Source organism: Tachyglossus aculeatus, chromosome 5, assembly GCF_015852505.1.
Source record: "Tachyglossus aculeatus isolate mTacAcu1 chromosome 5, mTacAcu1.pri, whole genome shotgun sequence".
Classification (NCBI taxonomy): Eukaryota; Metazoa; Chordata; class Mammalia; order Monotremata; family Tachyglossidae; genus Tachyglossus; species Tachyglossus aculeatus.
The window spans coordinates 44,582,956-44,713,395 of NC_052070.1; the positions used below are offsets into that span (position 1 = coordinate 44,582,956).

The 130,440-nt window shown below is 48.0% G+C and overlaps 1 protein-coding gene across 1 annotated transcript; it reads right to left on the reverse strand.

Moving 5' to 3' along the window:
• Positions 1 to 2,632: 2,632 nt before the first annotated feature.
• On the reverse strand, positions 2,633 to 78,486 carry DNAJC11 (DnaJ heat shock protein family (Hsp40) member C11). Its single transcript, XM_038747189.1, has 16 exons — positions 78,409 to 78,486; positions 50,642 to 50,771; positions 43,605 to 43,678; positions 35,683 to 35,784; positions 21,603 to 21,731; positions 20,175 to 20,297; positions 18,369 to 18,442; positions 16,533 to 16,722; positions 15,205 to 15,290; positions 14,965 to 15,081; positions 13,301 to 13,456; positions 8,500 to 8,569; positions 6,758 to 6,815; positions 6,501 to 6,643; positions 4,916 to 5,045; positions 2,633 to 4,149 (listed from the first exon to the last, which is right to left on the reverse strand). Exons 1-16 carry the CDS (start codon positions 78,481 to 78,483, stop codon positions 4,124 to 4,126), a joined length of 1,683 nt encoding a protein of 560 aa, XP_038603117.1. The 5' UTR covers positions 78,484 to 78,486; the 3' UTR covers positions 2,633 to 4,123.
• Between the last annotated feature and the right edge of the window lie 51,954 nt (positions 78,487 to 130,440).

Below are 130,440 nucleotides of genomic sequence, written 5' to 3' on the forward strand. Positions count from 1 at the left end.
ATCTTTATGTCCGTCTTCCCCAGTAAGAGCATAAACTCCTGGGGTGGGGGCAGCCATTGTGTCTTGTGATTCTGTTGTACTTTCCACAGACGTTGCATTTAACGGACCCTCAGTAGGTCTCCTTTTCAGGTACTACTCCTGGTGATGGGCTGTCCCATCAGGAAAGACAGATGGGCCTCTGTCCTGAAACCTCAGGACCCAATAATCATCGCAAAGGCATTGTGTCTAGGGCTAATGGCCTGCTCAACACCACTCCTGTTTTGGTCCTGCCGGTTATGTTTCTGCTGGGGCCGGGAGTGTGGTGAGCGAGTCCTCTGAAGATAGTAATTATTGTGGTCTATGATGATGACGATGGCATTTGTTAAGCGCTTACTATGTGCAAAGCACTGGTATATAAGTACTTACAATGTGCTAGGCAGTGCAGTATGCACTGGGGTAGATACAAGATAATCGGGTTGGATGCAGTCCCCTTCCCACAGTGGGTTTACAATCTTAATCCCCATTTTACTGATGAGGAAACTGAGGCACAGAGAGGGCAAACAACTTGCCCAAGATCACACAGCTGATACGCTCCCCACCTTCAAAGTCTTATTGAAGGCGCATCTCCTGCTCCGAGAGGCCTTGGAGCTTCTTCTCCCACTCTGCATCACCTCGACTTGCTCCCTTTATTCACTCCCCCCTGCCAGCTCCAGGGCACTTAATGCACCGATCTGTAATTTTATTTATATTATGGTCTTCCCCTCTAGACTGTAAACTTGTTGTGGGTAGGAAATGTGTCTGTTATATTGTACTCTCCCAAGCACTTAGGACAGTATTCCATGCATAGTAAGCGGTTGAATAGAATTGACTGACCGACTGGAGTTGGGATTAGAACCCAGGTCCTCTGATTTTCAGACCCATGCTCTTTCCACTAGGCCATGCTGCTTCCCAGCGCCTAAGCTCCTTGTGGGCAAGGTTTGTGACTACCAGCCCTCTTGTACTTTGCCTTTGCAAGCGCTTAGTATAGTGCTCGGCACACAGGAAGCGCTCAATAAATACCACTTATTGATTAAAATGGTTTTTTGCAGGCAAGGCCCATTTATAGCCAAAGCATCTGCAGCAAATCCTGATTCCACTGTGGTCCTTGCCCCGCCAGCTAGTTTGCCGGATTACAGTTAGGCCTGTCCACTTTGCAGGATACCTTAAAAAAAGAACAATAATAATGAAAACTGTGGCACTTAAGTACCCGGATTACAGTTAGGCCTGTCCACTTTGCAGGATACCTTAAAAAAAAAGAATAATAATGAAAACTGTGGCATTTGTTAAATACTTTCTATAGTCCAAGCACTATACTAAGCACTGGAGTAGATACAAGATAAGCAGGGTGAACACAGTCCCTGTCCCACATGGGGTTCACAGTCAAAAGGGGAGGGACAACGGGTTTTGAATCACCCTTTTACAGATGAGAAACCAGAGGCCCAGAGCATCACAGCCTAGTGGACAGAATACAGGCCCGGGAGTCAGAAGGCTCTGGGATCTAATCCCGGCTCCCCCGCTTGTCTGCTTTATTACCTTGGGCAAGTCACCTCACTTCCCTGTGCCTGTTAACACTTGTAAAATGGGGATTAAGACTGTGATCCTCGTGTGGGACAGGACTGTGTCCCACCTGATAAAGTTGTATAGTCCCCTGTGCTTAGTAAAGTGCTCGGTACATAGTAAGTTCTTAAAAAAAAAAGGAGCCACTTGCCCCACGTCACCCAGTGGACGAATGGTAGAGCTGAGATTAGAATCGGATCCTCTGTTCCCCAAACCTATGCCCCACTGCTTCCTTACTTGGTTCTTCTATCAGAAACCCTCACCTCGGATAGTTTAGGCGTAGTAGGTAGAACCAGGACTAGACCCCAGCCTTCTCCTTCCCAGAGCAGTGCTCTTTTCATTGGACCTCCAGCAAGGCTAGCTGGCCTCAAGGAGGTTGGCCTGCTGCTGCAGTATTTCAAGGTTTGACTCTTCAATTCGGATGCCTGGGATTTGGATTCTTCCGACTTGTCTGTGGAACTGTACCTTTTCTCTGAGATTAGGGCTAGGGGAGGGCCTGACTCCGGTTGCTCGTGTTGTAGCACTTCCCAGTTTTGGTCGGGAATGGCATAAATGCAATTGAGAACTTTCAGTCTTCCTTGTCTCTGGGTTGCGTGGATGATGTGGAAAAGACTCATTCGTTTGGGGAGTGGTTTCCTTTTTTTACTTTGCAGATGAGTGAATGGAGCAAGGGTACCTGTAAAACACCCACGAAGTCGATTAAAATTAAAATCACTCCAATGCGCTTGGTTTCTCTGTCTCCTGGGTCTCCTGCGGGTGTGAGATGGTTTGCCAGGTCGGCCCCAACAACCCTCCCCGCTTACAAGAGTTAAAGGGGAATGGGCAGGACCACCTTGCTGGGAGAGAGAGAGTCTAGATCTGGGCACAACCAGTGGTTCAGGGGGGACAACAGGAAAATGAGAAATTTGCTTTGAAAGGGCTTTGTGCAAGTCCCACTGGCCACACCTTGCTCTTGCTCACAAAAATAAGTCCCATCCCTGGCTTTCCAAAAGGGTCTATTAAGACAACACGGCACCTCCCGTAGAACCGGCTTCCGACATGATTGACGCCGGAGGATCCCCCGGCTATTGAAACTGGGCGTACGGTCAGCACAAGGTTTATTGCACAATTGACAGTCGTAGCTTCAGGTCTGAGGGGCGGTTTTGAAGTGGAGGCGAACGTAGTAGAACTTCCACAACCGGAACCATAACGGAGCCTGGGATGAAGGAAGGGGCTATTACCGATTAGTCTGATCCCAAGGGCCAAGGAGTTGGGAGGGGGACCGGGCATTCTGGTGCCCCTGCGATTCCCGCTGAGGTGACTCCGTGTCTATTAAGAGGGCAGGGCCCTGGGGGGAGTGACCAAGACAAGAGGCCCGTTTGCGTGTCAGATGATTGTTTACTGCGGTAATCTGCCAGGCTATTCAAGTGTACAGTGGTTGTTCCCATCTAGTACCTTTGCATCTCCAGGACAGAAGAGGGGAGGGGAGGCGAGAAGGCAGGTCCTTAACAGAGTGACCGAGGGGAGGAGTCACCGCCGCACCCTCCCGCCCCGTCCCGTCCCGGGGAGGAGCAGCAGTGCCCAGCACGGGCCCAGAGCAGCTTGGTTCACCTCCCTGCCCCTTTCAGAGAGGTTAGGTGCAGTGGCAGTAGGATTTCCTCCACACATCTAGTTTGGCACATCCCCAAAACATTACCATGGCTTTCTCCTTTCACCCCCTCCTCGGGACCCGCTCCCCGCCCACCCAACGCCTCCTCCCTCTGCAGGTCGGGGGCCATCTCTGGGCGGGGAACAGCCCCGCTTTCTCCCACGCTGCTGGCGAGAGGGGTGGGCTTTCACAGGGCTCTGGTTGCCTCGGTGATGGTGGCTCTGAGGACAGATGCCGGGGTGAGGGAGTGTGCTCTGAGCCCCCGGGGATGGGAAAAGCAGTCAGGGCCTACCAAGCCCACCTATCCCCCTCAGGGTAGGGCTGGCACATTCGGGATCCAGAATCCACTTCAAACCTACATCCCAGAAACCATGCCAATGGGAAGCGGAGGGGCTGTGGGAGAGGGGCTCGTGCTCTTGATCCTGGAAGCTGGGCAAGAGAACTCTAATCTCCTGGGTGTGGATTTCATTTTCCGTTGGTTCTCGGGAAAAGTAACTCTCAGAACCCAGTGAGCACGGGATGTCCCACGTTACCCAGGAAAGGAGACAATGCAGTTGGGTCAGTGGGGCTACGGTCGGGCCACCTGCGAAAGAACCTGATGCTCACGGACAAGGCTTGGGGCCCCCACGGCCCCCTCTCCGTTGGAGGTGGTCCTCAAGAGGCCGGACGACTGTCAGCTGTACGGCTCTGGTCCGGGGCAGTCGTTGCCCTAACGCTGCAGTCCCCAAGAAAGCCGGGGGTGGTGGGGTTTGTGCGTCCCTTCGCGGAACTGGTAAAGATACCACCTTCTACAGGAATAGTATAAAATAAAAACATCTGTGGGGCTTCTCTCGCTGTGTTTCCGAACTCATCGACTCCCAAGGGAAGAGACTTGGCGGCTTCTGGGGAGTGAAACCCCGACCCCTCGTTTCCTCCGGACCTCTATCCGTCTGCATCCACCCTGTGTGCTGTTGGAGGGGAGAGAGAGGCAGGATTGTGAAGGTGACAATTTCTAGGTGGTACCTCCTTCCTTCAAAACGCCTCCAAAGGGCCTCGCGGCTCAACGGCCAACCAGAGCAAGGATGATACCGCCCTTCCTTATCCGTCAATTACCCCCCCTACCCCCTTCAAAGCCTTCTTGAAGGCAGATCTCCTCCAAGACGCCTTCCCCGATTAAGCCCTCATTTCCCCTTCTCCCACTCCCTTCTGCACTGACCTGACTTGCTCCCTTTATTCATCACCCTTCCAGACCCACAGCACTTAGGTACATATCTGCAATTCATATTAATGTCTGTTTCCCCCTCTAGACTGTAAGCTCGTTATGGGCAGCTCTCCCAAGTGCTTATCTGCACACAGTAAGTGCTTAATAAATACGGCTGCCTGACAGCACCACATGAGTCGGGAAGAAAATGGAGCTGGAAACTAAAGGGGCAACTCAGGCTCTGAAGAAACGTCCAGGTAAAAGACAGATGTTCAATATGGACTTTTCCAACTCAAATGGAGGTGAGGTTGCAGCCCCGACCACAGTGATTTGGGCTGCAAAAGACGGGGACAAAGCCAGATATGCTTCTTAAAATCTGAGGTCCTGCACCCTGCTGTGGGCAGTTGAGGGAAGCCTGGGGAACAGAATGTGCTGTGGTCCCCTGGAGTGGCTGCAATCTGAAAGAGGCAATGGGGACTTAGGGTTGGGAGGAAGGGGGAGCGGGAGAAGAGCAGGTCAGAGGTGCTACTTACATTGCTTTGGTATCCTAAGGGCCTCATTGTCAGCTGACATCACCTGGTGCAGAACTCCTCGGAACTGGTAAAGGACCTTCAGGCTCTTTTCTTCACCCACACATGGATCATAGAACCCGGGCAGGCCGGCCTGCAACAAATCGGGCAGGAGTACCCTGAGGACAACTGGCTCTTGCCACCCGGTCAGTAACTGGGACACCGGACTGCGGCCAAGTGAACAGAGCACGGGCCTGAGCGTCAGAAGCACCTGGGTTCTAATTCCGGCTCTGCCATTTGTCTGCGGTGTGACCTTGGGCAAGTCACTTCACCACTCTGGGCCTCAGTTACCTCATCTGTAAAACGGGGAATAAGACTGGGAGCCCCACGTGGGACAGGGTCTGTGTCCCACCTGATTAGCTTGTATCTACCCCGGCACTTAGTACAGCGCCTGGCACATAGTAAGTGCTTAATCAATACCACTCCAGCTATCCTACCGCCCAGGGCAGGCCGAGCAACTACTGTGATCTGAGGGCCTCTCAATCAATCAATCAATCGTATTTATTGAGCGCTTACTATGTGCACAGCACTCTCACTAACAGTGAGGGTGAGGGGAGGGAAGGAAGGAGGGTTTCAACTCTGGACATGCAACCGCTTCAGTCCGTGGTGGCCCTTCTTGATTCTGAGCTGGCCACAGATAGTTCGTATCTATCTACACATTTCTCAGGGCAAAAAAAGCTGATCTTGGAGTCACCAGGGCTGGGAAGGACTGAGGATCAGGAATAGCTACCCTGGCTTTACCGGATGCTTAGTACAATGCTCTGCATGCAGTAGGCACTCAATAAATACCATCCATTGGGAAGAAATGTCAAGGGTAATGATAAATAATCTAATTACTGTGGTATTTGTTAAGTGCTTGCTAAGTGCCAGGCACTCTGCTAAGTACTGGGGGAGATACAAGGTAATCAGGTGGGACACAGTCCCTGTTCCACATAGGGCTCACAGTCTTAATCCCCAGTTTACAGATGAGGTAACTGAGGCCCAGAGTGGTGAAGTGACTTGCCCAAGGTCACACAGCACACAAGTGGCGGAGCCGGGGTTAGAACCCAGGTCCTCTGGACTCCCAAATCCCTGCTCTACCCAGAGCCAGCCCGAATCTAGTCCGTGGACCAGAGCCAATCGATCGGAGGCCGGGGTCAGGCCTGAGGGCCGTACTCTGCTCACCACCAGTGCAGCGTTCTTCCTTTCGCTTCACTGAGTCTACCTACCCGGTTTTGCCAGAACATGGTGATTCCTGAAGTTCTGACTGCCAGAGGCAGCCGTTTTAAGTCATTATCGACAGCATTTTATCGGCCTACTTTTTCTTGGCTCAGAAGCTGTATGCAAATTCAGGGTCGGTAGCCCCTGTGACTAAGCTAGAACTAGAGACCAGCTCTGAGCAAGGACACTGGGTTGGGCCCTGGGGACAGGGAGGGAAGGAGGAAAAGGAAAGGGTGGAAGCCACACAGTGCAGCGATTCGGGGGGCCCTGCCCGGCCCCCGTTTTCAGGCGGGAGCCCAGCGTGGGCTCCAGGCCGTCCCAGACCAGCCGCGCTGGTCGGAGCGGTTACCTTGGGGGCTTCCGTGAGGATGAGCTTCGAGTCCTTCACCAGGCACTGAAGGGGGACCGTCACGTCGATCACCTTCACTTTCTCGTTCTTCCGGCTCTTGTCATTGACGAACTTCCCGTACCAGGCGTTCACGATGATCAGCCCTGGGGCACACGCACGCTTACACAGTGACCCGCGGGGGTCCCCTCCCCTGGCTCCGGACACCCGTTCTGAAGCCCAGCCCGCTCCCCACTAAAAGACGAATCCCACCGGCGTACCCATTCTCGACTCTTCTGCCTCAATGATCCTTCGGACGGACTCCTGCATTAGCCGAACCTGCCAAGGAGGGAGGAGAGGCCATTAGCACGCTCTCCGGGTCCAAGTGGCCAAGAACAGAGCTAAGAAACTGGAGGAATCCACGACAGGTCAACAGATTTTAAAAACCAAGTCCCGACGGAGACCGCGATGGGGCTGAAAACTACGGGTGGAGACTGGGGATGCCATTACCCCTCAGACGTCACATTCCCCAGCCTTGGAGGATAGAGCCAGCCAAGCTCTGCATCCTTCAGACTGCAAAGGGAGGATCGGTTTCCACCACTACTTCCTTGGAGATTGTCCTCACTGGTAGCTAGAGCACCGCTCAGGCTCAAGGGGTTTGAAAGACTTGAATTCTAATCCCAATTCTGTCACTTGTCTGCTGTGTGACTTTGGGCAAGTCACTTCACTTCTTTGCGTCTCAATTCCCTCATCTGTAAAATGGGGATTAAGATCGTGAGCCCCATATAGGACCTGATTACCTTGCATCTACCCTAGCACTGAGAACAGTGCCTGGCACATAGTAAGCGCTTAAATACCATAAAAACCAACAGAGTAGGGGGCCTAAACATAGGGTCCACGTTGCCCCCTTTATGCTTTTGGTACCGCCTCATGCACAGGAGCAGCGTGGCTCAGTGGAAAGAGCCCGGGCTTGGGAGTCAGAGGAGGTGGGTTCTAATCCCGGCTCCACCATTTGTCAGCTGTGTGACGCTGAGCAAGTCACTTAACTTCTCTGTGCCTCAGTTAACTCATCTGTAAAATGGGGATTAGGTTTGTGAGCCCCTCGTGGGATAACCTGATTACCTTGTATCGGCCCCAGCACTTAGAACAGTGCTTGGCACATAGTAAGCGCTTAACAAGTACCATCATCATCATCATCATGTATGCCCAGTGGTTCCCGTAAGCCTATGAGGTCCAAGAGGTCTCTGGGAAGAAATGTCAAGGGTAAGGATAAATAATAATAAAAACAATATTATCCTGGTATTTGTTAAGCACTTGCTAAGTGCCAGACACTCTACTAAGCGCTGAGGGAGATACAAGGTAATCAGGTGGGACACAGTCCCTTTTCCACATAGGGCTCACAGTCAATCCCCAGTTTACAGATGAGGTAACTGAGGCCCAGAGAGGTGAAGTGACGTGCCCAAGGTCCAGATCTGACTGCTGAGGCTCCGGGGCTCAGTCTGGATGGGGTGGAAGGGCTTGGGCCATCCAGAGGCCTACGGGAGCCGAGGTGATGCAAGACAATGAGAGCAGGCTAGAGTCCTCTGTGGCACCACCGATCAGGGTGCAAGTAAGGTGCGGATTAGGTCACGGATCAACCTGGTCACTCTCCACCGTGGCACCTTCTAGCCCCGGGGAGAAATGAGTGGTGCAGCTGGGGGTCAGGGAGGGTTCTTGTCCAAAGCCGTCCAAGGCTCAGGGCTGTTAAGGGCAAGGTGCGGAGCAGGCAGCGGAGAGCGCAGGCTCGTTTCTACAGGCATTGGGGCAGGCAGGGGTGGGCATCCACCCCTTAGGACAATGCTTCATGTAGTAATTGCTTAAAAAATACATTATTATTAATATTATTATAATCCAGGCTGCTCCGCCACAAATGCCGTAACATTCAGAGAGTGCGCCAACGGGGAATGGGGATCGGGGAGAGAGGTCTGGCCTGACGCAGGGTGATGGGGGTGCCCCCTTCAGCGGAGTTTTCAACAGCACTCACAGCAGCCTCGGCCTCCTGCTTCTTCTGAAGAATGTCCGTGGCGGTGCTTTCCCTTTGCTTCTCCAGTTCCCTTATGCGAGAAAAACACAAGGCGCTCGTGAGCTCCACGTTTTGCAGCAACGGGTCAACCAGGCCCTCTGGTTGGATTCGGGACGAGGCACGTTCTGGAGCCAGTTTGATCTTGGCTCTGCTGTTCTGAGACCCCAGCGGGCAAAGCCCGTCAAACGGAGGCTTTTCCGTTTAACCTACCCCCATTCAAAACACCAGGACGCTTGCAGCTCTGTTCTGAAATCAGATCTCGCTCTCAGCTCCCCTGCCCCACATGTGAGCCCACTGTTGGGTAGGGACTGTCTCTATATGTTGCCAACTTGTACTTCCCAAGCGCTTAGTACAGTGCTCTGCACACAGTATGCGCTCAATAAATACGATTGATTGATTGATTGATCCAGTCGGTCAAAACCACAACAGAACCACGGGAAAGTGAAAGGTTCAAGTCGTCAGATGCAGGTCTCTGGGAACACCCAAGCCAGTACGATTCGCTTCCCCTGGACCAAACCTCGTCTTAGACAATACCCGTCTCACAAGCCCACAACCTTGGTGTCATCCTTGACTTCGCTCTCTCGTTCGCCCCACACATCCAATCCGTCACCAAAACCTGCCGGTCTCACCTCCACAACATCGCAAAAAATCCGCCCTAACCTCTCCATCCAAACTAGACTTCTAGACTGTGTTGGGTGGGGACCATCGCTATATGTTGCCAACTTGTACTTCCCAAGCGCTTAGTACAGTGCTCTGCACACAGTAAGCGCTCAATAAATATGACTGAATGAATGAAATCCAAACAGCTACCTTGCTGGTTCAATCTCTCATCCTATCCCGACTGGATTACTGCATCAGCCTCCTTTCTGATCTCCCTTCCTCCTGTCTCTCCTCACTTCAGTCTATACTTCACTCTGCTGTCCGGATTATCTATGTACAGAAACGCTCTGGGCATGTCATTCCCCTCCTCAAAAACCTCCTGTGGTTGCCTATCAACCTTCAAATCAAGCAAAAACTCCTTACTCTCAGCTTCAAGGCTGTCCATCCCCTCGCCCCCTCCTACCTCACCTCCCTTTTCTCCTTCTACAGCCCAACCTGCACCCTCCGCTCCTCTGCTGCTAACCTCCGCACTGTGCCTCGTTCTCACCTGTCCCGCCGTCGATCCCTGGCCCACGTTCTCCCTCTGGCCTGGAATGGCCTCCCTCCACACATCTGCCAAACTAGCTCTCTCCTCCCTTCAAAGCCCTACTCCTCCAGGAGGCCTCCCCAGACTAAGCCCCCCTTTTCCTCCCCTCCTCCTCCCCTCCCCATCGCCCCCCTCCCTCCCTCTGCCCTACCACCTTCTCCCCACAGCACTTGTAGATATTTGTACATATTTATTACTCTATTTTACTTGTACATACTTACTATATTTATTTTATTAATGATGTGTATATAGCTATAATTCTATTTATTCTGATGGTATTGACACCTGTCTCCTTGTTTTGTTTTGTTGTCTGTCTCCCCCTTCTAGACTGTGAGCCCGTTGTTGGGTAGGGACCATCTCTATATGTTGCCTATTTGTACTTCCCAAGTGTTTAGTACAGTGCTCTGCACACAACAAGCGCTCAATAAATATGATTCAGTGAATTTGAATGAATGTGCTTTTCCTATCACAAAGCCCCCTCTCACTCTCAGTTTCATCCCTTCCTGGAGACAGGCTTTGGGGTATTGGTGCTTTCGGTCAGTGAATTCTGGGGGCTCTGAGTCACAGTCAGTCACCAACCACTGGGTTAACCCAGGATAATGACATTGGTGTAGTCCCTCATCCCACCACGGGGTTCACAATTTGATGAAGCGATAGATTTTTGAGATTTCCTCAAAAATCTCCAGTGGCTACCAATCAATCTCCTCATCAGTCAGAAACTCCTCACCCTGGGCTTCAAGGCTGTCCATCACCTCGCCCCCTCCTACCTCACCTCCCTTCTCTCCTTCTCCAGCCCACCCCGCACCCTCCGCTCCTCCGCTGCTAATCTCCTCACCATACCTCGTTCTCGCCTGTCCCGCCATGACCCCCGGCCCACGTCATCCCCCGGGCCTGGAATGCCCTCCCTCCGCCCATCCGCCAAGCTAGCTCTCTTCCTCCCTTCAAGGCCCTGCTGAGAGCTCACCTCCTCCAGGAGGCCTTCCCAGACTGAGCCCCTTCCTTCCTCTCCCCCTCGTCCCCCTCTCCATCCCCCCCATCTTACCTCCTTCCCTTCCCCACAGCACCTGTATATATGTATATATGTTTGTACATATTTATTTATTTATTTGTTTATTTATTTTACTTGTACACAGCTATTCTATTTATTTTATTTTGTTAGTATGTTTGGTTTTGTTCTCTGTCTCCCCCTTTTAGACTGTGAGCCCACTGTTGGGTAGGGACTGTCTCTATATGTTGCCAATTTGTACTTCCCAAGCGCTTAGTACAATGCTCTGCACATAGTAAGCGCTCAATAAATACGATTGATGATGATAGGGAGAGCAGGGATCTTACCTCAGTTTACACTCGAGGAGATTGAGGCACAGGGAGGTTAGATGACTTGCCCAAGGTCACACAAAAGGCCAGTGTTCTAGCATGAATCATCATCAATGGTATCTATCCTAGGTGCAGAGCACTATACTGTTTGGAAGAGTACAATATGACACAGATGAGAGACATGTTCATTCATTCACTCATTCAATTGTATTTATTGAGTGCTTACTGTGTGCAGAGCACTGTACTAAGCGCTTGGGAAGTATAAGTTCACAACATATAGAGATGGTCCCTCCTTGGTGAGAGATACGTTCCCTGCCCCATAATGACCTTATGATCTAGAGGGGGGGAGACAGAAATTTATACAGATAAATAATTTATAATGTACAACTTCTAGATGTGTATGTGAGTGCTGTGGGTTTGAAGGTGGGGCGAATATCAAACGCCCAAAGGTCACAGATCCAAGTGCATAAACGCTGCAGAAGGGAAAGGGAACTAAGGAAAAAAAGGGTTTCATTGGGGAAAGCCTCTTGGACAAAATGTGACCGTAGTAAGGTTTTTGAAGGTGAGGAGAGTGGCGATCTGGTGTATATGGAGGAGGAAGGAGTTCTGGGCTAAGGGGAGGATTTGGGAAAGGGGCAGAGGTGAGACAGATGAGATCAGGGCACAGTGAGTAGGCTAGTGCTGGAGGAGCAGAGCTTGCGGGCTGGGCTGATCAGTGAGGTGAGACAGGAGGGGGTGAGCTGACGGTGCTTTAAAGCCTGTAGTAAGGAGTTTCTGTTTCATGTGATGGTGGATGGGTAAACCGATGGAGGTTCTCACAGAGTGGGAAGACATGGACCAAATGTGCAGCAGAGACCGGACTATTTGGTTCCTCTAATGCTAACCTTCCCACTGTATCTCCATCTCATCTCTCTTGCCACTGACCTCTCACCCACGTCCTGCAACACCCTCCCTCCTCACAGATGACAATTACTCTCCCCCTCTTCAAACCTTTACTGACGGTACATCTTCCCCAAACGGCTTTCTCCGACTAAGCTCACCTTTCCTCTTCTCCCACTCCCTTCTGTGTCTCCCTGATTTTCTCCATGTATTCACCGTCCCCCTGCCCGCCCCAGCCAGCTCCACAGCACTTATGTATATACCCTTAATTTATTTATTTAGATTAATGTCTGTCTCCCCGCCCCTAGACTGTAAGCTCGGTGTGGGCGGAGAATTCATTCATTCAATCATATTTATTGAGTGCTTACTGTGTCCATAGCACTGTACTAAGCGCCTGGGAAGTACACGTTGGCAACATATAGAGACGGTCTCTACTCAACAGTGGGCTCACAGTCTAGAAGGGGGAGACAGACAAGAAAACAAAACACATTAACAAAATAAAATAGAATAGTAAATATGTACAAGGAAATTAGAGTAATAAATCCGTACAAGTATATATACAGGTGCTGTGGGGAGGGGAAGGAGGCAGGGCGAGGGGGATGGGGAGGGGGAGGGGAAGGAGGGGGCTCAGTCTGGGAAGGCCTCCTGGAGGAGGTGAGCTCTCAGAAGGGCTCTGAAGGGAGGAAGAGAGCTAGCTTGGCAGATGTGTGGAGGGAGGGCATTCCAGGCCAGGGGAAGGACGTGGGCCGGGGGTCGACCGCGGGACAGGCGAGAATGAGGCACAGTGAGGTGCTGGCGGGACATCCAGATAAGAGATGTCCTGAAGGCAGGAGGAAATTCGAGACTGCAGAGAAAAAGAGAGGTCAGGGCTGGAGATGTAGACTTGGGGATCAACCACACACAGATGGTAACACCAGTCATCGGAGGGAATGAGTTCTCCAAGAAAGTGGATGTAGATGAAGATTAGAAGGGGAACCAGAACTGAGCTTCAAGAGACCTCAACTATCAAAGGATAAGAGGTAGAGGAGGACCCTACACACAAGACTGAGAAAGAGAGGTCGGAGAGACAGGGTGAGAACCAAAGATGGGGAGCCAGTCAACTCCGAGGTCCAGTTCTGCCACTGGCCTGTTTGTCCTTGTGCAAGTCACCCAACCGTTCTGGGCTTCAGTCCCCTCAAATGTAAGCTGGTCTCCCTGCCTCTTAATTAGATTGTGAGCTCTGTGGTGGGATAGGGACTGTGCCAATCTCACTTCCCAAGCACCTGAGTGATGTCTGGCAAGTGCTCAATGACTAACAAACCCAGCCACAAGCAGGCCGCCCTCAGCCCCACCTGCCCAGGGGGAGTCAGCCAGAAGGCAGATCCTGAACCAGGCCCGACTCACTTCTCTTTCTGAGCCCTGAGGTAGGGTCGGATGACCAGACGGTGCATGGCGAAGTAGACAACCAGGGGTCCCACGGTGGCATAAAACACGGCACTGGGCAGGAGCTGATCTGTCAGGTGGACGGGGAAGAAGTACGTCTGGCTGGCCCTGTTGAGCCTGGAAAACAGTAAGCAGAAGGGATGCTGGGGGTGTGCTGTATAATCAGCTGCACAGGACCGACCCCCCTCAGCCACTCTTTCCTGCCACGTCCACAGGAGCTCAGGTGCTCTCCATCCACGTGGCCACAGGAAGGAAGGGAGGAAGAAAGGAAGGAAGGGTTTTAAATCTCCTGCCAATTCTAGGGATAAAGGCTGGGTCTCCTGGGGAAGAAATCTCCAGTGGCTACCAATCAATCTGCGCATCAGGCAGAAACTCCTCACCCTGGGCTTCAAGGCTGTCCATCACCTCGCCCCCTCCTACCTCACCTCCCTTTTCTCCTTCTACAGCCCAGCCCACACCCTCCGCTCCTCCGCCGCTCATCTCCTCACCGTGCCTCGTTCTCGCCTGTCCCGCCATCGACCCCCGGCCCACGTCATCCCCCCGGGCCTGGAATGCCCTCCCTCTGCCCATCCGCCAAGCTAGCTCTCTTCCTCCCTTCAAGGCCCTACTGAGAGCTCACCTCCTCCAGGAGGCCTTTCCAGACTGAGCCCCTTCCTTCCTCTCCCCCTCGTCCCCCTCTCCATCCCCCCATCTTATCTCCTTTCCTTCCCCACAGCACCTGTATATATGTATATATGTTTGTACATTTTTATTACTCTATTTATTTATCTTACTTGTACATATCTATTCTATTTATTTTATTTTGTTAGTATGTTTCGTTTTGTTCTCTGTCTCCCCCTTCTAGACTGTGAACCCGCTGTTGGGTAGGGACTCTCTATGTGTTGCCGACTTGTACTTCCCAAGCGCTTAGTACAGTGCTCTGCACACAGTACGCGCTCAATAAATACGATTGATTGATTGAAGTATGGGGCCTGGCTTTAGGAGGCAGAGAAGTGGGGCTGTTGACACTCTTTTTCACACTCTCTTCCAACTGTTTACACCCTATCCTGGGCAGGAGGCAATCGAAGTTCACACCCGGTGCCAGAAAAACTTTGGGAAGACGAAATTTCTCCGAGGGAGCGGGCCCTAGCTGGTTTGTGGGACTCTGGTGCCATCTGCTGCCAAAACTTTAGATCACACTCCAGCCTGAGACGGCTGGACTCATTCCGGGGTTTGTCACCTGGACACCACACTGAAGTGAAAAATGTTGGTTTTTTTTTTGCTTTTGTGGTGGACATAGCTAAAATGAGACAGAAGAGTACAGTTCTGGGAGTGCACTTTAGCAACTCATCCCAGAGAGTCTGCTGTGTGAGTCGTTTCCTGTCTGGAAGGGGGATTCTACAGCCGGGGGAACGGGGATACCCGCGGTTTCAATCCAACGGCAGAGATGGAAACAGGACCCGGGAATTTCCTCCCCCTTCCCTGACCTCCCCTGGGGGGCCCTTTCGCTGGGGGAGAGGGAAGCGTGGAATCGGGAGGGGATGAATGCCAGGCAGACCCCCGTTCCATAACAATGCTTTGCCGGGCTTGGCCCCAGGCCGGGTGGCATCTGAACCATGAGGCCCTGCCTGCCTGGCCACACTTACTTGATTTTGAGAGACACTCCCTGAGGAACGCCCACACTGACGGTTGCTCCCAAAACACTATGCCTGGAAATCTTCCTCTCTGCTCCGTACTCCACCACGGTCCCGAAAAAGCCGGCCCTGTAGGGACAGAATGAGAAACCAGGGAAGACTTCTCAGCCTTTACTGGACTCGGGCATGGGGCAGAACTCCTCCCTCCCTCCATCCCCTCCTTTCTCTCCCTCCCCGTCTCCCTTGACTTACTTCAGGGAGCCTTTCACCCGGGTCTGATCGTCATCCTGGAATTTGTGCTGGTAGCTGATCATTGCGAAGGAGTGGGGGATCCCGAGCTGATGGGGAGGGAAGGAGAAGGGAGGGTTCAGGCACCCTCCACCTTAGTGGCGATACACCCCCGATCTAGATAAGCCTTCAGAGGAGCCATGCTTTAGTTACTCAGGGCTCCCACCCTCTCAGCTGCTGAGGCCAGACCTCAGGGTTTCCATTTCCCTGTCTTCTTTTGGGACGAGGGTGGGGTTACCTGGTCGACCCGAATGAATGCTCTTTTACGGCACACCCAGAGTTCACCAGGTGGACGTTACGTACCTGTTGGTACCTACATTCTGACGCCTCCCAGGAGAACAAGACTACAAACGCTCCCCCTCTAGACTGTAGGAGCTCCTTGGGGCAGGGACAACCCTACTGTATCACCCTCCTTGGGGCAGGGCCAACTCTACTGTATCACAGTCTCCCAAGTGCTTAGTACAGTGCTCCGCACACAGAAAGTGCTCAATAAATACCACTGATTAACAAATACAGTTTGCTCCTTGAAGGCAAGGACTGGGCCTTAAACTTCTGGATACTCCCCGAGTGCCCCATACACAGTGCTTTGCTCAGGGTAGGCATCAGTCTCTATCACCAGCAGCAGTAGTGGGAAGCAGCGTGGCCTGGTGGAAAGAGCAAGGGCCTGGGAGTTGGAGGACCTGGGTTCTAATCCCGACTCTGCCACGTACCTTTGGTGTGACCTTGGACAAGTCACTTCACTTCTCTGTGCCTCAGTTCCCTCATCTGCAAAATGAGGATTCAATACCTGTTCTCCCTCCTACTTAGACTGTGAGCTTGTGTGGGACTGGATCATCTTGTATCTAACCCAGCACCTAGTACAGTGCTTGACACATAGTAAGCACTGTACTTAACAAATACCACAATTATCATTAGTGACTGAGGTACGTTTGGTCTGGATAATCTGGACAAACAGAACCCCCTCCAGTGATCCACTGTAAAGAGGAGTAGAGCCAGACGGCCTTTTGGGTGCCCAGTATTTGCCTGGAGTTCTGCATCCTGTTCCCTACGGTGCAGGATCTTGCCTGGCAATTAGAAGTGGGGCAGGGAGTCTGCCAACAGGACACCAAGCACTGCCCCAGTGGTGGAACCCCCAGCTAGGGACATCAGAAACCGGGCAGAAACCCTGCAGGTGGCTCATCATCATCATCAATCGTATTTATTGAGCGCTTACTATGTGCAGAGCACTGTACTAAGCGCTTGGGAAGTACAAATTGGCTCCTGCCCGTCTCCCCACGGGCTCTCCACCTCACCTGTAAGGCCACGGTGAAGTGGCTGCTTTTCGTGTCCCGGACGATGCTGGTGTTCATGGCGGACTGGATGCCCCACCGCCACTGCAGGTAGCCCATGGTGTTCTTGTCCAGGTTCCGGGCCAGCACGGTGGTGAGGCCGGGCCGGATGCCCCGGGATGAAAACTGCAGGGCGCAGTTGGTCGTGACGAAACTGGTGGGGCGGAAGTCGCGGAGGCGGGAGGGGTCACGAGCGGTGGACAGAGATCAATCAATCAATCAATCGTATTTATTGAGCGCTTACTGTGTACAGAGCACTGTACTAAGCGCTTGGGAAGTACAAGTTGGCAACATATAGAGACAGTCCCTACCCAACATCATCATCATCAATCGTATTTATTGAGCGCTTACTGTGTGCAGAGCACTGTACTAAGCGCTTGGGAAGTACAAGTTGGCAACATATAGAGACAGTCCCTACCCAACAGTGGGCTCACAGTCTAAAAGGGGGAGACAGAGAACAAAACCAAACATACTAACAAAATAAAATAAATAGAATAGATATGTACAAGTAAAATAGAGTAACAAATATGTACAAACATATATACATATATACAGGTGCTGTGGGGAAGGGAAGGAGGTAAGATCGGGGGGGATGGAGAGGGGGATGAGGGGGAGAGGAAGGAAGGGGCTCAGTCTGGGAAGGCCTCCTGGAGTAGGTGAGCTCTCAGTAGGGCCTTGAAGGGAGGAAGAGAGCTAGCTTGGCGGATGGGCAGAGGGAGGGCATTCCAGGCCCGGGGGAGGACGTGGGCCGGGGGTCGATGGCGGGACAGGCGAGAGTGGGCTCACAGTCTAAAAGATGTCACTTGCCCTCTGCCCTTTCTGCTCAGCAGGGCCCCGGGAAAATTCCCTAGCAGGTGAGCAACCCTTCTTCGTGGCTCACTCCTCCAACCCAAGACTCGGCACCTCTGCTCCGCGGGGAAGGCCGGTCGAGGGGTTCTGTAGGCTCCCCGGAGCCGCGGCCACCGACGCCTCATTCGGGCTGCGACGAACCGGCTCGCGGTCCCGAACTGAACCGGGCTGAGCACGGCCACGGCTGGTCTGGCCAGAATCGGGCGAGGAGGTGAAGTCAAAGTGAGGGGTGCGCGACGAACCCCCAGTAGGCGTGGGGGCTGCCCTGGCCCTTAGTTTGCTAGGAGACTTAGCTTTGAAGGGGAACCTTTGCCATCTGAGGGCTTCAGATGGGTGCAGCAGGCCCAGAAAACAAGGGCCGCCTCAATCCCCATTTCACTGAAAGGGGAAAGTGAGGAGGCTGCCAAAGCTTTCCCAAACCAATGGACTTGAGCATGGCTCAGTCTTCTTCTGCATTACTCTGCGTGTGTGTGTGTGTGTACGCGTGTGCACTTGGGCTACGAAAGCACTAAACGGTAAGGCATGCAAGGAATTTTCCTCTGGAGCCCACAAAGTCAAAATATTCACAGAGCCATGCCCCCAACCAAGATTCATCTGGGTTGTTTTAGCTCACATCAAGGCTAACTTGTTCTGCCTGCACAACCTTCACCCTTTCTCCATTGGCACTCAAGCATACGCTTCCACAATGACCAAAACCATCGGAGCCCGTTACTTTGGAGGTGGCGGTGGTGACACGGTGCAAGAGCGAAGGGGAAGGGGAGCGTGAGAAAGGGCTCTTTGGGCTCGGTGTCAACTCATCGCTCTTTCGGAGTAGGCCGGGAAAGCAAAATGGGAACGTTTCACACAGTAGAGGAAGGGAGCCCTTCCTTGAGAGAAAGGTGGAGATCATCGCTAAAGATTTGCTGCTTCTCTCTCAGCGAGTTGATAACAGGGAAGAGCGCAAATACTTACCATCGTGGAGTAAGATTACGGAACAGCTTCAGGCCAAACAGAGGCCCCTGAAGGTCTCCAGCTCCAAATTCTAACTGAAGTTTAAACATAGAGGAAAAGAGTCAGAAATGCTTTTCTCCCACCATAGGTCTTATTTAGTCTCACACCCCCACCTTAGGTATAGTGACTTCTACTCAAAAGATACCATTACTCCTACCTGGTCAACAGACTTCACTTAATGTTCCTCCCTCCCCCTCTTCCCCTCACGGCCGCAGGCCTCTGGTCTGTCCTGGACAGAACCTCAGTTCACCTTGGTTGGGGGGGAGGGGGGGAGAGGCTACCGGGCCTACGGAGGGGAAGGGGTTTCAGTGTTGGTCATCAGGAAGGAGAACCAGAGAGGAAAATAGGTAGCCTCTAACACCTGTTCTCAAGGCCCAGAGACTTCCGCTTCACTCCAACCCCTCAGAAGAAGAAAGGGAATTCAGTTGCCCAAATTTGAGAAGACAAGAGAGGAGAACAGAAAGGAGGTGCGAGCCTCTGCAGAACCTTGGCTTGCTGTCAGACGGTCCTCCCTTTACTCCAATGCTTCCTTCCCTACATTTCCATTTTGTTTCCCTCCACTGTCTGTGGGTGACTGGAGACGGAGCTCAGGGGTCTGGGGTCAAACTCCACCAGCAATTCATCAGTGGCACAGCCTTGGGGTTTTGCGAACGGCTCCCGCTGTCACATTTACTAGTGTCAGTGACTCTCAAGGCAACTATTCAGTGCTAATTTGAGGCTGAACGGGCTGATCTGCAGAAGAGGCTGTTACACTAAGCTACCTTTCTGAAACTGTCAAGTGATGCCACATCACGGAAGGAAAAGATATAGCAGTAATAGACTGTAAGCCCACTCTTTTAGAATGTGAGCCCACTGTTGGGTAGGGACTGTCTCTGTATGTTGCCAATTTGTACTTCCCAAGCGCTTAGTACAGTGCTCTGCACATAGTAAGCACTCAATAAATGCGATTGATGATAATAATAATAATAATGGTGCTTGTTAAGTGCTTACTAGGTGCTAAGCACTGTTCTAAGCATGGGGGTAGACACAAATTAATCAGGTTGGACACAGTCCGTATCTCACATGGGGCTAACACTCTTAATCCCCATTTTACAGAGAGGTAACTGATGCGCAGAGAAGTTAAGTGACTTGCCCAACGTCACACAGCAGATGGGCGGCAGAGCAGGACTAGGACCTTGGTCCTTCTACCAGGCCCGTGCTCTATCCACTAAGCCATGCTGCTTCTCTAGCAGACTCTCAACTGTACAGTCTAACAGACTCTCAAATGCACAGTCCTTGTGGTTAGGGAACGGGTGTACCACCTCTGCCGTACCAGACTCTCCCAAGCGCTTAGTACAGTGCTCTGCACATAGAAAACACTCAATAAGTACCACTGATTGATGGACAGAAAGTGTTTTATATATTGAGAACGGAGGCCTACAAGGTAGGACTGGAGACTCCCAAGGAAAGTCTAGTCTTTTCCTTCTGCCCTCAAGTCAGGTGCTGATGGACGTGTCTCCAGACTTCTCCCCACCTGAGAAACCAAGCAGCTGGCTGGGGAGGGGTGTGAATGCAGACTGTGGGGTCAGAGATCGGTGACCACACCAAAACAGACAACCTGTGGCCCAAGATGCCCCATTTATTCTGACATCCCCTTCGGGCGGCTCCTATTCAGTGCCGTGTAAGGTATTCACAAAACCGTTTCTTTTCTTTTAATCAAGGGATCTCTGGGCAATGACTAGAAAGGAGGAGGTCTGGCCAGAAACTCTACCCGGCCTGTGGTCTTACCTCTCCCCATCCCTTAGCAGAGGTCACCCTCCTGAGAGCAAAGTTAATGGATCCGCCTCCGTTTCCATTCTGAGTCGAGAGGCTTCCAGAAAGGATGGCCGTGTCTGTCGCCGTCAGGGGGGCCTGGGAAATGACATTTACTGGCATTGAATGAACTCGGGCTATAAGCAGCTCCAATTACAGCAGCCTAATGAATACATCATAAGTACATAGTCAAAACTGCAGATGATTACACGGTTCAAAAGCATACGGGGGATGGATAATTATCCAAACTGCTTTACTTTCCTCTCAGCTGTGATGCTTGGCTATTTGAACTGCAAGTGGCCACCACGTTAATATGTGGTGCATGGGCCTTTCGAGCCAAACTTTGCAAAACCAGGGGGAAGCGAATGGCCCGGGGCTCTCTCACCCTACCCGACATTATGGCCCGGGATCCTCCTCGACCTTGCTGGTCAGACCGGGGTTCGTTCTAGGAAACTGGCCTCAGCAGCTCCCTCCTGGGTCACGATTCCTGAGGCCTGGGCCGCCACACTCAAGGACAGTCCATCTTTCAAACAGGGCAATGATCCCTACCTGGCTTTGGGAATAATAATAATAATAATGATAGTAATTGTGGCATTTATTAAACACTTACTGTGTGCCAGCCACTGTACTAAGAGCTGGGGTGGATACAAACAAATCAGGATGGACATAGTCCCTGTCCCTCATCGGACTCACAGTCTCAATCCCCATCTTACGGATGAGGTAACTGAAGCATAGAGAAGTAAAGTGACTTGCCCATGCTGCTTCTCTGGACACCTCTCATCCCGTCCCACCCGAATCAGTTCACAGATTACAGGGCCTGGTAACTGAGAGGAACTGGCAGCTGTTTTAAAAACCAGCTGTGTTCACCGTGGCTTTCCTGGCTCCCTTCCCAAGAACCACTCTGAACTTCTACATCACCTGACTTTATGACAGGGACTGGGGTCCGACCTGATTATCTTGAATCTACTCCAGCGCTTAGGACAGTGCTTGGCACATAATAAGCACTTTTAAATAACAATAATAATAAGGATGATGATAATAATAGTAACAGCATTTGTTAAGCACTTACTATGCATCAAGCATAGTGCTATTACAGTGCTGGGGCAGATACAAGCTAATCCCTGTCTCACAAAGGACTCACAGTCTTAATCCCCATTTTACAGATGAGGAATTGAGGCAGCAATTCCCTCCAAATCCAACACCGGTAGTTTCATTTGGTGAAATGTCAGGGTGGCGGTTAAAACCAGGCCCAGTCGTCCCCGGGACTCTTTCCTTTTCCTCCGGTTGATCATCGGTTCCCTTCCTAAATAAAGACGAGACTCCCCACCCCTCCGCCCCCAACCCTGCAAGGCCCCTTGTTTTCATTCCGTCACAGTCCGGGAATGGGGCCTGCCTCGCCGTTACCTCAATTGACTGGGAGATGTGCATTTTGTTAATTTCAATCTGGGGGAAGCTGCTTCCCGGGACATCTTCGTATTCCTCGTCGTAGCGATCAAAAAGGTCAGTGGCATCTACTCCAACACTGATGGTTCCCTGGGGGAAGACACGCAAAGCAGGCCGTCAGTGGGAACGCGGGCCCGGTGGGGGCACACTCAAAGGCAACAGGACCTTTTGGCAGCTGCCATGGGTTAATTAAACAACTCATCTGGCAACACGTTTCACTGGATCCAAGCAGGGCACGGCCGCTTTTCTCCCAGCGAGCTGGGAAGGAAGCATGAATGTCACAGTTCGGAGCTGAGCCATTTCAGTACGTGTCAAAGGCACCTGAGCTACAGGAGGAAATAAAGGGGATGCGGTGTGAAAATTAGGTCACGGGGAAATTGGCACAATGGGTCCCATGTCATGGGTTTACACCGGCTTTGCTGAATGAAACCTGGGAGACTCCCGCCACCTGAGCAATTTGGCTACTCTGAGCAAGAACTCTTCTTGCCTCCGGAATCTCTCCCTTGGAGAGTCGATTCTGAATCCGAGAAGTGCAAAGCTTCTTCTTTGAATGCAGAGAAATAAAATAGCAAACAGGAGAGTAAACAAATCACCTCCTCCTCCTGAAATCGGTTCATGAGCACAGAACAAACTCACTGAAGGATAAAAATATACGTGAAGGAAGCCAAGCGCCTCTGCTGAAATTTCTAGTTCAATTCTGACGCCTGGAACTTAGCGGGCCACCGGCTGGAATGCTTATTACCCAGAAAACGAAGGCAACCTCCTTCTGTTTTTTTTTTTTTTTTCTGGATCCTCTCAGCCCAACTTCCCGGCAAATTCAGGACTTCATCTGAGGCGTTAAACATGACTGATCTTCCCAAGCTGAGACAAACCCACAAAATGTCTTCAAATCCCGGTTGGCTTTTTGGTTTCTCGACAACGTGCCCTTCCCGCTGGCCTCATTTTTTCCGACTGCCAGAACATACATGCACTCGCAGCCTCCGAGAAGGCCGCCCAGACTCCCTTGGGAAAGAAAGGCACTCGGCCATTTATTCCTCCACACTTTCCTGCCTGGAGTAGCTTCGAAAGAGCACTTTTAGGTAGCGAATGTCTCCTGTCCTTCCAGATCTACCGGCTCAGTGGCGTTTTATGAGACAGAGGCAAGGCCGAAGATGAAAATATATGTCGAGCCCAGGGGGTTCATTCTGGCTTTTTTTCCCTTACCATAAGCACAAATCCATTTGCCTCCAAACTTGGTTTGGGACATAGATTTAGCGGGAGCTGGCATTTCTCAACAGGTCACCGGGGGCACGTTAGCTTTCAGGAATTTAAACCCAGCCATCCCTCAAGTTGTGCTCTTTTGGAGGCTCCTTAAAACAGGACCAAATTAATGGCGAAAACTCCAGAGTGCCAGGAGCCTTGGAGGCTATGCAGTTCTCTGGTGCTGCTCCAAGCCTATGGGAAGTGATTGAAACGGAACAGCCAGAGGAAGCTTAAGCGGAGATTTTAGGTTCAAGTGCCAACTACGCTTGATGAAATTCAAATAAATCTGTTCCACAGTGTGATTGATCAAGTGATTTTGAGTTTACAAGAGCATTTCTTTTCGTGGGGAGAGGGAGCCGTTTGGATGCTTGTCGGCTTCTCTTCAGCCGTTTCGAGGAAATAACCTCTCGAGAATGCAGAGGTCCCAGCAGCGGCAGAGCTAGATGGATTTCAACTCTGAGTGCCAAACGGGGGCTTGGCTGCAGCTTGTAATTCCCTCTCACCTTTGAGTTAATGTGCTTACACAAGTAACCAGAAGTTTGGAAAGGTACAAGAGTCAGATTTCAATTGTGAAGTGAGAAACAATAACCCAAAACAATTTAGCCCAAAGCAGAAAACAAGGATCACCTTCCCTTCCCTCATTTTTTCCTGATTTTCAGGCACAAACCACTGACACTGATGAGATCCTTGCTTTACTCCTAGAAACAACTTTGAAAAAGTCAAATAGGTTTGCAACACAAAACACTTCCCATAAATTAAATAATTCGAATAATACCATGTTCTTGGATGTTTTTCCAAAGCACCTCCAAATCTATTATTACTATTACTACTAATAATTGTGGTATTTATTAGGAAATTCTGCCTCAAGCACGGTGTTAAGCATTGCGGATAAATACAAGAAAATTAGTCCCAGTCCCTGTCCCACACAGGGCTCATAATCTAGGAGAAAGGCAGGGGTCTCACCATTTTCTATGAGAAAACTGAGGCCCAGTGGAGTTAACTGATTTGCCCAAGGTCACCCAGCAAGCCAGGGATGGGGCAGGGGAAGGGATGAGAACCCAAGTGTCCTGACTTCCAGTCCCCCATGCATTTCCCTAAGCCACACTGCTGCTCAATGATCTCGTTTCATTCTCACAACATCCTGTGAGTAGGAAGAGGCAGTTATTATTATCCCCACTTCACACATGAAGAAACCAAGATCCAGAGGGGTTAAGTGGCCAGCTCAAGGTCACGCATCAGTTCTGCACGTTTCCTTGTTCCTCAGAAACCTTCCTCCGATGGTTGCCCATCCAGCTCCTCATCGAACAGCAACACCTCACTTGGTGGGTTTCGAACACTGGATCAGCTCCTCCCTGCTTCCCACCTATCGATGCTCCTCTCCCACTTCGGCTCAGCCCGGTCTCTTCACTCCTCTAACACCGGATTACTTACTGAGCCTCCATCTCGTCTCTTCCGCCACGAGCCCCTGGGTTATACTTTCCTTCTTCATCCCTGACAAACCACAACTCTCTCCTTCAAAGTCCTACTAAAAAAAAAAAAAATCAGATCTCCTTCAGGAAGCCTTCCCTAACTAACCTCCAACTTCTCCACCTTATCCTTCCTGTTGTCACCTTTGCACTTGGGTCCACAACCCCTAAGCACTTTCTACCCACCCCACCCCCACAGGATACCCCTTTACCCTGGTGGTTCCTCCATCTGTAATTTGTTTTAATGTCAATCAACTGCATTTACTGAGCACTTACTGAGGAGAGTGCAATACGACAGAGTTAGTAGACTCGCTCCCTGCTCACAAGAAACTTACAGTCTAGAGGAGAGACATTCAAATAAATATGGATATGTACATGTATACATGTTGGGCTGGTGGGGTGAATAAAGAGTACAGATCCATGTGCAAGGGTGATGCAGAAGGCAGAGGGAGTAGGGGAAATGAGGCCTTGGTTGGGGAAGGCCTCTTGGAGGAGATGGATTTTAATCAATCAATCAATCATATTTATTGAGCGCTTACTGTGTGCAGAGCACTGTACTAAGAGCTTGGGAAGTACAAGTTGGCAAAATATAGAGACAGTCCCTACCCGACAGTGGGCTCACAGTCTAAAAGGGGAGACAGAGAACAAAACCAAACATACAACAAAATAAAATAAATAGAATAGATATGTACAGGTAAAATAAATAGAGTAATAAACATGTACAAACATATATACATATATACAGGTAATAAGACTTTTAATAAGGCTTTGAAGGTGGGGCGAGTGACTGTCACAAATGAAGGGAGCAGGAGTTCCAGGCTAGAAGCAGGACGTGAGCAAGAGGTTGGCAGCGAGATAGATGAGATCGAGGTATAGAGAGTAGGTTGGCATTAGAGAAGCACATTGTGCGGGATGGGCCGTAGTACAAAATCAAGGAGGTCATGAAGGAGGGGTGAAGATGACTGAGTGCTTAAGAGCTGTTTAGCGTGGAGGTGGATAGACAAACTAGACTAGCAGTTCCTTGCGAGCAAGGATCACTGTCTACCGACTCTGTTGTACTCTCCCCAAGTGCTTAGTACAGAGCTCTGCACGCAGTGAGTGCTTTATAAATACAACTGAATGATCAAGCTTGCTCTAGAATCAGACTCTCCCAACTCCCAGCTCCATACTCTTTCCATTCACACGGCCTCAATTTGCATATTTACATTCTGGTGCCTGGCTGGAATCACAAGAAGTCACTGAAATGTGTCGCTCATTTCTCTTGCCATTATCCCACCACACTCTGCCACCTCCCTTTAGCCCTCTGTTCCCTAATCAGGTACAATGGAAGTTCATCAATTCTTGTTCAATTTTTCAGTTATTCAAGTTGGACACTGTCTCACTGAAGCCAAGGAGTTTGTGAACTTCACCAGGGAGGAAGTGAAGATGGGGAGGTACAGGGATGAAAAGGCTGCAGTAAATGACCAATCTGCTAATGAAAATGCTCCCATTCCCTCTCTTCCCCTCTACCTCCCTTCCCCTCCCTGATCCTTTGGCTTCTGGAAGAAAACATCGGCAGCTGAACGGACTCACGGAGCACTTTCTGCTCTGCCCACTGGATCTCCAAGAGAACACCCAAGCCCCAAGAATAATAATAATAATGATGGCATTTGTTAAGTGCATCCTATGTGCAAAGCACTGTTCTAAGTGCTGGGGGGGAATACAATGTGATCAAGTTCTCCCACGTGGGGCTCACAGTCTTAATCCCCATTTTTACAGATGAGGTAACTGAGGCTCAGAGAAGTTAAGTGACTTGCCCAAGGTCACACAGCAGACTTGTGGTGGAGCCGAGATTCGAACCCATGACCTCCCTTCTTCACCTCCATGTCTCACATCCATCTTCTCTCAACTCAGGCCACATCTACACTGAAAAGCCATCTGGAGAACCGGGGCCCCAGATGATTTACCTGATTCAATTATCTAGATCTTCCAAGATGAAGTCGATTCTTGGCCTGGACTGGGTGGATAATTTGGTCTTGGCCTTAAAATTTGCCATCTCTCCCCAACAAAGGTTTGAGTGTCCAAAAGGTGTCTGGAGATCCCGTGCTAGAAGGCAGGTTACCACTTAAAACGGCAACCAAGTTTTCTGCTCTTCCCAATCTTTCTAGGCGTGGTTCTTGGTAGAACAGACGCTCTTCAAATTAGGTGTTTTCCTTTTTGAGATTCGTAACTGGGTCTGTGTCTAATTCCTCCTCTAGACTGTAAGCTCGGTATGGGCAGGGAACGTGGTTGCTACTTCTGTTGTATTGTACTCTCCCAAGTGCTTAGTACAGTGCTCTGCACATAGTAAACGTTCAATAAATATGATTAATTCCCATCCCCAGCACTTAGTATTCATTGAATAATTATATTTATTAAGTTCTTACTGTGTGCAGAGCATTGTACTAAGCGCTTAGGAGAGTACAATGTGAAGCAGCATGGCTTAATGGAAAGAGCACAGGCTTGAGAGTCAGAGGTCATGGGTTCTAATCCCGGCTCCGCCACTTGTTTGCTGTGTGACCTTGGGCAAGTCACTTAATTTCTCTGTGCCTCAGTTCCCCCAACTGTAAAATGGCAATGAAGACTGTGAACCCCACATGGGACAACCTGATTACCTTGTATCTACCCCAGCACTTAGAACAGTGCTTGGCACACAGTAAGTGCTTAACAAATACCATCATTATTATTATTACAATACAACAATAAACAGACATTCCTTGCCCACAGTGAGCTTACAGTGCTCTGCACACAGTCAGCAGTTAATAAAGAGGATTATTATTTTTAAAAACACTCTCCCCAAGCTGCTCACAGGCAGAGAGGATCCTACATTACTCCAGCAGCTTCTCTACCGAAGAAGTCTGACACGTCACTTTCACTAGACCCACCCCGCAAAGCCAACCCAGTTCATTTAAAAGGTTGAAAAAACAGTGCTTGGCACATAGAAAGCGCTTAACATATGCCATCATTATCATTACTATTAAAAGAAAGCTGGAGCGTTTCTCCTTCATTTGGTCACATCTGAGCGGATGCCTCATAAAGGATGGTCTGGCCCCAATTAGATCTTCCTTCCTCCTCTGCCCCAAACAGGACCTAGAGTGGAGGAAGGCTCGGTGTTTTCAGCAGCCCCGGCTAGTCACTGTGGGATCTCAGAGCAGCAGAATTTTCCACTATAGAGTCACCGCCCAACTCTGGGGCACCGGAGCACTCCGAGGCTCATGATTTCTATCTAATCAGAGCTCCAGGGATCTCTGTAATTGAACTTCTTGGGATATGTGGAAGATTTAAGCACACTAACCCTTCCACCTTGCTTGGTTAGTGGGGGGAAGAGAGGGGAGGGAGGCTGTTGTGTGGGAGAGGGGAACATCCACTTGCCTTCACTCTCCCTCCATCTTCACTTCACTCTCCTCCATTAGAATTCTCTAATTCTCTAATGAAGTGCCTATGTGCACAGCACTGTGCTAAGCCCTGGGAGAAACAAAGGAGACAAGCAGGCATAGTCCCTGTCCCTCAAAGCGCTCCCAATCTAAGAACAGAGGGAAGAGAGAGGGCTGGAGACAGATATGTAAAGCAAGATAAAAGGTCAAAAACAATATGAGACAAAGAGATAGAAAAAGATAAAACCCCCAAGAGCAATAGGGTGCTGAGGCTAAAAAAGCCAAGTTTCCGGCTCCTTGTAGGTCAGAGTCCAAGAGTCAGGGCTAGAGGCCACATATTGAAGGCCCCAAGCCCCAGGATGGCAGAGAAGGGGAAATGGGGGCTTCACAATGGCCTAACTGGGTCATATGGGGATGCAGGAGGCTACTGTGTAGCTCAGTGGGAAAGACCACGGGCTTTGGAGTCAGAGGTCATGGGTTCAAATTCCGACTCCGCCAACTGTCAGCTGTGTGACTTGGGGCAAGTCACTTAACTTCTCTGTGCCTCAGTTCCCTCATCTGTAAAATGGGGATTAAGACTGTGAGCCCCACGTGGGACAACCTGATCACTTTGTATCCCCCCCAGAGCTTAGAACAGTGCTTTGCACATAAGTAAGCGCTTAACAAATACCATTATTATTATTATTGTTACTGCTGCTCCTGGGGTCCTTCCGGCTGGTGCAAGGCAAGCAGAAGAGTAAAGGTCCCAGGCTGGCAGGAAGGGGACGGAGTGCTGGGGACCCCCGTTCCGTTTTTAGGGCAGGAAAATTGTAGCCTAACAACGGAAGGCTTCTTTTGTGCTTTGCAAATGAAGAATTCTCTCTACCAACTGTGATTCAGCTCTCTGCGGCTCCGTCGCAACAATTTCCCGGAGATTTCATTAACCCGACTTTCTTTCCTTTTCATGTAACAAGGAAACTTTCGAGTTTTTCCCATTTCAATAGAAACCCATTTCTGCATATGGTAAATTGCCCCTTGCTGCTTTTGAAAACTGCCAAACATATGGGTTGAAACAGCTTTTCTTCTTGTGCAAAATTATCCTGTCAGCAAAGTCACAAAGCCAGTTTAATGACATCAGAAGCATTTCCACAAAAAACAGACCCAAGTCATAATCATAGGTTCGCTCTTCGACAGGTACAACAATTAGAAGCAGCAGCGAAGGAAACTGATTTTTTTGCAAAAATGTCGCGCTCCCTTAAATCTGAGTAAAATCACCATAAATCTTTTCTAAAAACATTCCAGCTTATTTAATAACTTTACAGAACATGTGCCTTGGTAAATGTTCCTGGTAAAGCTTAATTGATTTAAGGGAATTGGCAAAGTCCAAGTCAGAAAAGTAGCCGGCCTCAGAATAGAAAGCAGCAACGGGAGGGGGAAAGAAAGCAGTTTATGCATCAGCCACAGCGGTGGTAGAAGAAAAATCAAAGAACAATCAAATCGTCCAGGAAGCGATGTAACAATTTAGGTGGAAGGCGTTGTGGTACAAGGTCAGAGAAATAAAGCAGAGAATGCCCTCAGAGACAGACAATCAAGCACCGAGCACCAATCTTAAACTTAATACTCTATCCCGCAAGGAACCAGGGCAAGTTCATTAAAAAGGGAGTAATAAAGTCGGAGAATTCTGCCGTGGACCTCGCCATGTTCTGGAGAATTTTGAAGTGGCTGCAATCCACAGAGAGGGAAGATTTATGGGCGTCAGTGAAAGAAAGGAATTAAAATAATCAATATGAAATGAAAATGAAAACGGCACAGATCATCCCTGCTGGATGATCTTTGTCTCGGAAAGGTAAGAATTGCACTTAGGTTATGCAAATGAAATATAGATCTTTTAGGTGGGCCTGCAGGCTGGTCTCATTAAGCTCCCAGGCTCACCTAGCCTCCCAAACTCACCCTGAGTCTTGGGGCTGTTGACCACCCCGGTCGGCTCCCTCGAGACCTCTGGTGAAAGAAACCCAGGTCTTCTGTTTTTTTACACTCCCGGAGAGCTTGGGCCGGACTCTCACGAGCAGAAACCCCGGCATGGGATTCCATTCCTTAATTCAGATGGGGAGAAAGAGAATGGAGGCGCCCGGGGATTGTAATGCCACCGTGTGCAACCCGATTTGCTTATATCTGTGCCTGGCACATAGTAAGAGCTTAACGAATACCACAATTATAGCAACAATGAATAATTATTATTGTCTAACAATTACAGTGACCATGCCCTATTTCATACACTCGGCCTGGAGGAACCCCAATCCAGCCTGGAAAACATCTCCCCTCTGCCCGCCATGCCCCTTCTTCCTTCAGACTGATGTGGAAACTGGGAGCCGAAAGGCCAGAGGAGATGCAGAGCCCAGCACCTCTTAGGTCTACCAAGCTGCTTGTTCAGCAGCTCCAAAGTTATTCCAATGTCCTTCCCCAAGGGGTTGGTTTCTGTTCTCAGGATCCACAGCTGGTTTCAAGGAGGACTGAGGAGAGGCTGAGCCCTGTCCTCTGGTGACAATCTGCAGTTTAGTTTTCTATTTTTTACGGTTTCTGTTAAGGGCTTACTAGGTGCCAGGCACTGCTCTGAGCACAGGGGTAGACAGAAGTTAATCTGGTTGGACATACTCCACATCCAACTTGGGGCTCACAGCATTAATGCTACATTGCTATAGCTCTGTAATGTAATGCTACATTAATGCTGTAGCTCCACAGCACATATGCATATCTGTTATTTATTTAATCAATCAATCAATCAATCAATCGTATTTATTGAGTGCTTACTGTGTGCAGAGCACTGTACTAAGCGCTTGGGAAGTACAAGTTGGCAACATATAGAGACAGTCCCTACCCAACAGTGGGCTCACATCTAAAAGGGGGAGACAGAGAACACCACCAAACATACTAACAAAATAAAATAGAATAGATATGTACAAGTAAAATAAATAGAGTAATAAATATGTACAAGCATATATACGTATATACAGGTGCTGTGGGGAAGGGAAGGAGGTAAGATGGGGGGATGGAGAGGGGGGCGAGGGGGAGAGGAAGGAAGGGGCTCAGTCTGGGAAGGCCTAAATTTCTAACTTCTTAAGAAATTTCTAATTTCTTAAGTATTTTAATATCTGTCTCCCCCTCTAGACTGTGAGCTCATTGTGTGCAAGGAATGTGTCTGTTGTTGTACTGTACTCTCCCAAGCGTTTAGAGTGCTTTGCACACAGTAAGTGCTCAATACATACGACTGAATGAAGGAATGAACATGTTACAAAGGAAGCATTCACTTAGAAAGAAGGCTGGCAAGATGGCTGGTTGGTTGCAGACGGGTTCTGCTTGAACCCACGGCAAGCAAAACTCTCGCTCTTCCCCTCTTCCCCTGTCCAGTCCTTCTTTCTTAGCCCCAAAGTGATACCTCCTGTGCTCAAGTCAGTGCCAACTTAGAAGCAGCGTGACTTAGTGGAAAGAGCAGGGGCTTGGAAGCCAGAGGTCATGGGTTCTAATCCCGACTCTGCCACTTGTCTGCTGTGGGACTTTGGGCAAGTCACTTCACCTCTCTGGGCCTCAGTCCCCTCATCTGTAAAATGGGGATTAAGACCGGGACCCCCACACGGGACAACCTGATTACCTTGTATCTACCCCAGTGCTTAGAACAGTGCTTGGCACATAGTAAGCGCTTAACAAATACCACCATTATTATTATTATTATTAACGACTAGTTGGTCAGTCAATCCTATTTATTGAGTGCTTACTGTGCGCAGAGCACTGTACTAAGCACTTGGGAGAGCACAATATAACAGACACATTCCCTGCCCACAATGAACTTACAGTCTAGAGGAGGAAGACTGATATTAACAGTGCTTGGCATATAGTGAGCGCTTAACAAATGCCATCATCATTATCATCATCATATTAAATATAAATAAATCAATTACAGATACATATATCAGTGCTGTGGGGGATGAATAAAGGGAGCAAGTCAGGACGACCCAGAAGGGAGTTGAAGAACTAAGCAGGAGCACCCAGAAGCACCTACTCGGTAAGAACACGCAGGGCGATGCGGGGCGATGTTCTCGATGATTCCTGTGTTACAAAAACTCGGATTTCGATACCCTACCCTTGAGCGGCACTGTGTGAAGGTGCGTGATACTTAATTCTAACATCACATCATATCGTACCCAGACAGACGCACGGTGCCGGAAGACATTCCCTAATGTCCTTTACAGTGCTCTCTCCAGAATGCATAATGGGAGAACCAAGTTTATTTGAGTATGACGATTAATCCATCCGGGGGAACCTGGTTACACAAACAGGACTGGAATCTAGCAGGAGCTCCCACAGAGAAAGATGCCACTGGGCACGGGAGAAAAAACGTGGTGGGAGAAATAACCCTCAACCAAACTGTGAGACTTCAGGCGCTGTGCTCTCTGGAGCCCCGCAACCAGCCCAAGTGTCTCCTTCAGCTTCTGGAGACCCCCGCCAGAAACAAGCTCTGCTCTGGGGTCAAGGAGGGAAGCAATTACAGCCTAATCAGCCAATAGCTCCATGCCAGATCGGCATGTTTGCCCCCACTGCCCATCTCCTCCCAAGCCCCCGAGCAGGGCTTGACTGGGTTGCAGCATTTCCCAGAAGTAGGGCTGGGGTAGTCAGTAAGCTCCTCGAGGGCAGGGACGGCATGTCTTGAATCTGCTGCACTCTCCCAAGTGCTTTGTACATTGATGGCCATTCAAAAAGTACTCAATAAATACTACTGGTTAATTGGGGTTGGCAGCAGTGTGGAACTGGTGGTATTCGTTAAACGCTTACTATTTGTCAAGCACTTCTTAAAACTCTGGGGACTATACCAGATAATCTGGTTGGACACGGTCCCTCTCCCACCCAGGGTTCACAATCGAATTAGGAAGGAGAACAAGTACTGAATTCCCATTCTACGGATGAGGTAACTGGGGCATAGAGACGTCAAGTGACTTGCTCAAGATCACACAGCAGGCACGGGGTGGAGCTGGGATTAGAACCCAGTTCCTCCGAGTCCCAGGCCCTTGCTCTTTCCACTAGGCCACCATGCTCCTCTAGGTAACATTTTTGACAGCTCCAGAACCCACCCAACACCAACGTGGCCTTACCAGAGTACCTGGGACCATACAATAGCAGTTCAAAGACATGCTCATAATCAGCAAAGGCTGAATGCTTTCTCAGTTGCCTGCTCCCAGGGTGGGATATTACCCCCCCACAAGGATCAGAACTTTCCAAACCCATTAGCCCGTCTCAAAAACAAAACTCTAAAACTGAATAAAAGAAGTTTAAAAAGAAAAAACAAAAAAAAAAAGGGCCGCACAGCCGACATCTGGTTATCACTCAACATTTCTGGTTAGAAAATGTTTTATTTATTTGAAGGCACTTTATGGAAGTAGTAAAATGTTGGAAATTTTAAAATAACTTGAGCTCTTGTATGAAATGATCACAGCTGGGCTCTCTCATTCCACAGGAACATGGCCCAAAGACACATTTCCATAGAATTCCAATAAGCCATTGCTGTAAACACCCAGATGGCTAATTTTATCACAGGACATAGAGGCACAGGATTACAATGCAGCTCTTTCCTTTTCGCTGCTCGCGATGCAGCAAGGCTCCCGGACAAAACCGCGAAGCCCAAAGGAGCGGAGAGATACTCCCACTGGCGTCCCAATCTTGCCTTCCACACCGTCGGCTGACAACAGGCAGATTCTGAACACCGAGCGGGGTGGCTATAATCTTAGCTCACTACCCCGACCCTGGCCTCGGCCCAAGCCCTTAGCCAAGAAGTTAGGTAGCATGAGCTCACCTGTCCGACGCCAGGTGCCCAAGGGCTCTTTAGGAGACACGATGAGGGGCCCCATTGTCTCTGGCCCCTGGGATGTGATTCACCTAAAGGCTTTAGGAGACCCCCTCCCGCCAACACAGATCCATTCTCTTCGATTCTCTCCCCGGCACCTGCCTAAGAGGACTGAATGCTGGACTCCTGAATGGACCGCTCGAGCAGCAGCTGAGAGAGGTGGGGATGGGGTCAAGGGAAGAAGAAATCACAGATACCTACAAAAACCAGAATCCTGAACAGAGAGAAGGACCTCTGCATGCTTTGTTGACCCTCGAGGCTTCACAAAGCAGCAGGTTTTGAGGACATATTTGGCTAAAGCCTCCAAATTTAATAGCAAACAACGTCTCCAGTTCTAATTACACTGGGGGTCTGATAGGGATCTGGAATGCTTGGTTTGTAGCTAACCAATCAAGCCCAGTGGCAGTGCCAGCACAATTCATTTTTCTCTGGAAGATTTCAAGATAAGTAGCCCGGAGCTCCGATTTTCCTACCAACGGCTCTTGCCGCACAGTCACTGGCCATATGAAAGGGAAATTTCAAGGAGTTCGAGGATAATGATCACAATAATACTAATAATAATCAGGGCATTTGTTCAGTGCTTACTATGTGCCAGGCACTGTTCTTAGCACTGGGGTGGCTACAAGCAAATTGGGTTGGGCACAGTCCATCCCACATGGGGCTCCCAGCCTTAATCCCCATTTTACAGATAAGGTAACTGAGGCCCAGAGAAGTGAAGTAGCTTGCCCAAGGTCACATAGCAGAGAGGTGGCGGAGCCAGGATTAGAACCCAGGTCCTTCTGACCCCCAGGCCTGTGCTCTCATACACTAGGCCACAGTGCTTGTGAATGTTTGCTTCTTCTCCGTTGGATGGCCTGGTCTTCATTTGGCAATTCCCCCTGAACCCTGTTGCCTTCCCTTGGGATACTTTTTCATCAGTCCCCCAGGGCCAGGGACATCTTGAACACATTGAAACACATGTATGGTCATGAGGCTAGAGAGGAGACAAAGGCGATACTCTCTGGTGGCGAGAGGTTGTTTAAATAACTCTGCCTCGGTGATCTGAAAGACGGGCCGGGCCTGGGATATGACTGGGAAAAAATCCTCATGATCAGCTTCCCCAGTCATTTTGGGGGAAGGTTTCCCTTTAGTGGATTCTAATGATGCAACTGGAGGATTTATGCAGCTCCACCACTTAATAATAATAATAACTGTGGTATTTGTTAAGTGCTCACTACTTGCCAGGCACTGTACTAAGCGCTGGAGTGGATACAAGCAACTCGGGTTGGACACAGTCCCTGTCTCACGTGGGGCTCACGGCGTGGCTCAGTGGAAAGAGCCCGGGCTTGGGAGTCAGAGGTCATGGGTTCTAATCCCGGCTCCGCCACTTGTCAGCTGTGTGACCTTGGGCAAGTCACTTCACTTCTCTGGGCCTCAGTTCCCTCATCTGGAAAATGGGGATGAAGACTGTGAGCCCCACATGGGACAACCTGATCACCTTGTTTCCTCCCCAGTGCTTAGAACAGTGTTTTGCACATAGCAAGCGCTTAACAAATGCCATTATTATTATTATTATTTTATAAATGAGGAAACTAAGGCTGAGAGAAGTGACTCACCCAAGGTCACAGGGCAGACAAGTGGTAGAACAGGGATTAAAACCCACGACCTACTGACTTCCAGGCGCCCCAGTCCCTCTGCTCAATCTTAAAGGCCCCCTGACTCGGCCCCGGGGCTGAACTTCTCAGGCCGAGGAAACAGGCCTCGGTTGGGAGAGAGACCTTCCGGTGAAGCACCGCCAAGCGTTCCTGTCTTGGTTGTTTCCTCGGCCCCCCCAAGGGACAGTATCTCTGCCGTCCTCAGGATCTGCGGGGAAGGCTGTGGCAGGCCTGCTTCCCAGTGATAAGGATGCTTCACCAACTCTGCACGCTAAAGCATGTCCCGCTCACTTTGGCAGCGTCAGATGAAGTCGTCGGTTTTCCAAAACAACCCCCACCACCCAGAGGACTGCAGATCCACCCACGGGTGCTAAGTCCTTCCAGGACGTTTCTGGTTGACGGCGCCGTTCAGCGCGGCGGGGCTGGGCTCCGGCTTACCTTGGGATTCGTTCGCTGCTGCAGCCTCCTCTCTTCTCTCTCTCTCTGCAGCCGCTCAAATTCCTCTCTAATTTCAGCTGGGGTTCGCCTCCTTTCCACAACCTGCCCACAGAGCGGAGGAAGAGAAGTTATCACGGGGGAGATGTGGAGGGAACATAAATTGGGAAGACAAATCACCAGTAGCCACCAGGGGTGGGGACATCCTGCCAGTCACCCCAAAACTCAAACTGCCCCGCCATTAGTATGGCACAGGCATTATCTCACTCTTTTTTTAAATCACCAGTGCTGTTTTCTACCACCCACACCCACATCTCAGAACTCTTCCTTCTGGTTTGAGTCTGGATGTGAACAGAGGAGGAGCGGGGAGAGAGTTGATATCCGTCAAGAACGCTGGCCCCAGATGGGAACCGGGCGGTTCCAAACTGCTGCTTTCAGAGCACCTGGGACAGGGTGGCATTTTCCCAAGCCACCTGCCTCCATGTGTCATTCCCTGCGTCCAGCTGCTGAGCACCCCACTGTCACGAGTGGTTCCTCGCGTCGCTCCAGAGACAAAGCTCGGCTCGACACGTCCCCTGAGAAGTGGGGAGGAGGCTGGCATTGCTGTTTTCCAATTTCCATCCCAGAATTGGGCCGAGAGCCCCCCTGACCTGCCCAGATGCCACACTGTAAGCCTGCAGGCATCAGGTCAAGAAACTGGATGTGCAGACAGACCCTCCTCCTCCTCCCCTGCTCTCCCAACACTCCCCTTCTAGACTGGGAGCCTACTGTGGGCAGAGAATGTGTCTGTTTATTGTTATACTGTACTCTCCCAAATGCTCAGAAGAGTGCTTTGCACACAGTCAGTGCTGAATATGATTGAATGGATGAATGCTCACCCTGGTCTTTGGTCACTAAACCAGGCTGCCACCCTACGGAACTTCAAAAGCATCGAAGCCCAGGATTTCCCCCATATTCTAGAGATAAAAATTCCCCTTTGTCTTTCCTTCACCTCCTCGGTAACTTATCTCTTGAGCAAAAGCCTCATCCAATTCAGACCACAGGAGCTGGACCCAAATCTAATCATGAAAAATTTCTTAATGAATCTTAGACAACTAAACATTAAACCCCAGAATCAAAACCCAGGAGGCTCTTTGTGTGTACCACAGCCTCTGCTAGAGTGCTAGTGGCAATAATTAGTGATCTGCCTGAGCTGCTTGCACGCGTTAATGAACTTAACAATTAAGATCCATTCTTTAATTCAAGGGACCCACTCCCGCGGCAGCGAGTGGATCTGGGTGCTAGCTTCATCTGTCGCTGCGTCTTTTAGAATTACAGGTTCTGTGCACACACCAAAGGGGACTTGGGTGCTACACAAAGGATGTTTACATTCAGTTTAATGGGTGGAACATTCCAATATTGATAAACTGGGGACGGGTGGGGGGAGAAAATGATTTCAGTCTTCACCTTATTTAGCACATCATCCTAAAGGTGACTTCGAATAGGTGAGAAGAGATTCATTCATTCAATCGTATTCATTGAGAGCTTACTGTGTGCAGGGATGAAGAATAAGAGAGGAGGAGAGATGAGGGAGGTGGGGAATTTTAAAAATAGTATCTAAGTTCGAATGAGCAAATGAATGAATGAACATTCATTTCATTCATCCAACAAATCCACCATGATTTTCTGAGTACCTACTGTGTGCAGAGCAATGAACTAGACTTACAGAACAAGAGGAAAGGATTTGGTTCCCGGGATCAAGGAGCTTACAATCTAACGGTGGAATGGTTAGTCGGCCAATTGTATTTATTGAGCACTAACTGTGTGCAGAACACTGTACTAAGCATTTGGCAGAGTACAATACAAGAATAAACAGATACATTCCGTGCCCACAACGAGCTTACGGTCTATACCTTAGCATAAACTAAAATGAAAAATAAATTACAGATAGGTACATTAAGTGCTTTGGGGCTGGGAGGGAGGATTAATAACGGGAGCAAGTCAGGGCGACGCAGAAGGGAGTGGGCAAAGAGGAAAGGAGGGCGTAGACAGGGAAGGCCTCTTGGAGGAGGTGGGCCTTCAAGAAGGCTTTGAAGGGTGGAGGAGAGTAACTGCCTCCTCTCCTTCATTTTCTCTCAGTAAAAGACCAAAATCAGGACCAACCCAACTGTTTGTCAAACCTCTACTTAAAGGCCAAATGTGGTAATCTCCCCCAAAATGACCTGGCCGTTTCAGATGAAGAAGGCTGCAGATCAGGTCCTGTATGGGCTATACTTGTGTCTTGAAAATAAACTTTGTTGCTCAATTACTTTGGAAACCACGATTTTAGGCCAGCTTTTCAGAAAGGGAGAAAAACCTTCCCTCTAGAATTCTTAAAAGGTCACAGTACTTTAAAATAGCGTGAAAAATAATTATCAAAATTTACTCTCTCACACAAATCAATGGACGCCGCATACTTTACCAGTGGTCTAATCCAAATCACTACTGGAGAGTAGTTACTGGCAAGACAGCTTCAAATTGACAGGATTGCTTAAATCATCACCCAGAGAATAAATTAAAAATCAAAAAGAGTCTCTGTGATTACTCCCTTAGCCCCACGACCTCACAAAAGACATGGCTAAGATTATATTTAACTGATACGGCAAGGCTTTCATATTCCACCGTCCGTTCAGCTCACGGATCATCAAGGACGAGCTTTCCTATTTATAGCCGTTTCACTTTCTCAAAGTAGCTGTGGCTTGAACTATATGCCAGCCAGGTGCAGTTTTTCAAAGTTACCATTACTGTCTCAACACCTCCCCATCTCCACACCAGGGGAGGGGAGGGTGCAGGAGGGGAGGAAGAGGGAAAAAGAAAAAGGAAGCTGAGAGCTATGTAAATAATCAACTGTTTATGGTTTAACCTTGAAGGGCACGAAGCAGAATTCTAATAATGTCAGAGGTGTGGCTTTTAAATTCTCCCTGACCCTTAAGCTACTGAACCAGTAGTTTTGTGCAGATACTAATCTCACCTGGATGGGTACTGATGACCCGGCACTAATTCGCTGCCGAGGGGGCGGGTGGGTGGTGCGCTCAGGGATGGAGAAGGACCAGCACTAGCCTTGAGGTCTATGGCTGGCAACCTGCTCCGCCTCACCTTAGGAAAAACAGTTTCACCCTTCCTGTGCTCTACGGGCCACTACCAAAATCACAGGTGGGGGTATAAAGTTTCATAATGAACCCCGATCCTGATTTAGGGCATGACCCAAACCTTGCATGTGCCTACAGGCAATACAGGCACACAGACACACACAGATTTGTTGGAAATAATTTAGGGGTTAAGACTCATCTAAGCTCTGCAGGGTTGCGCGAGCCGGGCGAGTGACAGGCTCCACAGAGGCCGGAGGAGGGTAAGATTTGTTGTCGAGAATCCTAGCTGCTTAACCTTTGCAAGCTTGAATTAATGGCTCTAAATTACTTTCTCTCTGACATGCTTGGTGACATGCTGAAGAGAAAAAGGTTCCAGAGGTGTCAGTTCATTCCATTTCTGGTCGTCAGATTATAAAGCAAGTTACCAATTCCAGACACATCCTGCAGGGCTAACTGCAAGGTTAAAATGGCTGCCCCCTCTAGAGCACAGGAGATGGGAAAAGGGGTGTTTTCAATCATTTACATGCAGACTGGGGTTTCAATCCCCGCTCCCACGGGCCAACTAGATCCCACACTCTCGCTATTTACGCCCTAAACAAGGAAGGTCCATAACTGGGAAGAGTGGGATGAAACCAAGTCACTTGTTCCTGGAGTTTCCTAAAGTAATAACCTCTAGACAACCAGACTCTAGCACACGCCATGCCAAACTGGTTTCCACCCGTCACTTTCAGGGCCGGGGTCGAGAACAGAGCCCCGCGAGTTTCCGGCCCCTACTCCGGGATCCCATCCTGACAGGGAAAACCCAGCCGGGAGGGTGGAGAAGCACGGGGGCCTTTCTGGAGATGACTTCCCGGTAGGATTCCAGTTACCCATTATGCTGCATTGCAGCAACTACTGACTTCGGCCCACGAGGCATCACGGGGCTGATTAAAGCGAAGGTTTTTGGGTAGAAAATTTACCCCCGATTAAGTTAAACTGGACTAAGGCCGGCTCCTCCTGCTTAAGTGGAGTCCCGGGAGCGGTGCTCCCAGAGGCAGGCTCTGACACCATGGGGGTAACGGGGACAACTACTCCACAGGTTTCTGGCCTTCCCTGACTAGGCCCACCTCTCCTCTTCTCCCACTCCCTTCTGAGCCACTCTTCCTAGCTCCTTCATTCATCCTCCCTCCCATCCCCATGGCACATATGTATATATCTGTAATTTATTTATCTATTGGTGTATTTATTTATATTAATGTCTGCCTCCCCTTCTACATGTGAACTCACTGTGGGCAGGAATGTGTCTGTTATCTTGTACTGTCCCGAGTGTTTAGTACAGTGCTTTGGACACAGTTAGCGCTCAATAAATATGGTTATTATTATTATTATTATGGCATTTATTAAGTGCTTACTATATGCAAAGCACTGTTCTAAGCGCTGGGGAGGTTACAGGGTCATCAGGTTGTCCCACGGGGGGCTCACAGTCTTAACCCCCATTTTACAGACGAGGGAACGGAGACACAGAGAAGTGACTTGCCCAAAGTCACACAGCTGACAATTGGCGGAGCTGGGATTTGAACCCATGACCTCTGACTCCAAAGCCCGTGCTCTTTCCACTGAGCCACGCTGCTTCTCAGTTGAATGAATGGCCTTGGGGGGCCAAGTCGGACAACTGTTTGGGCTGGACTGTCGGCCTCACCCATCTCCTCCAAAGGACTGAAGTGCTCCTGGGAGGAAGTAAAGAGAACCAATGGTTTTGGAAGGGGCTGAAAAAAAACGAATTATAAGCTTCTCTGACCCGACTGGTTTGTTGAAGCCACTCCGAAGACCCACTCCACTTGCCCTCTTAAGAGAGCCCGCCCCCGCTTTTCACCCCACCCCATACTCCAGGGCGGCTGCCTTCAGTTCTTCAGAGCAGATGACCTCAGTGACTCCAAGAGACCGACTTGAGGATTCAAGGCAGTGGGATTGAGGGAAATGGCTGTATGCATGAGGCCAACCGGCAGGGCAGGGCATTAGAAATTCTCAGGAAGAATAAAAAAATAAAGGGCACCTGTCACCCAAGGGTTGCAAAAGGGCATTAAGCCTCTTGGGTTCTTCTCTCGGTGACGTGGGTGATCTTGAAAAGGTCAGATCGGGCCTTCCGCCGTCTCCCGGGAAATGGGCACAATAATACCTGCTCGGGGGCGGACACGGCCCTACGGAAACATGACGAAGAGCTGGGCTTTGAGATTCCCAGAAGGCAGGGCCTTGAGGCATTTAGGGCTCGATCAGCACCTGGGCTACCCACCTGCTTACCCAGCGAAACATTTGGGAAATAGATACCCCACTACGGAGGTGGTGATGGTGGCAGCAGCGGGGGAAGTGGGAGCAGCTGAAAAAGCTAATAGCGCTTAAAATATCAGCCACAGCATGAAGGGAATGCAGCTGCCTCCATGGAGCGCAAGCTATTACTAGAGTGGGATAGTCCTCATATTAAACAATTCATCCAGCTGCAGGAATTCCTTGAAGGCTGTAGATGCCGGCTCCGTCAAGTGAGCTCGGGTAGTTAGGCTCTTCCTTTACAGTTTAAGTAATGGGTTCAATTTATCTAGAGTATGTTAAGCTCCACTGCATCTCGCCGCAAATACCTGGGGAGGGATCTTCATGTGCTCTACGCTGCAGGCATTTTTATCTGGAAATGCCGGCACGGTCCCAGGGCGGATCATCAATATGAAATACCAAGATCCGACTGGGAGAGGAGAGGATCTGACTGGTCCTCTCCGCTTTCTCCCTCAAGTGGGATGGAGGATAAATATTCCAAGGCTAATTCTACAGTGCGCTCGCCACCTGTGACGAGCTCCGTGGTTTTATAGTGTTTGCTGGGAATCTTCGTTAGGATGGGAACCTTCTACTCTTATAGGCATGGGCAGTAATGGGAGACTTTGCGAGCTTCTTTCACCACCTCTCCCCAACCCCCGACCGATCTTCCGTGAAGTGGGAAGTCTGGCAGATTGGCATCAAACCTCTGCCAAATCTGACCTGCATGGGCAGGCCGGGGAACCGTCAGCCCTCTGGGACCCAGAATGCTTCCAGGAGGAAACCTCGTCCTACAGAAGCAGTACAGCCTAGAGGAGAGAGCATGGGTCCCGGAGTCAGAAGGACCTGGGTTCTAATTCCGGTTCTGCCAATTGCTTGTTGTGTGACCTTGGGCAGGCCACTTAATAATAATAATAATTATGGTATTTGTTAAGTGCTTACTATGTGCCAAGCACTGTTCTGAGCACTGGGGTGGATACAGGGTACTCAGGTTGTTGCACGTGGGGCTCACAGTTTTAATCCTCATTTTACAGATAAGGTAACAGAGGCATACAGAAGTTAAGTGGCTTGCCCAAGGTCACACAGCAGACAGCTCTCAGGTTGTTGCACGTGGGGCTCACAGTTTTAATCCCCATTTTACAGATAAGGTAACTGAGGCATAGAGAAGTTAAGTGGCTTGCTCAAGGTCACACAGCAGACAACTCTCAGGTTGTTGCACGTGGGGCTCACAGTTTTAATCCTCATTTTACAGATAAGGTAACTGAAGAATAGAGAAGTGGCTTGCCCAAAGTCACACAGCAGACAACTCTGCTGTGCCTCAGTGTCCTCAACTGTAAAATGGGGATACCCGTTCTCCCTCCTACTTAAACTGTGAGCCACAAGCGGGACAGAGACTGTGCCCAACCTAATTAACTTGTACTTACCCCAGCGTTTAGAACAGTGTTTGGCATATATTAAGCGCTTAACAAGTATCATTAAAAAAAACCAACCACCCAAAAAACCTGCATTCTACAAAATGCATCCTGAAACACTTTCCCTTGCTGGGGTATATTAGGCATAAAAAGGCTTCTAGTGAATGCCTAATCCTTTATACTTTCGGCTGGGAGGGGCGTTGTGGGAATCGGGAAACTTTTGTGGCTCAGACGGTCTGAATGCCTAAGACTGAACTTGGTGCTGGCCCGGGAGTCTGCTGCTGCCCGAAGTTCGGCAGGTTGCTATTAAGCAGGGATGGAAATGAAGGCAGAAGCTAGAGGTGCCCCTTTCCTTCCCCCTTTCTGCAGCTTCACCTGTCAGAGGGAGGCAGCTTTCATGATATCAAAGGCAGGGGCAGACCCTCTGCCTTCTTTACAACCCCAAATGGAAAAATCAGAGGGAGAGAAGAGAGAGATCCTTCACTCTCTCAAGGCAGCCCCAGGCCAAAGGAATATTCATTCAATCATATTTATTGAGCGCTTACTGTGTGCAGAACATCTTATGAGGAATAATAATAATAATAATAATAATAATAATTGTGGTATTTGTTAAGTGCCTATTATGAGCTGGGCACCGTACTAAGCCCTGCGGTAAATACAGGCTAATCAGGTTGAACACTGTCCATGGGGCTCACAGTAGTTTCACAGATGAGGTAACTGAGGGACAGAGAAGTGAAATGACTTGCTCAAGGTCACACAGCAGACAAGTGGTGGAGTGGAATTAGAACTCGGGTCCAGGAACCAGGAAGCTCACAAGACACTGAATAATCGCTCAAATACAGCGATTGTTTTTCATGACAACACCCCATGCGGAGGCTTCTGAAAGCCCCGACCACAGCTCTGTTCTTCGAAATAAGCATTAGACAACCTCTTTAATAAGATTTGGCCCATTGCGGACCTGGCTCCCTCTACTGCAAAAGCTCTTAACAAGGATGAAGGGTGGGGGGTTTACTGGACTTGAGTTTCTTCAAACGAATGCCTTTTTTCTTCAAGAATCTGTCCAAATTCGATAATAGGTTTTCTGTTTTTAACAGCATTGCTAAAACATAAGGTATGAAAACTTTCTTACCTCCCATCCTTCCATTTCCAGGCCCCTCCTCCCATATATATCGTAGATGGCCCTGGTCTGGGGGTCACTGAGCACTGCAAATTAAAATCAAACATGTTCACAAAGTGCAAAACTCCATTTTCAACCCATGCTTTAAAACTGACATAACGGTAAATGTCCCGCCTCCCTCTCCCCAAACCAATCTTCCCTCCTAACACACGCTGACCGCCCCCAGCCCCCACCCCACTACCCAGAAATGCTCTCCGCCTCATTTTGTGATTTTTTTTCCTTCCTTTTTTTGGTGAGCTCAGGTCTGAAATCTAGGTTGTGGTCCCAGTTCAGCCTCTGGCCTGCTGTGTGACCAAGGTCACATCACTTAACCTGTCTGTAAAATGGAGATAATGAGAGCCACCTCTCCTTACCTCACATGGGTGAGGTGATAGTACACTGAAACATCTGAATACTAAATGAGGCCTGAACACATTATTTCAGGAGCTGCTAAGGACAGTCGTGTTTCCTCCTATCAATCAATCACTGGTATTTACCGAACAGTGACTATGTGGCAAGCACTGCACTGAGCACTTGGGAGAGCTCAGCACAATAGAATTAGAGGACAGGTTCCCCACCGATAACGAGTTTACAGTCTTGGGGGAAGGACTGAGGGGGGGTAGGGGATGGGGGGTGGTCTATTTGACCAGTCCCCTCATATCAACCTACAAGGTCCTGCTGATTCTGCTTTTTATTGGATTGGGTATTGGCTCTTGAAGGGTTGAGTACAGAGGTAAAAGTTTTCCAGCAATCAATCAATGAATGGTATTTACTGAATGCTTACTGTGTAAACAACACTGAACTAAGTGCCTGGGAGATCAATACAACAGAGTAGCTAGACAACTGACCACCCAGAGCTTACACTCTAGAGGGGGAGACAGACATTAAAATAAATTGTGGATTAAAATAAATTGTGGATCTGTACATAAGTGCTGTGGGGCTGGGATTGGGTTGACTATTAAGTGCTTAAAGCACACAAACCCAAGAGCATAGGTGTCACAGACGGGAGAGAGAGTAAGAGAGATGAGGGCTTAATCAGGGAAGGCTTCTTGAAGGAGGAGTGATTTTAATAAGGCTTTGAAAGTGGGGAGAGTGGTGCACCGTCACATACGATGGGGGTGGGAGTTCCAGGGCAAAAGGAGGATATGGGCCAGGGGAAACCGGTGAGACAGAAGAACTCGAGATACAGTGAGTAGGTTGGTGTTAGAGTAAATTGTGCAGGTTGGGTTGTAGCAAGGTAAGATAGGAGGCGAAGAGCTGACTGTTTTAAAGCTGGTGGTAATGAATTTCTATTTGATGTGCAAGTGGGTGGGAAACCACTGGAGGTTTTTGAGGAATGGACTAATTTTTTTTTTTTTTTAGAAAAAGGATCCAGGCAGCAGAGTGAAATATGGAAAGAGTGGGGAAAGTGCAGGGATATCAGCAAGGAGGCTGTTGCAGTAGTCGTGGTGGGATAGGATCAGTGTTTGGATAGGAATAGTAGCCGCTTGAAAGGAGTGGAAAGGACGGATTTTAGCGATGTTGGAAACGTAGAACTGACAGGATTTGGTGACAGATTGACTACGTGGGTTTCACGAGACAAACGAGTTGAGGATAACGCCTTGGTTATAGGCTTGTGAGACAGGGAGGTCTGTGGAGTTGTTTGCAGAGGTCAAACCTCTCCCCTAATGACTTTCCACTTGACCCAAACCCCAAACACCCACATTTCCACTGTCTAGCTTCACCAGCAATGGGCCCTTGGAAGAAATGAATGGATCTGCAGACCCTATTCATTCATTCATTCAATCGTATTTATTGAGCGCTTCCTGTGTGCAGAGCAATGTACTAAGCACTTGGGAAGTACAAGTTGGCAACGTATACAGACGGTCCCTACCCATCAGCGGGCTCACAGTCTAGAAGGGGGAGACAGATAACAAAACAAAACATATTAACAAAATAAAATAAATAGAATAGCAAATATGTACAAGTAAAATAGAGTAACAAATCTGTACAAACATATATACAGGTGCTGTGGGGAGGGGAAGGAGGTAGGGTGGGGGGGATGGGGAGGGGGAGAGGAAGGAGGGGGCTCAGTCTGGGAAGGCCTCCTGGAGGAGGTGAGCTCTCAGTAGGGCTTTGAAGGGAGAAAGAGAGCTAGCTTGGCGGATGTTGGGAGGGAGGGCATTCCAGGCCGGGGGAGGACGTAGGCCGGGAGTCGACGGCGGGACAGGCGAGAACGAGGCACAGTGAGGAGGTTAGCGGCAGAGGAGCAGAGGGTGCGGCTGGGCTGTAGAAGGAAAGAAGGGAGGTGAGGTAGGAGGGGGCGAGGTGACGGACAGCCTAGAAGCCGAGAGTGAGGACTTTTTGCCTGATGCGTAGGTTGATTGGTAGCCACTGGAGATTTTTGAGGAGGGGATGACAATGAACTCGGAAGACAGATGGGCCTGGGAGTATGAAGGTCATGGGTTTTAATCCGGGCACCACCACTTGTCTTTTGTGTGGACTTGGGCAAGTCACTTCACTTCTCTGTGCCTCAGATACCACATCTGTAAAATGGATATTAAGACTGTGAACCCCATGCGGGATAGGGACTGTGTTCAACCTGATTTACTTGTACTCACCCAAGTGCTTAGTACAGTGCCTGGCACATAGTAAGCTCTTAAATACCACAATTATTATTATTAAAACATATGAGTGCCTAGCTCAATAATCTGTACACAAGTCACTGAGTTTTGGTGCAAATATGCAGGGAGATCTTTGGGGATTAGAGGTCAATAAAGAGATAATCAGAGTGCCACACTGTTAAGATGAGGGGTTGAGTTCAACCTTGGGTCCAAGGGATTTGACATCTGCAGAAGCAGAAGAATTAAAAATACGATTTGAGAAAGCAAGCAGAGGGCCATATACATTCCTTACCCTTAAATATCCCTTTCGGCACGAAGGACAATAATGAATGGCCATGTGAACGCTGTCATCTAAACTGTCAGTTCTACCAGTATGATTTCACTTTGTATTTTGGGTGGGGAACATCCTTCTGACAATGGGCATTAATCTAGATAGGAGAAGATGAAATACTGGAAGAAACAGTTGTGTGCTAGGGTATGGCATTGCTGAAAGTGTAAGTCTCCACCCGGAATTCGTCAAGAAAAGAAACCATGCCTTGGAGCAGAATCGATTGTACTAGGAGAAGATTTTTTTTGTATGGGCATTCCAGTCTGTGGAGAAGGAAAAACCTATCACACAACTGGGCTCTTGAATCTCATTTTGCAGACAAAATAGCTAACAGCTCTTGCAGGTGCAACTGCTCTGCACACAAGAACGTAGGGAGGGGTTAGTTCTCTTGGAGTCTGAGACCAAAAGCTAAATTGTTGCTTTAGTATCTTGGAGGAACTGAGCTGTTCAGCTCTGAATAGTGGGCTCCACACATAGGCAGGAACTGCTTTTCCTAATACATTTGAACATACATTTTTAATAAGCAAAATCCATCCCAAATCCATATTTAACTGATGGACCAGAAAGGCACAAAAGGAGACGATAAAATCTCTTAAGTTTTATTTTCCCTTCCAATAGGTAGGCAAAACATGTGTGCGGGTGCGTGCACGCACACACACATACACACACACTCTCTAATATAGATTCACAGGAGATACTCTGGAGTACATTAATCTATTGGTTTAAATTATTAAGTCAATAAATTATGTATCAAAGTATCTCCTGTAAATATCAATTTGCCAAGAAAAAAAAAATAGGTGTATATTCATTCATGCAATCGTAATTATTGAGTGCTTACTGTATGCAGAGCAATATCCCCATCACCCAAAGGGTAGGGCATCGTTTGGAACCACAACAGCGATGGATGGGAAAACATAGGGAGACTGTGGCTTAGGTTTTCCCCTGATCAACCCAGAAATTCACCACAGTCCATTCAGTGTAGCTACTATTACTTTGTGTTTTCCAAGAGGAGATGTCGGTGGCTGGCCTTTCTTTCCTCTTCTATTTCATCCTTTTTCTTTTTCTACCGAAAAGGTCCGTTCAAAGGAAACCGGTTCAGCCGGCCTCAGATTCCCCGAGAAAACAACTTTTTTGGGCTGTACCCCTTTTTTAACTCTCTGGCAGCTGAATAACTACCCTGAACTCATAAAACGCTTCCCTACTATTATTAGATCTTCCTTGTAATACACCAACCCCATTTTACAGATGAGGAACTGGAGGCCCGGAGAAGGGAGGTGTGACTTGCCTGAGGGAAGGAGGTGGGTGGAGAAAGGGTGTGTGAGTCAGTGGTACAGCAGAAACAGAGCAGAAGTGTGCCTGGGTTTGGCTTAATATACCAAACCACAGCATTAAGGAGGCACAGAGCACATTTCAGGGGAGAGTTTGTGGGCGGCCTAGAATTATGAAAGGAAAAATGACTTACTGAACCAGATTTTCCCAAACCTGAAATCGGTTCCCGGTTGTAAGTGGGCTCCATTGACAACTTGGATATACCTTCGTGGCCAGAGAGCAGGAAGCTTCCCACGAGGATTTAAACCCGAGGATTAGATAAGGTACTAGGGAAATCCCACCCCTAATGACCGGTCTTTAACCAGAGCCCTAGTGGGATCTGTTCAATTTCCTCAGTCAGTCAACGGTATTTATTGAGCGCTTACGGGGTGAATCCCTAGCACTCACTTTGAAAATCATTTTGAAAGCCAGTAAGTCAGAGCCCCTACTTAGACTGTGAGCCCCATGTGGGAAAGGGACCGTGTCCGACCCGATCGATCTCGGCACTTAGAACGGTGTACGACACATAGTAAGCGCTTAACAGTACTAATAATAATAATGACGAGAATGAAGGCTCCCGTGGCAGCAGCAGAGCATAGAGGATAGGATTAAGACTGTAAGCCCCCCGTGGGAGAACCTGATCACCCTGTAACCTCCCCAGCGCTTAGAACAGTGCTTTGCACATAGTAAGCGCTTAATAAATGCCATTATTATTATTTCATCCTTTTACATCCTTTTATATTATTATTATTATAGAGCACAGGCCAGGGAGCCAAAAGGTCATGGGTTCTAATCCTGGCCCCGCCGCTTGTCTGCTGTGTCACCTTGGGCACGCCACTTCATCTCTCTGTGCCTCAGTTACTTCATCTGTAAAATGGGGCTTGAGACCGTGAATCCCATATGGGACAGGGACCATGTCCCACCTAATCTGCTTGTATCCACCCTAGCACTCAGTACAGTGGATGGCACGTAGTAAGCGCTTAACAAATACCACAGTTATTAGTCTTATGATTAATTACTACTAAGTTTACGGTTGTGACACGACCACAGAAAGAGTCTGTTTCCAACTTGGTTTTGATGAATTCAAAGAGTTTGACTATAGTGCACTTTGGGCCAAGGGAGTGGGCTCCAGAGATAATCCAGATTTCCATTTCGCTGGCAACGACCGGCCACGACCTTTCCTCCAGGCCTTCAGCTACTCCCAGAGGCTTCCCGTACATTTTGGGAGCCCAATTAAGAGAGATGCAAATGATTTTGGCCACGTTAAATCTAATTGGGGTGGGGGTGAGGAAAGAAACGCTGACCGGTCGGAACAGGGAGCCACACTTTCTCCCTCTAATCTCAGGGATTTAATAAGGAATCCTTTATACGTTATCTCTCTTTCTTTCTTCTCCCTTTAGGCTAAACTGCTGGCCGGCAAGTTGCTGCTGCAGCAGTTCTCCAGGAGCGAGGCGGGTTATTTTCCTAACTCTTTTATGTTTCACCTACTCCTCCTCAAATCTCCAAAAGGCTGCTCGCAAACTGTATCAATAATTCACACAACTGTAAAATGAATCCAGCCACCCAGATAACAAGAACATAATCAGAGGGAAGTGGCTGCCATCAAATCCCTGAAATCGCTGGACTTGGAACATCCGCCTCAGCCTGGAGAGCGCCAGCTGATAAGATTTCATTGTCTTGGATAGGCCAATCTATCTCCCACCCTGCTCTGAACTTGTGCTGGTCACTGAGACCTCATTTTAAGGCAAAACTGTGAACTAAGATACAAGATAAGCTTTTATTTGCGCACTGAAAAACGCTTCATTTCCGAGAATAACCCATTTTGGAATTTTCAGCCTGGCTAATTTTAGGAAAACGCCTCTCCCGATGCACTGAACGGCTCCTGGCATGAATTACGGCCAATTCATTCGAGAGGGCTACATCCTCGTTCTGACTAAATACATCAACATATGTCAACTCTACACAACAAACGCTTGCTGCCGGGACTGGTGTATGAGGGTCAGAGTTGGCTAGTTGGATTTCCTCTCCGGGTTCTTGAGCTGTAATTTTGACCCCAGTGGGCTGACTGAGTGTGCTCCGTGGAACAAAGTAGTTTGAGCTGCGTTCCGGGGTTTCTTCTTAACCAAGGTGATCCTCAATCACTTCGTTTGTAGGGGAGATGGTGGGACGCCCCCTGGTCCAAACCCTTTGGCTCTGGGGTTCCCCTTGGAAGGAAACAGTGGAACCCAACTCGAAAGCATAATAATAACAATAATAACTGCGGTATTTGTTAAACACTTACTCTGTGCCAGGCACCGTTCTAAGTCTGGGGTAGATACAAGATTATCGGGTTGGGCACAATCCCTGTCCCACATTGGACTCACAGTCTTAATCCCCATTTTGCAGATGAGGGAACTGAGGTTCGGAGAAGTGACTTGTCCAAAGGAACACAGAAGACACGTGGCAGAGCAGACAGGTGGCAGAGCCAGCATTAGAACCCAGGTCCACGCTCTATCCACTGGGCCAGGCTGCTTCTCAAATTCATAAACTCCCCTTCCCCGCTCCCCCAAGATTCCCAACACGATCTCCTGCTCGGTCCTCTCTTACTGGACCGGTAATGATTTCCAAAGCCAGAGACTGCTTTTTTTTCCCCCCAAGTCAGTCGGTAATAAGTGCGAAACTAGCCATCACCTTGAAACAGCACAGAGGACTCTCTTTCTCTAGACTCCCTAATTCAGGAATTATAAAAGACTGCTGGGGCAGGTTCGACAAAAACCGAGCCCTCAACTGACCTTCATAAGCCTGGTGAACAAGGTTAAACAGCTGCTCGGCTTGCGATTTGAGCTCGGGGTCTCGGTGCTTGTCTGGATGGTACAGCATGCACAGCCTGCGGTAGGCAGCTTTGAGCTCTTCGGGAGAGGCCTGCGAGAAGAAAAGAAATTCAATTAGAGGACGATCAATGCTATTTAAACATTATCATCATCAGGATCAGTCCTGAAATGGGAAACTGTCAGCCACACTCCAGCACATTTAGCTCTTCTAAATACAGACTATAATGAAGTTATGCTTTATTACTTTAATAAGGCTTTTTGCACAGGTTAATAAAGTGATCAATTATGTACATCAATAGCAATTGCATTTTGATGGGATACAAGGTTACCAGGTGGGGGAAAAGGAAGGGAAGCTTGGGTCTCGGCACGGGCTCGAGCTTGAATGGAAAACAGCCAGAGACATTGGCTCCTTCTGTAGGGAAGCAGCATGGTTTAGTGGATAGAGCAGGGGCTTGGGAGTCAGAAAGGCCTGGGTCCTAATCTGGGCTCCGACACTTGTCTACGGTGTGCCCTTGGGCAAGTCACTTCACTGTGTCTCAATTCCCTCACCTGTAAAATGGGGAGACTGTGAGCCCCATATGGGACATGGACTGAACCCACCCTGATTAGCCTGTATCTACCCCAGTGCTTAGAAAAGTGCTTGGCACCCAGTAAGTAAGTGCTTAACAAATACAATTATCATCGTCATCATCATTATTCTGTAGCTAAGTTATTGGAAGTAAATCAAACCTGGATGCCCAGACAGAGGCTGCGTGGCATGAAGAGAGGATATACCCATTCGGGCTGAAGTGCCGTGCACTGAAGTTCAAGTTTTAGCACAAGGACACGGTTCCATTTCCACATTCAAACGTCCAAGACAGATACTACAAAACCCGACATTTCCACTTCTGTATCCCCCAAGGAGTGGCTCCCCCTTCTTCGTCCCAGACTGCTCTTCACTCTGTGGAGGGGAAGCGTCATCGCAATCACCATTTTTCTTCTGGTCACTATGATGCACCCCATAAAACAGGCAAGAACGTTTTTCCCCGGTCTGTGGTGAAGGCGGCAGGCCACCCCTTGGCAGAGCACACATTCGCTCCCCTTCAATTCCAACAGGGCTTGAAGGTTAAATAAATTAAGGAACTATTTCCAACCAAGAAGAAGGATGGAACATTTTGTGAAGTGAGACCCAAAGACAAGAGGAAAAATGGTTTGGGGATGAGCCTTTCACGCTGTGGGAGAGCCGGTGGGGGGAGAGGGGCGGCGTGGCCAGGGAAGAGCAGGAAAGGAGGTAGATCAGAAACTCTCCTCTCGCTGCCCCACAGAAAACAGGAGATGCTCCCAAATTAGAATTACTGTAAACACAGGAAGCCTACAGCATCTATCTTGCCAGCCTCTCCTGCTTCTCTGCAACACTGCTTACACGTGAGCACACGTTTGGACTCTCTGTGGTCTGTCACAGGTGCTGTAGCCGCACCCCAAGAAAACCGGCCTGACTCGAGTCTGCGCTGCTGGCATTTGGGAACAGCTTCGCATTACCCAGGACCAAAATGGTAAGAACAGAAGTGTATTTTTGGGTCGCTGACAACCTGCCAGAGGAGGCAGGATGTCAGTATCTTGGGCTACAGGACAGGATCTGGCGCTGGATCTGGGCCCTGGCTGTACTCTGGAACCACCAGTGTCTGGACAAGAGTCCAGAAGAAGAAAAACCCTCAAGGCCAAAAATGTATTTCAAGGGGAAAAGGGGATAAAACTCGAAACTGTTGCATTTTCCCTTAATTTCTAATGAACCTTAACCTCTTCCAAGGAGTGTCTTCTGGAAACCATTTATTTCACAGGTGCCAGGACTGAAAGTTTTTCCCATTCAAAGACAATTGGAAATAAAAAAGCCATTTTATTGCATTTTGAAAATCAAGATGGAGTGATGGTAAACTTTCTAGGACTTGGTTGTCCTAAAACAAGGCCAGCGGGTTCAAGGATGTGATATCAGTGAGTTCAAGAAGGGTCTGGATAAATTCAAGGAAGATGGCCATAACGGGTTAGTAAGCCGAAAATAATGAAAATTAGAAGGTGTGTACAAATGGTACTTTAGTGCTTACTATGTGCCAGGGAGCACTGTGTGCTGAGCACAGGGGTAGATAAACGTTAATCAGGTTGGACACACTCCATGTTCCACATTGGGGCTCACAGTCTTAACCCCCATTTTACAGATGAGGTAACTGAGGCACAGAAATTAAGGAGTTTACCCAAGGTCATACAGCTGACAAGTGGCAGACCTGGGATTAGAACCCAAGTCCTTTGCCTCCCAGGGCCTGTGCTCCTTCCACTTGGCCAAGCAGCTTCTATGTCAGGGATCAATATCAAGGAAGGTAGTGATCACGGTATTTCCAAGTATCTTGTTGCTTTTGATGGAGACAGAATTCTGGACTAGATGATTTATTCATCACCTACGTTTATGGCTACTCTCCGGCTCTTTGAGCTATTACTCTTGTCAATTTATGTCTGCTTGCCTTCCTGATTTCAACTGAAGGTCCGAAGAGGACAGGGATCACATCTTAAACTTCTGCATGCTCCCCAAGTGCATAAAACAGAGCTCCGCACAGCAGACAAAGATGCCCAACAGCCACAATAACAGATAACCACGATAAACCCAGGGCCGGTTTCAGTGTGGCATTTCTCCTGTTTTCAAATCAGAGAGGCAGAGAGGGTCTTCTCTTCAAAACCTTATTCTTCCTCTTCTCAACCCTCACCACCTTGGTGTCACCCATTTTTTATTTTCCAACAACTTCCGATCCGTCACCCACTTGGCCATTTTTACCCCAGTGCTATTTCTCCGACCTACTCATTTCCCTCCATTTGCACAACCCTGTCCTAGTAAAACTCCCATCCCTTCAACCCTGGGTTAGTGCGACAGCCTCCGTGCTAGCCTCGGCCTGCTGCAGTCTCTCTTCAATGCTGCAGCATGAATCATCTCTCATGGGCACCAACTGGATCACATCACTCCACTCCTCAAAACCACCGAACTGAAAGACCCTCACCAATCACCGAGTAGTATTTAATTAGCCCCTACTGCGTGCAGGGTCCTCTACTAAGCACTTGAAGGGAAGTATTCATTCATTCATTCAATCGAAGAGAAGCAGCGTGGCTTAGTGGCAAGAGCACAGGCTTGGGGGGGTCACAGGAGGTGAGTTCTAATCCCGGCTCTGCCACTCATCTGCTGTGTAACCTTGGGCAATCCACTTCACTTACCTCATCTGTGAAATGGGGATTAAGACGGTGAGCCCCACGTGGGATTACCTAATTACCTTGCATCTACCCCAGTGCTTAGAACAGTGCTTGGCACATAGTAAGCGCTTAACAAATACCATAATTATTAATTATTATCATTGACGCCTGTGTGCAAAACGCTATACTAAGCGCTTGGGAGAGTACAATATAGCAACAGACACATTCCTGCCCACAAGCAGCTCTCAATCTAGAGGGGGAAACAGATATTAATATAAATAATCGATCGATAAATAAGTTACAGATATATACAGATATGTGCTGTGGGGATGGGAGGGAGGACGAATGAAGGAGCAAGTAAGATCACTGCAGAAGGGAGTGGGAGAAGAAGAGAGAAGAGGTTAGTCAGGGAAGGCTCCTTGAAGGAACTGTGCCTTCATTAAGGTTTTGAAGTCGGGGAGAGCAATTATCTGTCTGATATGAGGAGGGAGAACAGAAACAAGATTCTGCCCCAGCCTTGAAGAACCTTGCATTCAATGGGAGAGACTAGGCTCCCCTCCAGACTGTAAGCTCACTGTGGGAAGGGTACATGTCTACCAGTTTTGTTATACTGTACTCTCCCACGCGCTTGGTACAGTGCTTCCCGCACAGTAAACACTCAATAAATATGATCTGTTGACGGGAGAGACGAAGTTGTAAATGAAAAAAAGGATCCAAATGGATTCACTAGCTTTCACTAATGGGGAGACAGGCATACAACTATTTACGAATTGAGCAATTAAATACATTGCCCGTACAATGCACGTACGTACTGCTATAAGTGCTTGGGAGGGTGTAAATACACATGTGAGTGCTACAAGTGGCTGACGTGACTTGGGCTTGGGGAGTTAATTGTGGAGGGCTTTTAAATCAATCAATCAATCGTATTTACTGAGCGCTTACTGTGTGCAGAGCACTGTACTAAGCGCTTGGGAAGTACAAAGTGAGAAGCAGCTGGGCTTAGTGGATAGAACATGGGCCTGGGAGATAGAGGAGCTGGGTTCTAATCCCAGCTCTGTCACTAGTCTGTTATTCGACCCAAGACAAGCCCTTTAACTTCTTTGTGCCTCAGTTACCTCATCTGTAAAATGGGGACCGAGACTGTGAGCCCCATGTGGGGCATGGACTGCATCCAACCTGATTAGCTTACTTAATACAGTGCCTGGCACATAGTTAAGTGCTTAACAATACCACAAAAAAAATGAAAAGGGGGGCTGGCTGTGGTCTGTCGGATTGTTTTCCGCCACCTTACTTTCTGGCATGTTCCCAGGCTCATTGCTTCACACTAAGCAGGTGACAACAAAAAGTCAGTTCTTGAACGCCTCACGTTTTCACCATGCATTTTTGGGAAACACACTGTTGTGGGAATAGGGTCCAGACTATACGATTCTGTCTAAATACTGCGTGATGCAGTGCCTGAAGATAAGGTTTTTTTGTGATATTTCTTAAGTGCTTACTATGTCAAACACTATCCTAAGTGCTGGGGTAGATACAAGTTAACTAGATTCGACAAAGTCCCTGTCCCTCCTGGGGCTCACAGTCTAAGCAGGAGGGAGAATGGGAGAACTGAGGCACGGAGAAGTGAAGTCAGCCAGCAAGCAACTGACAGAGCCGGGGCCAGACCCAAGGTATTAGTAGACTCAGGCTCGCGCTCGTTTCCCGATGCCATGCCTGTTTTGACCACGTCCACAGCACTGGCCAAGGCAGGGGCTTTTCAGGGTGACTGCACCGTGAGGTTCCCTGGGACCACAAATCCCATAGTATTGCACAACTGACTATTGTTGATGGTGATGCTGGTGGTTTAGGGACCTCTGTTCAAAATTTTCCAGAGAATGGGCTAGAGATGAAGAAAAAGCACTTAACGGAGCGGGGCAGAGAGCACATGGCCATACTTTCTCTGAAATTCACTTTCATCCAGGACTTTGGAGCAATACTGAAGGGGCAGCCTAACAAGTCCTTTCACCTCTTCCTCTGCCGCATGTGTTCCATCTGTTTTCTATCTCAACTTCCTAGAAGGCTCCTCCCTTTCTTAACACAGAGAGTTAAGTGCCTCTTGGGGTGCTAAATGATCACATAAATAATAATAATTTTGGTATTCCTTAAGGGTTTACTATGTTTCAAGCACTATGTTAAATAACTGGCTTCTGTTCCGAGCTTACTATGTGTCAAACACTATACTAAGCACTGGGGTAGATGGAAGATAATCAGGTCCCACAAGGGGCTCACCATCGAAACATAAGGGAGAACGGGTAATGAACTCCCACTTTGCAGACGAGGGAACTGAGGCACAGAGAAGCCAAGTGACTTGAATAGGTCACACAACAGATAAGAGGCGGAATCGGGATTAGAACCCAGGTCCTCGGACTTCCAGGCATGTGCTCTTTCCAGCAGGCTGTGCTGCTTCTCATATATGTAGAAAAAAACAATGTAACGATTATGATTGGCAAATAATAGATCCATTTCCAAGACACCATTTGCCAATTTGATCACTGAACTATGACTAGAGAGTTGGACAGAATTTCTTACTCCTTTTGCACATTTTGTGACATTTCCTCTCCTGCCCCAAACACTGACAGAAGGAAGAGGGGATAAAACTTCTCTAGCTAAAATGAGCTCTCTCAGAGTTATCTCCTCCTGATTGCTGAAATTAAACTAGATGGGAAGGGAGTGGAATATGCAGTTCTGCAAAACCTCCTTTAATCAAATTAATAAATTGCTTAATGTGTTACTGGTTAGGTAATGGACATGAGCAGCTTATTTTTTCATAAATATCATGTTCAATACAATGTAAGATTGGGCCTTGCATCATATCTGAATAGCAGCAGTCACTGGCTCAATATTTCATGAAGGATAACCTCTCTCACCCCCATAAAAACTGACATTTCAAGGTGTAACGAAACAAAAAAAGGCACTAATAATGGTATTTTAAGGAAACTCTTATTTCTAAACTCTAGACAAAAATGAAAGGGTGCACCATTTCCTATTCTGGGATTGAAAAGTTTCATTATACCCCTACCTGGTTACATTTTCCCAGGAAAGTAAATTCATTATAAATTAAGCTTTTTTGTACTTTTTAAGTCTCAGTGAATGGGCCCTCTGAGTCAGAGCTGTAAAGTTTTGAGGCCTGCCACCATTCTAAAATTAGGTGCTAAGCCAGTTAATCACATTTATTGAGTGCTTACTATGCACAGAGCACTACACTAAGCCATTGGGAGCGCTCAATGCAACGGAATAGGCAGGCCCGTTCCATACCCACAATGAGTTTACAATCTAAGCTAATGAAGGAGACAGGCAGACAGATCAGCTTATTTATAAAAAGAGGGAGGAGGAAGAATAAGGATATACAAGCAAATAAAGCACAATATATCATAATGACAGCTGGATAAATAATGGACTATTTAACTGACTATATATGTGTCAAAGGGTGGATGTGACAAAGAGTGCTTGGGATTAATCAGATTCCCTTTCCAGACTGTAATGGCATTTATTGAGTGCTTACTGTGTGCAGAGCGCTGTACTAAATACTTGGGAGGGTACAAAACAACAGAATTGGCAGACACATTCCCTACCCACAAGGACTTTACGGTCTAGACGGGGAAAAAGATAGTAAAATAAACGATGGCCCGTGTACACAAGTGCTGTGGAGGTGACGGTGGGGTGGGTATCAAGAGCTTAAAGGGTTCAAATCTAGGTGCATAGGTGATGCAGAATGGAGAGGGAGTAGGGGAAATGAGGGCTTAGCCAGGGAAGGCCTCTTGGAGATGTGACTTGAACAAGGCTTTGAAGGAAAGGAGAATGATGATGTACTATTTATGAAGGGGGAGAAAGTTCCAAGCCAGAGGAAGGACATGGGCAAGGGGCTGGCAGAGAGATAGTAGAGATCGGGGTACAGTGTGTAGCAAAAAGTAAGCACTCGAGAAATACCACAGATTAACTGATTGGTCAGAGAAGGTTTCTTGGAGTTTTAGGAAGTCTTTCAAGATGTGGAGAGCTGCAGTCTGGTGGATTGAAAAGAGAAGCGGGTTCCTGGTAGGGGGAATGATGTGAGTGAGAATTGGAGATGGGAGAGTCAAGAATGAGGGACAGTAATTAGATGGGTTTGGGAAGGGTAAGGAGTGTGAGCTGGTGAATTGGGGTGGTGGTGGAGAGAGTCAATCTGGAAGATGGAGAAAGCAGACTTGGGCGAGCCTTGAAGCCAACGGGCAGGAGTTTGTGTTTGTCGGAAAGGAAAATTATTAGCCACTGGAGACTTTGGACGATCGGGGATATCCAAACCGTGCAATGTGAGCCCACTGTTGGGTAGGGACTGTCTCTATATGTTGCCAACTTGTACTTCACAAGCGCTTAGTACAGTGCTCTGCATACAGTAAGCGCTCAATAAATACGATTGATTGATTGATTGTAAAATGATGATCGGCAAGCTCATTTTGGGCAGGGGCCGTGTTTCCCAACTCCGATGTATTATGCTCTCCCAAGTGCTTAGTACCGTGTTCTGCACACAGTAAATCAGCAATACCACTGACTGACTGACAGAGGACAGAGGTTGGCAGGCCAGTGTGGAGGCTGATAGTGTCATCTATCTAATTGTGGCACAGTGAGACCCTGAACAAGAGTGGTGACCCTGGTTGGAGAGGAAGGGGGTAGATCTAGGAAATGTTGTGGAGGAAGAACAGGAAGGATTTAGCAGTAACATCCCTGCTACCTTCAAACTACTAGACCATTGCCAGAGTTACTAACTTGCTCCCCAACTGAAGCACCTGGAGAAGTATTCTGGACACGGGATCTGTCTGAGCAGCATGGCATAGTGCACAGAGCTCGGGCCTGGGAGTCGGAAGGTCGTGGGTTCTAATCCTGGCTCCGCCACGTGTCTGCTGTGTGAGCTTGGGCAAGTCACTTCACTTCCTTCTAGACTGTGAGCCCACTATTGGGTAGGGACTGTCTCTATATGTTGCCAACTTGTACTTCCCAGGTGCTTAGTACAGTGCTCTGCACATAGTAAGCGCTCAATAAATACGATTGATTGATTGATTGTTTCTCTGTGCCTCACTCACCTCATCTGTAAAACGGGGAATGAGACTGTGAGCCCCATCTGGGACAAGGGACTGTGTCCAACCCAATTCGCTTGTATTCACCCCAGCTCATAATACAGTGCCCGGCACACACCAAGAGCTGGAGGGCCAGCCTCCCACAACTGCGTGGCTGAGTGAATGAGTGTCTAGTATGAGAGCTGAAGGCAAAGAATAGTAATCAATCAATCAATGGTATTTACTGAGCACTTCCTATATGCAGAACAGGACTCCTTTATCTTTCCACCCAAACCCTGTCCCCCATCTGATTTTCCCATCACTGTAGATGGCACCACCATCCTTTCTGCCTCACAAGCTGGTAACCTTGGCGTTATCCTTGACTCCTTTCATTCAGCCCAGATGTTCAATCCATCACTAACTAAATCCTGCCGGTGTGACCTTCACATCTCTAAAATCTGTCCTTTCCTCTCCATTCAAATGCTACCACGTTAATCCAATCACTTATCCTATCCTGCCTGGATTACTGCTTCATCCTCCTCGCTGACCTCCCAGCCTCCTGCCTCTCCCCACTCCAGTCCATACTTCACCCTGCTGCTCAGATCATTTTTCTACAAAAACATTCAGGCCATGCTTCCCCACTCACGAACCTTCAGGGGTTTCCCATCCACCTCCACATCAAACAGAAACTCCTCACCATTGGCTTGAAAGCACTCAATCACCTTACACCGTCCTACCTCACCACTCTCCTACTACAACCCATCCTGCACTTTCCTCCTCGAATGTTACCTTTTCACTGTATCTCAGTCTCACCTTTCTCACCTTCGACCACTCACCCACGTCCTGCCTCTGGCCTCTCCCTTCTCATATCCGACCGACAATACTCCCCTGCTGTCAAAGCCTTACTGAAGGCACATCTCCTTCTCACTAAGCCCTCTTGTCCTCTTCTCCCACTCCCTTCAGCTTCACTCTTGCACTTGTAAGCACTTGCAAGAGGACAATTCAATAGAATTAGCAAAACCTCACTTGGCTCCGTCTTTCCTTTTTTTAAAAAATGGTATCTGTTAAGCACGTGCTATGTGCCAGGCACTGCATTAAGCGCTGGGGTAGACAATCTAATCAGGTTGGACACAGTCACTCTCCCATATGGGGTGCACAGTCTTCACCCCCATTTTACAGATGAGGTAACAGATACGGAGAAGTTATGTGACTGACCCAAGGTCACACACCAGACAGATGGTGGAGCTGCAATTAGAATCCAGGTCCTTCTGACTCTCAGGCCCGCGCTCTATCTGCTAGGCCAAGATGCTGATTTTCCATTCAAAGCTTGTTGGTCCAAGTCAGCTTGACTACTGTGGAATCTCTCTCACAGAAAAGCATCAGGGCACTAGCTGAAAAGGTGGCTAGCTTGTCTTTGCCTTTTCCTCCAAATTAACCTCCCACTAGTTTAACTATGACCTGTCAAACTGTCTTGTTGGGGCAAAATACCGTGTCTCCAAAGACCATCTGAGAGATATTTAGAAACGGTGTCTTGGTGATTGTGTGTCTTCTGGAGTTGTGCTATGTGAGGTTTCTCCTGGGACAACTTGCTTTAAAGCCGTTAGAGCTTAAATTATGTTCAGAAGAAATCTGAACAATAATGTTGAACATTTATGTTCATAAAAGGGAGGACCCAGTGTTAAGTTTTAGTGTTTAAAAGCCTGTAATTCTGAGCTAGACTTTCACGTCAGGCTCTTCACGATTGCATTTTAAAAATTACGCCTCAAAATCGCATTCTATTGGCTACTGGGAAGTTTGCCTAATTACTACAACTGTAGATTCATCACTGTCCATATGTTCTGTACTAATCTGATTTTTAAAACTGCATCAGCTAATAAAAAACAATAATTTTTGGTGACACTTTAGTGTTCCTGCAGCATTTTAATGGGGTGGGGGGGTAAGGGGAAGAACAGATTTGGTAGCTAATGAACATCAAGGCAGGATGGCAGCTCTCTGTGCTGACTAAGAACTCTGCTTTGTGACCGGAAAGGTGGTTAAATGTTATTGGATCCTGTTGGGAGATATTGAATCGCGTAAAAGGCTGAGCCCTTTGGAAGGCGGCAGAGGACGTACTTGTCAAAAGAAGGTGCAACCGAGTTGGGCTTTGCTCCAATCTCCATTTTAGGTAAGGACATGGCCGGAAATAACAACTTAAAGAAATTCCTTCACTTGCTATCCCTTCACTATCAGCATGGCACGGGTGGAGTGCTGCCCTTTCCTCATTCACTGATACTTCCTTGTTCCTCCCTGTCAGTGGGAATATATTCTGGTTGTCTTGGAAATCCCAAATGACCAAACCCAGGAGGCTCAACTCCAAACAGACAGGAACATCAATCGTACTTATTGAGCGCTTACTATGTGCAGAGCACTGTACTAAGCGCTTGGGAAGTACAAATTGGCAACATATAGAGACAGTCCCTACCCAACAGTGGGCTCACAGTCTAAAAGGGGGAGACAGAGAACAAAACCAAACATACAAACAAAATAAAATAAATAGAATAGATATGTACATCAGTCTCAAGTTTCATCCCTACAGTCAAGGTCACTGGGGTGCTGGCTAAAATCACCGAGGTGGCCCTAAAGGTAGGACTTGGGTTCATTTGATCTGGTGGTTTGTTATTTTTTTTCCTTTTCTGGGAAGTTTTTATCAGGCCTTAGATCCTAAAATAACCCCGAGAACAAACTTCCCTGCATTTGAGGCAAATTTTCAGTTCTCTTCCCTTAAATAATCATTCAGACACTAATCCCTAGCCGTCATGAGTGGTTGGCTGCATGACAGGGGCTTACACTTGCCAACAATGATGCTGGTACAAGCAAGTTCCCAAACAATCCGCTCCCCGGGACTGCAGATGCATCAGGGGAAGATGAGAAGTAGTGGGGCTTAGTGGCTATAGCACAGGCCTGGGAGAAGGACCTGGGTTCTAATCCGAGCTCCGCCCAAGCACTTAGTACAGTGCTCTGCACACAGTAAGCGCTCAATAAATACGATTGATTGATTGACTGCTGTGTGTGACTTTGGGCAAGTCACTTAACTTGAGTTAAGTCAGCCCACTGTTGGGTAGGGACTGTCTCTATATGTTGCCAACTTGTACTTCCCAATTGCTTAGTACAGTGCTCTGCACACAGTAAGCGCTCAATAAACACTTTTGATTGATTGATTAACTTAAGACTGTGAGTCCCTTGTGGGACTATGTCCAACCTGATTAGGTTGTATCTACCCCAGCGCTTAGTACAGTGCTTGTCACACAGGGACCGGTTAACAAATACTATATATTTTAAAAAAAAAAGATAATCGCAGGCTGCCAAATAGGAAGAGGATAAGGATGGCAATGGATGAACCCATCTTCTCCCTTCTGGAAGAGATACCAGAGTCTGAGGGTGTGGCTACGTAGCCCAATAACTCATTTTTGGGTTCAGCTAACCACTTGCTGGGCCCTTCTGTCTAGGCAACCAAAGCAAGTTTTTGATAAGCAAATACGAAAAGCATCCAATTAACCACTAGTGTGAATTACACCAATATGTACTGTTCGCCGGGGTTGGGGGGAAGGAGGCACAAGGTCTCTTCAGCTCATGTCCAAATGACTTGGATGGACCCCCAGTGTTTTTCAGCGCTTAGAACAGTGCTTGGCAGACAGTAAGCACTAATAAATACCATCATTATTATTTCCTCTGCTTCAGGCCAGGTGGAAGAGCCAAGCTGGAACGTCAGTCATAGTTCTGCCATTCGCAGGGGAACCAGTGAGAAGCAGTGTGGCCCAATGGATACAGGACATGCCTGGGAGTCAGAAAGACCCGGGTTCTAATCCCAGCTCCGTCAAGAGTCTGCTCTGTGACCCTGGGCCAGTCGCTTCACTTCTCTGTGCCTCAGTTACCTCATCTGTAAAATGGGGATTGGACTGTGATCCCCATCCGGGACAGGGACTGTGTCCCACCTGATCAGCATGTAGCTACCTCAGCGCTTAGAACGGTGCCTGGCACATAGTAAGTGTTTAACAAATATCATAAAAACAGAACCCAACCCGGTGTCAAGTGTTGAGCTACCCAGGTGGGAATGGACAGTACTGGGGGGCAGAGGGGGGCCTCACTTGCTGAGAGAAACTAGCCCAACTCTCAAGTGCAGAAACATTTTAAAATAAAAAACAAAAACAAAAAACAGTTGCTCTGCGGGCCCCACGGTGAAATATTCTCCTTCCAAGTGGCTTGTTACTGCACTTAGAGCAAATGCTGACAAAACAAGAGGTTGCTAGGAAGTCTGCTCTTCTCACAAAGCCAAAAGCAGTGAAAGAAAGGGCTAAGAACAAAAGAGCCTGCCTGGGCAATTCCATCACACTTGGTTCTGCCAGAACATATGGTCCCACAGAACACAGAGAAACAGCGTGATCTAGGGGAAAGAGCCCGGGACGGGGAGTCAGAGGACCAGGGTTCTACTTGGGCAAATCACTTAACTTCTCTGGGCCTCAGTTCCCTCATCTGGAAAATGGGGATGAAGACCGTGAGCCCCCCGTGGACAACCTGATCACCTTGTAACCTCCCCAGCGCTTAGAACAGTGCTTTGCACATGGTAAGCGCTTAATAAATGCCATTATCATTATTATTACTTCCAGCTCTGCCACTCGTCTGCTGCGTGACCTTGGGCAAGTCACTTCACTTCTCTAGGCCTCAGGTCCCTCACCTGCAAAATGGAGCTTAAGATTGTGAGCCCCACGTGGGACATGAACTGCGAGTCCAACCTGAATAGCTTGTATCTATCCAGTGCTCAGTACAGGGTCTGGCACACAGTAAGCGCTTAACAAATACCATTAATAGACAAAACAAAACACGATGACAAAATCAGGGAACGGGCTTTCCAAAATCACGGTTCAGTCTGATCCCTCCTACTTAGACCATGAGCCCCAAGTGGGACAAGAGACTGTATCGGACCTATCCTGTATCTACCCCAGCACTTAATTCAGTGCTTGGCACCTAGTAAGTGCTCAGCAAATCCCACAATTATTATTATTGGACGGAGGATGAGTGCTATCCCACGAGTTCTCCTTAATGCAGTAGCAGTCCATAAGGACACAACCCCCCAGATTTAAGCCAGGACCCTAGGCCAGTGTGAGCATGGCTTAGTGGATAGAGAACAGGCCCGGGAGTCAAAAGGACCTGGGTTCTAATTCTGGCTCCGCCACATGTCTGCTGTGTGGCCTTGGGCAAGTGACTTCACTTCTCTGTGCCTCAGTTCCCTCTTCTTTAAAATGGGGATTAAGACTGTGAGCCCCACGTGGGCTAGGGGCTGTGTCCAACCTGATTAGCTTGTATCTTGCCCCAGCACTTACAACAGTGCTTGACACATACTACGTGCCTAACAAATACCAGAGAAGCAGCATGGCTCAGTGGAAAGAGCACGGGTTTTGGAGTCAGAGGTCATGGGTTCAAGTCCCAGCCCTGCCAATTGTCAGCTGTGTGACTTTGGGCAAGTCACTTCACTTCTCTGTGCCTCAGTTACCTCATCAGTAAAATGGGGATTAAGACTGTGAGCCCCCCCGTGGGACAATCTGATCACCTCGTAACCTCCCCAGCGCTTAGAACAGTGCTTTGCACATAGTAAGCGCTTAATAAATGCCATCATTATTAAATACCATATCATTATCACTATTATCCTGCCTCCAGCAGTAGCCGTGGCATGGTTGGAGGAACAGAACAGCCACTGCCTCCCAGCACGCCGGTCCTGACCATGACGTACTTTGACACCTGAACTCCAGGGCTGTGCCAGGGGAGAGCTCAGGGGCCTGGAGTTAATCAGCTTACAGGAAATGCCCAGCCCCAAAATGTGATAGCTGGGTGAGGTTCGTTGAAGGCGCTTATCTAGCCTCTCTGTCATGTGGTCTTAAACTGCTGACTACACATTCCGACCTTAGCAAAGTACCAGGCAAAAACGCAGGACCCGAGTTTGAACAGAAAAGTAAAGAAAAAGGTTTTGACAATCTAGTCTTGGGTATCGTTGGTGTCTTCGGTCGCACCCACACAGTATTTTAGGATCTTAACTCAATAACAATCTTAGAAAACTAACAGGGTGTGGGGTGGGTGTGTGTGTGCGAATGCAGAAATACACTGTCTAACTCCCAAGACAAAGAATGTTTGGCAATTCAACCAGAATAGCAGAGGACTGGTTGTACAGCAACAAGTACAATCAACCAATCAATCCATCAATGTTATCTGAGCACACCCTGCATGTAAAGCTCTGTGCTAAGCACTTGGAAGAGTACAATCTATGAGTTGGTTGTTATGTTCCCTGCCCACAAGGAACTTACAGTCTGGAAGGGGAATCACATACAGCAAGTAGCTTCTAAAAAATGCCATATTCTGTCTTAAAAAGAATTCACAGGACAGATACATGCACTTATAGTTATCGTCACTATTTTGGAATCTCAAAAACTGAAAATTCTGTGGTTAAAAGTCAAAAAGGAAGTATAAAGTGGCACCAAATTACAAACTGCTTCAAAAGTACAAGAAAATGGTCCCATTCTAAACTCCAGAGTAAATTTTCTACAAATGACAGAGACGGCAAGGTGGAAGACAGTGTCACTGGAGGTTGCAAATTCTGGAATAATATCAGTACCTCCACCCGCCCTCTTTCTCATCATCCTCATCCTCCTTGTCTTTGTCCTCCTCCTTGGTCTCTTTGCCCCCTCTCCCTTCTCGCCACCCTCCCCTTTCTTGCCTTTGTCCTCCTTGTCCTTTTCATCCTTCTCCTCATCCTCATCTTCCTTCTTGTCATCTTCTCCTCCTCCTCGTTGCTCTCCTCCTGCCCCTTATCCTCCTCGTCCTTTTTGTTGCCCTCCTTGTTGTCATTTTCGTTCTCATAGTCCTCCTTTTCATCCTCCTAGTCCTATCCTCTAGTATTTACCTTCTCACTGTACCTCGTTCTTGCCTGTCCCTCCATTGACCTCCTGGCCCACATCCTACCTGTGGCCTGAAATGCCCTCTGTCCCTCAAACCTGCCAATCACACTCCCCTCACCCTTCAAATCTCTAAATCTCTCTTCTCCAAGAGCCCTTCCCAGACTAAGCCCCCCCCTTGTCCTCAGCTCGCCCTTCCCTCCGCATCGGCCCGACTCGCTCCCTTTGCTCTACCCCCCTCTCCCAGCCCAACAGCATTTGTGTATATAACATGTTTCATTTTGTTGTCTGTCTTCCCCTTCTAGACTGTGAGCCCGTTGTTGGGTAGGGACTGTCTCTATATGTCCCAGCACTTAGAACAGTGCTTTGCACATAGTAAGTGCTTAATAAATGCTATCATTATTGTATGTTGCCGACATACTTCCCAAGTGCTTAGTACAGTGCTCTGCACACAGTAAGTGCTCAATAAATACGACTGAATGAATGAATGAATAAATATGGATGATAATCTCTTGGGTGCAGAACCTGTGTAAGGCCCTTAGGGTAGTTAGTGGTCTCAAGCAGGAATTCTAGCAGCTTCATACCCTGGGACATGGAGGAAAAAGCTCAATGATGATGATGATAATAGTAACAATAATAGTAATAATGGCATTTGTTAAGGGCTTACTATGTGCCAGGCACTGTACTAACTGCTGGAGTAGATACAAGTTAATTGGGTTGGGCACAGTCCCTGTCCCACATGGAGCTCGGTCTTAATTCCCATTTTCCAGATGAGGTAACTGAGGCCAAATCAGTGAAATGGCTTGCCTAGGGTCACACAGCAGACAAGTGGTGGAGCCACGGTTAGAAACCAGGTCCTCTGACACCTAGACCTGTGCTCTTTCCATTGGGCCATGCTGAATAAAAATAATAATAATGATAATAATGATTGTGGTATTTGTTACATGCTTACTATGTACCAAGTACCATACTACATGCTGGGGTAGATACAAGATTATCTGGTACCATATGGGGCACATAGTTTAAGCAGGAGGGAGAACAGGGATTGAATCCCCATTTTGCATATGAGGGAACTGAGGCACAGAGAAGTTCATGACTCACCCAAGGTCCCCCCACGTCAGTTCTCTCAACCCACTAGTAACAGTTCTGAAAACAAGATTATTCTCAAGTGCCACAGGCTGGAGAGCAATGACCTCTAAGAGCTCAAAAGCAGGAGATGGAGAGATAGGAGATAGAGTTAAATTAACCTCTAACTCGAGCCCAGAGGGGAAAATTTGGAAATCTCAAATCCCCTGTGTCTCTCCATAGGCATTAAAAAAAAAATCAAATGCATAAAATACTTCCTGATGCTTTAGTAACTTCTATCTGAGCAAAAAAATATTAATTACATTACCAACGTGGGGGAGGAGAAATAATAATCAGTGAAAAAAAAATCTGGGTTTTACTGAAATACATTTGCAATGGACAATAATGAGAGAAGCAGGCAAGTAGGGGAAAGACAATTACCACATGGACTTTAAAATCTCACTTGGGAAAAAACTTTCAGCCACCTCCTGATGGAACTTGCTTATATATATGCAAATATATATGTATAGATATATACATATTACTCTATTTATTTTATTTGTACATATTTATTCTATTTATTTTATTTTGTTAATATGTTTTGTTTTGTTCTCTGTCTCCCCCTTCTAGACTGTGAGCCCACTGTTGGGTAGGGACCGTCTCTATATGTTGCCAACTTGGACTTCCCAAGCGCTTAGTACAGTGCGTAAGCGCTCAATAAATATGACAATGAATGAATGAATGAACTTGCTTACTATTAATAATAATAATAACTACATTTAGGGAGGAAGAAATCCAACTTTATTCTGGTTCTTTGGCATTTACGATTACAGTCTTTGTCTTTGAGGGGAAGCAGCTAACTCTGTTGTACTATAATCGCCCAAGAGCTTAGAAAAAATAATAATGGCATTTGTTAAGCACTTACTATATGCAAAGCACTGTCTAAGCACTGGGGAGGACACAAGGTGATCAGGTTGCTCTACGAGGAGTTCACAGTCTTCATCCCCATTTTACAGATGAGGTAACTGAGGCACAGAGAAGTTAAGTGACATGCCCACTTAAGCAACAGAGAAGCAGCGTGGCTCCGTGGAAAGAGCCCGGGCTTGGGAGCCAGAGGTCATGGGTTCTAATCCCGGCTCCACCACTTGTCAGCTGTGTGACTTTGGGCAAGTCACTTAACTTCTCTGAGCCTCAGTTCTCTCATCTGTAAAATGGGGATTAAGACTGTGAGCCCCACATGGGGCAACCTGATCACCTTGTATCCCCTCTCCCAGCGCTTAGAACAGTGCTTTGCACATAGTAAGCGCTTAACAAATGCCATCATTATTATTATGCCCAAAGTCGCACAGCTGATAACTGGCGGAGCTGGGATTAGAACCCATGACCTCTGACTCCCAAGCCCGTGCTCTTTCCATTGAGCCACGCTGCTTCTAGTAAATGTTCAATAAATAATAATAATAATAATGGCATTTATTAAGCGCTTACTGTGTGCAAAGCACTGTTCTAAGCGCTGGGGAGGTTACAAGGTGATCAGGTTGTCCCACGGGGGGCTCACAGTCTTAATCCCCATTTTACAGATGAGGGAACTGAGGCCCAGAGAAGTTAAGTGACTTGCCCAAAGTCACACAGCTGGCAATTGGCGGAGCTGGGATTTGAACCCATGACCTCTGACTCCAAAGCCTGGGCTCTTTTCCACTGAGCCACACTGCTTCTCTAAATACCACTGATTGATTGACTGGTTGATGGAGACAACACTGAGGCATTCCTACCTACTGTTTCAGAAACACATACCCAAGAGCCCAAGGGAAGAAATGAGTTTTGCTTTTTTTCCCCCTTTTTGCTGGTCCCATAATTACAAAGGACTAGAAGAGAAGCTAACAACCTTTCTGCACAGAAGAGCAAACCAAAATGAAAGCTCTGTGCAGTTGGTTCAGAGAGAGCCAGTCATATATAATTTAAGCCCACATTACCTTTAGCTTACTTCACTGTGAATAAATGGTTTTAAATGCCCGTTTCCTGCACAATTCCCACCTGGTGGCATCTGGGCCAAACCTAACTGTCACTCGTGGGGCCCAGGGATTCGTTTTCTGGGACCTCCCCCCTACACATGACCCACGATGTTACTCTGCCACCCTGCACACGGCACGGTCAGAAGACTTTGTCAGGCTGGGTGGAGGAGAAGGAAGGGGGAAAGGGGGAAGGGAGAGAAAGGAAACAGGAGGGAACACGAAGGAAGGTGAAAGGGAGAGAGGGAAAGAGAAGGGAGAAGAGGTGAAAACGGGTGGTGGAAACAGAGGGGCGGGGTGGCACAACGGACCACGACTTAAGACTGTGAGCCCACTGTTGGGTAGGGACTGTGTCTATATGTTGCCAACTTGTACTTCCCAAGCGCTTAGTACAGTGCTCTGCACACAGTAAGTGCTCAATAAATACGATGGATTGATTGATTGATTGACTGGCTACGGTTAGCATATTCCCCCTAACTCTCCTTTCCTGGCAACTCTCCTGGCTTCTGAACTCCTTCTGGCCCTTAGCTGCCCAAGGGGTGCAGGAAGGCAAGGGCAAGGCAGGGATTGCATTGACCACCTCTCTTGCACTGCACTCTCTCCCAAGCTCTGTGCTCTGAACACAGTAAGTGCTCAACAAATACCACTGAAAGAGAGGGCAGTGCTCACGAGGCCGCCAGGCCCACCTGCAGACCACAGGGGCCCCGCCATCCTTCTGTAAGGGACTGCACTGAGGTCTCCGGGGTCAGGTGATACCTGCTCAGCCTAACTCAGAGCGAGGCACTACTCTTTTGGATGGGACTCTCTCAAGTGCTTTGTACAGCATTCTGCACCCAGTAAGCGATCAGTAAATCTACCGACTTGACACCGTCCGTCCCCACCCCACGGCAGGTATCGGCGGGAGCTGCTGTTATTGCTCGGGCTCGAGCAGGGCCGGGGCAGGCCTTCCTGTCCAAGGGCTGCGGGGATGGGGGTCTGGAGTCTGTTTCTAGACTGTGAGCCCACTGTTGGGTAGGGACTGTCTCTATATGTTGCCAACTTGTACTTCCCAAGTGCTTAGTACAGTGCTCTGCACACAGTAAGCGCTCAATAAATACGACTGATTGATTGATTGTTCCCGCCCAAAGCCTCAGCCTCCGGAGAGCTGCCGATCCCACAGAACCTCCAGGGCAGGAATGAGTTTTTCATTCCAAGTGGTTTAGATCTGACCAGAGCGGGGGGTCACCCACTGACCCACCCTGCCTGACAGAGGGGTCCCAGCCGGCCTGCTCATGGCTCTTTGCTCACAGGAGCTAGGGAGCCTGCCTAAGGCTGCCTCCTCTCACCCGAATCCATCAGCAATCGGTGGTACTTACTGAGCACTTACTGTGCCCGGAACATTGTACGAAGAGCTTGGGAGAGAATTCAATCACACAGAGTGCGTAGATGCGATCCCCGCCTTCCCGTGCCCGCCCCGGCAGCAATGGGGCAGCAGGAGCTCAGAGGCCAAGTGCCATCTGGTGCTGCACTGGGAGTTGTGGGGTGCCTGGTGGGGGGCTCCCCACCCTGCCCTCTCCCCAGCCGGAGAGCCACGTTTATTCCAAGCAGGGCCACAGATCGCCGACCCCCGAACTGGAAGGATCCAGCCCAAATCTCCATTAAGGAACACTCGCTCTCATCATCAATCGTATTTATTGAGCGCTTACTATGTGCAGAGCACTGTACTAAGCGCTTGGGAAGTACAAATTGGCAACACACAGAGACAGTCCCTACCCAACAGTGGGCTCACAGTCTAAAAGTCTCTCTCCCCTCCGGACATCATTTCAGATAGCCCTCTCTCAGATCTCAGACGGCCAAAACACACTTTCAACCCCCGCTGCCCCCCAGCTCTCTGGGCCCTACTTAATGAAAGTATTATGAAATAAGAAGGATCGTCTCGCTTCCCAGTGTGAGACCGGAAGATGGTCTCTTGTTCTCTAAAGAAGAAAAGTAAACACACGTGGAAAGAGAGTTTTTTAAGGCCAGGTGGAAACTGCCTTGCCTAGTCTGCTTCTACCATTATACCTTTGGGGGACTATTTTTATAGTGGAAGCTAACTGGACTTTTGCCCAATCCCTTGAAGGAAACTGCTTTGTGGAACTCAAACTTGATCCTTGGGGAAATGTCTTTCTTTCTGCTCCCAAACTGCTTCTTGAGATTGTGGAAATGGAGACATTTGCTTCTCCCCAAACCCAGGAACGCTGAAGCAGCTCCTTGTTAAACAGAGCAATTTTGGTACAGATAGCTCTTTCCCTCCGTTACACCTAAAAAGCAGCGTGGCTTTGTGGAAAGACCATGGGCTTGGGAGTCAGACATGGGTTCTAATCCCAGCTCCACCACTTATCTGCTGTGCCTCAGTTACCTCATCTGTAAAGTGGGGATTAAGACTGTATATACTGTAAAACCTGTATATATGTATATACCTGTATATATGTATATATGTTTGTACATATTTGTTACTCTATTTATTTATTTATTTTACTTGTACATATCTATTCTATTTATTTTATTAGTATGTTTGGTTTTGTTCTCTGTCTCCCCCTTTTAGACTGTGAGCCCACTGTTGGGTAGGGACTGTCTCTATATGTTGCCAACTTGTACTTCCCAAGCGCTTAGTACAGTGCTCTGCACACAGTAAGCACTCAATAAATACGATTGATGATGATGATGATGATGAAGACTGTGTGCCCCACGTGGGACAACCTGATTACCTTGTATCTACACCACCGTTTAGAACAGTGCTTGGCACATAGTAAGGGCTTAAATTCCATTATTATTATTAAAACCCTCAAGACGTACAGCGCTCTGCACACAGTAAGCGCTCAATAAATAAGAGTGATTGAGTGACTGTTATAGTAGTTAGGCAGAACATAAACTGAGCCACGTGAACAGTGACGGGGTCCCCAGTGCAACGAGGTGAAGAAATGAAGGGGAGGGGGAAGTCGTAGCAGGAGTAGCAGGAGAAAGCTGATCCCCTGTGCCCCACCCTTCCTTGCTTTGCTACCACTTCTCACCCAAGGTCTTCTGGCTCAGTTTTTTTTTTTCTTTTTAAGTGGTATTTGCTACTATGTGCCAGGCACTGTACTAAAGTGCCGGGGCAGAAACAAGACGATCAGGTTAGACAACGCCTCTGTCTCACAATCTTAATCCTCATTTTATAGATGAGCTAACAGTCCCAGAAAAGTGAAGTGGCTTACCCAAGGCCACACAGCTGGCAAGTGGTGGAGTCAGGATTAGAACTCGGGTCCTCTGATTCCCAGACGCGTGCTCTTTTCCACTAGTCCACGCTGCTTTCCCCGACCCTCCTCTGGGCTCTCAGTGGGGAGAAACGTGGTGGATCCTGAACCGTGAGAAACTCTGATACCCGACATTCTCCCTGGTTACTATACAACTGGCAAACCCAAGTCAAGTAACTAAAAAACTGATTCCATTTTTTCTCCTCTCCAATTAGACTGCCAAGGCTTGGACTTTAGGTTTGACTTCCCACCCCTGTAAAATCCCTCTAGAGGATAATGTCTATTTCCCCCTTTAATAATAATAATGACGGCATTTGTTAAGCGCTATGTGCGAAGCACAGTTCTAAAGCGCTGTGGGGAGGGATACAAGCTGATCAGGTTGCCCCACATGGGGCTCACAGGCTTAATACCCATTTTACAGATGAGGCAACAGGCTCAGAGAAGCTAAATGACTTGCCCAAGGTCACGCATTAGACATGTGGAGGAGCCAGGATTAGAACCCATGACTTCTGACTTCCAAGCCCGGGATCTTTCCATTGAGCCATGCTGCTTCTCAACTCTGGACTATAAGCTCACTTTGGGCAGGAAATGGCCCTACTGAGAGCTCACCTCCCTCAGGAGGCCTTCCCAGACTGAGCCCCTTCCTTCCTCTCCCCCCTCCATCCCCCCCATCTTACCTCCTTCCCTTCCCCACAGCACCTGTATATATGTTTGTACATATTTATTACTCTATTTCTTTTACTTGTACATATCTATTCTATTTTATTTTGTCAGTATGTTCGGTTTTGTTCTCTGTCTCCCCCTTTTAGACTGTGAGCCCACTGTTGGGTAGGGACTGTCTCTATATGTTGCCAACTTGTACTTCCCAAGCGCTTAATACAGTGTTCTGCACACAGTAAGCGCTCAATAAATACAATTGATTGATTGATTATATTGTTAAAGTGTACTCTCCCAAGTGTTTAGTACAGTGCTATGCACACAATAAGCATTCAATAAATGCGATTGACTAACTGAAATGGAAACTTGGTCCAGAGCCCCGGTTTAGTGCCTTCCCAACCCTTTCAGGTCGGGGGGAGGAGGGGTGAGAGCAGTCCGTCCACTCCTGTATCATAAAACGGACCACTCACCTATCATAACTCTGCCACCGGGAAAGGTGCAAAACAGGCTCTTTTATTAATATGGATTTGACCGGCAGCCATACGATGCCTTTTGCTTTGCACTTAGCTAACTACTTCATTTAATCCTATTTACTGAGCGCTTACTGTGGGCAGAGCGCCGTACTAAGTGTTTACAAAGAAGCGAATCTGAGTGCTCCTTGTGGGAGGGGAATACGTCTACCAATGCAGTTGTACTGTATTCTCCCAAGTGCTTAGGACAGTGCTCTGCACACAATTAGGGAAGCGGCGTGGCTTAGTGGAAAGAGCCCGGGCTTGGGAGTCAGGGATCATGGGTTCTAATCCCGGTTCCACCACTCGTCAGCTGTGTGTCCTTGGGCAAGTCACTTAACTTCTCTGTGCCTCACCTCATCTGTAAAATGGGGATGGAGACTGTGAGCCTCACGTGGTACAACCTGATCACCTTGTATCTACCCCAGTGTCTAGAACAGTGCTTGGCACATAGTAAGCGCTTAACAAATACCATAATGAATTAATTAATAGGTGCTTAATAAATACCGCTGATAGACTGAGTGACTCCCGTGTCAGCTCAATAAAAATCATGGGGCCAAATTTCAATGCTCTAGACATCATCCCAATCATCTCAGAGATCTGAGGCAAAGGAAGCTTTCCCACCGGCCCATATGCCCTCCCAAGGTATGGTCAGCATTATGGGGTAAGGAACAGGGGTTGTTTTCATTTTACTGCCTGGGATTTTAGACTTTTAGACTGTGAGCCCACTGTTGGGTAGGGACTGTCTCTATATGTTGCCAATTTGTACTTCCCAAGCGCTTAGTACAGTGCTCTGCACACAGTAAGCGCTCAATAAATACGATTGATGATGATGATTTTTCTAAGTGAGGGGCTAGTGGGTTATAAAAAGTTGCTGCATAGGTAAGTTTTTCAAAGTAAAATACGTAGTCTCATGGGCTTCTTCCCAGAGCTGGTGGCAAACATGGAATTCACCATCAGAGGAGGCTACGCCAGCCTGAAATAACAAAGGTTCAAGAGGGAATCAATTAAAGATTTAGAAGGCCATAACATGAAAATTGTGGGGGGAAATTTTAGTGATCTTGAAGAGATCTACTCATTATGTCCCACTCACACCTCTTCTATTGCCAAACTCTCAATCAATCAATCAATCAATCGTATTTATTGAGCGCTTACTATGTGCAGAGCACTGTACTAAGCGCTTGGGAAGTACAAATTGGCATCACATAGAGACAGTCCCTACCCAACAGTGGGCTCACAGTCTAAAAGGGGGAGACAGAGAACAGAACCAAACATACCAACAAAATAAAATAAGTAGGATAGAAATGTACAAGTAAAATAAATAAATAAATAAATAGAGTAATAAATATGTACAACCATATATACATATATACAGGTGCTGTGGGGAAGGGAAGGAGGTAAGACGGGGGGATGGAGAGGGGGACGAGGGGGAGAGGAAAGAAGGGGCTCAATCTGGGAAGGCCTCCTGGAGGAGGTGAGCTCTCAGCAGGGCCTTGAAGGGAGGAAGAGAGCTAGCTTGGCGGGTGGGCAGAGGGAGGGCATTCCAGGCCTGGGGGATGACGTGGGCCGGGGGTCGATGGCGGGACAGGCGAGAGCGAGGTACGGTGAGGAGATTAGCGGTGGAGGAGCGGAAGGTGCGGGCTGGGCTGGAGAAGGAGAGAAGGGAGGTGAGGTAGGAGGGGGCGAGGGGATGGACAGCCTTGAAGCCCAGGGTGAGGAGTTTCTGCCTGATGCGCAGATTGATCGGTAGCCATTGGAGGTTTTTGAGGAGGGGAGTGATATGTCCAGAGCGTTTCTGGACAAAGATAATCCGGGCAGCAGCATGAAGTATGGATTGAAGTGGAGAGAGACACGAGGATGGGAGATCAGAGAGAAGGCTAGTGCAGTAGTCCAGACGGGATAGGATGAGAGCTTGAGTGAGCAGGGTAGCGGTTTGGATGGAGAGGAAAGGGCGGATCTTGGCAATGTTGCGGAGCTGAGACCGGCAGGTTTTGGTGACGGCTTGGATGTGAGGGGTCGCTTACAACTTTCCCTGTCTTGAACTCCCTTTTCCTTTCACACCTGGCAGACCACTGCTCTCCCAATTTTTTTCAAAGCCCTTTTGAAATCGCATCTCCTCCAGGAAGCCTTCGCCATTGAATTTCTCAACTCCCTGCTTTAAATCCCTTCTACTGCTACCTCAGCCCTTCCGCGCTGCCTGCTGGGTACTCACACCGTCCCATCAACAAATCATATTTCCTGATTGCACACTGTGTGCAGAGCACTGTACAAGTTGGTAGACACACCCGGAGTCCTCAAGGCACTTAAGGTCTATCTTCTACATTGCTTAATTACTATACTGTGTATCTTTACTAACTTCTATCTACAATTTTAGAGCCGGTCTTCTTCTCTAGATTATAAACTCAGAGATTACAAGTCCTAATCTGACTGTACTCTCCCAAGCACTGAGAACAATGCTCTGAAAAATCGATCGATAAACTTGACCGATTATTCGATCGATATGATCCCCAATTATTAGGACGGATGTCTAGTAAGGCAAACACCGTACTGTTCCTCCAAAGCAGCTACAGCCCGAGACAAAATACTGATCTGGCCTTAGCCAGGAATGGGTTGTCTCAAGGGTCTTTAATTAAGTGAAGTGACCGGCCCAAGGTCATCCAGAGAGCCACAGTCAGAGCGGGGATTGAGTGGTCACTTTCTGGCCTGAAGCCCAAAGGTTGAGGGTCACTATAAAGACACACGCTCACGACCAGGCGAGCGCTGGCTCTTTCTCATGAGAAAATCCTTCGGGGATTATCGAGGGCAGAGGGCTCAACCTCTAGAAGACACATGTGGCAGACGCTGGGGCTGTGTGTTAGAATTCCTGCTTTTCCCCCCATCCACCCTGTGACCTTGGGCAGGGCTAACCCAGACCAACGGCTCTGGGCATCATTACGCCGGGGTTGAGGAGGCTATGGGGGCGGGGAGCTCCCCGCCCTGCCCTGGGCAAAATGCAAACAAAAGGCCCGAGTCCGATCGCTATGGCTCCGGGTCTTGATCGGCGATGATGATGATAATAATGATGAGATTTGTTAAGTTCTTACCGTGTGCCAAGCACTATTCTAAATGCTGGGGTAGATACAAGGTCATCAGGTTGACCCACGTGGGGCTCACAGAAGCAACGTGGCTTAGTGGCAAGAGCACGGGCTTGGGAGTTAGAGGTCGTGGGTTCTAATCCCAGCTCTGCCACACATGTCTGCCGTGTGACTCTGGGCAAGTCACTTCACTTCTCTGTACCTCAGTGACCTCATCTGTAAAGTGGGGATGAAGACTGGGAGCCCCACGTATCTACCCCGGTGCTTAGAGCAGTGTTTGGCACATAGTAAGTGTTTAAAAAATACCATTATTATTATTAATCCCCATTTTACAGATGAGGGAACTGAGGCACCGAGAAGTCAAGTGACTCTCCCAAAGTCACAGAGCAGTCAGGCGGTGGAAGTGGGATTAGAAGGCAGGTCCTCCGACTGCCAAGGCCGGGCTCTGGCCTCCAGGCCGCGTTGCTTCTGCTTCTGGTCCCGGTGGCCGAGGCTGGGCAGGTGGCGGGCGGCCCACAGCGGGCCTGACCCGGGCCGGGCCGGGCGCCCACGGGCCAACCCACCCAGGGGGAACCCCCCCGCCCGCCCCAGGCCTGACCTTGCCTCCGTCCTTCGCCCCCGCCTCAGTTTCCCCGTCCCCAGATGGGGGCTGCTGCTGGCGCTGCCGTGTCGGGGTGGATTGGGGGGCGGCCTCGGGGGGGCACGGGGAGGAGGGGAGGGAGGAGGAGGAGGAGAAGGAGGTCGGGAGGAGAAGAAGAAGGAGGAGGGGACCGGGAAGTAGAAGGAGGAGGGGACCGGGGTGAGGAGGAGAAGGCCAGGAGGAGGAGGAGGTGGAGGAGGCCGGGGGGAGCAGGAGGAGACCGGGGTGTGGAGGAAGAAGAGGCAGAGGAGGGGGGGGAGGAGACCGGGGTGCGGAGGAGGGAGAGGAGGAGGAGAAGGCCGGGGGGAGGAGGTGGTGGAGGAGAAGAAGGCCGGGGTGAGGAGGTGTTGGAGGAGGTGGAGGGGAGGAGAAGGCCGGGGTGAGGAGGAGGTGGAGAAGGAGGAGAAGACCGGGGTGAGGAGGAGGTGGAGGAGGAGAAGGAGGCCGGGGGGAGGTGGAGGAGGAGGCCGGGGGGAGGAGGAGGAGGAGGAGGAGGAGGAGAAGAAGGCCGGGGGGAGGAGGGGGGGAGGAGGAGGAGAAGGCCGGAGGGAGGAGGAGGAGGAGGAGAAGGCCGGGGGGAGGAGGAGGTGGAGGAGGAGGAGGAGAAGACCGGAGAGAGGAGGAGGAGGAGGAGGCCGGGGTGAGGAGGAGGAGGAGGCCGGGGTGAGGAGGAGGCGGGGGAGGAGGAGGCGGAGGAGGAGGAGAAGGCCGGGGTGAGGAGGAGGAGGAGGAGGAGGAGGCCGGGGGGAGGAGGAGGCGGAGGAGGAGAAGAAGGCCGGGGGGAGGTGGAGGAGGAGAAGAAGGCCGGGGGGAGGAGGAGGTGGAGAAGGAGGAAAAGGCCGGGGGGAGGAGGAGGAGAAGGAGGAGGCCGGGGTGAGGAGGAGGTGGAGGAGGAGGAGGAGGCCGGGGTGAGGAGGAGGTGGAGGAGGAAGAAGAGGCCGGGGTGAGGAGGAGGTGGAGGAGGAAGAAGAGGCCGGGGTGAAGGAGGTGGAGAAGGCCGGGGTGAGGAGGAGGAGGCCGGAAGGAGGAGGAGGAGGAGGAGAAGGCCGGGGTGAGGAGGGGGTGGAGGAGGTGGAGGGGAGGAGGAAGCCGGGGTGCGGAGGAAGAAGAGGCAGGGGAGGGGGAGGGGGAGGAGGAGGAGGAGAAGGCCGGGCCCCCGCGGAGGGTCACGCGGCCTGGGCGGCTTCACGGCGGCCAGCCTGGCCCCGCTTTCGGCAGCCGGGCCCGGGCCCGGGACCCTGACTCCCCCGCAGACCGGCGGGGCCGGGTGGTGCGGGGCCGGGGCCGGGGCCGGGGCGGGCCGTGCGGGGCGGTGCGGTGCGGACGTGGCCCTCACCTCCCTCCGCACGTTCAGCAGCGAGTAATAGTCCTCGTTGTCCGGCGCCTCCTCCTCCCCCAAGGCCGCCGCCATCTTGGCGACCTTTCACCCCGCCCGCCGCACGGGGACGCGCACCGGCCCCGCCCGGCCCCGCCCGCGTCATCCCCACGCGACGCCGGGCGCACCGCACCCCCCACCGCCCCCCCGCCTTCCCTCCGCCGCCGCCGCGGCACAGCGGCCCCTCGCGGCCCGGAGCGCCGCTGCAGCCGCCGGACGGGAAGAGCGCGCGCGCGCGTGCGTGTGTGCGTGAGTGAGTGCCTCGTGTGTGTGTGTGCGCGCGCGCGCGCGTCCGCGGTCGTGCGCATGCTCCGTCTCCCCCCCGGCCTCAGGCGGTGGGGAAGGGAGCGGCGCGGGCCGCCTTGGCCCAGCCCTGTGAGAGAAATAAAATAATAATAATAATAATAATAATAATAATAATAATAATGGCGTTTGTTAAGCGCTTACTACATGCAAAGCACTGTTCTAAGCGCTGGGGGGATACAAGGTGATCAGGTGGTCCCACGGGGGGGCTCACGGTCTTCATCCCCATTTCACAGATGAGGGAACTGAGGCTCGGAGAAGTGAAGTGACTCACCCAAGGTCGCGCAGCAGACGGGTGGCAGAGTCGGGATTCGAACCCATGACCTCTGACTCCCAAGCCCCGGCTCTTTCCACTGAGCCACGCTGAGAGAAGTAAAAGTTTAGGGGCTGAACCCCCGGACGCGAGAAGAGTTGGGCGTTAAGGGGAGGAGGAAGGTTATTATTATTAATAATATCAATCATCATCATCATCAATCGTATTTATTGAGCGCTTACTATGTGCAGAGCACTGTACTAAGCGCTTGGGAAGTACAAATTGGCAACATATAGAGACTGTCCCTGCCCAACAGTGGAATCCCAGTATTATTATTATTATTGATGATAAGAATAATGGGATTTGGTAAGCGCGTACTATGTGCCAAGCGCTGGTGGGATACAAGGTCATCAGGTTGTTCCACGTGGGGCTCCCAGCCTCCGCGGTACTGTCACTCGCCCTGCTGACCTCACCATGAACTATCAGTTCCCTTGCTCCCAACTGCCATTCCCATTCCTCACCTTCCCCTTCCCCTCTCCCACCCAGCTGTTTCCCTCCCTCTCACCCACCAAGACCGCTCCCCCTCAACCCCTACCAAGGATTCCTCTGTACCAGCGCAGGTCCTCCGCTTCTACCTCCCGGCCCCCCCTCCTCCCCTTCTCCCCGCCCCCACCCCATCCCAGTTCTCCTTTCCCATCACCACCCCCCTTCCCACTCTCCCCGCCCAGGCCCCCGCCAACTCATCCCAATCCAAACCCTCCCCACCCCTCGCACCCTTCCCCCTCCCTCCCCACCCTCGACAGCTGATGCCAAGTGTGGCCTCTGGAACCCCCGCTCCGTTTTAAGTAAGATCCCTTTCATCCTGGACCTTTTCCTTTCCAGTTCTCTACTCCTCCTCGCCCTAACTGAAACATGGCTGTCGCCGGACGACACGGTCTCTTCTGCTGCTCTCTGCAGTGCAGGCCTCTTCTTCTCCCACTCCCCCCAGACTCACCGGAAAAGGAGGAGGTGTCGGTTTCCTTCTCGCCCCCCCAATGTCGCTTTCGCACTATCCCTCCTCCCCCTTCCCTTTCCTTCCCTTCCTTTGAAGCCCACATTATTCGCCTCTACCACCCCCTCCAGATTCTTGTAGCCGTCATCTACCGCCCTCCGGGCCCCACTTCCAACTTCTTTAATGACTTTGACCCCTTCCTCACATTCCTTCTCTCCTTCTCCATGCCCACTCTGATCCTCGGAGACTTCAATATCCACATGGATATCCCTAACGACTCCTCTGCCGCCCGCCTTCTATCTCTCCTTGACGCTGCCAACCTCTTCCTCCACCCCACCTCACCCACTCACCAACTTGGTCATACCCTCGACCTCATCATCTCCTACCGCTGCACTGTGTCCACCCTCACCAACTCTGTGATCCCTCTCTCTGATCATAATCTTCTCACCTGCCTCCTCACTCACACTCCTTTCCCCTGTAAATCAGTTTTACTCCCTCACAGAGATCTCCGCTCTCTGGACCCCACCCATCTTTCGGAGCGCCTCACACCCCACCTCGCCGCCCTCTCCTCTCTACCCAGTCTTGATGATCAGATTACTGCTCTCAACTCTACCCTTTCTACTCAGCTAGACTCGCTCGCTCCCCTTTCCCTTCGCCGCTCTCGCACCACTAACCCACAGCCCTGGATCACTGCCACTGTCCGCCTCCTTCGCTCTTATGCTCGAGCTGCCGAACGCTGCTGGCGAAAGTCTAAACACCATGCCAACCTCGTTCACTTCAAGTTTATCCTTTCCTGCCTTAACTCAGCCCTCTCTTCTGCCAGACAAAACTATTTCTCCTCCCTTATTGACACCCATGCCCATCACCCCCCGCCAGCTCTTCCGTACATTCAACTCCCTTCTCAGGCCCCCGGTTCCTCCCCCTCCTCCTTCCCTCACCCCCAACGATCTGGCCTCCTACTTCATTAACAAAATTAAATCCATCAGGTCCGACCTCCCCAAAGTCTCTTCCCCCCTTTCTCCAACCCCCCCGGCTCTCAACACTCTCTGCTACTCTCCCATCCTTCCCAGCAGTATCCTCAGAGGAACTCTCCTCCCTCCTCTCAAGTGCTACTCCGGCCACCTGTGCTTCTGACCCCATTCCCTCTCATCTTATGAAATCTCTCGCTCCATCCCTTCTCCCCTCCTTAACTTCCATCTTCAACCGCTCACTCTCCACTGGTTCCTTCCCCTCTGCCTTCAAACATGCCCATGTCTCTCCCATCCTAAAAAAACCCTCTCTTGACCCCACCTCACCTTCTAGTTATCGTCCCATATCCCTCCTACCATTCCTTTCCAAACTCCTTGAACGAGTTGTCTACACGCGCTGCCTAGAATTCCTCAACAACAACTCTCTCCTCGACCCCCTCCAGTCTGGCTTCCGTCCCCTTCATTCCACGGAAACTGCGCTCTCAAAGGTCACCAATGACCTCCTGCTTGCCAAATCCAACGGCTCATACTCTGTCCTAATCCTCCTCGACCTCTCAGCTGCCTTTGACACTGTGGACCACCCCCTTCTCCTCAACACGTTATCTGACCTTGGCTTCACTGACTCCGTCCTCTCCTGGTTCTCCTCTTATCTCTCCGGTCGTTCTTTCTCAGTCTCTTTTGCAGGCTCCTCCTCCCCCTCCCATCCTCTTACTGTGGGGGTTCCCCAAGGTTCAGTGCTTGGTCCCCTTCTGTTCTCAATCTACACTCACTCCCTTGGTGACCTCATTCGCTCCCACGGCTTCAACTATCATCTCTACGCTGATGACACCCAGATCTACATCTCTGCCCCTGCTCTCTCCCCCTCCCTCCAGGCTCGCATCTCCTCCTGCCTTCAGGACATCTCCATCTGGATGTCCGCCCGCCACCTAAAGCTCAACATGTCGAAGACTGAGCTCCTTGTCTTCCCTCCCAAACCTTGTCCTCTCCCTGACTTTCCCATCTCTGTTGACGGCACTACCATCCTTCCCGTCTCACAAGCCCGCAACCTCGGTGTCATCCTCGACTCCGCTCTCTCATTCACCCCTCACATCCAAGCCGTCACCAAAACCTGCCGGTCTCAGCTCCGTAACATTGCCAAGATCCGCCCTTTCCTCTCCATCCAAACTGCTACCCTGCTCATTCAAGCTCTCATCCTATCCCGTCTGGACTACTGCACTAGCCTTCTCTCTGATCTCCCATCCTCGTGTCTCTCTCCACTTCAATCCATACTTCATGCTGCTGCCCGGATTATCTTTGTCCAGAAACGCTCTGGACATATTACTCCCCTCCTCAAAAACCTCCAATGGCTACCGATCAATCTGCGCATCAAGCAGAAACTCCTCACCCTGGGCTTCAAGGCTCTCCATCACCTCGCCCCCTCCTACCTCACCTCCCTTCTCTCCTTCTACTGCCCAGCCCGCACCCTCCGCTCCTCCACCACTAATCTCCTCACTGTACCTCGCTCTCGCCTGTCCCGCCATCGACCCCCGGCCCACGTCATCCCCCGGGCCTGGAATGCCCTCCCTCTGCCCATCCGCCAAGCTAGCTCTCTTCCTCCCTTCAAGGCCCCTGCTGAGAGCTCACCTCCTCCAGGAGGCCTTCCCAGACTGAGCCCCTTCTTTCCTCTCCCCTCGTCCCCCTCTCCATCCCCCCGTCTTACCTCCTTCCCTTCCCCACAGCACCTGTATATATGTATATATGGTTGTACATATTTATTACTCTATTTATTTATTTATTTATTTATTTTACTTGTACATTTCTATCCTACTTATTTTATTTTGTTGGTATGTTTGGTTCTGTTCTCTGTCTCCCCCTTTTAGACTGTGAGCCCACTGTTGGGTAGGGACTGTCTCTATGTGATGCCAATTTGTACTTCCCAAGCGCTTAGTACAGTGCTCTGCACATAGTAAGCGCTCAATAAATACGATTGATTGATTGATTGATCCCCCTTTTACAGATGCGGGAACTGAGGCCCGCAGCAGTTAAGTGGCTTGCCCTAGGTCACCCAGCGGACAAGTGGCTCGGCCGGGATTAGAATAATAATAATAATAATATTTGTTAAGAACATACTACGTGCCAAGCACCGTTCTAAGCGCTGGGGGAGATATGAGGTAATCAGGTTGTCCCACATAGGGTTCCCAGTCTTAATCCCCATTTTACAGATAAGGTCACTGAGGCCCAGAGCAGTTAAGTGGCTTGCCCTAGGTCACCTAGCAGACAAGTGGCGGAGCCGGGATTAGAATAATAATAATATTTGTTAAGAACTTACTATGTGCCAAGCACTGTTCTAAGCGCTGGGGGAGATATGAGGTCATCAGGTCGTCCCACGTGGGGTTCCCAGTCTTAATCCCCCTTTTACAGATGAGGTCACTGAGGCCCCAGGTCACCCAGCAGACAAGTGGCGGAGCCGAGATTAGAATAATAATAATAGTAACGATGGTATTTGTTAAGTGCGTACTGTGTGCCAAGCGCTGTTCCAAGCACTGGTGGGATACAAGATCATCAGGTTGTTCCACGTGGGGCCCACAGCCTTCATCCCCCTTTTACAGATGAGGGAACTGAGGCCCAGAGCAGTTAAGTGGCTTGCCCTAGGTCACCCAGCAGACAAGTGGCGGAGCCGGGATTAGAATAATAATAATAATAATAATATTTGTTAAGAATTTACTATGTGCCAAGCACTGTTCTAAGCTCTGGGGGAGATATGAGGTCATCAGGTCGTCCCACATGGGGTTCCCAGTCTTAATCCCCATTTTACAGATGAGGTCACTGAGGCCCTAGGTCACCCAGCAGACAAGTGGTGGAGCTGAGATTAGAATAATAATAGAAACGATGGTATTTGTTAAGTGCGTACTGTGTGCCAAGCGCTGTTCCAAGCACTGGTGGGATACATGAGGTCATAGGTTGTTCCACGTGGGGCTCACAGCCTTCATCCCCCTTTTACAGACGAGGGAACTGAGGCCCACAGCAGTTAAGTGGCTTGCCATAGGTCACCCAGCAGACAAGTGGCGCAGCCGGGATTAGAATAATAATAATAATATTATTTGTTAAGAATTTACTATGTGCCAAGCACTGTTCTAAGTGCTGGGGGAGATACGAGGTCATCAGGTCATCCCACGTGGGGTTCCCAGTCTTAATCCCCGTTTTACAGATGAGGTCACTGAGGCCCTAGGTCACCCAGCAGACAAGTGGCGGAGCCGAGATGAGAATAATAATAATAGTAACAATGGTATTTGTTAAGTGCGTACTGTGTGCCAAGCGCTGTTCTAAGCGCTGGGGGAGGTATGAGTTAATCAGGCCGTTCCACGTGGGGTTCCCAGTCTTAATCCCCACTTTACAGATGAGGCCACTGAGGCCCAGAGCAGTTAAGTGGCTTGCCCTAGGTCACCCAGCAGACAAGTGGCACAGCCGGGATTAGAATAATAATAATAATATTTGTTAAAAACTTACTATGTGCCAAACACTGTTCTAAGCGCTGGGGGAGATGTGAGGTCATCAGGTTGTCCCATGTGGGGTTCCCAGTCTTAATCCCCATTTTACAGATGAGGTCACTGAGGCCCAGAGCAGTTAAATGGCTTGCCCTAGGTCACCCAGCAGACAAGTGGCACAGCTGGGATTAGAATAATAATAATATTTGTTAGGAATTTACTATGTGCCAAGCACTGTACTAAGCGCTGGAGGAGATATGAGGTCATCGGGTCGTCCCACGTGGGGTTCCCAGTCTTAATCCCCATTTTACAGATGAGGTCACTGAGGCCCCAGGTCACCCAGCAGACAAGTGGCGGAGCCAAGATTAGAATAATAATAATAGTAACGATGGTATTAAGTGCGTACTGTGTGCCAAGCACTGTTCTAAGTGCTGGGGGAGATATGAGTTAATCAGGTCATCCTGAGGCCCAGAGCAGTTAAGTGGCTTGCCCTAGGTCACCCAGCAGACAAGTGGCGCAGCTGGGATTAGAATAATAATAATAATAATATTATTTGTTAAGAATTTACTATGTGCCAAGCACTGTTCTAAGCGCTGGGGGAGATATGAGGTCATCAGGTTGTCCCACGTGGGGTTCCCAGTCTTAATCCCCATTTTACAGATGAGGTCACTGAGGCCCAGAGCAGTTAAGTGGCTTGCCCTAGGTCACCCAGCAGACAAGTGGCGCAGCCGGGATTAGAATAATAATAATAGTAATGATGGTATTTGTTAAGTGTGTACTGTGTGCCAACCACTGTTCTAAGCACTGGGGGAGATACAAGGTAATCAGGTTGTCCCACGTGGGGTTCCCAGTCCTAATCCCCATTTTACAGATGAGGTCACTGAGGCCCAGAGCAGTTAAGTGTCTTGGCAAAGGTCACACAGCAGACAAGTGGCAGAGCTGGAATTAGAATAATAATAATGGTATTTGTTAAGCGATTACTATGTGCCAAGCACTGTTCTAAGCAGTGGGGGAGATACAAGATAATCAGGTTGTCCCACGTGGGGCTCATGGTCTTAGAGCTTGGACTTGGGAATCAGAAGTCATGAGTTCTAATCCTGCTCCGCTGCTTGTCAGCTGTGTGACTTTGGGCAAGTCACTTAACTTCTCTGTGCCTCAGTTACCTCCTCTGTAAAATGGGGATTAAGACTGTGAGCCCCACATGGGACAACCTGATCACCTTGTATCCCCCCAGTGCTTAGAACAGTGCTTTGCACATAGTAAGAGCTTAAATACCATTATTATTATTAGTAGTAGTAGTACTACTACTACTACTAATAATCCCCATTTTACAGATGAGGGAACTGAGGCAAAGAGAATTTAAGTGACTTTCCCAAGGTCACACAGCAGACAAGTGGCAGAACTGGGAATAGTCCCCCTTTTCCTCTGCTCCCGCACCCCTCCCCATCACCCCTATTCCCTCCCTCTTCTCTATCCCCTTCCCCACAGCAATTGTGTATATATGTGCATATTTATTATTTTATTTATTTTATTAATCTTGTTGGCATTTATTAAGCGCTTACTATGTGCAAAGCACTGTTCTAAGCTCTGGGGAGGTAACAAGGTGATCAGGTTGTCCCACCGGGGGCTCGCGGTCTTAATCCCCATTTTACAGATGAGGTAACTGAGGCACAGAGAAGTTAAGTGACTTGCCCAAAGTCACACAGCTGACAATTGGCAGAGTGGAGATTTGAACCCATGACCTCTGACTCCAAAGCCTGTGTTCTTTCCATTGAGCCACACTGCTTCCCATGAGGTGTATACACCTATATTTCTATTTATTTATACTGATGCTATTAATGCCTATTTACTTGTTTTGATGTCTGTCTGCCCCCTTCTAGACTGTGAGCCCATTGTTGTGTAGGGGTTTTCTCTATATGTTGCTGAATTGTACTTTCCAAGCATTTAGTACAGTGCTCTGCACACAGCAATCTCTCATCATCATCATCAGTCGTATTTATTGAGCGCTTACTGTGTGCAGAGCACTGGACTAAGCGCTTGGGAAGTACAAGTTGGCAACATATAGAGACGGTCCCTACCCAACAGTGGGCTCACAGTCTAAAAGGGGGAGACAGAGAACAAAACCAAACATACTAACAAAATAAAATAAATAGAATAAATATGTACAAGTAAAATAAATAAATAGAGTGGCAAATATGTACAAACATATGTTTGTACATATTGTACATATATATACATGTCTATATATGCATATATACATATATATGTATATCTATCATCATCAATCGTATTTATTGAGCACTTACTATGTGCAGAGCACTGTACTAAGCGCTTGGGAAGTACAAATTGGCAACACATAGAGACAGTCTCTACCCAACGTATGTATATATACATATATATATGTATATATATAAATATGATTGAATGAATGAATAATAAAAATAATGATGGTATTTGTTAAGCACTTAGTATGTGCCAAGCACTATTCTAAGCGCTAGGGTAGTTACAGGGTAATCAGGTTGTCCCATGTGGGGCTCACAGTCTTAATCCCCATTTTACAGATGAGGTCACTGAGGCACAGAGAAGGCAAGGGGATTGCCCAAGGTCACACAGCAGACAAGTGGCGGTGCCGGGATTAGAACCCCTGTCCTCTGACTCCCAACCTGTGCTCTCGCCACTAGGCCACGGTGCTTCTGGGCAGGGTGAGGGGAGAAAGTGGAGGTAAGGTGACGGAGGCTGGCAACAAATTGTGTTGCCAATTTGTACTTCCCAAGCGCTTAGTACAGTGCTCTGCACATAGTAAGCGCTCAATAAATACGATTGATTGATTGATTGATTGGTTGGGGTAGAGGAAGATGGTGGCAGGGCGCTGACAAAAGCAGAGCCGGGAAAAGGAAACTGAGGAAAGGGGAAAAGAAGGGGCCATCTGAAAAACGGAGAGGAGAGGGTTCTGTGAGAAGGCCGTAATCAAGAGGCTGGGCCGGCCCAAGGGAGGGAAGAGATGGGATTTCTCCACAAGCCAACTATTTGGCCCAAGTTACTCCCTCACAAATCAATCAGTCAATCCATCATATTTATCGAGCACTTACTGTGGACAAAGCACTGTACTAAGCACCTAGGAGAGTACAAGATAACGGACTTGGTAGACTTGGGGAAGCAGCGGGGCTCAGTGGAAAGAACCCGGGCTTCGGAGTCAGAGGTCGCGGGTTCGAATCCCCGCTCCGCCAATTTTCAGCTGTGTGACTTTGGGCAAGTCACTTAACTTCTCTGGGCCTCAGTTACCTCATCTGTAAAATGGGGATTAACACTGTGAGCCCCACGGGGGACAACCTGATCACCTTGTAAATTCCCCAGCGCTTAGAACAGTGCTCTGCACATAGTAAGCGCTTAATAAATGCCATTATTATTATTAATCACTTAACTTCTCTGTGCCTCGGTTACCTCATCTGTAAGATGGGGATTAAGATTGTGAGCCCCCCGTGGGACAACCTGATCACCTTATAACCTCCCCAGCGCTTAGAACAGTGCTTTGCACATAGTAAGTGTTTAATAAATGCCATTATTATTAGACGCATTCCCTGCCCACAAGGAGATTACAGTGCTCCGCTGTTTCACACGGCCACAGAACACCCTTCCCCACAACAACCCAAATCTAGAAACCTCACGGTTGCACCGATCCCATCCGCCAAGCTAGCTCTCTTCCTCCCTTCAAGGCCCTGCTGAGAGCTCACCTCCTCCAGGAGGCCTTCCCAGACTGAGCCCCTTCCTTCCTCTCCCCCTTGTCCCCCTCTCCATCCCCCTCATCTTACCTCCTTCCCTTCCCCACAGCAACTGTATATATATTTGTACATATTTATTACTCTATTTATTTTACTTGTATATATCCATTCTATTTATTTCATTTTGTTAGTATGTTTGGTTTTGTTCTCTGTCTCCCCCTTTTAGACTGTGAGCCCCCTGTTGGGTAGGGACTGTCTCTATATGTTGCCAACTTGTACTTCCCAAGCGCTTAGTACAGTGCTCTGCACACAGTAAGCGCTCAATAAATACGACTGATTGATTGATTGATTGATCCCATAAAAATTGCCCACTTGGTCTTGAAACCTGAGCCGCTCCTCTCCTCAGTCCTGGATGTGGAGCAATCCCTCCTGCAGGAGGAGATGGGAGAGCCCGGCCCCGTAGTTAGAGCATGGGCCTGAGCGTCCGAAGGAGCTGGGTTCTAATCCTGACTCTGCCACTTGTCTAATGCGTGACCTTGGGCAAGTCACTTGGCTTCTCTGGGGCTCACTTACCTCATCTGTAAAATGGGGATTGAAACTGTGAGCCCCACATGGGACAGGGACTGTGCCCAACCCCATTTGCTTGTATCCACCCCAGCGCTTAGTACAGTGCCTGGCACATAGTAAGCGCTTAACAAATACCATATTTATTATTTATTATTATTATTCTCTGTGCCTTATTTACCTCATCTGTAAAATGGGGATTAAGACTGTGAGCCCGTGTGGGAGTTGGACTGTGGCCTAGCATGCCCTCCCTCTGCCCATCCGCCAAGCTAGCTCTCTTCCTCCCTTCAAGGCCCTACTGAGAGCTCACCTCCTCCAGGAGGCCTTCCGAGACTTAGCCCCCTCCTTCCTCTCTCCCTCGCCCCCCCTCCATCCGCACCGTCTTACCTCCTTTCCTTCCCCACAGCACCTGTATATAAGTATATATATTTGTACATATTTATTACTCTATTTTACTTGTAAATATCTATTCTATTTATTTTATTTTGGTAATACGTTTGATTTTGTTCTCTATCTCCCCCTTCTAGACTGTGAGCCCACTGCTGGGTAGGGACTTTCTCTATATGTTGCCAACTTGTACTTCCCAAGCGCCTAGTACAGTGCTCTGCACACAGTAAGCGCTCTATAAATACGATTGATGATGATGATTAGCTTGTATCTATGCCAGCGCTTTGTACAGTGCCTGATTCATAGTAATAATAATAATAATGTTGGTATTTGTTAAGCGCTTCCTATGTGCCAAGCACTGTTCTAAGCACTGGGGGGGAATACAAGGTAATCAAGGTTGTCCCACGTGGGGTTCACAGTCTTAGTCCCCATTTTACAGATGAGGGAACTGAGGCATAGCCAAGTTAAGTGCAGAGAAGCCCAGAGTCACACAGTTGACAAGTGGCAGAGCCGGAATTAGAACCCATGACCTCTGACTCCCAAGCCCGTGCTCTTTCCACTGAGCCGCGAGCACTTAACGAATACCAAAAAAAATAAATTTTTATAACCTGGAGTTTGCCATCACTCAGGACGGCAGAGGCCTGCCCCCACAGTACTTCCAAATTCCCAGTTTATTCTCTTCTCTCTGGCTTCTGGCCCTGCGTTGCCTGTACGGTGGCTGACTCACTCACTCACCGAGCAGTTTCCCATCAGGTGGGATAATGAGGTCCCCCCCCTCCCAGGCCGCACATCCAGCCAGCCGCCCACTCCTTGCCCAACTCATCCCAAATCCCCAAATCCCCTCCTACCGCCATCATCCAGGAGGGTTTTTCCATCCCAGGCATTTGCCATGAGGGTGGTTCCCACCTGCTTATTTCTCTCGGCCGTTTCATTTGACCCGTCAAAGGAAAAAACCCCGAGACTCACTCAACTGTCTTCGTTCCAGTTTGGACCCTTCTCGATTTCTTCTGGATATCCCCTCCGGCTGTCCCCTCGGCTTGCCGGCCGCCTCCTCCTTCGTAGACAGCAAGGAGGGCCGCCTCAACTCGTTTTCATTACCGCCATATATTTTATAAACACCCTGTCACAACTTAGTTGCCTTCCTGCTGAGGCTGCATCCGTTTTGCTTCCTAGTGAAATTGCCTCTGGCAGGTTTACATACCTTACAGTGCTCTGTTTGGGAGAGTCATTTTCATGTAGATTTGGGTCTGGTAATTTCATTGTGGAGTCTAATTAATTTAAACCCGGGTGCCCGTCTTTTGGTACGTTATTAAACGTGTCGTGGTTATATAACCTAAATTATTGAAATGTTTTAGAAATTGCCAGAGAGGGTGGGCAGGAGCGCTGGGGAAGCGGCCATGTTCTGGCCACCTGTTTGGTGCCTACCTACCTCCTCCCTCCTTTCTTTCTTTCAAGCGCTTAGTACAGTGCTCTGCACATAGTAAGCGCTCAATAAATATGATTGATTGATTTCTTTATTTCTCCATCGTGTCTGTTCATTAGCAGACTCTCAGTCCAGACTCATCCCTGTTGCCCTTCACAAGAGCCCCCCACCCCGACCGGGACCACCCAACCACCTGCCAGCAGGTTTGAGTAGTCAGTTTCTCCCACTTCCTTATCTCTGCCCAAACGTGAGCCATATGGACCTCAGCAATGCTCCTTCCCTGTAGTCCGGCCCTTTCGGGACACTTTGGCTGGCGGCCTGTCGACTTTCCGGGATGGGTTGTCTAGGAGTGTTAGGTGAGCGAGAACTGACCACCGTTTCAGCGTGCCACGCTGAAATAAACTCTTGTTCTTCAACGGGCTCTGGGCTGGGAGAGCCTATTAGGCCAGGCTTCACATTCCCTCCTATCCTATCTGCTTTTTGAAAATTTTTTGGTGAGGCTGCCTTTTCTTCGCAGCAAAGATGAAGGTGGCCTAAGGGCAGAATTTGGAATCAGACATTTGGCGTGGCAGAAGGTCAACGAGGTCGGATTGCCAATTGACACCCTCTCTTGCTTAGGTTTGGGGACAGGTGGAAAGCTGTGGTGAGCCATCTGATACCTTATTGCGCACTCTAGCCTCATGGAAATCCCATGGGATGGGGAGTCAGGAGACCAATATTTAATCCCAGTTGTGCCACGGACTTGCTGAGTGACCTTGGTCTACTTGTTTTGTTATCTGTCTCCCTCTTCTAGACGGTGAACCCGTTGTTGGGTTGGGATTGTCTCTATCTGTTGCCGAATTGTACTTTCCAAGCGCTTAGTACAGTGCACTGCACACAGTAAGCGCTCAATAAATACGATTGAATGAATGAATGAAAGTCACTTACCCTTCCTGGGCCTCAGTTTCCTCACCTTTTAAATGAGGATGAGATCGATCGGGAGCCCCATGCGGAGTAGGGACTGGGACTGGACCGTTAATCTTGCATTCATTCATTCATTCAATCATATTTATTGAGTGCTTACTGTGTGCAGGGCACTGTACTAAGCGCTTGGGAAGTACAAGTTGGCAACATATAGAGACGGTCCCTACCCAACAACGGGCTCACCGTCTAGAAGGGGGAGACAGACAACAAGACAAAACAGGTGGACAGGTGTCAAGCTGACAGAACAAATAGAATTAAAGCTAGATGCACATCATTAACAAAATAAATAGAATATTAAATATGTACAAGTAAAATAAATAGAGTAATAAATCTGTACAAGCATATATACAGGTGCTGTGGGGAGGGGAAAGAGGTAGGGCGGGGGGGATGGGGAGGAGGAGAGGAAAAGGGGGGCTCAGTCTGGGATCCATTCAGCCCTTGGCACCTAGTAAGTGCTTAATAAATAGCATAATTTCTATTTATTATTTCAGTTCTCCAGGCAGCGCTGTCTCTGAGGATCCCAGAAATGGAAGGACAGTTTGTTTTTTTTTAAGCCAAGCCCAGCTCAGTGTTCTGAAGGCCGAGGGACCTGTTTTTTGCCACCACCCAAAGCAGATCAACTGGGGCTGGGAGATTTTCTGTCCTGCTCCTCTCTCTTGTCCATACGATTTGGCAGTAGACTACTGAGAGTGTGATGATGAGAAATGAAAAGAAAGTCTTCGTCTCAGCCCAGCCCCGAGAACCGGTTTGTTGTGCGCTTCGCTCCGGAGATTGGCTATCTGTTTCTTCCCCATGAAGAAGCTGGTTATATGTTGGGAGAAATAATGGAAATTCAGGAGCAATGCCATTTTCCAAGTTAAAAAACAGCTCACCTCACCGAAGCGGCAGGCGGGACTCAGCTGTGATTTCAGCTCCCTGCCCTGCACATTTGCTCTTTCCTTCTCGTTGGGCGAAGCCACAAAGCAATTTATCCCACAGCAGTAAAGCGAAGTCTAAAAAAAAATCCATTATCGCTTTCTCTTATCTTTAAACCAAAGATGGAACAAAATTTATCTCTACCGTTCATATTCAGAATGACCCAAAAACATTCGGTCTCCCAGCACAGGGGCTGCATTTAGCCTCTGAGGAAGCCGCCTGCGTTTAATGACCGCTCTGCCCCACGCAGATGCCCTCGGAGCGTGTGCTGGAGGTCATTCATTGCTTCCTCCGCTGCTGAATGATCACGGCAGCGCTGGGAGAGGAGGCGAGCGGTCTGTCTGAGTCTGTCCTCCCGAGTTAGAGCTGCCTCCCTGCACCTGCTCTATAATTCAGGAGGAGAAATGACCTATAATCTTTTTATTATTCCCTTGTCACCGGCTCCAGAACGGGCCCCTCCCGCCCGCATCTACCTTGTCTCCCTCAGTTTGCCCTGTCTGGGGGCTCTCCCTGGCCAAGATCGCTCAACGGGGGGAAGGGGCCTTGGGATGTAGCCATTCTCGAGGTGACCTGTGACTCCCTACTTCACCCCTTTCATTTCCACATCTGGTCTCGGGGGATCTCTCCGGAGGTCAGGGTTGGTGGCACATGCAAGGAAGGCCTTGATGACTGATTCATTCATTCAATTGTATTTATTGAGCGCTTACCGTGTGCAGAGCACTGTACTAAGCGCTTGGGAAGTCCAAGTTGGCAACATAGAGAGACGGTTCCTACCCAACAGCGGGCTCACAGTCTAGAAGGGGGAGACGGACAACAACACGAAACATATTAACAAAATAAAATAAATAGAATAAATATGTACAAATAATCTGTACAAACATATATACATATATACAGGTGCTGTGGGGAGGGGAAGGAGATAAGGCGGGGGGAGGGGGAGGAGGGGGAGAGGAAGGAGGGGGTTCAGTCATTCATTCAATCGTATTTATTGAGGGCTCACTGTCTGCTGAGCACTGTACTAAGCGCTTGGGAAGTACAAGTCGGCAACATAGAGAGACAGTCCCTACCCAACAATGGGCTCACAGTGTAGAAGGGGGAGACAGACAACAAAACAAAACATATTAACAAAATAAAATAGAATAAATCTGTACAAACATATATACACACAAGTGCTGTGGGGAGGAGAAGGAGGTAAGGGGGGGGCTGGGGATTCCTCCTATTTATTGAGCGCTTATTGTGTGCAGAACACTATACTAAGCTCTTGGGAGAGCACAATATAACAATAAACAGACACATTCCCTGTCCACAATGAGCTTACAGTCTAGAGGTGGATGATAATAATAATAATAATAATGGCATTTATTAAGCACTTGCTATGTGCAAAGCACTGTTCTAAGCGCTGAGGCTGACAGGCTGAGAAGCAATCAGTCAGTCAATTGTATTTATTGAGCACTTGCTGTGTGCAGAGTGCTGTACTAAGCGCTTGGGAGAGTTCGATATAACAATAAGGAGACGCATTCCTTGCCCACAGCAGGCTTACAGTCTAGAGGGACGTAGCAAGTAGAGGGGCGGCTCGAGGCTCTTGATTTGCTCTACTCTGCTCTCTCTGTGGAGAAGTCCCTTAATTTCTCTGTGTCTCAGTTACCTCTCTGTAAAATGGGGCTTGAGACTGTGAGCCCCACGTGGGACAACCTGAACACGTTGTATCTTCCCCAACGCTTAGAACAGTGTTTGGCACATAGTAAGTGCTTAACAAATACCATCATTATCATTACTATTATTACTCTTTACTCTCCGTAGCTGACTCCAGTCTTGAGGCGCCACTGCCAGGGAATCCACTGGCTGACAACACCGACGTGTCTGTCTATTATGAATTTATTAGTTTACTTTTATTATCATTTCTATCTTCTATCATTTGAATCTCTATTGCTACTCTTTTATTCATTCAATCGTATTTACTTTACTTTTACTTAGTGTGTGTATTTGGGAATTTAGGTTCATTAGATTGTACGTTCCTTAAGGGATGTATGCACGTTTCCAAGTGCCTCTTGCAATGTCCTGCACCCATTAGATGTTCAGTATAGTGTTCAGCACTCAGCAGATGCTCAGTACGGTGCTCAGCACCCAGTAGATGCTTAGTACAATGCTCATCATTCAGCAGATGCTCAGTATAGTGCACCACACCCAGTAGATGTTCAGTATAGTGTTCAGCACTCAGCAGATGCTCAGTACAGTGCTCAGCGCCCAGTAGATGCTTAGTACAATGCTCATCATGCAGCAGATGCTCAGTATAGTGCACCGCACCCAGTAGATGTTCAGTATAGTGTTCAGCACTCAGCAGATGCTCAGTATAGTTCTCAGCACCCAGTAGATGCTTAGTACAATGCTCATCATGCAGCAGATGCTCAGTATAGTGCACCGCACCCAGTAGATGTTCAGTTTAGAGCTCAGCACCCAGTAGGTGCTCAGTACAGTGTTGCAGTTACCACTGCTGGTAACAAGCAAGAGCTTAGTACAGTGCTCTGCACACAGTAAGTGCTCAATAAATACGACTGAACGAATGAATAAAGGAGAGCTGTAAATTTTCTGGGTTCCAAAGAGCACGGGCTTTGGAGTTAGAGGTCAGGGGTTCAAATCCCGACTCGGCCGCTTGTCAGCTGTGTGACTTTGGGCAAGTCACTTAACTTCTCTGTGCCTCAGTTCCCTCATCTGTAAAATGGGGATTAAGACGGTGAGCCTCACTTGGGACAACCTAATCACCTTGTAACCTCCCCAGCGCTTAGAACAGTGCTTTGCACATAGTAAGCGCTTAACAAATACCACTATTATTATTATTATTATTATTATTGTTATTATTATTATTATTATTTCTCAAGGTGATTTTAGACTTGGGCCATACAGCCTCTCTGTTGGGGGCCCACATATAGAGAGGCCTGAGAAGGATGGGTTGAGGGTCAATTGATGATTGATTAATCATCATCATCATCATAGAAGTACTTAACGCTTATTGTGTGTCAAGAACTGCACTGAGCGCTTGGATGGATACAAGATAATCAGGACAGACACAATCCCCGCTGGGGCCCACAGTTCAAACAAGAGAGAGACAGGTATTTAACCTCCAAGAATTAGAATTAGAACTAGGCAACACTGCTTCTTGAGCGCTTACTGTGTGCACAGCACTATACTAAGCACTTGAAAGAATACAGTAGAATAGCATTGATAGACATATTCCCTGCTCACAAGGAGCCTACAGCCTAGAGGGGACTTCTTTGAACACTAAAGCCTGGGTTGTGTATCTATGACCCCTCCAATTGATTGCAAGATTTAGGATTTTAATTTCTTAAATGACCTTAGAAGATTTGCCTGGGCTGAAGTTAATCCCAAAGTAAAGATATTTTAACCCCAGCTATGTGCCTAGGGAAAGGAATTTGCAAATTCACAAACTCCCCTATATCGCCTGTTTCGAGCAGGGCTCTCCGCCTTCATCCCATCACAGAGACAAAACCAATCTTTATTCGTTCAAGAACTGGGGTTACCACTGTGACTAGAGAAAGGATTAACTAGAATAATAATACTTGTGGTATTCATTAAGCACTTACTGTGGGGCAGGCACTGGGGTGAAAACAAGCAAATCGGGTCAGACACAGTCCCTGTCCCACAAGGGGCTCACAGTCTTAATCCTCATTTTACAGATGAGGTAAATGAGGCACAGAGAAGTGAACTGACTTCCCCAAGGTCACACAGCAGACAAGTGGCAGAGCCAGGATTAGAACCCAGCTCCTGACTTTCAGGCCCATATTCTATCCATTAGACCAAGCTGCAGGTAAGAAATCTAACTTTATTTGGCAAGGTTTGGTGAAATGACCCTTGGAGGCTGAAGCACGTGAAAGCTTTCTACAATCTAGGGCTGTCAGTATTTTAGTTTTCGAGGAAGCCTAAAAGAGGGGAAAGTCGGGTTTTCTAACTGAATTTTCTCTTATGCTTTTCATCTTGTGATGATGGTGTTTTGAATTGTAGGATTCTTGGTTGTTAAATTCCCATCACTCATTTGTTCTTCCACCCAATTTTCAAGTCAACCTTCAGTTTTGGTAAAGTTCTTGGTACCTTTCTTAAAAATCAAAAGGAATTCCTGGTGTGTCTTGGGGATCTCTGTCTTTGGTGGAGGCAGACAGAGAGCGGACGGAAAATTCTTCCCCAAAGGCAGCTATTCTTCTGCTCTAGGACTGGGCTGGACAAGTGAACCCCAGCCGTTTCCACTGCCAGTTTGAGGGAAACATTTCAAGTCACTGGATAGTGGCAGGGAATGGCTGGCAATTTTTGGGTGCTCTAGCTGGGAAATGCTCCTTAAGGGAGAGCGAAACCCTGGGGACTGTAATTTTCAGAAACCTCTAACATATTCAGTTCGAGTCCCGAGGTGGGTAGGCTACGGTTGGTCCCAACAGGCTCAGGAAAACCCAAAAAGGGGAATTTTAATTTGCGAAACCTCAAGGGGCAGGTGCCCCATAAAATAATAATAATAATAATAAATAATAAATAATAAAATAATGATGCTATTTGTTAAGCACTTACTATGTATCAAGCACCGTTCTAATTCCTGGGGTCGATACAAGTTAATCACACTGGACACAGTCCCTTCTCCACATGGGGCTCACAGTCGAAGGAGCAGGGAGAACTGGGATTGAATCCTCATTTCACAGATGAGGAAACTGAAGCCCAGAGAAGTTAAGTGACTTGCCCAAGGTCACACACACAGGCGATCAGTAGAGCTGGGAACAGAACCCATCTCAGGTTCTATATTGCATAACTGAATGGCCCAGTTATTGCATAACTGAAGCCTTGGGCCCCTTTGGGTTTCCTTGGCGCTCAACCAATTCCGTCGGCTAGTTCATTGACTTGGAGTCAGAATTCCCAATTTGCAGGGGATTTACCCTGCTCTCTTCCGTCGCTGTGACTTCTAGATGGGACAACTTCAGAGGGTAAACAATAGAGGCAGCCACTTCAGGGTGTCCTGTCCGGGGGTGTAGGCAAGGCACGGGGAACAACTTGAAAAACTAAAACTGCCCGGCCTTCCTTCGCCTTGGCTCCTGCTGCTTGGAAGCTGAGCCTGCCTTCAAGAGGTCGTTCATTCATTCGCTCAATCATATTTATTGAGCACTTACCATGTGCAGAGCACTGTATAAAGGGCTTGAGAGAGTACAAAATAACTATAAACAGATTCCCTGCCCACAATGAGCTTACAGTCTAGAGGGACAAGCTTACAGTCCAGAGAGCTCATTGTGGTCAGGGAACATGTCTACTAATTCTGCTGTATTGTACTCTCCCATCATCATCAATCGTATTTATTGAGCGCTTACTGTGTGCAGAGCACTGTACTAAGCGCTTGGGAAGTAAGCACTTAGTGCAGTGCTCTGCACACAGTAAGCACTCAATAGATACGATTGCTTAATGAGCATGGCCTAGGGGAAAGAGCATGAGCCTGGGAGTCAGAGGACCTGGGTTCTAGTTTTGGCTCCGCCAAATGCTTACTGTTTGACCCTGGGCAAGTCACTGAACTTCTCAGTGCCTCAGTTTCCTCCCCCGTAAAATGGGGATTAAATCCTACTCTCTTCTAATTAGACTGTGAGGCTCATGTAGGACAGGGACTGTGTCCAACCTGATGAACTTCACGCCGCTGCCCATACTGCACGCCTCTGCCCGGATCGTCTTTGTGCAGAAACGCTCTGGGCATGTTTCTCCCCTCCTCAAAAATCTCCGGTGGCTACCAATCAACGTACGCATCAGGCAAAAACTCCTCACTCTTGGCTTCAAGGCTGTCCATCACCTCGCCCCCTCCTACCTCACCTCCCTTCTTTCCTTCTACAGCCCAGCCCGCACCCTCCGCTCCTCCGCCACTAATCTCCTCACCGTGCCTCGTTCTCGCCTGTCCCTCCATTGACCCCCGGCCCCCATCCTCCCTCTGGCCTGGAATGCCCTCCCTCTGCACATCCGCCTAGCTAGCTCTCTTCCTCCCTTCAAAGCCCTACTGAGAGCTCACCTCCTCCAGGAGGCCTTCCCAGACTGAGCCCCCTCCTTCCTCTTCCCCTCGTCCCCCTCCCCGTCCCCCCACCTTACCTCCTTCCCTTCCCCACAGCACCTGTATATATGTTTGTACATATTTATTACTCTATTTTAATTGTACATATCTACTATTCTATTTATTTATTTTGTTAATATGTTTGGTTTTGTTGTCTGTCTCCCCCTTCTAGACTGTGAGCCCACTGTTGGGTCGGGACTGTCTCTATATGTTGCCAACTTGTACTTCCCAAGTGCTAAGGTGCTTAGTACAGTGCTCTGCACACAGTAAGTGCTCAATAAATATGATTGGTTGATTGATTGATTTGTCTGTTGATCTTCTAGACTGTGAGCCCATTGTTGGGTAGGGACCGTCTCTATATGTTGCCAACTTGTACCTCCCAAGCGCTTAGTACAGTGCTCTGCACACAGTAAGCACTCAATAAATACGATTGAATGAATGCATGAATGACTAATGTCATCTCTGGTCTATTTAAGACTTTGCCCCTGAGAGCTCCGAAAGGGTTAAGCTCAAACCTGTAACAGGAACTACAAAGGGACCAGAGGATGGTGGGGAGATTTTAGACTCCAGCTCAGAAACAATGGCTAATAATGCACCCTACTGAGGAAATACTTTTCTATAAGCTTTTTTTTTTGGTGACCTTTCTGAGCATAAGTAGATGTTCCCATACTTGCTCCTTAGTTTCTTACATAGGTGAGCCCACTGTTGGGTAGGGACTGTCTCTATGTGTTGCCAATTTGTACTTCCCAAGCGCTTAGTACAGTGCTCTGCACATAGTAAGCGCTCAATAAATACGATTGATGATGATGATGGGTGGTTTGCCAAGATCATTTCAGGGGCAGCCAGAGCTGAAAAAGGAGCGTTTCCCAGGCAAAAGCCTCCCTGGCCCCCCAAAAGAACCGTAGATGGGAGAGAAGTGAGTTGGTGAAAAGGCCACCCTGCTGATACCCTCTAATCACAGGGCTCCGATTCTCTAGCCAGCAGCGGGCAGCCATACAGTCCCAGCATAAACCAAAAACGGATTTTTTAAAAAATCTGGGTGGAATTGAACGCGTACAGCCTCTACGAGAAAAGGTTTCAGAAAAAAAATGGCTTCTCTTACCATGTTGTGTGAGCCCACTGTTGCGTAGGGACTGTCCCTATATGTTGCCAACTTGTACTTCCCAAGCGCTTAGTACAGTGCTCTGCACACAGTAAGCGCTCAATAAATACGATTGATTGATTGATTGATTGATTATAAAAGTCAGAGTAAATACTAGTTCCATGTGAATTCTGGCTTCCGTAAGAGCCTTGTGACGGAGAAATGCATTTAGACTCAGTTTGGGTTCCCCATACCTCACTCCCCTTTTGGCTGATGGTTTCAGGAAAATAGGGTCAGGAGAAGATTTGGAAGAAGACGGCTTTCCTCTCAATCCCATTTCTTATTGGGTTTTGGAGTCACCATCCAACCAGGTTCTAACACTGGAACTCGAAGGTCCTGGCTTGTCAGCAGAATGGGAAATTTCCCGGCTATTTCACAAGGAGCCAAGTCCCTTACTCAGATTTCAACCAGTGCATCTGCATAACTGAAACCTTGGTTTCCTGCCCCCTCAAATAGGTAACTTGCACACGAGGGGAATATTCATGAATGAAGGGGAAAATGAGAGAGAGAGAGAGAGAGAGACAGAGACAGAGAGAGAGAGAGAGAGAGAGAGAGAATGAGAATAAAGCCTGGACCACCTGTAGCTAAGTTTGCCACCTCAAGAAGCAGGCCTCGGTTAATCTTCCACCTGGACCGATGGAATGTCAAAGGAATATTACCCCTAATTCCGGATGCTCCAAGAGTCCCCATGCTAGACCTGGAGCCCGAGTAGTTTTTGGGAAAACTCAGAGAACGTTGTCCCTCCTGTTTCTTCAGTGAAGAAGAAGAGAAATGTTTTCACTTCTGAGCAATCTGTTTCTCCAGAAACTGCCCACCTATCAGGCTCATTTTCCTCATGTGATGTTCGAGTGACTCGTTCTTTGCAAAAATACAAAAGGACAAAAGTTCCGAGGTTTGGGATCGCCATGGCAACGCCCCAGATTCCCCACTGCACTTGGCCTTGTAGTGATAGTAACGGTCATGCCATCCCTCTTAACTTGGCTAAAGCCACGTGATTCCCACGGGGGTCCGTGACATGTGTGTAATGGGAGTTCCCGCTTTCTTTTTTAAAGGCCGGATTTCCTTCGGCTGGGTGGGTTTCTGCTGACCCCATTGTGTCTCTCCTTGTCTCCGACATGATGTGTTTTGCTTTCTCCGGCCCATGGGAAGCGCTGGGAGCCATTTTGCCTCCCAGCTGCTCTGCTGACAACTTCTTTGCTTCCTTTCCCCCCTCGTTCTTTGACCCAAGGAGGCTCATTTGGGAGCAGCAGCTTCGCTCCTCATGGGTTTATCCGTTCCAGCTGCTCCTCCTTTTCCCATCCAGGCCAGAACCTTCTACTTGTGACATCACAGCTGGTCTCCATGGAGACGAGGGGCAAGGATGTGACGGTCCCATTAGTTAAATGCGTGTAAACTTCAGCATTAAATTAGCACCATTGCTATTGTCTGCCTCAGAGCCTCTCCTTCACACTGGGAGGTTTCTGGGAGCCAGGGAGGTGGTTACTGTGCCTATATATACTCACATATAAATCTGAGTGGATACATATAGATATTTCCAGAGAGCGAGAGAAAGCTCAATATGTCACCTCGCTCCCTAATTTCTTCTGCATTTCAGCTTGCCTGATTAATGAAGCTTGGAGTGTTTTTCAGGACACCGTGGCTCTTCATTTCCCTGACTCTTCAAGCTGTTTCTGAGTTTTGGCACACGCTCGCAAATGTCAACAGGTTAGATGAGATTTGCTGTAAATAAGCAGATGGTCCCCAAGAGGCAGGACTGTCAGTGGGAAGGGACTTCCAGCCGGAGATCTCCAAGCCAGGGACTTCTCCAGCTTAGAGCCGCCATTTGCCTTGCTTTGTGCCTCGGCCCCAGAGAAGAGAGCAGAGAGCAGATTTCCAAGGTGCCTGGAGCAAGAGGGCAGGGATCCTTGAGGACAGGGATAGTGTTTCGTGCTCTGCACGCAGCAAGTGCTCAATAAATACGATCGATCGATCCGTTGATTTATTGATTACTAACTTTGTTCTCTTCCAAGTGCTCAGTATAGCGCAGCATAGATCTGTGCACACAGTAAACCATCAGTTTAGAGAAGCAGCATGGCCTAGTGGATAGAGCACGGGCCCGGGAGTCAGAAGGTCATGGGTTCTAATCCCGGCTCTGTCACTTGGCTGCTGTGTGGCCTTGGGCAAGCCTCTTCACTTCTCCATGCTTCAGTTACCTCATCTGGAAAATGGGGATTAAGGCTGTAAGCCCCTCCTGGGACAGGGACCATATCCAACCTGATTTTCTTGTACCCACCCCAGCTCTTAGTTCGATGCCTGGAACATAGTAAGCACTTAACGAATACCATAATTATTATTATTATTATTATTTTTAGCTCCTTGAGGCCAAGAATCATGTCTAGATCTCCCCTACTAAGCCCTCCTTTCCTCGTCTCCCACTCCCTTCTGTGTCGCCCTCACTTGCTCCTCCCTGCCCCGGCCCCACAGCACTTACATCCATGGCTGTATGTGTATATATATTTATTTATATTAATGTCTGTCTCTCCTTCTAGACTGTAAGCTACTTGTGGGCAGGAAAGTGTCTGTTTATTGTTATATTGTATCCTCCCAAGCGTTTAGTACAGTGCTTTGCACATGGTAAGCACTCAATAAATACGATTGACTGGCTTACTAACTCCATTGTACTCTCCAAAGCTCCCCGTATGGGCATAAATGTTCTCGATCAATGCCAAATTTGTTAAGGGCTTACTATTCAATCATATTTACTGAGTGCTTACTGTTTGCAAAGAACTGAAATGAGAGCTTGAGAGTACACTATAACAACAAACAGACACATTCCTGCCCACAAACAGCTCACAGTCTAGAGGGAGAGACAGGCATTAATATAAATAGATAATAAATTCACTTATTATCTATTTATTTATTTACTACGTGCCAAGGACTGGAATAGATACAAGATGAGATGATCAGGTCAGCTACACCCCCGTCCATCATGGGGCTTACAGTCTAAGAGCGAGGGAGAACAGGGATTGAATTCCCCATTTTACAGCTGAGGAAATGGAAACACAGAGAAGTGAAATGACTTGTCTGAGGTAACACAGCAGGTAAGTGATAGAGCTGGGATTAAAAACCAGGTCCTCAGACTCCCAGGCTCTTGCTCTTTCCATTTAGACTGCACTGCTCCTCATCACTACAGACAGGATGTGGAATATCGGGTCCCACTTAATGAATTTCTTGCTGAAAATGTTTCACCTAGGGGTAAGAGCTTGGGACTAGGAGTGAGGAGACCTAGGTTTTAGTCCCAGCTCCACCACTTACCTCCCGTGAGAACTTGGGCACATCACTTAACCTCCCTGTGCCTCAGTTTCCTCATCTGCAAAAAGGGGATTAAAAAACCTGTTCTTTCTCCCTTTTAGGCCAGGAGTCCCTTTAGACTATGAGCCCCATGTGGGATATGGACCGTGTCTTCTATTCTAATTATCTTATATCTACCTCAATAGTTAGCATTGTGCTTGGCACATAGGAAGCACTCAATAGTTACTATCCCTTTTTAGACTGTGAGCCCACTGTTGGGTAGGGACTGTCTCTATATGTTGCCAACTTGTACTTCCCAAGCGCTTAGTACAGTGCTCTGCACACAGTAAGTGCTCAATAAATACGATTGATTGATTGATTGATATATCAGCTTTGAATCAGGCATTTAGGACAGTAGCTCTAATCAATCAATCAGTTGTATTTAGAGAGTGCTTACAGTGCACAGAGCACTGTACTAAGCACTTGGGGAAGTACAATATAATAGAGTTGGTAGACAGATTCCCTGCACCATGAGATTTCAGTCTAGAGAGATTATAGTCTAGAGCTAAATCTACCTCCTCCAGGAGGCCTTCTCAGATTATCCCAAAAAATCTATAACCCCTCTCCATTCCAACGCACCCAAACTTCTTCCCTTTCATGTTCATCATTTAATCAATCAATCCATTAATCAGTGGTATTTATTGAGCATGAACTATGTGCAGAGCACTGTACTACCAACTGTGTTATTTGTTAAGCACTTATTTTCTGCCAGGCACCGTACTAAATGCTAGGTTGGATACAAGCAAGCTGGGGTGGACACAGTCCATCCCACATGGGGCTCACGGTCTTAATCCCCATTTGACAGATGAGGTAACTGAGGCGTAGAGAAGTTAAGTGACTTGCCCAGGGTCACCCAGCAGACAAGTGGCGGAGTCAGGATTGGAATTTTACTCCTTCTGACTCCCAGGCCTGTCCTGGGAAGCAGCGTGGCTCAGTGGAAAGAGCCCGGGCTTTGGTGTCAGAGGTCATGGGTTCAAATCCCGCTCCACCAATCATCAGCTGGGTGACTTTGGGCAAGTCACTTCACTTCTCTGTGCCTCAGTGACCTCATCTGTAAAATGGGGATGAAGACTGTGAGCCCCCCGTGGGACAACCTGATCACCTTGTAACCTCCCCAGCGCTTAGAACAGTGCTTTGCACATAGTAAGCGCTTAATAAATGCCATCATCATCATCATCATCATCCTCTCTCCACTAAGTCATGCTGCTTCTAAGCACTTGGGAGAATACAATATAGCAGAGTTAGCAGACACGTTCCCTGCCAATAATGAGCTTGCATTCTAGAGAGGGAGGCAGACATTGATATGAATAAGTAGGAAATTTATAATATGTAATTTAAAGATACGTACATAAGTGCTGTGTGGTTGGGGCAAATAACAAATGTCCCAAAGGTCACAGATTCAAGTGCATATTGACATTAACATGTGAGCACCATGTGGGACAGAGACTGTGTCCGACTTGATTAACTTGTATCCACCCCAGTGCTTAGAACAGTGCTTGCACATAGTAAGTGCTTTACAAATACCTTTATTATTATTAATACATTGTTTCTATAATATCTGTAATCCATACCTCTGTATATGTATTTATATCTTGGCTGTGTTTAGCTTATAAGCCTTCTCCCTAGACTGCAAGCTCCCTGAAGGCAGGGACCGTGACTAATGCCCTCTCTATACACGATAGCTCCGAGTACAGCATTAGGCCTGGAAGTGGGTGATTCACATTTCATTCATTCAGTTGTATTTATGGAGCGTTTACTGTGTGCAGAGAACTGGACTAAGGGCTTGGGAAGTACAATTCAGCAACAAATAGAGAAAATCCCTGCCCACAACGGGCTCACATTTGACATTCGTGTGGATGAAGCGAGTTTATATGAGACTTGGGGCAAAACCAAAATAAAACAGGCTTCAGAAATCCCAGTGTTTTTAAATCCTCCCACTCCCAGCTGAGTAACCTTAGCTGGTTGGGAGAATGTAGTAGTAGTGGTTGTAGTTGTTGTCTTCCTGGGCAGGGTAAGTTTCTGCTAATTCTGTTGTAGTGTACTCTCCCAACTGCTTAGTACAGTGCTCTGGACATAGTAAGTGCTTGATAAATACCATTGATTGATTGATAGTACTGATAGTAATAGTATTTATTCAGTGCTTCCTGTGTGCAGAACATTGTACCAAGCCCTGAGAGATTACACAGGTGGGAATTAGACAGGGCTCTGTTCGTTGGGGACCCCTCACACATAGTATTTTTTTTAATGGTATTTGTTAAGTGTTTACTATGCACCAGGCATTGTTCTAAGCACTGGGGTAGATATGAGATAATAAAAATAATGGTGATTTTTGTTAAGCACTTGCCATGTGCCAAGCACTGTTCTAAGCACTGGGGTAGATACAAGGTAATCAGGTTGTCCCACGTGGGGCTCACAGTCTTAATCCCCATTTTACAGATGAGGGAACTGAGGCACAGAGCAGTTAAGTGACTTGCCCAAAGTCACACAGCCGACAATCAGAGTGGACACGGTCCCCATCCCGCCGCTTTTATCCCCATTTTACAGATGAGGTAACTGAGGCACACAGCAATGAATTGACTTGCTCAAGGTGACCCAGTGGGCAAGTGGCAGAGCCGGGATTCAAACTCAGGTCATTCTGACTCCGAGGTCTGTGATCTTTCAACTAAGCCACACTCGTAGTATCTGGCCTTGAGCCTGTGGGTGGGCCGTGCCCCATGGAATCTACCACAATCACCTGTCTGAAGGATTTTCTCAGCCTGTAGGCCCCTGGGTTCTTCATGGAGAAATTACCCTGGCGCAGAGTATTTTTGCTAATATTAACTTCAGCTCTATTTCAGATCAATGGAGGGGAAAAAAACAGGAGATCCCATAAATCTGGCTGAGCTTGTCAAAGCTGTCAAATTACCACCTGATTAAGTTTCTGGTTCCTAATGATTACATCACCAGTCAGAGGGGAAATGCATTCGGAGGGAGACTGACTCGCCCGTGATTCGGAGTGCACACTTTTGTGGGAGGGTGATCTAGAAAGCTTTCGGCTCAAAGGAGGAGAGAAGCTTTGATTAGTGTTATTGCTTATTATTAATATTATTTTTATTACTACTACTACTAATGATGGCCTTCCCAGACTGAGCCCCTTCCTTCCTCTCCCCCTCGTCCCCGTCTCCATCCCCCTCATCTTACCTCCTTCCCTTCCCCACAGCACCTGTATATGTGTATATATGTTTGTACATATTTATTACTCTATTTATTTATTTAACTTGTACATATCTATTCTATTTATTTTATTTTGTTAGTATGTTTGGTTTTGTTCTCTGTCTCCCCCTTTTAGACTGTGAGCCCACTGTTGGGTAGGGACTGTCTCTATATGTTGCCAACTTGTACTTCCCAAGCGCTTAGTACAGTGCTCTGCACACAGTAAGCACTCAATAAATATGATTTATTTATTTATTTATTTATTAAGCGCTTACTATGTGCAAAGCACTGTTCTAAGCGCTGGGGAGGTTACAGGCTGATCAGGTTGTCCCACGGGGGGCTTACAGTCTTAATCTCCATTTTACAGATGAGGTAACTGAGGCACAGAGAAGTTAAGTGACTTTCCCAAAGTCACACAGCTGACGAGGGGCAGAGCCGGGATTTGAACCCCTGACCTCTGACTCCAAAGCCTGGGCTCTTTCCACTGAGCCATGCTGCTTCCCCTAATAAGATGCCGCTTCCTACTAATAAGATACTTAATCATAGATCTGGAATTTTCTGTTACTGTTTCAGCCCCTCAATTAATGTTAAGTGGCAGATTTTAGCAAAGGGCTTCTCTGATCCTATTTACTTGTGCAAGGAGTTCATAGAGATAATGTCTTTTCACATATAAAAGATGCTATTGATTTCCTGTTACTATTATCCTGAAAATGTGCACTGCGTGTCTATGGAGCAGAGACAATCTTCCATCACTTGCTTTATGGGAAGAGAATGGTTATTGTATCTCTTCCCATAAAATATAATCTCTTTTTCTCTTCCCAAATCTGCCAGGCCCCCTAGGAATTTCCTGTGTAATCTGTGGAAGGGAATTGATTTTTCATTTTCATTTTCGCTTGGTACGCCAGCATTTTTATAGTTGGCTTTTCTACATTTTCAGAAGGAGGTTTCCCCATTGTTTTCTGGCATCTGGGCATTCTAGATTGTGATTCTGTGTCATCCAAAAATAAAGCAGGTTTTAAAAAATTCAGAACTTTAAAAAAAAGACACACAAAATCACCCAGTGACTCAGGCCCAAGCAATCCCTCAGTGTAGAAGTGGTATGTATTGAGCCCCCACTGGATATAATGTGACTGGCTTTTCGGTAGAAAACTTTACCCATTTCATGGGGACCAGGGTTGGAGTTTGTTGAATCCCTTGAAGGGACTCATGGGTTGCTCAGCATTTTTTAGTCAGATGGGACATATAATAATTAGGGTATTTGTTAAGCTCCTAGTATGTGTCAGGCACTGTTCTAAGCACCAGGGTAGAGCAAAGTTAATCAGGATACACTCAGTCCCTGTCCCACATGGGGCTCACAGTAGGAGGGAGAACAGGCATTAAATCCCCATTTTACCGACGAGGACAATGAGGCACAGAGAAGTTAAGTGACGTACCCAAGGTCACAGTAAGCAAGTGTCCAAACATGTCCAAGACTGAACTCCTTATCTTCCCTCCCAAACCCTGCCCTCTCCCTGATTTTCCCATCACTGTTGATGGCACTACCATCCTTCCCGTCTCACAAGCCCACACCCTAGGTGTCATCCTCAACTCCACTCTCTCATTCACCCCTCACAACCAATCCGTCACCAAAACCTGCCGGTCTCCCCTCTGCAACATTGCCAAGGTCCGCCCTTTCCTCTCCATCCAAACCGCTACCCTGCTCGTTCAATCTCTCATCCTATCCCGACTGGATTACTGCATCAGCCTTCTCTCCGATCCCCCATCCTCCTGTCTCCCCCCACTTCAATCCATACTTCACACCGCTGCCTGGATTGTCTTTGTGCAGAAATGCTCTGGGCATGTTTCTCCCCTCCTCAAAAATCTCCAGTGGCTACCAATCAACCTGCAGCAGGAGACCCAGATGAGGTAACTGAGGCCCAGAGAAGTTAAGTGACTTGCCCAAAGTCATACAGCTGACAAGTGGTAAAGCTGGGATTAGAACCCATGACCTCTGACTCCCAAGCCTGGGATCTTTCCACTGAGCCACGCTGCTTGATGTGCATATAGCCTTAATTCTATTTGTTCTGATGATTTTGACACCTGTTTTGTTTTGTTGTCTGTCTCCGCCTTCTAGACTGTGAGCCCACTGTTGGGTAGGGACTGTCTCTATATTTTGCCAACTTGTACTTCCCAAGCGCTTAGTACAGTGCTCTGCACACAGTAAGTGCTCAATAAATACAATTGAATGAATGAATGAATGAACCTACGCATCAAGCAAATACTCCTCACCTTTGGCTTCAAGGCTGTCCATCACCTCGCCCCCTCCTACCTCACCTCCCTTCTCTCCTTCTACAGCCCAGCCCGCACCCTCTGCTCCTCTGCCACTAATCTCCTCACTGTGCCTCGTTATCTCCTGTCCGTCGACCCCCGGCCCACGTTCTCCCCCTGGCCTGGAATGCCCTCCCTCCGCACATCCGCCAAGCTAGCTCTCTTCCTCCCTTCAAAGCCCTACTGAGAGCTCACCTCCTCCAGGAGGCCTTCCCAGACTGAGCCTCCTCCTTCCTCTCCCCTTTCTCCCCCTCCCCCGCCTTACCTCCTTCCCCTCCCCACAGCATCTGTATATATGTATACATGTTTGTACATATTTATTACTCTATTTATTTTACTTGTACATATTTATTCTATTTATTTTATTTTGTTAATATGTTTTGTTTTGTTGTCTGTCTCCCCCTTCTAGACTGTGAGCCCACTATTGGGTAGGGACCGTCTTTATATGTTGCCAACTTGTACTTCCCAAGCACTTAATACAGTGCTCTGCACACCGTTAAGCGCTCAATAAATACGATTGAATGAATGAAAGTGGCAGAGCCAGGCCTCTGACTATCATGCTCTTTCCACTAGGCCATGCTGCTTCTTACTTGTGTAGATTTAAGATGCAAAAACCACTTCAGGTCAAAGAGGCAAATCACCAGAAGCTATCAATCCATGGTATTTATTGAGTCCTTACGGTGAACAAAGCAGTGCTCTAAGTGCTTAGGAGCATACAGTACAGTGGAATTGGTAGACATGATCGTCTGCCCTTCAGGAGCCTACAGTCTAGTGGGGGAGACAGACATTAAAACAAATGAGATAGGGGAAGCATCTGAGTATGCTATGTACAGAAGCGCTGTGGGATTGAGGGTGTAGACAGTATCAAAGTGCCTAAGTACTGAACTGCATCGGTGAGAAAATGAGAGTTTAGTCAGGGGAGGCATCTTGGGGGAGATGTGATTTTAATAAGACTTTGAAGATGGGGAGAGTGGTGGTCTGTTGGATATGAAGCAGTGTGGCTCAGTGGAAAGAGCCTGGGCTTGGGAGTCAGAGGTCAAGTGTTCTCATCCCGGTTCCACCACTTATCAGCTGTGTGACTTTGGGCAAGTCACTTTGCTTCTCTGTGCCTCAGTTACCTCATCCAGAAAATGGGGATTAATCAATCAATCAATCAATCAATCGTATTTATTGAGCGCTTACTGTGTGCAGAGCACTGTACTAAGCGCTTGGGAAGTACAAGTTGGCAACATATAGAGACAATCCCTACCCAACAGTGGGCTCACAGTCTAAAAGGGGGAGACAGAGAACAAAACCAAACATACTAACAACATAAAATAAATAGAATAGATATGTACAAATAAAATAAATAAATAAATAAATAGAGCAATAAATATGTACAAACATATATACATATATACAGGTGCTGTGGGGAAAGGAAGGAGGTAAGATGTGGGGGATGGAGCCCCATGTGGGACAACCTGATGACCTTGTATCTCCCCCAGCGCTTAGAACAGTGCTTGGCACATAGTAAGCACTTAACAAATACCAAAATTATTATTATGAAGAGGAGGGAGTTCTAGGCTAGGGGGAGGAATTGAGCACTTAGAACAGTGCTTGGCACATAGTAAGCACTTAACAAATACCAAAATTATTATTATGAAGAGGAGGGAGTTCTAGGCTAGGGGGAGGAATTGAGCAAGGGGTAGATGGTGAGAGAGATAAGATTGAGGTACAGTGGTCATCGTTTTGGGGGACACCTATTTTGGCCCTTCTCTATCTATATAGCATTTTCGACCTGGACCTCCCACAATGTTGCTGTTGACGGTGGGTGGTCCCTGGTGAAGGAGGTGCTAAAAAAGGCCGGGATGAGTGATCATCAGCCCATCAATCACCTAGTCAGGGAAGACTCTCCTTTCAATCTCAGAGACGGCAGTTATTTTTTGCACTTTGCTTCTTTGTCTCTAGTTCAGTTTCCATGAGGCTAAAAGAGATCAAACGCCTTAGCAGTGAAATTGAAGTCCAGGGAAGGAAAGGCCAAAGATCAGAATTTCTCAGGTGCTTGTAAGGACTCAGTCCTCTCTCAGCTTCCTACGATTCCTCTCATTCATTCATTCAATTGTATTTATTGAATGCTTACTGGGTGCAGAGCACTGTACTAAGCGCCCAGGAGAGTACGATACAACAATTAACAGACACATTCCCTGCTCACAATGAGCTTACAGTCTAGGGTGGGGAGACAGACATTAATATAAATTTATAAATTACAGATATGTACATAAGTGCTTAGAACAGTGCTTTACACATAGTAAGTGCTTAATAAATGCCATCATCCTCATCATCATTATTATTATTATTATAAGTGTTGTGGGGCTGGGAGAGGGAAAGAAGAAAGGGAGCAAGTCAGGGTGATGCAGAAGGTTGTGGGAGAAGAGGAAACGGGGAGAGGAGCTTAGTCAGGGAAGGCCTCCTGGAGGAGATGTACCTTCAATAAGGCTTTGAAGCGGGGGCGAGTTTGTTCATTCGCATTTCTAGAGTGCACACTGTGGACAGAAAAATATTCTAGGTGCCTGGGAGGGCAAAATAGGAGGTAATAACAACAAAAGGTCCTGTCCTAAAGCTAGTTTTGGATAATCCCTTCCTATCCATCCACTAGTGCTGGAAGGTGATGGTTTTGCTGTAAATTAACAGAGGAGCCAGGATTGCCAAGTGATGGACTTTTGAAGAGGTGCCAAAGGAGTTATTCAGGGAAAGATCAGGTGTGTGTACTCCATGTAGGCAGGAAAAGTGTCTACAACTCTGCTATAATGCAGTCTCTCAAGCACTTGGTGCAGTGCTCAGCACCCAGCAAGTGCTCAGTAAATACTATTGCTTGATGGATGTGCCTTTTATAATCAGAAACTTGATATAAGAAATGCAGCTGTCACAGTATTCCTTGTCCACTGTGTGACCTTGGGCAAATTACTTCACTTGTCTGTGTTTCAGTTACCTCATCTGTAAAATGGGGATTAAGATTGTGAGCAGGGCCTTTGTCCAACCTGCTTATCTTGTATCTATCCCAGTGCTTAGAACAGTGCTTGGCACAGAGTAAATGCTTAATAAATACCATTAAGAAAAAAAAAAGTAGGCTTGAGGACCACTGTTGAAGGCAGGACACTGGACTTGGATGGGCCATTGGTCTGACCCAGTCACACAACCACTGATGGACTTACATCCTTATCAGCTGATCAGTCAGTGATATTTATTGAGCACTCACTGTGTGCAGAGCACCGTACTAAAGACTTGGGAGAGTACGGTATAACAGACTTGGTAGTCACTATCTCTGCCCACATGAAATCTACATTCTCCTGAAGCCATATCTAGTTGTAAGTGGCCCACATTCCATCATCTTCCTTTTCCGGAGCCTTCCATGCATACACAACATCTGCCGTTTGAAGCGAGGTGGCCAGGCAGTAGGAGAATCCCAGGGACAGAAGTTTAAAATCTGGGGACCCCACAGGTCCAAAGAGACCCCCCTCTCTTTCCTCTTCTACTCCCTTCTGCATCTCCATGACTCGTTCCCTTTGTTGTTCCCCCCGCTCCCCGCCAACCCCACAACACTTACGTACATATCTGTCATTTATTTATTTCTACTAATGTCTGTCTCCCCCGCCCCTGGAGCTCACTGTGAGCAGGGATTGTGTCTGTTTATTGTTATACCGTACGACAACAGGAGGGCTGCTTGGTCATTCGTTCATTCAATCGTATTTATTGAGCGCTTACTGTGGGTAGAGCACTGTGCTAAGTGCTTGCTATGGAACCAGCATCTCCGGCTGCCGAATGGGGCAGCCGAGCTCTGAAAGGAGCACTGGAGTGAATCAGTGGGTAACAGTGCTCTGGGAGAGTCCCCTCTGCCCTGCGGAGGAAGCGTCTGCTCCCTGGGAGAGATGCTGTCAACTTGTTTTCATGGAGCGTGGCAGAGAGGAGGCGGTAACTGCTGAAAAAGGGTTTATTCCTTCCAGCTACCCTTCCCGCTCCACTGCCTGGCACAGCGTGAGATGGGAGCAGTGTGGGGAAAGGACGATTTTGGCTCTGGGAAGCCCGGTTGCATTACTGGTACAGCAGTTCTCGCCTGTTTAGAAGAACTCCATCCAGGTGGGGCCAGGAGGCTTCAGACTCATCCTCCCCACGGCTCCGGCCCGATTTCGCTCCCGGTCGGGGTCTACGAGAGCCCAGAGAGGAGTCGAGAGGCACTCACTTTGCCTTCCATACGTTGATGAGGTGGCAATTAAGCAGGGGTGGACAAGTTGGAGAGGGAATCATGACTGTTTTTGTAAATAAATTCTTTTAATTAGAGCGGAATTCCGTTGATTGGAGAGAAGGAAATGGAGAGCTCTGCCTCATTCAACGTCCCCTTCAGTTGCGGGTTGGAGTGACACAGTAGGAGCCAAGAGGTGGAGAGTGCTCTTGGAGAAAGTTATGCTGGTGAAGAAGTTGTTACCTTTCCTGGAACAGGAACCCAAAGTCACATCAATCAATCAATCAATCGTATTTATTGAGTGCTTACTGTGTGCAGAGCACTGTACTAAGCGCTTGGGAAGTACAAGTTGGCAACATATAGGGACGGTCCCTACCCAACAGTGGGCTCACAGTCTAAACATGCAACTAATGTCCACGTTCTCCAGGACAAGCGAAGCAAACCCAGCACTGCTTTCGTCTGGGCTTCTTAGAATTTGTTCCTTAGCAGCATCTGACTGACTAAAATGCCCTTCATTGTGAAATAGAACTGATTGCCAGTGCGTCTCTCAGCTTCCCAGCCTGTAGCTCCAGCTGTTCAATGTAATCATTTCTGGCCTTATTATGAATCTTTTTTCTCCCAAGCATTAAGAAGCTAGCATTTGATTTCAGTGATACAGATGTCATTCCACATCTGGTCAGGTCCTTTAAAAATAACACCTTATCGAGAAATCAATTCTGGCCCTCTTCCGCTGACCTCAAGGTCATCCTCTCCGTCCAGTTCTTCCTACTGCTAAATGCGGATAATAATCCCCTGAATGTTTTTGGGAGCTCTAACACCTTTCCACTGAGTTGCTAAAATGTTTTTTCTATGCTATTCATTTAGCTTTTCTGCATTGCTGGGAGGCTATTATGGTGCCCATCTTACAGGGGTGCCAACTGAGGCCTGAAAGCATTGCTGGATTTAAAGGTGAGGTAGCATTGTGGGTTTGGTGTATTTTTTGAAATTTAATTTTTCTGAACCGAGTTCTGGTTTTGCCTCCGATCGGCCCACGGCAGGCTTAATGTTGAATGCAGCCTACAGTTTTGCTCCAGAAATGAGGGAAACTCATTATTACCCTAGTTATTATCCTAGAAATTAAGATCATTTTGCAATGACTATCCAAGAATACGATTCCACCTAGAAATGCATCCTCTATACCTTCCATCAGTCTCCAGCTTCTTCACTTGTCCTTTGGGCTCGTTGCAATTCACTGCTTGTATTTGTATGATCACTTGTTAATAATTTTGTTCTTTCTCCTGCTCTCACCATTTATTAATACTTTCTGTCTTCCCCCATTAGATATAAATTCCCTGTGGGCAGGGAATCCGCATCTTGCTTCTACCGTGTTCTCCCGAGCACTTAGTACATTACTTCGCAACTCACTAAGTGCTCAGTAAATGCCACCGATAGATGAATCACCTCTGAAAAGTTCAAAGTCAGTTAGTCTGAGCTCAGTTCTCTGCTATCGCAGGTGGAAAAATGCTCAGAGCTGGCTTTGAATTTTGGGGCAGTTGAGCCCAGGGCTCCCTGTCCGTAGCCACTAGATCAGATTACCTCCTTGCTCAGCTTTGTTCAGGCCGATTTGCCAAACCAGTTGAGATAATATGATTTGATCTAAATTAGGAGAGTTCTTTTAACCAGGGTTTCTTGTTAAGTTTCTGGTTCCATCCTAGAGTTTTGCTGGCCTTATTATCCAGAGAGTTTGCAAGTATTTATCTGAGCAATTTCCCTGGCTTATTTATTAATCAGGGCATTTCCGGTGAAGATTTCAGGTACAGTTTGATCCACTTAAAATTCCTCCTCAAACCTTAGACTGGGAAGCAGTGTGGCCTAATGGACTAATCTAGCAGAAGCGTAGGAGAAGCAGCACGGCATAGTGGATAGAGCACGGGGTACAAGAAGGTCATGGATTTTAATCACGACTCCACCATGTGTCTGCTGTTTGACCTTGGACAAGTCAGTTCACTTCTCTGTGCCTCAGTTACCTCATCTGTAAAATGGGGATTGAGACTGTGAGCCCCACACGGGACAGGGACTGTGTCCAACCCAGGTTGTATTCACCACAGTGCTTAGTACAGTACTTGGCACACAGTAAGTGCTTAACGAATACCAGCATTATTATTACTATTATTATTAGCAGAGTGGTGTCGACTGAAAGCTCGTTGTGGGCAGGGAATGTGTCTGTTTATTGTTATACTGTACTCTCCCATGAGCTTAGTACAGTCCTCTGCACACAGTAAACATTCAATAAATACGACTGACTGACTAGTGGAAAGAACACAAAGCCTGGGAATCAGAGGAGCTGGGTTCTAATTCTGGCTCTGCCACTTGCCTGCTGGGTGACTTTGGGCAAGTCACTGAACTTCTCTGTGCCTCAGCTTCCTCAATTGTAAAATGGGAATTTATTACTTGTTCTCCCTCCTACTTAGACTGTGAGCCCTATGTGGGACAGCGACTGTGTCTGTCCTAATTGATTTATATCTACCCCGGTGCGTAGAACAGTGCTTGACACATAGTAAGCACTTACCAGGTACCACTAAAAAAATCCTTCTATAAGTCAGATTGGTATTTCACTCATTCAATCGTATTTATTGAGTGCTTACTGTGTGCAGAGCACTGTACTAAGCGTTTGAACGTCCCTGGCCTGAGAGTCAGCTGGATCAAGGGGTTGGCATTGGACACGGCCCATGTGCAACTGTTTCCCCCACACTGAGAGAAAGTGGATCCAGGGATGGATGCGCAGGGTGAGGGGGAAGCAACGGGAAGCACAAGCGGTCGCCACGGCCAGGAACTCACCCCATTCCCCAGTCACTACTACTGTGGCCTTTAATTCATCAAGAGGAAAATGGAAGGGGGAAGGGAGAAGCCTTGTCAGAAGGGGCTACTCCCCCTCCCCTTCCTTTGAGGAGTGGTCTCTCTTTCCTTCACCTTTTCCCTTGTAGACTCACCTCTTTAAATCTTTAACAGGGAGAAGCAAATTCCCTAGAAAGCAGGTGGCTTAGATCATCCTGTCAAAATAACGTTGAAATGGAAAGTATCTTCAATCAATCAATCAATCCATGGTATTTACCGAGCACTTACTGGATGAAGGGCACTGTGTTAAGAGCTTGGGAGAGTTGGTATATACAACTGAATTGGCACATGTGTTCCCTGCCCACAACGAGCTTACAGTCTAGAGTGAGAGACAGACATTTAGGAAGTAGCCAGTCTTGCTAGAACATGGGTTTTCATTGCATGATTTGGGTAAAACAGATGGAAGAATTAGGGAACATTCTACCCACAGTATGAGTCTATTCCAGCCTAACAGAATCCATAGGTTGATGCAAGTAGTTGTGATTGTGTGGGTGCCTTTGGCTTTAATCAACATGCTACAGTAACAGCCCCTTTGTCAACCTTACTGTACCGATCTAAAAAGCACTCAACAGTTTCTTTGTGTTTTTTGCATCTTCACAGACAGGGAACGTGTCTGCCAACTCTGTTGCACTGTACACTCCCAAGCGCTGAGTACGGTGCTCTGCACAAAGTAAGAGCTCAATAAATACCGTCGATTGTAAAATAGCACTGACCAGCAGGGAATAAATACGATTGATGATGTAGAACATTCTGCTAATGATGGATGTAACAGTAATGTAGGGATTTGTTTTGAAAAATATCAGTCAGGATGGTATCTTCAAACCATCTACCCCTTGATCTATTGATTCGTATCAAATCAGTGTTTACTATGCTGCAATTTTTCTCTCAGTTCAAGATTCTTCCAGAACACAACTCCTGCATTACAGGAGAAATTCCTGTACTTGTATTTTGGGCTTAGGATCTGCTTTCCTGATTTTCATGAATCACTCTCACCCACCCTTAATCAATCAATCAATCAATCTTATTTATTGAGCGCTTACTGTGTGCAGAGCACTGTACTAAGCGCTTGGGAAGTACAAGTTGGCAACCCTTACTATGTGCCAAACGCTGTTCTAAGCACTGGGGTAGATAAAAGTTAATCGGGTTGGACACAGGTCCTGTCCCACACGGGGCTCACTGTCTTTCCCCTGATTTTGTATTGTATTTTGATATTCTGTTATTTGGATATTGTACTCAATTGGCCTAGTGGAAAGATCACGGATCTGGGACTCAGAAGACGTAGGTTCTAATCCCAGCTCTGCCAAATGCTTGCTGTGTGACCTTGGGCAAGTCAATTAACTTCTCTGAGCCTCAGTTCTCCTGTTCTCCCTCCTACTTAGACTGTGAGCCCCATGAGAGACAGGAACTTTGTCCAACCTAATTAACTTGTGTCCACCCTCGCTCTTAGAACAGTGTTGGACACATAGTAAGTGCTCAACAAATACCACTTAAAAATAAACAAATATGATTGATTGATTTTAATAATAATAATAATAATGACAGCATTTGTTAAGTGCTTACTATGTGCAAAGCACTGTTCTAAGCGCTGGGGAGGACACAAGGTGATCAGGTTGTCCCACGTGGGGCTCAGAGTCTAAATCTCCATTTTACAGATGAAGAAACTGAGGCACAGAGAAGTTAAGTGACTGGCCCAAAGTCACACAGCTGACAAGCGGCCAAGCTGGGATTTTACACTACAGATGAGTGGTGATTCTTGCCAGTGATGCCCTGCCATGATATAAAACGTCACACATTCCATCCCTGCCTCCTTTTTCTCCCAAGATGAGCCACTTCAATAGTGAAACCATCCCGACTATATTTGTTAAAAATGACACCGGAGAAAGGTCAGCTAGTTGAACATCTTGGAGCAGATTCTGGAGCTGGACTCAATACCACAGGTGTCAGCTTTGGCCACTGACTCCCCAGACTTTTCATTCATTCATTCAATCATATTTATTGAATGTTTATTGTGTGCAAAGCCCTGTACTAAATGCTTGGGAGAGTACACTACAGCAACAAACAGATACATTCCCTACCCACAACAAGCTCACAGTCTAGAGAATAACTGTAGTTGTTAAGCACTGTGTGCCAGGCTTTGTACTAAGTGCTGGGGTGGATACAGTTGTCTCAGGTTGACACAGTCCCTGCCCCACATGGGGCTCACTGTCTTAATCCCCATTTTACAGATGAGGAAATTGAGGCACAGTAAATGAAGTGACTTGCAAGGTCACACAGCAGACAAGTGGTGGAGCTGGATTAAAACCCATGACCTTCTGACCACCAGGCCCCTGCTCTTTCCACTATGCCATGCTGCTTCTCTTGTATTGGGTTCCACTCCAAGGATGACTAGTCCGCAGCCGTATTGTATTGGACCCTCCCGAGCGCGTAGTACAGTGCTCTTCGAGCCGTGAGTACTCAATAAATGCCATTGATTGCACATCGATATTGATCGGAATGGGCAGTCCTTGGTTGGAAATGTGTGGGGTTGGTGGGGGGGGCCTGAGGATGCGGAGTCTCACTAGGCGTTTCTCTTCATCAATCGTATTTCATCAATCATATTTATTGAGCGCTTACTGTGTGCAGAGCACTGTACTAAGCGCTTGGGAAGTACAAATTGGCAACATATAGAGACAGTCCCTACCCAACAGTGGGCTCACAGTCTAAAAGGGGGAGACAGAGAACAAAACCAAACATACTAACAAAATAAAATAAATAGAATAGATTTGTACAAATAAAATAAATAAATAAATAGAGTAATAAATATGTACAAACATTTATACATATATACAGGTATATATGTATATATACATATATTAGACTTTGTGCCCACTGTTGGGTAGGGACTGTCTCTATATGTTGCCAACTTGTACTTCCCAAGTGCTTAGTACAGTGCTCTGCACACAGTAAGCGCTCAATACGATTGATGATGATGATGATGACTGTCTCTATATGTTGCCAACTTGTACTTCCCAAGCGCTTAGTACAGTGCTCTGCACCCAGTAAGCACTCAATAAATATGATTGATGATGATGATAACTGTCTCTATATGTTGCCAACTTGTACTTCCCAAGTGCTTAGTACAGTGCTCTGCACACAGTAAGCGCTCAATAAATACGATTGATTGATTGATTGATTCTGACCTGATGTCAAGGGCTGGAGACTCAATGTCCAGACAGGGCCTTCTCGGCTGGCACTCTCTGAGGAGGCAATGATGAGAGGAAGAGGGGTGGCCCTGACCAGCACTACTGTCCTTTTGGGCCAGAATTCACTGCTGTCATTCCTTCCTGCCGCCTAATCAGTCAATCAGTCAGTCATATTTACTGAGCATTTGCTGTGTGTAGAGCACTGTACTAAGCACGTGGGAGAGTACAACAACAGTCATGTTCCCTGTCCATAAAGAGCTTACCATCAGTCAATAGTATTTATTGCTTACTGTGTGCAGAGCACTGTACTAAGTGCTTTGGAGAGTCTAATACAACAATGTAACAGACACATTCCCTGCCCACAGTGAGCTTGCAGTCTGGGGGGGAGACAGACATTAATATAAATAAATACATTACAGATATGTACATGAGTGGGGCTGGCGGCGGTGGGGGATGAATAAAGGGAGCAAGTCAGGGCAACGCAGAAGGGGGTGGGAGAAGAGGAAAGGGGGGCTTAATCAGGGAAGGTCTCTTGAAGATGTGCCTTCAACAAGGCTTTGAAGGGAGTGACAGCAATTGTCTGTCAGATATGAGGACGGAGGGCATTCCAGGCCAGAGGCAGGATATGGGTGTGAGGTTGGCAGCGAGATAGATAGCCGAGCATGACCTAGTAGAAAAGGCCTGGGACTCAGAAGGTCAAGGTTCAAATTCCTGCTCCGCCACTTGCCTGCTGTGTGACCTTGGGCAAGTCACTTCACTCTTCTGGGCTTCACTTTCCTCATCTGTAAGATGGGGATTCAATGCCTGTTCTTCCTCTCTCAGAGTATGAATCCCATGTGGTACGGGGACCAAGTCCGATTTGATCATCTGGTATCTACTCCAAAGCTTAAACTTAGTACAGTGCTTGGGACATGGTAAGTACTTAATAAATTCCACCATTATCTTTAGTAGCAGTGGTAGTAGTATAAGGCCCTACTGAGAGCTCACCTCCTCCAGGAGGCCTTCCCAGACTGAGCCCCCTCCTTCCTCTCCCCCTCAACCCCCTCTCCATCCCCCCGTCTTACCTCCTTCCCTTCCCCACAGCACCTGTATATATGTATATATGTTTGTACATATTTATTACTCTAGTTATTTTACTTGTACGTATCTATTCTATTTATTTTATTTTGTTGATATGTTTGGTTTTGTTCTCTGTCTCCCCCTTCTAGACTGTGAGCCCACTGTTGGGTAGAGACTGTCTCTATATGTTGCCAACTTGTACTTCCCAAGCGCTTAGTCCAGTGCTCTGCACACAGTAAGCGCTCAATAAATATGATTGATGACGATGATGATATCTATTCTATTTATTTTATTTTGTTAATATGTTTGGTTTTGTTCTCTGTCTCCCCCTTCTAGACTGTGAGCCCACTGTTGGGTAGGGACTGTCTCTATATGTTGCCAACTTGTACTTCCCAAGCGCTTAGTACAGTGCTCTGCACACAGTAAGCGCTCAATAAATACGATTGATTGATTGATAGATTGATAGTATATATCAAGCACTTACTGTGTGCAGAGCACCGTACTAAACATTAAACGCTCTAGACTGTGAGCCCGCTGTTGGGTAGGGACCGTCTCTATATGTTGCCAACTTGTACTTCCCAAGCGCTTAGTACAGTGCTCTGCACACAGTAAGTGCTCAATAAATACGATTGAATGAATTAAACAATAGGGGTAAAAGATACAATCCCTGCCCTCAAGGAGCTTCCAATCTAACAGGGAAGCAGACACAAAATTATTTATAATTAGGTGGAAACAAAGAATGGAAAGATGGCTAGATGAAGAATAAACAAGTGCTTAAATAACAAAAGTCCAAAAAATAATATGCAAAAACGTGCTACTAATACTTGGAAGTGAATATGAGTACTGAAAGTTGGAGTTGGCTGGATAAGATCTAGAGAGAAGAAAATTAACGGAGAATGCCTCCTGGAGGGCTTTGGGACTGATTTGAGGCACATTCCAGGCAAGAGAAAGGGCAAGAGCAAGGGTTTAGAGGCCGAACACTCAAGAAGGAGGCACAGGGAGAAGACACACTTGGAAGGAATAAAGAGACAGTTTCACCTTCCTTGAAGAGACTCTCTCTGGGCCCTGAGGGCCAGAAACAATAATTTGGTGAAGGATTCGGTGATTCTGTCCAGACGTATACTCCTCTGTGAGGGAAGCTGGACCTTTTAGTCTGGACCCTGAGAAGCAGCGTGGCTCAGTGGAAAGAGCCCGGGCTTTGGAGTCAGAGGTCATGGGTTCAAATCCCGGCTCCACCACTTGTCTGCTGGGGGACTTTGGGCAAGTCCTTCCCAGACTGAGCCCCTTCCTTCCTCTCCCCCTCGTCCCCCTCTCCACCCCCATCTTACCTCCTTTCAATCAATCAATCAATCAATCGTATTTATTGAGCGCTTACTATGTGCAGAGCACTGTACTAAGCGCTTGGGAAGTACAAATTGGCAACACATAGAGACAGTCCCTACCCAACAGTGGGCTCACAGTCTAAAAGGGGGGAGACAGAGAACAGAACCAAACATACCAACAAAATAAAATTAATAGGATAGAAATGTACAAGTAAAATAAATAAATAAATAAATAAATAGAGTAATAAATATGTATAACCATATATACATATATACAGGTGCTGTGGGGAAGGGAAGGAGGTAAGATGGGGGGATGGAGAGGGGGACGAGGGGGAGAGGAAGGAAGGGGCTCAGTCTGGGAAGGCCTCCTGGAGGAGGTGAGCTCTCAGCAGGGCCTTGAAGGGAGGAAGAGAGCTAGCTTGGCGGAGGGGCAGAGGGAGGGCATTCCAGGCCCGGGGGATGACGTGGGCCGGGGGTCGACGGCGGGACAGGCGAGAACGAGATACAGTTCTCCCCACAGCACCTCTATATATGTATATATGTTTGTACATATTTGTTACTCTATTTATTTATTTATTTTACTTGTACATATCTATTCTATTTATTTTATTTTGTTAGTATGTTTGGTTTTATTCTCTGTCTCCCCCTTTTAGACTGTGAGCCCACTGTTGGGTAGGGACTGTCTCTATATGTTGCCAACTTGTACTTCCCAAGCGCTTAGCACAGTGCTCTGCACACAGTAAGCGCTCAATAAATACGATTGATGATGATGAAGTCACTTCACTTCTCTGTGCCTCAGTTACCTCATCTGTAAAATGGGGATGAAGCCTGTGAGCTCCACGTGGGACAACCTCTTTACCTTATATCCCCCCCAGCCCTTAGAACAGCGCTTTGCACATAGTAAGCGCTTAACAAATACCATCATCATTTTAGGGAAGCTGGACTTTTTCAAAGCTCTGAAAAATCAGGATTAAGTTCAGCCCCATTTCTTTTCTTTCTTTTTTTTTATAGTGTTTGTTAGTGCTTACTCTGTGCCGGCCTCTGTTCTAAGTGCAGGGGGAGATACAAGCTAATCAGGTTGGACACAGTCCCTGTCCCAAATGAGGCTCGTTTTACAGATGAGGTAACTGAAGCACAGAGCAGTGAAGCGACTTGCCCAAGGTCACACAGCAGACAAGTGGAGGAGCCAGGACTAGAACCCAGGCCCTTCTGACTCCCAGGCCTGGGGTCTATCTGCACCGCTTCTCTCAATCAGTCAATCAATCAATCAATCATATTTATTGAGCGCTTACTGTGTGCAGAGCACTACTAAGCGCTTGGGAAGTACAAATTGGCATCACATAGAGACAGTCCCTACCCAACAGTGGGCTCACAGTCTAAAAGGGGGAGACAGAGAACAAAACCAAACATACTAACAAAATAAAATAAATAGAACAGATATGTACAAGTAAAATAAATAAATAAATAAATAGAGTAATAAATATGTACAAACATATATAGGGAGTGGAGGGTGGGAGTCAGGGGGAGGGCAGATTGAAGCAGCTAGCAAGTCAAAGCCAAATTCCTCTTACCCCTGCCATGATATCATCATCATCATCATCATCAATCGTATTTATTGAGCGCTTACTGTGTGCCGAGCACTGTACTAAGCGCTTGGGAAGTACAAGTTGGCAACATATAGAGACACTCCCTACCCAACAGTGGGCTCACAGTCTAAAAGGGGGAGACGGAGAACAAAACCAAACATACTAACAAAATAAAAGAAATAGAACAGATATGTACAAGTAAAATAAATAAATAAATAGAGTAATAAATCATCATCATCATCAATCGTATTTATTGAGCACTTACTGTCTGCAGAGCACTGTACTAAGTGCTTGGGAAGTACAAGTTGGCAACATATAGAGACAGTCCCTACCCAACAGTGGGCTCACAGTCTAAAAGGGGGAGACAGAGAACAAAACCAAACATACTAACAAAATAAAATAAATAGAACAGATATGCACAAGTAAAATAAATAAATAAATAGAGTAATAAATCATCATCATCATCAATCGTATTTATTGAGCACTTACTGTGTGCAGAGCACTGTACTAAGTGCTTGGGAAGTACAAGTTGGCAACATATAGAGACAGTCCCTACCCAACAGTGGGCTCACAGTCTAAAAGGGGGAGACGGAGAACAAAACCAAACATACTAACAAAATAAAAGAAATAGAACAGATATGTACAAGTAAAATAAATAAATAAATAGAGTAATAAATCATCATCATCATCAATCGTATTTATTGAGCACTTACTGTCTGCAGAGCACTGTACTAAGTGCTTGGGAAGTACAAGTTGGCAACATATAGAGACAGTCCCTACCCAACAGTGGGCTCACAGTCTAAAAGGGGGAGACAGAGAACAAAACCAAACATACTAACAAAATAAAATAAATAGAATAGATATGTACAAGTAAAATAAATAAATAGAGTAATAAATATGTACAAACATATATACATATATACAGGTGCTGTGGGGAAGGGAAGGAGGTAAGATGGGGGGGATGGAGTGGGGGATGAGGGGGAGAGGAAGGAAGGGGCTCAGTGTGGGAAGGCCTCCTGGAGGAGGTGAGCTCTCAGTAGGGCCTTGAAGGGAGGAAGAGAGCTAGCTTGGTGGATGGGCAGAGGGAGGGCATTCCAGGCCCGGGGGATGACGTGGGCTGGGGGTCGATTGCGGGACAGGCGAGAACGAGGCACGGTGAGGAGACTCCAGGTCAGAACCCCGTGGACTCAACTCAGCCTCCTTCTCTGGGCAAATCTCTTCCCATCCTCCAGGGAACGGATCTTTGATCTACCCATCAGGATTGTTCTCCCTTTCCCTCCCTTTGTATTTCTGTCCCCACCTGACTGAACGGCAACTCTATTCCTGGCGGAAGGTGAGGTGGCTTCCCTGTCCTTTCACTCCAGCTCTTCAACGCTCCTGAGCGTTACTTGGGAGATAATTAATGTGCCCCATTTTAGAGCAAAAATATACCTTGTCCCAGGTCACATGACAAATGTAACCATAAAAAGTTTAAAATGCTATTATTTAAAGTTTATTTTCTCATAAAAAATGGTTACTGAAATGATCATAATTTGAATAACTTACCGTATAGTTATAATACATTATGCGCTGGCATAATTCCAGATTTGATAATAGCAGAGCTGAGATTACAACCATAGTTAAGATTGAGTTGGCAACAGTTTCTATTATAAACCCCTATTCTGGAGTCTTGATATCTTGTCTGTTTCATTTTGCCTCAACCCGAAACTCTGGATATACATTGTCAGCTTGGATGCTTTTATCTCCCCACCCAAAGATGGCATAAATCCATTAAGTCATTACTGAGGTTTAAGGCTTTTTTTAAAAAAAAATAAATGAATGCAATTTATTTTAATTTTCAGGAATCTGAGAGGCAGATTCCTCTAGTGGATAGAGCATGGGCCTGAGAGTCAGAAGGATTAGGGTTCTAATCACAGCTCTGCCACTTGTCTGCTGTGTGACCTTGGGCAAGTCATTTAACTTCTCTGTGCCGCAGTTACCTCATCTGTAAAATGGGGATTAAGACTGCGAGCCTCATGTGGGACAGGGACCGTGTCCAACCCGAATTGCTTGTATCCTCCCCAGCACTTAGTATGGTGCTTGGCACATAGTAAGCGCTTAACAAATACCACAGTTAATTATTATTATTATTGTTAACGGAGATACTAATAACCTAGGCTGGATCCTCGACTTCATTAATGCGCCCAATGCTGACCCACGGCCAGCTCCCCGTTGGTGATTTCTAGTCTTGGCTCCACCTGGGATGTGGGGAACAGAAAAGCTAATTTTTCAGCGTGGCTTGGTTACTAAAGAAACCTGCCCTGCTCTTGGCTCAGTGGAGACAGCTAAATAAAAAGCCCGAGAGGTCACAGCTGTGGAGAGGGCACAGACAGCCCAGGGTTGGTCACTGGTCTGGCCAGACCCCAAAACTCCCTTTTGCGGGGTGCTACTCCCCTGACTCTAGCCCTAACTTCTTGAGCCATAGCTACTTTGGGCTTTTTCAGGTCTGGAAAGCAGCCCGGCTCTCAGTGTCAATCAATCAGTCTTTATTTTATTGAGTGCTTACTGGGTGCAGAGCACTGTATTAAGTGCTTGGGAGAGTACAATGTAGCAATATAACAGAGTTGGCAGACACATTCCCTACCCACAACGAGCTTGCAGTTTAGAGTCCTTTTCTCAGGTCTTCTAGCCATCGATCAGTGGTATTTATTGAGCAGTTGCAGTGTGCAGAGTACTGTACTAGACTCTCGGGAGGGTATGAATCAGTAGAGTCGGTAGACATGATCTCTACCCTTGAGGAACTTGCCTATTACTGATTCTCTCTGCCTTCTATAATTGGGCCAACATCAGGGAGAGTGTAGTGGGGAAGACGGGGATTCTCCCTGATGATTGAAGGAGGGCAACGGGGATGTCCAACTTAAAGCTTGGAATTACAAATTGATCCTGAAACTTGGAAAGGTCTATGAATAAATAGCCTATCACTCATTTTGCACTCACCTAGAAGGGCATAAGAAATGAAGAACTATACTCTCTCAAGTACTTAATACAGTGCTCTGCACACAGTAAGCGCTCTATAAATATTACTGATTAAGTCACGGAGGAAGGCTCCAGTGTGGCTGTGTGAAGGGGAGATCACACCAGACCAAGCTTACTTTTAATTGTTGGCTACAGGTACCTTAGACAAAGAAGAAACTGCAGATAAGATTGATGTGAGACTTCAGGGCGACTTTGAATTCCATTCCACATGACCTGTTTATTTGAGGAACTGGAAGAGACTGGTGTTGACCAGAGGACAGTTTGGTGGCTGTGCAGTTAGCTCAAGGTTCACACACACACACACCCAAAGTGCAAAGTGCAGTCATCCACACCTCAGTGTCAACCCCAAGACCATGCTGAGGGGCAACTAACCTTCAAAGCCACCGCCTTATTGAAAGAACATCTCCTCCAAGAGGCCTTCCCCAACTAGGCCCTTGTTTCTTCTTGTCTCATCTTGTCTGTCATCTCTGACCCACAGTGATGCCATGGACACATTTCTCCCAGAAGGCCCCACCTCCATCTGCTATCGTCCTGGTAGTGTATCCGTAGAGTTTTCTAGATAAAAACATGGAAGTGGTTTACCATTGCCTCCTTCTGCGCAGTAATCTTTTAGACTGTGAGCCCACTGCTGGGTAGGGACTGTCTCTATATGTTACCAACTTGTACTTCCCAAGCGCTTAGTACAGTGCTCTGCACACAGTAAGCGCTCAATAAATACGATTGATGATGATGACAATCTTGTGTCTCCGCCCCCTATTCTGTCCCATGCTACTGCTGCCCAGCACAGGTGACTTTTGACTTGTAGTAGATTGCCTTCCATTCGCTAGCCACTGTCCAAGCTAGGAATGGAGATGCCTCTGCTTGACTCTCCCTCCTGTAGTTGAGAGTGGTAGAGTACTGGAAACTTCAGGTGCGACTGTGAGAGGGCTTTCTTCTTGTAGTAATAATAATAATTTTGTTGTTTGTTAAGTGCTTACGATGTGCCAGCCACTCTGCTGTACACTGTACAGGAGTAGATACAAGCTGATCAGGTTGGACACAGTCCTTGTCCCACATGGGGCTCATAGGCTTCATCCCCATTTTACAGATGAGGCAACTGAGGCCCAGATAAAACAGCTCACAAATGGTGGAGCTGAGGTTAGAACCCAGGTCCTTCTGACTCTCAGGCTCATGCTCTAGCCACTAGGCCATACTGCTTTTCCCAGGTGCATGTACATCTTGAAGGGTACATGCCCATGTGCGTGCACACACATACACACACACACACCTCAGCAAACAACGGACTTTGGCTCTTTCCAATACCGACTTGTCACTGAATAAAGAAGGATATCCAGGGGGAGCCATAGACCCGGCCTTTCCGCCGATGCTCGGCTCAGTCTTCCCTGGAAGAAAGGGGAGAGGAAAGGAGTGCTACGACTTGAGCGGCTTCCATCTTAGCATTTACTCCAATCTCTCCCGCTGTCTGTAAATGTTCCAGCCCGTCAGACAGCTCCGTCCAGAGGCCTGTGGGGTTTTGGCAGGGTGACCGGTAAGTATTTTTAGTTCCTTCTCCGGCTGTGTTTGCCAGAAAATCAAAACCATCATCATAACTCACGAGCAGGGTAAATTTCCCTCCTGGACACGCTCCGTACCGGGGAGCTTGGCCCGGGACCCACATCCGATCCCCTTCCTTAGGTTTCTCAACGGCCTCTGTACCTCTCAAACGGGACTAATGCCAGGGAGAAAGGTACATTAATGAGAGGAGAGGCCTTAACCAGGCTCTTTCAGGACAAATCCCAGGATTTATGCCAGCCACCTAAGAAACAACAAAGCTCCCCCAAACTGGAGCAACTCTCTAACCCCTTTTCAGAGAATGCAGGCCTCTGGTTGGCCCTGGCTCTGGAAGAACCTGTCTCTGGAACTGGAGACGGCTTTGGAAAAAGTGGCAGGGAGCCAGGGCTGCCCAATCTGGCCGGACCTCCTTTGGCCCCGGGATTAGGCTGATTCAGCCCGGTGGGAAGTTCGGAGTCGGCTGGATAGGAAGTTAGACAGCTCTCAGCAAATGCTAGGTCACCAATTACTTCCGCCGAGGCCGGAGGGGCTGCATCTTCAGCGTCTTCAATCATCGCTCCCTGTGTGGGGTTTATTTTTAATGGCGGTGCCTTTCTTACCACCGGGGAAGAAGTTCCCTCAGAAACGCCTGTCACTGGTGGAGGTATAATGGCTATAAGAATCTAGTTCAGTAAACACAGGATTCTTGTGTGATGCACTTTCCAAATGAAGCTCACACTTTGGGATTAATTAAACCCTCTTTCGCTGCGTGCCGATGTAACCTTTCCTTTACGCATCTGGGGAGGGAGGGAGGGGAAAGGAGAGGGCTCACGGTGTAAAAAAGTCAAATCTATTATGTTCCAGACTTGAAGGACAAAATTATACACTTTTTAGGTTCTTTTTTTTTTAATGGATCAGGTGGAAGAAACCCTTCAGGGATGACTGCTGGGTACCAGACACAACACAAGAGCGGAACCGGGTTTGGATTGATGCCATCAAGGCTACTGGGATTCTGACGCGAGCGAATACCCAATTCCTAGGCATCCTGGGAGGCATCAATGAAGTAGATGAGAAACAGTGTGGCCTCATGGATAGAGCACAGGCCTGAGAGTCAGAAAGACATGAGTTCATTCATTCATTCATTCAATCGTATTTATTGAGCGCTTACTGTGTGCAAAGCACTGTACTAAGCGCTTGGGAAGTACAAGTTGGCAACATACAGAGATGGTCCCTACCCAACAACAGGCTCACAGTCTAGAAGGGGGAGACAGGCAACAAACCAAAACACGTAGACAGGTGTCAAAGTCATCAGAACAAATAGAATTAAAGCTACATACACATCATTAACATTAACATCCTTCCTCGCCATCCAAACAGTTACCACACTAGTCCAAACCTTTGCCATACCCCACCTCAACTACTGCATCAAATCTCCTTGCTGACTGCTTGCCTCAAGACTCTCCCCCTCCAGTCCTCTCCCCTGCTACGTGGGTCACTTTTATTTTTTTTAAATCATTCTGCGCATGTCTCCCCACTCCTCAGAAACCAACGGTTTCCCATCCAATTTCACATTCATTCATTCGTATTTATTGAGTGCTTACTGTATGCAAAGCACTGCACTAAGCACTTGGGAGAATACAATACAGCAACAGATACATTCCTGACAATCTCAGACCTGCCACTTGTCTGTTGGGCGACCTTGGGCAAGTCACTTCACTTCTCTGGGTCTCAGTTACTCATCTGTAAAATGAGGATTAATACCGTGAGACCCATGTGGGACAGAGACCGTGTCCAACCTAATAATCATAGCAACTGTGGTATTTGTTAAGCATTTACCTTTGTGCCAGGCACTGTATTAAGCGCTGGGGTGGATACAAGCAAATCGGGTTGGGCACAGTCCCTGACCCACATGGGGCTCACAGTCTCAATCTTCATTGTGTAACTAAGGCACAGAGAAGTGAAGTGACTTGCTCAAGGTCACACGGCAGACAAGTGGCAGAATCAGGCTTAGAACCCATGACCTCCTGACTTCTAAGCTGCTCTCTATCCACTACACCATGCTGCTAATTTGCAGAGAAGCAGCGTGGCTCAGTGGAAAGAGCATGGGCTCTTAGAACCCAGAGGTCGTGGGTTCTAATATCGGCTCTGCCACTTATCAGCTGTTTGAGTTTGGGCAACTCACATAACTTCTCTGTGCCTCAGTTACCTCATCTGTAAAATGGGGATTAAGACTGTGAGCCCCATGCGGGGCAACCTGTTTACCTTGTATCTTTCCCAGCGCTTAGAACAGTGCTTGGCACATATTAAGCACTTAACAAATATAGTAAGCACTTAACAAATACCATCATTGTATCTACCCCAGCACTTAGTACAATGCCTGGCACATAGTAAACTCTTAACAAATATGATTATTATTATTATTGTTTGTGCTGGGGATTGAAGCCTCAGCCCAAATTGTGCAACAGTACCTTCTGGTCACAATCTTCGGGCACAAGAGGCTGTTGGTTGAAAATGGTTATTGGTGATTTCTTTTTAATTCATTTCTTTCCATTCCCAGGTGTATCGTTTCACCCACCATCTCTGCCTGGAAAGGGAGACAGCAGCCACAGGAAAGTTACTACCTCTCTTTTTTTCTAGGTTTTTATTTTCTGTGACCTTCCTCCTCTCTTCCCCCTGCAGTCCTTCTCCTTCTGAAGCCATTCCAAGACCCAGTCAGCCAATTGCATTTATTAATAATAATAATGAATAAAAAACATGGTATTTGTTAAGCGTTTACTATGTGCCAAGCACTGCTCCAAACGCTGGGGTAAATACGAGGTAATCAGGTTGCCCCACGTGGGGCTCACAGTCTCAATCCCTATTTTACAGATGAAGTAACTGAGGCACAGAGAAGTTAAGTGACTTGCCCAAGGTCACTCAGCAGACACGTGGCGGAGCCGGGGTTAGAACCCACCACCTCTGACTCCCAAGCCTGGGCTCTTGCCACTGAGCCGTGCTACTTCTCTAATTATTGAGTGCTTACTGTGTGCAGAGCACTGTACTAAATGCTTGGGAGAGACAATATAACTATAAACAGACACTTTCCCTGCCCACAGTGAGCTTACAGTATAGAGGGGGAGACAGATATTTGATTTTCCTGCAACGCTTTCCATCACTGACCCCTCAGGCAAGACAGTTCAGCTCCCTGCTCCCTCTTCTCACCTGCCTCCTCCTCCT

What these genes read in the sequence shown, in the direction of transcription:
- DNAJC11 (XM_038747189.1), bottom strand. Translation starts at nt 78,483, where the DNA reads ATGGCGGCGGCCTTGGGGGAGGAGGAGGCGCCGGACAACGAGGACTAT. An exon ending in TGCTGAACGTGCGGAGGGAG is followed by an intron (nt 50,772 to 78,408) that starts GTGAGGGCCACG and finishes TTCTTCTCGCAG; the next exon opens with GCCTCTCCCGAAGAGCTCAA. An exon ending in ACATCTCCCAGTCAATTGAG is followed by an intron (nt 20,298 to 21,602) that starts GTAACGGCGAGG and finishes GTCATTTCCCAG; the next exon opens with GCCCCCCTGACGGCGACAGA.